We start from the raw sequence: 127,937 nt of genomic DNA, 5'->3' as shown, positions 1-127,937 counted from the left end.
AAAAATGTCTGCCAAATGCACAAGTCTAAGCAATCCATTTTTTCTTCCAAATAGAAAAGGTTTGTAACACAAGTGGCTGGCTCAGCTGCAGCCCAGTAACCACACTAATACTTTTCTTTGTGAGACTCCTGGGCTTAGGGATGTAGCAAACCTCACTGTGTGCAGACTCCTCATTTCATCAGACAGAACAGTGAAACGTCATGTATTTCAAGGCAAGATTCAGTAAAATTATTAATTATTGCTTTGTCAGAGACATTTTAAATGTGACTGCCATACCTACTGTCAGTGTGTAGGTGATGGTGAAAAATATGATGGCTAATAAAATTTAGTGCCGTGCCTTGGTTCTTGCTAATATTCTTTTGCACTATCAGTGCAGATACCAACACAGTAAAGAAAAACAAATAACATCTTACAAAAATAGTTTTCACCTTGTAGACCTCCTCAGAGGATTTTAGGGACTCCTGGAACCCCTTGCATTTTGACAACTTGTACATTAGAACATCTAAAACAATTTATTTAATAATGGGAGTAAGATTTCCTTTTCTTGATTTATTTCATCTTTGAATTTTAGACAGTGATTCGGCTCCTTCAGATCCCGATGCTGAACTCACGGCCAGGACCAATGGGAAAGGGAGCCCGGGTGAGCAGTCACCCAGCCCTATTCAGTTCATCAACAGTACCGGAGCAGGGGACTCCAGCCGCTCCACTCTGCAGAGGTACCGTCATCTGATTTAGACTGTCACTGTGTTTTGCCTTCAAATTAATTGAGAGACCAATTTCAGTGATTTAATTACCTTAACAGAACTGGCAGCAGTGACATCCTGCATTTTAATCCCAGCCTTTCTGCTTTCTCTTTATATAAATTCACCTCCTGAATCATTTTCTCCACATTCTTAGTAAATTAACATAAGAATATTTTAAGCTGGATGTGGTGGCGCACACCTGTAATCCCAGCTCATGGGAGGCTGAGGCAGGGGATCCCAGCGAGTGCAAGGCTAGCCTGCACTACATAGTGAGACCCTGTCTCAAAAACAAAAATATTTTAATAGGAGAATATTAATTTTCACTCTTCAATTCTAGTCTTTTCGGCTGTCCTATATATAAGTTTATTAGCACTCAGCTTTACAAGCACTCTTTTTGGTTCAGAGAGTGATTTTTCCCCTTTTTTGTCTCCTAGAGCTCGTAATTGCCCTGTCCAGAATCAAAAACTTAATTATGTTGCCACACAGAGCGCTGTGACACAGAGTAGGTACAAAGGAGAGTGAATACAGTGATTGGTGCTATTCTTGTTACCGCATGGACTTTATTCCATGTAGCACTTTCTTACAAACATTAACGAATTATAAGGCCAGTGCTGATTTTCAGCATACATCCATCCCTTTTACTTGTATAAAACAGTTCTACCAGAGAAATTTGGTTCTACTAGAGAAAAAAATGGCTATTTTCAGTACCACTGTATTAGTATTTTTATAGCTACGTTTCTTTTTTTTTTTTTTTAATTTTAGAAATTAAAGGAGGAAAATACTAACAGACCGACAACATTTTACAAAATAGCATAGGATCAGTACAGACATTACAGAGTTACAAACAGAGTGGTAGGGAATTAACAATGCTTATTGTATTACATTTTGATATCTTCAATGTAGTTTCTCATGAAAACGCATATAGACATACAAAGCTAATCAACCAATGCCTCACTGACAGTTTCTATAGCTACGTTTCTGAAAGGACTCTAAAAATGCTTTCAAGAAGAGATGGGACTTCCACTGAGGATGCAGTTTCATATTAAATAGATTTTCTTTTCCTTTGGTTCATCAGAATATGCACTGTGTAGCATGGAGTTATAGTGTTCACTGGATTTTGATGCAGAATTTGATGTGCTGTGATGGGAGATGAGCTATGATACATATTCATCTGTGATTTAGCATATGTCTTAATATTTTCTAGGAAAGTAACCATCTTCTTATTCCATTTCAGATATTTTACTACCCGCTATTTTGTTCATAACACCTAGTCTTCTCGTCCTCTGATTTTCTCAATAATGCTGCTAATGTTAATAGTTTAAAGACCATAGGAACAAAACTGTTAGTGATGAACTCTCTCATTTTAATCCGAGCTTTTCCTCTGTCTCGTTATGTGAGTGCTATTAAATATAAAAGCCTCTTCAGCCTCAACATTAGAATGTGTAAAATGGAAGTAAGCGCAGATAACTATCAAAAATATTAAGGTTCAATGTCCATATTGAGTAGGTCACTGTGTAAGTATAGTCACACATCACCTAATGATGGAACATTATGAAATGTGTGTCATTAAGCCATTTGGTTGTGGTAGGAACATCATAGAGTGCACTTACACAAACTAAGATGGCTACAGTATTACTAGGCAGTATAATCTTATGGAACCACCATCCCATGTACTGCCCTTTGTTGGCTAGCATGACTGTTTAGGAATTAATGTAAAATATTATCACTGCTTTATATTGTATATAGTATGTATATATAAGCACTTTTAATTTTTCTTCTCCTATCAACCTTATTCTTTCCCCCTTTGCTCTGTTGTCTTATTCTCCTCAAAATCCTATCAAATTGGTGACTCCCCTTTTTCCCTGTTTGAATGCTGGCCTTGCTGCCAGAGACAATGGGTATCTTACACTTTCTACTCCTGGGCTCTCTAATGACCTGCATTACCTGACACGCATTGCCTAAAGGTAAGTCTGGATGCGAGGGTCCCTTCTTGGGTGATGGAATAGGAACCCATCAGAGGCAGAGGCAGAACTGACACACTGTACCCAGTTAGCTTTCCTTTTGAAGTACCTTTTCTGGGGAACCACATCTGACCTTTAAGCCACCAACCCCTGTCTGCTTTCTAGTGACCTACTTCTTCACTTCCAGCGTCATCAGTGGTGTTGGGGAACTGGATCTAGACAAAGGGCTTGTGAAGAAAGTAGAGCCCAACACCAAAGACAGACCTTATCCTGACTGCCCCTTCCTGTTGCTAGATGTGCGTGATAGAGACTCTTACCAGCAGGGCCACATTGTTGGAGGTAAGAGACAGAAAGCTTTATAGTGCTTCACTCTAGGAACAGAGCCTGCATGTGGGGTGAGACAGGCTGATCCCCCAGCCCAGGCTCAGCTATGTGTGCTGGATTCATTATGGAAACCTCTCAAGGTGGCTCCACCACATGTTCTGAGAGAGTCTGCTGTGTCCTTAGATGACTCAGGGGCTTAGCCTTTAACTGTGAGCAGTAAAATGAAGCTTTGTCCTTTGTTCATAATGTCCTGTTTCTTTTCATTCACCAAAGTATTTAGGTTTTTGTATGGCTCATTGATTTTGAAAATATATTTACCTCTTAGATTTTAAACCAGCTTGGAATTGGGACCAAGCTGTACTACAAAAGCTACAGACTTCCTAAATTTTTTCTTCTCTTTGCAGCTTACAGTTACCCAATTGCAACTCTATCTAGAACGATGAACCCCTATTCCAATGATATTCTTGAGTATGTATCCTTTATTGTATGTCAAGGAATTGGATGGTATGAGGGTTGTAAGACTCAGACTTACCATGAATCATGCTCCTGGTAGAAAACTGTGAAGGACCTTGGATACTATCTGGGTTAGCATACTTGAGACTTTGTTGCTAAAAATTGTGACTTTAAAGCAAATGCTTCCAAACCATACTGCAATGGGACAAATAAAAAAATTAGGTTAAGGATTATGATCTGTTGTGGGTTAGTCCTAATACTTTAGCCCTCCTGAAAGCTTACCTGAGTAGAATTTAAGTAAATTATTTCCTATTTTTATTTTTTTAAATGTTAATGTTCCCATTCATAAAATCCTACATACAGAAAATAATTTAAATACTGGAAAAATATTTTTAAAAAATGGAAATATCCCATAATCACACAGTTGAGCACAAGCTCCTATCATGTTACTGATATATTTTATTCCAGACTGTCTTCTGTGTGTATGGTTTTTTTTATAAGGAAGGTGAAGTCACACTATATGTGTAATTTAGTGTCGTGCTTTTCTCCACTTCATATTACAGTACATTTCCCCACGCTAATACAACCTCTTTTGGAACTCCATTTTGATGCTGTGCAATAATCTTAATCTTCAGATTTACTGTATTTTATTGAATCATTTCTTTAGTTTGGACTTTTAGGTGGTCCTATTTTTTTTTTTTTTCCGGTACCGGGAATCGAACCCACGACCTTGTGCTTGCCAGGCAGGCGCTGTGCCCCTGAGCTAAATCCCCAGCCCCGGTCCTATCTTTTTACTGTTGTAGGGAGGTACATTGGACATGGAAGTTAGAACCTTTATTTTGTTATTTGTAGAATGGAGATTGTAAGATTTATTTTCCAGGATTGTAAGAATGAAAGAACTAAAGGGTATAAAAGTATCTAACTAGTGCTTCCCTGGACTAGGGTGATACTAGTTCATAAATGGCAAGAATACCAGCTTGTGTGATTTCCGTCATAGGAAAAGGCCAGTACCTGCAGGTGTAACTGGTAAGAATGGATCCTTGCACTCCTCCCACATTCAGAGGGACTCAGCTTTGCATTCCATAGGGGTTTCTTACAGTCCAGGAGGGTTAGTCTGGTGCCTAGAACCTTAACTCATCTCTCAGAAAAATGCCCACGGCAAGATCATCATTCTGTACGACGATGACGAGAGGCAGGCCAGCCAGGCAGCTACCACCATGTGCGAGCGGGGCTTTGAAAACCTCTTCATGCTCTCTGGAGGTGAGTGAGAACACTCTCTGTGTGGGACTTAAAAGACAGCTCTTTGTACACACAAGCCTTCAACCCACCTCATCACCTTTTCCTCTCAGTGCTTAGAATTTAGTGCTCTGGAAAGAGAAAGCCATGCTGGCTGAAAGGACCCAGGAGTGATGGGAAACATCCATTAGCTCTGTCAGTGCATGTTCTTAATTCCTAAAATGACAGTGCTGCTTCAGAGCTCTACAAGAAAGCTGAGGACTTGAGCAAAGGCATTCTTGTGGCACTCCCAGAATCCCTTGGAACAACTCACTTTTGCTGGTGTGATTTTCTTAATGGAGAAACAGTTGAGAAAGATTTCACATCCTTGTGTTGGCCTCAATTTGGTGACCAAAGATTAGAAGACAGGCTTTTCTCCAGGTTTTGGCGTGGCCCTCACTATGTTAATCCTGCTTTTTATGATGATCTTCTCTATCTAGGTCTAAAAGTCTTGGCTCAGAAATTCCCAGAAGGACTGATGACTGGTTCCCTGCCAGCGTCTTGCCAGCAGGCCCTTCCTCCTGGTTCTGCCCGGAAACGATCCAGCCCCAAACTGCCACCCACACCAGCTGAGAACAAATGGAGATTTACCCCAGAAGACTTAAAAAAGATAGAATATTATCTGGAAGAAGACCAGGGTCCTACAGATAATCCTAGTAAGATATTTTGACCTTTGTTTTCTGTGGAACTTGGGATTTGCAGCTTTGAACATCACCTCACCATAAAAAAAAAGCTTCATCTTTTATATTCATAGTCTTAAAATATCTGAGGCTATATGTGTGACACGGGGGTGGAGGGCGCTGATCCCTGGTAGTGGCAGGAATTAGGCATTGAGCCCAGACATAAAGAAGAGAGTGTGTCAGTCGAAGCGTGTCTCAGGCAGAGTTGAGAAGCAAAGCATGTGTCGTTCAGAGTCCTCTTAGAAAGTTTCCTTCTCCTTCTATTGCTTTGCTACTTATAAGCCCTTTCCGAGCATTTCTGATTTCTCTTCCTGTCTTATCTTTGGCTTCTGCTTTCTCTTATGTCTCTTTGAATTGCCACTCACCCTGTACCCTTCTCTACCAAGGAAGGAATGAAAGACAGACTAGATTTGTTGGGGATAATGGAGAAAAAGAAAAAAAGTGATCTGGACTTCTCCATCTCTGCTTCCTTCCCCAATTTCAAGTTTGTCTCCAGAATAAGGAACAGATTATCATTGGCCCGAAGTAGATGCTACACAGGGCTTCGTTAGCTTAAAAGTAGTTGTAGACTAGGACTTTGTTAATGTAAAAGTTTACTTGGCCAATTGTCCCTGGAATCATTCTTGCACCTCCGCTCTTCTTTCTTGCTCCCTTCAGGCCGGCTGAGCCAGACTAACTCTTCGGGAAGAGACTCCAAGGCATCTGGTGCCCGAAGCAGTCCACACCTGCCTACTGGGGGCTCTGCCAGCCACTCCAACCCTCGCTGCCAGGGCAGTGGTAACCTGCAAGGCAAACCCTGGAAGTAAAAACTTTGCCTCATTTAGTCAAATAAATGTTTCCCCTCTTTTTGGAACCCCTGAGCAGTCCCCAAGTTGGTCATTTTTGCAAGTTGCTGTAGAGGAAAGACCACAGCTGTGGGATAGGCCATCTTCCTTCTCCATGTCCAGCTCCTCTCCCTTTTGCCAGCGCATCAAGGATTTTGACAGATGACCGTGAAATCCAGAGGTGTGACAGGCTCTAGTGTCCTCCGTATTGTTTACAGAATATTTAAGTTTTTTGAAACTGAATGGGGAAAGAAAGATACACACACACATACGCACACACAGTTCAAATGCAGTCCAGCTTGTTTGCTTTATATCCAGTGCTGTTTTGTAAATAACTTCAGTCATATCTCGTGGTGTATTCTTCCCAATCAGTTTTTTCATTCACTGTGGATTTCCTGAGAGATTCTGCAGGTGGGCTTAGTGTGGGCAGCTGTCCACAGGGATGCAGATGCATCTTGGTCCCAGCGGCCCGTGGGCGGCACACCAGGCACAGGCAGCTGTCTGAAGCTCGCTCTGCCCAGCACGCTGCAGGCTGTGTGGGGAGATTGGAAACGGTGCCTGTGAGCAAGGCTCAATTTTACAATTTAGTGAGGAAGCTCTACAGTTACTGAATGCTCCCCTCCATTAAATAGTTTCCTGGGGCCAGAAAGGTGTGTGCTCAGCTGTCTTCACATCATCATCATCATCACTGGGAAGTGGGCCTTGCACAGGAGCACCCTGGCCTGTGCTGAGAGCTCCTAGGAGTCCCCACAGCTGCCCCTCACTCGTGGTCAGTATCACAGTTGTAAATTTCCATTGCCCGGCTCAGGTCCATCTGCATTAAATGGGTAGAAATTGTGGCCACTTGAAAACATTAGCTTCACTCCGGCAACTAGAGAACACACAAGGTGAGGGCTTCGAGAGTCCTCTGTCAGGGCTGACAGCCTCTTAAGCCATTGCTTAAAAATACAGTATTAGTCTAATTGAGTAATTAGTGCAATTTCCTGCTTACTTTTCATTCTCATGACTGAGCTGTGATTAGGAGGTTGTGATTATAGATTCTGGTTTTGGCCGGGATTTTGAATCAGCATTAATTGAATTGCTAGATGACTGACATTCTATTTAATTGGGGGAACAAAAGACCTCAGGTAAGGATGAGGAACTCTGAAATCATGCGAAAAGGAAAAGAGCCTTGTTAATTTTTATGGTCTGTGATCGTGGCTGTGATAAGGGACTAAGGAATAAATTGTGCTCTTTGTCATGGCAACCAGCTTCTGAAAAGCCAACTGAAAATTGCCTGTCCTTAGGTGGTTACTGCTGCCGGGTAAGATTCGCCTTAACAGTACTATTTCTCACCACCAAAAGAAAAAAAAGGCACCACAGTATTTCTAGCATGGGGGCTATGTTTGTACAAGAAATAAACATAATAAATGTCTCATAGAGACATATGGAAAAATAACTCAGATTCAGCCAGTTCTGCTTCAGAGTGTGTTTATCCTTCTCTACTTGATTGCCAAAGTGCAACATTTTCCGACGCTTTAGAATCAAACAAACCAGGGACATTGTTCAGATGTCAAGCCGTGCCCAGTTTTCCACAAGATTCAAGAATCTTGTATAAAATTCAGCCAACGTACACATAGCTTTAATAAGGAGCCTTTCATGTCCCATAAATTTATTGCCTGAGAACTTAGTTCAGCCTTTTGCTGAAGCCAGAATGCTCTGGCTTCTTATTTTCTTTACACCGTAGATAGAAAAATGCAGAAATTTCCACACTTCTCTAATGTGGACAAATTCTTCGTCATCTTTGATGCACACACATCTTTAAGGCGAAATGTTTCCCCTTGTAACACTGTTGTGGTGATGCCATGTTAAAGTTGACTAGTCAGATTAGACTTCCCTGCCAGGTTCTGTTTTGGAAGTAGAGTCCCCCTTGTTCCTATTCTGCATTCCCATCATTACAGGTTAGTGTTCAAAACTCCAGTATATACGTGGAAAGTCAGTTTGGCCAAACCTACACGAATTGCTGTGTATTTACTGGAGAGATCTAGCATGTTGAATATATTTATGTATGTTCTCCATAGTGCTTTGCCCAGTTGGTAAGGATTTTAAAATTCCAAAAGACCTGTTCTAATTCCACATTTTGTGTGTTAAATGTCACTATCAGACATATTTTACATGTTCAAGGTATTTCTTTTCATGTTCTACTTTACTTCATTAGATTATTTGACGTGTATTATTTAAATGATCACTGATACTTTGTGCAATTATGAATGTTGAAGATTAAAGAACATAGTTCCTAATTTGTCGTTTGCTATTAATGTGCTGAAACCTGCCAACTTCTCTTTCCTCTCTGTCAGGATGATCTGGGAGAGCCCCGGGAGACTGTGATAGAAAAGAGTACCTCTTTTTGCTGCTTCTCCCAGAAAGGCGTACATTCTTTGTATAAATGAATCAAGAGATCCACACAGAACCTTAGCTCTCTGGTCAGAAGGCTTAGGTTTCTTTTCAGGTCAAACAGGGACCGATGGCCCCGTAAGCAGATTGTATCACGGTTTTCTTGCCACTGTTTTAGGGATTCCGCAGCTGCATTTGCCTGGGAAAGGGAGGTGTTTTATCAAAAATTAATAACAGCCCACTGTCCAACGCTGATGACCAAAGCTTAATAATGTGTTAAACGCCTCAGAAAGGGCAAAAGGAGTGAAGGAAGGAAAGAAGCAAAGAAACAAGAAGGAAAGGAGGGACGAAAGGCAGGAAGGGAGAGCAGAGAAGGCTACTGTACTCATTTGAAAACAGTGAGAACATCCTGGGCTGTAATAATGTCAGGATCAGTTGTTGAAAATTATAGGATGACTCAAATGGTCTAAAATTAATTTTCATTTTTTATGTGTAGGAGAAAGCCGGAACCAGTATGATTGGATTGAACTTTCGTTGATCTAAATCAGAATTAAAAGAGAACAAATAATGTTCATTAGTTGTTCGAGAATTCTTCCCCCCTGTGGTGCTATTTCCATTATACAAAAATTCTTGAGACTTTAAGTTACTCACCAAGAAAACAGAACAAAACAAAAACCTCTAATTCCCTTGTGGAACATAAATGAAGTCAGAGTCCTGGGCTGGAAGAAATATGTAGGTGATTTTTGTTGTGTTGGTTTTGGTTTTTATCCTCCTTTTTTGTTTGTTTGTTAGTCTGTCTTTTATGTTACCTGACTTTTTTAGGGGCAGTAACTAATTTCTGTCTATGTGGATATGAACTCATGACTGCATTCTTGCTGGACCCTGAAGATAATCATTCAGACCCTTTTGTTGTTTCCGAAATGTTCTCAGTATTTTTAATGTGCATTTATTTTCAAATTCTTTCAAAGTTGTCTCATACTTTTTGTTTCAAAAACCATCAGAAACATATAGATTATAATTTATCACTTTAATCATGTAGGGTATGTTGAATGCTTAAAAGAAGTTCAATTAATTTTTAATTAATGAACTTATTTTTCTTTTTTTTTTTCGAACATGTTTTTCATATAAAAGCACTAAATAAGACCTCCGGTGCTTCCAAACTGTTCAGAATACATTTGGGTAGTAATACTTCCTAGACTTGTTGTAATTATTAAAGTTATTACCATGGGATCTTTGAATTGGTACCCAGTTCAGTGCTAAAGTTTTTTAAAAGGTAATTGTAAAAATCTGTCTTGAATTCTGACAGAAGGGCTCAGTGCATGATATACTACGTGTGTTTACAGAATGTATCTGTCATGCTGTGATCTCCTCGTTGTCTGTCTCTGTCTAGTGCTGCTGTTCTTTGTTCTGAGTACAAAAGAAAATTTTCTCCACCTGCATATCCTCCTGAGGCACCTGGTAAATGCGTGGTACACAGAGATCGCTCATTAAATGCTATTGACTAGAGGACTGTGTAGCTTATTTGGTTGTTTGTTACTTTGTTTGGCTGGTTTTTGGTTTTTGGAAACAGTCTTGCTGTACAATTTGGGCTGGTCTTGAACTCACTGTGTAGCCCACGCTGGCTTGGAACTCCTGGCAATCTTCCTGCCCCAGTCTCCCAAGTGCTGGGATTACAGGCATGCACCACCTTACCTGGCCTGCATAGTCTAAATCATATTAGTATGTGTTTTCCTTTGAAACTATTTAGACTATAAGCTTCCAGAGGATGCATATCACCAACTGTGTGACAGTGGCCCTAAATAAGTGTTCATGAATAGAAGAACTAAACTGTCAAGACCAAAGCCTGGATAAGAACCCATTGCTCTGGCCACTCAGTGCCAGCCCGCCCCTCTGGAGACTCAGAAAGCTTGTTATCCGGGGTCCCCTTGAACATCTTGCTTTTTTGGTTAGGTATTCATAGCCCTGAGGTTTTGGGGGAAGGTGGTTTGCGATGTTACTACCACAACTGGCTGTAGCCTTCAAGATTCATCAAGTACAGGAGGTCCACAGTCCCCATCAGAGAGGGGCTTATTTTTCTCCTTTGTTTCATATCCTGAAAATTTCCAGGTGATAATAGTAGCAAGCATTGAGGGAGAGCTTATCATGTGGCGAGCAGTGCTCCTACATTTCTCCATTGTATGTTTTGACTCATTTAATTCTCAAAGGAGGGGCCAGGGATATAGCTCAGTGGCACAGTGCCTGCCTGGCAAGCGTGAGGTCATGAGTTCAATTCCCAATACCAAAATAAATAAATAAAATAAACAGTACTTTTCACAGCAGCCTTATGAGGTGGGGTGGGGGGTCTCCATTTTCGGATGAGGAGGCTGAGGTCTGGGTTGAAATGAAGCAGTAACCCTTAGACACCGAGTAGATGACAAGAAGCCTGGGTCTGGCCCGCCAACAATGGCGGCAGAGCGACGACTCGTAAGCACTCAATGCCTTCCCCCTCCGGATGGACACAGCTGTGTTCAGTCTCCCTTGGTGAGGCCTCTATTTACCAGTGAAAATGTAAATTCTCCTTGCTTTTGGCTTCCATTCCCCCCCAGTCACTGAGATTCCACTGAAAACCTTACTGCCTGCAAAAAAGGAAATGGAAATTCAGGAACTGAAGCCCCTGTTCCCAGGAATATATATTTCTGCAGTCTGTCTGGTGTCCTTTCTTAAAGATAATTGTTCCAGAGCTGCTGAGACTAGTTTTGTTTGCCAATGGACACTCATGAGCTTCTACTTAAAAGAACGAGATTTATAGATTTTTAACTAGATCTAGGTAGGAAAAGGTAAGCTGTTTTCCTGATAGGTTGAACTCTTTTCATTCAATAAATCATTTTGATATATGATTTTTGTCTGATCTTTTCTTTCCTTTGAGATGATATTTCTGATTTAAGCTGAAACATAAATTGTGATAATTGGCAGATGGCTCTGAACCTGGGTTTTGTGGGGAAACAAATGCAAACTTCCTCGCCACAGCCCTTACTCCACCAGGCTCTTCTAAAACTGGAGCTGACACCATGTTTGTGGTTAAGCAGAGACTTCTAACTCCCCCCTTAATTTGGCAATAAACACTTGGCACTCTCCATCTCTGGAGTTGTTAAACGATATTCATAGTTTGAGTTGCCAAACTAATGCTGATCCTGAAAGCTTTGAGAAAGTATTCCAGTACTTTTCGAGGGTTTTTCCAAATTTGACGGGTATTCTGTTTTTCTGATCTTCTTTGGCCTGTCCAGTGTGAATGTTACGACTGGCCATACCAGCTTCCTCTAAGTAGTGTCTGGGTCTTAGTCGTGTTCACAGAATGATGTTCCATAAACCCGCAAGCCAAAAGCCTCATGCATAGTCACACCCACCTGGTCCCACCTGCACTCGCAAAGGGATCGCCAGGATGATGCACAGCGCTACACTGGATGAGGGCTTGGTGAGGTCACATCTGGATGGTATTCAGTGACATTTCAGTTTCAACATTTCCACCAAAGCTAGACAACTAGACATGCATATCTGAGTGTTAATTTCAGAGACTACCTGAGGATTCTCCTAGACCACAGTGGCCCGCAGGTCACACTGAACACCAGCTGTGACGGTCTAAGGAAGAAATAAAATGTGCTCATTTAAAAATTAAGATCTCGGGGCTGAGGATTTAGCTCAGTGGCAAAGCGCCTGCCTGGCAAGCGCAAGGTCATGAGTTCAATTCCTGGTACCAGAAAAAAAGACAAAAAAAAAGAAAGTAAAAATTAAGATCTTTTTAGACAGATCTTTTGCAGATAGGAGACAGGGCCAGGGATGGAGGGGAGAGAGACAGGGGAATAAAAAATTAGGATATGTTAAGCCCATGCACCTATCCCCTAGGATGAAAGTAAACGTTATGTACTGCAAACATGAACCAATAAAAAATTGGAAAAAAACAAGAAAAGATCTTTGAGGGGGCCTGGAGAATAGGCGTTGGCACAGTCAGCTCCCAGGATCGCGATGGGAAGTGGGTGTGCACAGAAAGTGAGCGGAAAGAGCTCTTGGGAAGTTCCACTGCCAGGCCTTAGGGAACGCCCCCACCGGGGACTGAGGAATCCCTGCTGGTGGTAACACTGCTGTTTCCAGCTATCTGGAGCATAAATTTTTTTGAAGATAAAGCAAACTGCAGTGTTCTGGGAAAGATGGTAACATAAGATACCAGAACAGAAGAAGTAAGTTTAGACAAATTATTTAGAAAAGAAGCTGAGCAAAGATAGTCATTGCGATATTTGAGGATGACATAAAGCTCGTGTTAGAAATTTTACAAGCACATTCATCAATTGGTGTGTTTCAGACAGCCCCCATGCTAAGGGAAAAAAAGCTGATAGGTTTGTTGCAAGAAACTCTGAAAAGTATAGACAGCAAATTACCCTCACTTCCTAAAGTAGCCATAGTTATTATTGGCTGATATATGTCTTTGTGAGTGTTTAAAATCATGAGATTCATACTGTTTTGTAGCCAACTTCTTTTTTAAAAATGGAAGTATAAGTCCTAATGTCAAATTTATCCATTTTAAGTGTACAATGAATGATTTTTTAGGAAATTGACAGAATTGTGCAAACCTGCCACAATCTAGTCTGAGCACATTTCCCTCTTAGAGCCAGTTTCTTTCACTTCGTATCCTGTGAACATTTTTCTGCATCAACAAACTTTCAGGGCTTTGTGATATCCCATTATATGGATGTGTCCCATTGGCACCCGTACTGGGCCAAAGAGGCGATATATTTAAAATTTTGATTTATATTGCCAAATCTGCCTTCCAGAAAGATGGCACAGTTTCCTTCCCAGCAGCAGTATGTGACTGTCCTTATTTTTTCATACCCTTAATATTGAGTCGTTAGTTTATTATTCTTTGCCAATCTGATGAGAGAAAAATATGTTTTTCTTAAATATACAGAAAATCACTGAGGATCAACATCTTTTACACATTTATCAACTTGTTCTGTTTCTTTGGGGGGGATTGCCTGTTTTTCTTTTTAAATGTTAATCTTTTTTCTTTAAACCTCTTTTCTTTTAAAACCCTCAAGGTCACTAGTACTTTCATATGAATTGCAATGTTTTCTAAAATTGTCTTTTAGCTATGTATAAATTTTTTAAAATTTTACCCATGGATTGGATAAAATGTGTATCTGCCGTATGTATTGGAAAATTTTGCATCTGCACACAAAATTAAAGCTCGTCCCACAGTAGGACATTTTTAATTAGGTATTAATTTCTGTGCCTCCAGTTAATACACATTTATTTAGTTATTACTAAACGTCATGCACTTGGCCAAGCAGTGGGGACTAAGCGGCCAACAGAACAGGGCAATCCCATGGAAATACGAAATTCGCATTGCCCCATTTCTTAACTTTTCAACTTCCTGCAGACTTGCTCAGAACTTTACTTTCTAAACTAGAACTCTTAGAATTCAAAATAACTGGCCCATGACTATTTTCAGCAGGCCTGTGACATACTATAAAATGTATGGATTCATTAATAAAAATAACATTCACTCAAAAAATAGTTGTTGGGTATCTATCTACATGTCCAGTGCTGTTGACGGTATTTGAGATTGAGTGCCAAGCACTGTGGACCCTACTGGTCAAGAGCAATTTATTTTAAATTAAGTAATTCTACCGTCTAGGAAATCCAATTTTGTCAAAAATGTTGTCATGCTAACAATTTTTATTAGTGTTTTTTGTTTGTTTGTTTGTTTTTTCTGGTACAGGGAATCGAACTCATGACCTCGCACTTGCCAGGCAGGTGCTGTGCTGCTGAGCTAAATCCCCAGGCTATTATTAGTCTTTATTAAGCCAATAGTGATCAACTTCTGACTATGCCAAACTAAGCAGTTAAAATAGGCTTTACCTTGTATAATCTCCTGTTGCATGGATTGAGGGGAAATGTTTTCCAAAATTATCAACATTACCAACTCCTTAAACCATCTTTCTATACAGTAAAGTCCTTTAAATCCTATCTCAGAGATTTTGGTATGCAGAAGTTTGTATACACTCTGTATAATCAGCCTCATTCTTTTTATTTTTTAAAATGGTCATGGTGGAGCGTGCCTATAATCTCAGCACTTGCGAGGCCAGGCAGGAGGATTGCAAGTTCAAGGTCAGCCTTGGCTACAGAGTTCAATTTCACGCTAAACTACATGGCAAGACCCTATCTCAATGTAACAACAACGAAAGGTTTGGTAGCAAAAAACATATTAAAGTAAAACTCCAAGATGAAAATTCCTTCCTGTCCCTTAAAAGGGGGCAGGTCATTTTGACCTTCAGTCCATTTTATGTGGAAAAGATGTGACAGTCAGTAGAGCAGGAGACATCTGAAAATCTGAGCTGCCCACTACAGGAGAAGCCCCGTCCTCGCCCAGGCCCCCAGTGGGAGGGTCAGTTCACCCCTTTCCCCTCCCCAGAAAGTTCTGTGGTGGTAACTCCCTGCTCCCTACACATTCACACCCTAAGAAATACAGAAGAAGCAAAAATGAGATGCTTGCTTTAAAAAAAGTTGGGACCTTCATGTCCCACACGTGTGATGGCAGCCACAGGCTCAGGACTGCCAAGCCAAAGGGAGGAAGCTAGGTTTTAGGAGCCATGTAGTAGGGGGACAGGAGAACAGGAAGGATGAGGTAGTCTCAAAGGGGAGCACAGATGTACCTGGGAAGGCATGGAAGGATGTGGCAGATGAAAAGAAACCACTTCCACCCCTAAAAGCAAAGCCTTTGTAACACCCAACAATTAATAAAATGTCCTGAGATTGACGTGTATTCTTATCTTCAGTAAATGATTTTATTTCACCCAATTATTTTCTGGTAATGTCATTCAGGAGTGGGGGGACTGTATTTTGCTTTATAGTAATTTGTTTTACTTGGCTGCAACATCTCTTTTGGACAGAAGTGGCCACCAGGATTAGTATATTTCATACTCTCAGATTATTGCTTTTAAAGATGACCGAATAGAACCAGCTGCTAGACTACTGCACATACTGAATTCCTTGCTGCTGCTGGGCACTGGGCATTCAGTTCACAGCTATGGCTGCTTCCCGCTGTGAAGATCTGAACAAATTGCCCCACTGGCCAGCTGATCTCAGGGTGGCCTATCTTAAATAGATGCCACTTGGATAAAACTTCATAGGACCCTAGAGCAAGGGAAGTTAAAGGATTAAGGTGTGATCTAGCTCAGCCACCCACACATTTCCAGTGATGCCTGCAGGATCTACAACTCCTGCCCCAGCATGAAAAGCTCAACACGCCACAGGTGTTCCACACACAAGCCCCAAGATTTTGCTTTTTATACACTCTTTATTGGGTTGCTTGGGTGGGGATGGAGAGGACAGAGGAAGATGCCAAAGGGCTGGTTTAGTAGGGGTGATTCAGGGTGTGCTCCATGATGGTCAGAAGTGCCAGCCACGTCTCCTTAGCTGTGGGAATTATCTGTGAGGCTGGCAGCAGGAAGCCATAGCGCCCAGTATCCCGGAGCTCAAAGGTGTAGGAGTACTTGATGCCCTGACTGTAGGTCCAGTCCACAGTGCTTCCACTGGCTTCATCTGGGCAGGAGCAAAAACAGAGCAGAGCTAGGGTCAAGCACTTTGGAAAGATCTGCAGGGACCAAGTTAGAGGACCAAAGCTCAGAGCCTTGGGCAATGCTAAGCAGACTCTGTTCTACCAAAGTCTGCTCTAGACCAACCAGCCTGGCTTACAAGAAACTCCTACTGAATCTAAACCCAAGATCCCAAAGAAGAGACCAGGAATGGTTGCCTTATTCACCGGAGGGTGGAAGGCTTGGGAAAGCCTGTCAAAGTCACCTCACTGACACTTCTAAATTACCAGAGTTTCCTGTTTCGGTGATAAGATTTGATCCCCCAGGGCTCGGGTCTGCAGGGGAAAGTGCAAACATTCCAAGACATAGCAAAAGTCCTGTGTCTTTCTTCCAGGAGGAAACTTTCCCAGGCTTGCAGTGAACAAGATGTAACAAAGCCAAAAGTGTTTTCAAATTGAGCTGGGGACAGGGAGGTGGGCTGCATGTTAGAATTTAATTGAATGCAGCAAAGAAGTTTGAATAGGAGTTGAAACAGCTTCTAAAGAAGGCCTAGGATCCAAAATATGGTCATTTGGGGGTAAGACTGTGACCTCCTCACCCCCTAAAACCTGGGCAGATTACATGAGGTGGGAATGCGGGGGTCCCCCTCTGGTTACTGTCCCCACTCCTCCTTCCCGTACTCTGAGGCAGCCACACCAGTTTTCTGGCTATTCACAAAACACCCCAGGCCAGATCCACACTGCTGCCTTTGTTCTAGGAAGTTCCTTGGCCTGGAGGGCTCTCCCCTAGCTAGATAGCCTCTTGGCTCCCGCTTCAACATTGGCCCAAATTCCCTTCTGTCATTAAACTGCCCTTCAACCTCCTGCCCCTTACTCCAATATTTAACCTCCATCCTGGTACCCCTGGTTCCCCTTGCTCTGCTCTGGTATGAACTTTTCCCCCCAGCATTTATCACCGAACATATTCTACCATTTTCTTAAGTTCAATGTCTATCTCCCTCCCTAGAGTACAGTTTCCTAATCTTTGCTTATTTCATTTACAGCTGTATCCCAGGCACACAAAGCAGGGCCTGGTGCGCACGATGCTCAATAAACATTTGCTGATGAATTCCAACTTGATGTGGTAATGCTGCTCCCAGGGGTATCGCATGTATACTATAAGTAAGTGGGGGTAGAAGTTGAGTACAGTATATTCCCTAATTAAAAAGCATTGAGAAGTGCTTGTTTGTTTGGTGATCTACAAGTCCTAGCAGGACTTTCCACACTATCTGTGCATGAGGCTGAATTTGACCCCAAGATAAGAGAATAACAATGCTCAGACGACCCACAGGCTTACCAGGAAGTCTAAGGAGGTAGAGTTCATGTCAAGAAAAAGCTACTTCCCACCCCTCCAAATGGCCAAACCAGCAGGTGCCACTCCATGAGGGCCTTTCTGCATGCCCGTGCCACCCAATCTGGCACCCTTGGTGACTTCCTTCCATGAGGAATTCTCCCTGTGGCAGGAAGAGCCAGCTTGTGTGGTCCTGGAACCACCCAGAAGGGCCACATGGCTACTTACAAATTGTTTTGATGATGCTGCCATACTGGTACTTGGTCCCATACAGAGAGGCAAGGGCTGTCACGGCGGACTTGGCCAGCTGATCCTACAGAAAACACCACACAAGAGTAGCCTTGAGCCGGCAGGGTGGTCCAGCAGCAGGTACCTGTGGAAGTGCCCCCATCCCTGCCAGCACAGAACCCACTTGGCTACAGGTCATCCCTGGGGCTTAAACAGTGCCATGGTGTTCTGTCTCTGTAGGATGAGTGGCTGGCACTTCCTGGCCCTTCAGTCATACCACAGCTCCAAATATAGTGCCACAAATTCAGAATCTAGTGCAGCCCCTTGCTCAGTCATGCAGCAGAACTGACTGTGTGCCTCCGTTTTCACAACCCCACCAAATGTGGTTAGTTCACCAAGCCAGCCAGGGAGTCAAGGGATAAAGGGCATGCTGGGCACACATAGGCCCTTAGCCCTCAAGCAGCTCTGATGGGTAAAGTTCCAGGCAACCTGTAGCTGCCCTTGAGACAAAAGGCAAGCAGGGCCCAGCACCCACCAGCTCTTCCTTGTCAGGGGCATCTTCGCTTTTATAGCCATAGGGGTAGAGAAGGAGCTGAGAGTAGCTGTGGATGGAGATGAAGGCCTTGATGTTTCCATGACTCTGCACGAAGTCTACGATAGACTTGACCTCCACTTCAGAGTTAGCGAACTTGCCATGGTACGTGTCTGAGCAGGGGTTGCTGCTGGCTCCAGCCTCTGTGGGAGGGGAGAGGGCACAGCTGACATTCTGTAAACCACATGGTATGGCTTTCATGGTTCCCATTTCTTTGCATGGAGTTGAGAGGAGGTGGAGCAGCAGGAGCCCCATCCTTGGATTAGGGAAAGGCCAGAAGCCTCTTAAAACCTCTCATAACCTTGCCTCCTTTCCCAGCTAGGTTGGGACAGAGCTGAGATGGGTCCTTACAGTGCTGTGACCAAGGACGTAAGGAACTGAGGTGAAGCCAGAAAAGTCTGACATAGAGTTTTGGACCTTAGTTCCATCTGGTCAAGGAACTTGCATTTTACAGATGAGGGCCCAGATCTCCAAATGCTGCCTCTGGCTCTGAACGCCTCAGAAGCAGAACAGTCTCCCCCTCGTCTCTCCCCACTGCTGGGGCAAAAGTGGGTAAAAGCCATTCTGTCCCACCCTTGCCCCCAAAGTTGCACTGGGCCTTACTCCCAAAGCCAGCATCCCAGTTCCTGTTGGGGTCCACCCCGACACAGGAGGAGCCTGCTGTGAGGGAACGAGTCTTGCGCCACAGGCGGTTCTGCAGAAGAAAGGGAATCAACCAACTCATGGCACATAGGCAGCATCAGATGTGGTCCTTACCATGAAACAGAATAGGACCAGGAAGTGAGATCTGCAGTCGTGGATCTCAGTGAGAGCCAGGAACTTCTCTCTGAGACATTTTGCAGTGGCTGAAGACATTTTTGGTTGTCCCCACTGGTGGTGTGTGGGGTGGGGTACTACTGGCATCTAATAGGTAGGAAGTCAAGAGTCTGCTAAACACCCAGCAGGCGCAGGAAGCCCCCACAACAAATAGTCAACCACATAAAATATTTCCAGCGCTCAGCCTGACAATCCCAGGGCCAGGATGACAGCTGCTTGCGTCTCCCATGACCCTGGACCCTCACAGGCATATCCTGCTTTCCCACAGGACAGAAGGGCTATCTAGACCTTGCTGTGGGTGAAGGCAAAACCATCAGGGTTGGTGACAATCTCCAGGAAGATGTCCATACTGTCAAGAATGGCAGTGAAAGCTGGGTCTTGGCCATAGTCTTCAGTGATCTGGAAGGGAAAGAGAGGGGAAAGGGCAGAGAGGCAGCCGGGTGTCTGCCATGCTACAGCAAAGGATACCATCCCTGGCCTCCCACTGCGGTCACCGCTTCTGGAAGGGAAAGGGGAAGCCCAAGCTTCTGTGGCCTTGAACTCCAGTGCCCCACCACGTGAGAGCGCTCCTCGCCTTCCCAGCCTTACCTTCTTGGCGAACCAGACCCCACTGGCCTGGGTGACCCATTCCCGGGAATGGATGCCTGTGTCGATCCAGATGGCTGGACGGTTGTTCCCTCCTGTGCTGAACTGGGGAAGAGGCAGGGAAATGGGCAAGGGGCAACTTCACAGGTTGACCCTCATCTCATCCTCCGAAAGGGAACCCAACCAGGCTAGACGCCAGCTGCTGAGTGCCTCAGGTTGAGCCTGTGTTCACGGGGCCATCCTTGGACATGGGGCCAAGAGCTGGGCCTGGATCCCATAGAGCTTTGCCGCCTGCCCTCATCTCCTACTTGGGATAAATATGACTCGGTCTGACTTCCAAATTCCTGCCCTGCTCAGTTCTCTGCAGAAGGTCACCAACAAAATGTTACACTGGGCTACCCAGGGTACCTTTTATGTTGTGATACTTGGTTAGAAGAATGTGGAGCCCTTAAAAGTTTAAATCATCCATGTACATGTGTGTGTACACCTGGGCCAGTGTGAAAGTTTAGACCTTCAAAAATATCTGCACAGGAAGTCTGCACAGCTGTGATCCCTGAGACTGTGGATTCCGTACGCGGGTACCTGCGTACACACGGGGTGCCCATTACCTTCAGCACATAAATGGGACGACCTTCATAAGTGTTTCCAATCTGGATCTTGCTGACCAGCTGTGGGTTCTCAGACACCAGCAGGTCCACGAAGTCATGGATCTGAGACGGGAAAGAAGGAAACAATGACCTTAAAGGCTTCCAGGCACCCAGATGCCTCTTTCAGCAGCTCTGTGCTGTGATAGAGCCATGATCTAGACCAAGCTGACCACCTAGAAAGAGCAGGGCCACCCACACCCAGCCGGGGCCTGGCTCTGGCCCACATTCTGCCAGAAGTGATGAAGAGTGTGGTGCTTGTGGGAAGTGGCCACCAAGGCCGCCCTTACCTCCTCCAGGGTGTGGTAGGTGGCATAGTTAAAGGCGTCGGTGGACCGCACCCAGGTCCTGGGCTTGGAGGAGAGCATCTGCTCCTTTTCCTCATCCAGCAGTGACTGCACGTCCTCGATCATGATCTTGTACCTGATCCCAAGAGACTCCAGGAAGACCTTGACAGCCTGGACACTGGAGAAGGGCACTCGGACATCGATGGGGGAGCCTGGGTTCGTGGGGCCTCGCCAGAAGTCCAGCTGGGGAGGACAGGAGCCAGTACTGTCACAAGGGGTTGGAGATAGCAGCTGGGACATCAAGCTGGGACAAAGCCAGCCTCAGAGGGGGTGTTGGTGCCATATAATCGGGGATGGGGCCTGCGTGTTGGGGACAGAGAAAGAAGGGGAAAGCTGGGGGACTGGACAAAGAGCAGCGTGGTCAGGGAAATGGCCAGGAAGCAGAACAAAGGGACCATAACACCGAGGAAAAGGAAAGCAGGTCCAGCACTTTGCCGGAGGCTCGAGGGCAGCAAGATGGATCCGAGGGGTTGAAGTCACTTCCTAACAGGGATCCATCCAGTGACTCCTTGCTGGGAGGCTGGGACCACAGCCAGGTTTGGGTGACTACAGGGAGTCTGGGGAGGGCTCAGCTGGCCCGGTAGGGTCCCCAGAGGCCTCCTCCCCTCCTCTGACCTTCAGATGCTCCAGGTCCTCCAGCTCCTTCACCTTCTGCACCTGGGCTTCATCAGCTGCAGAGATTCGGAGCACCTGGTGCCTGGCAGAGCAGGAGAGCTTTAACCACTCGAGCGCCCAGCCCTGCTTCCAGCACTCCCCAGGGGTGAGCTGTGGCCTGCAACCCAGGTTAATCCTGGCTCCTTCGGGCTGAGCAGGTGAAAGCACTAGAGGTCTCAGCAGTGGGAGGCCAGGCCCTCCCCAACTGAGAAACTTCTAGTCTTTATTTCTGTCCCTTTTGCAGTTTAGACTATAGTATTTCTCCCAAGCCATCCAGGCCTCCTCCCTCCCTGAAAATTCCTCTTTAGAGCTGAGATTTCTCCCAGCTTGGTTAGACAAGATGGGACAAGACAGCTCCACTGCCATGGAGCCAGTCCGCATGTCTGTCTTTCTCCTCCAGACACTATCCAAGGGTAAGTCCTCCCCATCTCCCTGCAGGAAACCCCTCCGCCTTTCCACACCCCGTACCCCACAAAGTCCTCATTGCCAAAGGCAACTCCGAGCAGCACAGTGAAGACCAGCAGCCCCTGCATGCTGCAGCCAGTTGGGAAGCCAAACTGAGGCTGTGACTGAGGCCCGGGGCTTTTTAAACCCAGGACAGAGGTCTCCTGGCTGGGCCTGAGTGTGTTCTCCCTTGCACCTGGATCCTGTCCCACGGGGAGGGAAGGGTGAGAGTTCCAAGCTCTGTCACCTTCTCACCACCCCTGATAACATGGCAGGGAACAGGGCAGCTGGGGAGAGAGATAAGCTAGGCCTCCACCCCCAGCTATGGCGGACAGCTCGGCTCAGGCCTTCTGGCTGGGGCTCTTCCTGCTGCCCACAGCCCCAGACACCTGAGCTGGGCTCTGATCCTTTTTGCAGTCTGGCCAGTAGAAAAGGGGCCAGAACTCCAAGAGGCCACACCGGCTGGTTCCTTGTGTGAGGTGTCCCCCTCTTCCATGTCCTGAGCCCCAGCCCCTTATTCCTGGGGTAGAGCAAGCTGGTGCCTGTTGAGGGTATCCAGCTCCCAGGGCCACTTGGCTCCTTCCTAGTCTACCTTTGTCTAGCCTACCTGTGCAGGGCACATCCTCCTCTCACGTCCAGGCCATTGAAGGGGACTTCCCAGTTCCACTCCCTCTGGCCACAGGTACCTCCTGGGACTCAGGCCATAGCAGCAGCCCAGCTCTCCCCAGCCCCACCTTCCACCCCCACCACTGTAGGTCCCTGGGATTAGGGGTGCCCTTGGTGGGAACTGGAGCCAGGGGTCATCTGAATGGAAAGGATGGTAGGAACCAAGGCCAGACCCATTTGGGGACTGCACAGTGTATAGGAGAAACAGGATCCCACTGAAAGCAAGTCCTTCTGCTCTGGATGCAGATCTCATTACAGAGACATGTAGCCCAAATCTGCTCTAATCCACAGGGTTCCCCAGGGCTCCTGGAACCACCTGGGTACTCTGCTCTGTGTCCAATGACAACCCAGATGGCCTTTTCTGGTTTCCATCTGTCTCCCCACAGCACCCGCTACCTGGCCTGCCTTCATATACCAAACACAGTGACTATAATATATGCCCACAACGCTTTCTTGAGCCTAACTCTAGAAGACGTCAAACCCAGAATCCCTGTTTGGCAGAGGTGAGGTCTTCCCTCTGCACCCCAGCTGTCTGTGCTCCAGTCTGCGCAGGGCTCAGTCTCCAGCGCTTCTGCTGCTGCTTTTTTCCTGCCTGCTTCTTCTCAGCGAGCTCGGCCCTTTGTTCCTTCAACTTTCTGGCCCAGCCATTGAGCTCCACACTGCCAGGACAGCCAGCCAAACAGTCCTGAACTCAGGGAGCTCATGATCTAGGACAGAGGAACAAGCCAACCTGTTGGTTCTCCATCAGGTCACTGAGGACCTGCTCTCAACACAGGCTTAGATGTACAAGGGGCTCGGGGCTGCTCTTCTTGTTACAGGAGACCCAGACAGCACACTTTCTGAGACATGGTAAATGGTGGTTAAGCTAGATCGTCAACTAGATTGGCTTTGGGATCCACCTGAAGGATGGATTAAGCACTATGTGGGTGGGATATGACCTTGGGGTTTGTGCCTGGTCCCTTGTCCCTTTCTGTCTGATGCTACCTCCCCTGCTTTGCTTCTGGCCGAGGTGAACTAAGCAACTCTGTCCCTCCACGATGTTTCTGCCTCAGAACCAGTAACCATGGACTAAGCCCCCCGAACATGACCAAATTAAAGCTTTCTTCCTTTAGGTTCTGGGTGCCTTGTCCCAACAGTGGGGAAGCTGACTCAAACATGGTATGAATATTACCAAGAGGGCTTCAGAGTCATACAGTAGGCACAAATGGTGGCTCCCAGGAAGGGCGCCTGTCACCCATACAGTACCTCATCTCTCAGTGCCCTGCAGTTCCTTGAAGGTTTCTCATCTGTTGCCTGGCAAGAATTAAGGTTTGGAAAGCCTTTCACCAGCTCGCGTGAGGAAAGCAGTGTTTCTTTTTCCATTTCCAGATATAAAGAGGTCTTACAATTTTTAATCTCCCTCACACACACTTCATGCGTTGGAAGATGTCAGCTCGTTCTTGGGCCATCTATGAACTCCTTCCAGAAAAGACAAATCCTTTCACAAAAAGGGAGGCCTGGGAAAGGGCACAACTCATCAAGAGAGGCTTGTTCTGCCTCCAGCCTGCAATCAGAGATGCTCAAATGTCATTTAATGTATTTTTTGTGAGATTAGAAAAGATGAATTCAATGCTGCAAGCTGAAACTAGGACCAGCACTGGCCAGAGGTTGATGCACAGCAGTGAAGGACTTGGGATCTCAGTGCCCCGGGCCCCTTCAGAGCACCCCCGGGAGCTGAAATTTACCTCTTAGCAAAGACTAATGTCTACAGTGTAGCCAGAGCAGGGGCCATAGTTCTGCCTGCCTACGGGACTGTTCACATTGGTCCAAAACAAGGGTGAAAACAGAGGCCATTAGGCTGAAAGCTAGGAGCACGATGCCTGTGACCCGGAACAGGAAACCACCAGGCTAGGATCTAGACTCAAGGGTGAGCTGCTGGCCAATTGGAGGCCTGCTGGAGCAGGCTGACCGCTGGTCACAGCATGCCTCCCCATTGCTTCCATATTATCTCCCTTTGGCAAGTGTTTAAGGTTGTGTGTGATACTGTTGTGCATATGGAAGACAGAGAGGTCTGTGAGGACTTGGGGCAGCCAAGTGGGGCACAGATCTCATTTGCCCTACCTGGAATCCTCTTTCTTCTGATAACAGCACCTTCATTTTCCTTTAGGGGCCACCCCTTCTCTGCTCGGAGGCCACATGATTCAAGAGCCAACAAATTCCATTTTTTTCCCCAAACTTTTTCAAGTTGGTTTTCTGTTTCACATGACTGGGGGAAAAAAGTACACACCAATAAAAAGGCATTCTCTAACTTCAGAGGAGAGCAGAATGGGACAAGAAAGGCCTAAACAGATTGCTACAAGCCCATCAGGTGACTCCAGGCAGGTCTGTTCACCTCCCAGGGCCTCAGCCTCCTCATCTATAAAATGGGGACCCTTCTGAAAGCTTTGATACATACTCTGCTATTCTAGACATTTGAGTTTTTACCCCCAAACAAATCAAACTGTGGAGACAGGCCTGGGAAGGGCAAAGACAGCCTTGGCAGGTTTGTGCGAAAGTCAGAATCATGCTACCTAGTACCTAGGGCCACCCAGTGCCTGGTATCCAGGGTAGTGCAGGCTGAGGTAGACACATCTTGCTGCGGCTGCTGTGGTAGGAGTGGAGGTGGTTATCAGGCTGAGGAGCATCGTGGGGGGTGGTCAGGGGATGAGGTCCAATTGGCAGCATCCTTTAGTTTTGCATTTATAACTCAATGCCTAGTAGAGCCTATTGGCTTGTTTGCTTTGAGGTTGCAGAACTGTCACTATAAAGTGGCTTTGTGGCATTTGTCCTCAGAAATAGAGGCAGAATTTCTGTCTGGAGGAGAAGCCACCTGCAAAGAAAAGCAGTCTAAAGTTCAGGGTCTTTAGGAAATGGTAACCCAACCCCACATCTCAAAAAGGAGGCCTGTGGCAAAGAGCAACAAAGCAGGGATGAACCCTCATGAAGGGCCCTGGGAGTGCTTTGGCTGAGCCTGAGAGAGGGGTGGGAGAAGGCAGACGGGCTGCCCCAGCAAGGTGGGAGCAGACAGAGGCACACTGGGGTTACTGCAGGAAGGGACATGAACCACCAAGTCTAAAACCAAAGGCACTCAAGTTTTTCAGTTTCTATAAAGTGTTTCACTTGTGTCTATAGGTACAGCTTTATGAAGTGCCCCTCCATGATCTTACCATGCTTCAGAGGGAGGTGGGCTGGAGGCAGCACTGGGTAGAACAGCAAAAGCCCAGGGCAAGAGGTTACCATTTCTGAGGACTCTCTCAGACCCTCGAAGGACAAGTTGGAAGGCCCAGTGGGCTGGAGTTGTCCTTCAGGTCACCCACCTCCCCTACCCAAGAAGAACATTATTTACTCCCTCCGCTTGAGATGAGGCAGGCCTGTTCCACTCCGGCAGGCCAACTGGGGGCAGAGCAGGAGGAAGTTAGCAGTGTGGCCGCTGTGTTCAGGGCCCACGTCAAGCAAGGACAGTGGACAGACCCAGGGCTGCCGCCCAAGAAATGGATTTCCTGGCAGAAATCAGGCCTGGCTGTCAAACAGCAGCAAATGACAGCAACAAATGATCTTTTGGAGAGGTAGGGGTGATGTCCTGAAGGGCAAATTCAAGACAGAATTTCTGGACCTTCGAGGTTCTTGGACCCTTGGTATTTGGGGAGGTCCTTGGAAATGGTAACGCGTCCCCTAGATCCATCCCACTGCGTGGCCCCTGGTGGCCTCTTGCTCTCTCAAACAGCACGTCAGTCCAGCCTATCCAGCTTTAAAGCATACAAAGCATATACAGGCCCTGCACGCTGGAGCCTCTGACGGCCTGCTGTGTGCCTGGGCCTTCTTGGTTTTCTAAAGGAAACTTTAAAGTTTTAATTTAATATTGTTAGGTAAAGTCATGTTCTCTGTGGCCCTTTCTCTCATTACAGTGGTCAGAGGAGAGACAGAGGAGGCTGGGAGAAGCAAGCAGCACATCGCCAGGCTCCTGGAGGGCCACCGCTAGCTGTCACCCCGGGCCTCAGCTCCGCTGTCTCACGTAGGACCCTCATTCCACACTGCCTGACCACCTTGTTTTCTTAAGAAAGCTGTAACTGCGGCACATTCACTGTGGCTCTTTATGGCTTTCCATATGTGTAATCGCTCTTTCTCTCTTCAGTTTTTCCAGCTATTTTTTCTTTTATATAAATGCTCATAAATTTTACTGGTGAAAAGTATAAAAAAAAATACTTAAAAAGAGCAGCTTGTTGGAAAGAAAGTGGGGAGGGGGTGTGCGAAGCAGAACGTAGAAAAAAAGCTCCGCGTTATGTACTTAATAGGAAAAAAAATTTTTCAGATTTTAGGAAAAAGAAAAGATTCCTCTGTAATTTCCCTGACACTTGCCTGGTGCTCAACTGAGCTGTTGCTGGGTGTACTCAGACCCCGGCTGTTCTCTCCTGTGCTGCGCTGAGGAGACCTGGCGGAGGCCCCTCAGGCCTGGGGGGAGCAGCAGCCAGCTGGCACTAGATGCAGCGACCTCTGGCTGCATCTGTGGTCTCTCAGCTGGCAGGCTACATGGGCTACGTGTGAGTCTCAGGATCCGGAAGCCCCAGGGGGTTGGACTCAAACATCTGGAAAGTCCTATGGTCTTATGATTAACTAAAGCAAGAAACTGGCCCTGAGGCCCCTTTGGATCACAGTTCCCTGCCCTTCAGAGAAGCAGCCATAGACTCTGTTGGCTCCCTTCCCTCTTGCATTCTTCCCTTCCTCCTTATCCACACAAGTCCACTTCTTTTTGAAGCAGCAATGTGCCTCCAGAGTTGCTGCAGAGCAATTTCCCAGCCTCTCTTGCAACTGGATGTATGTATGTGATGTAATTCCAACCAACAGAATATAAATTTAAGCTAAGCATGGTGGTGTACACCTGTCATCCCAGCACTCTGGGGGTGCTGAGGCAGGAGGATACCAGTTCAAGCTCAATATGGGTAACGTAATGTCTTAGCAAGACCCTGTCTCAAAATGTGACAATGTAAATAAGGGCTGAGGATATAGGGAGAAGGCCCTGTGTTTAATCTCCAGTACAGGAAAAAGATAGACAGATGATGAAGATAGATAGATACATAGATTGATAGAGCGATAGATCAATCAATAGATAGATAGATAGAACGATTGATTCTTTTAAATCCATGAACCAGACAACTCAGCTTGCTCATGATTTTGCCTCTTGCTCTTCTTGACTGCCTGAAATTCAACCATAAAATGGAAAAGGAGCAGCTGTTTTGCAACTAGAGGGTCAAAATAACCAGGTCAAAATAATCATGACCTTTTAGTCAGCCACCATCAAAGGAGGTCCCACAAGAACATAATAGATCTGAAAATTTTCTATGACCTAGTGACGCGTAGCCACCAGAACGTCTTTGTAGTACAACATATTATTCACGTTTGTGGTGGTGCTGGTGTAAACAAATCCACTGCACTGCTAGTTGTATAAAAGTACAGCCCAGGCAATTATGCATGGTATATAGCACTTGATAATGATAATAAATGACTATGCTACTGATGTATTTACTGCACTATACTTTTCAAAGTTAGTTTAGAATGCACTTCTTCTACTTATTAAAAAGATGCTTGCTGTGGAACATTGTGCTGTGCTATGCCAGAGGCAGCCTCACACACCTGTGTTCACAGTGTCTCTGGATTGCATCATTTTCTCGCCTCTGTAACCCTGTGCCCTTTGGCCCCCACCCTCTCTCAGCCTGTGCTACTCTACTGAAAATTAGGACACAGCAGTAGTCCTTCGCATAGACCTGAGAAGAGGCAATGCAATGAGCACCATAGTGTATTAGGAGACACCTTGGCACACAGTAAGTACTAAGACAGAAACTAGGAAGGCTGTCAGAGCCCAAATACTCCTGCCTCGGGGCCAAGGCTTCTTCAGTTTGGTCTGAGAATCACCTAGCCCCAACCCCGCCAAAGATTCCAATTCATTTTGGGGCTGGAACCCAAAAGCCATCCTATAAACAAGTCTCCATGGACGCTGCTGCAGATGGCCCATCGGCCACGCTTGGACAGGTGGTGACAGAGTGGTTTTGGTGTTAGACAAACCCAGACACAAATCTTGCTCAATTTCTACCTGTGTGGCTTTGTATGGCTTTTGAAATGTCTTAAGGCCCTGCTTTGTTTTTATCTGAAAAATGAACATTAATATTAGTAATACCCTCCAATGAAAGTGAAATAAAAATACTTGTGTAGAGGACATAAAAGTTATAATCAGACTCCAGTGTGCAAAGGTATAGCTCATCTTATTTATTTATAGCTTCTATTAACATAGCCCATAACCTTGTATTTCCACTAACAGCAGAAAAAGTTCAGGCTGGAAATTCTAGCACAGCTCACTCAAATGGCTTCCAGTTTAAAAAAAAAAAAAAAAAAGTCTCCTGTGGGACATTTTAACCAGACTGGGAATTCTTCTGCAGATATCCAGGTTCTCCAGGGCCTCCACAGGCACAGCTGGTCCTGGGCACTCACATGCTCAGTGGATGTCCACAGTGCCACCAAGTTGCTGGCTGCATGGCCCTGGGGCTCGGCCTTCTTGCCTCTCCTCGAAGCCTCCTCACCTGCCAGGTCCCTTGTGTCTTTGCTCAGAGCTCTCAACAGCTGCACCGTTGTGCTGTGCCTGGCCATATGGCTGCTTCAAATATCTGCTGAGTCTCTTTCCTCAGCCATTTAATTCGCTGTGAAGATACCATAATGGATATGCTCCTTCCCTGGGGTTTGGTCATCCCAGACCACTTCATTCCACCAACTAGCCCAACAACTCCTCTCTTTACAAGCTGAATGGAAAGGAGGGGGCTCTTCTTACTTCATTCTGCTTTCTTCCCTGTCTCTGTGTCCTCCTGGCACTTGTCATGGGCATCCATAATCTTCTCTCTCTCTGTCTCTCTCTCTGTCTCCTCCCCCCCTCTCTTACACACACACACACACACACACACACACACACACACACACACACACACAGAGCCTGGCTTTTACAAACCAAATTCTTCCTCTTGAGACTAGTGTTCCCATTGCAGTCTTACACAAACCCACTCAGCTCTTCAGCTGATGTCTTGCTTCTAAGAGCTGTCTGGCTGCCCTGAGGACAAAGCAGGCAGACCCTCCATCCCTGCTCCCCAGTGCTGGGGAAGGATGGGGAGGGGAGAAGGAACCTCATTAGGATCTGAAAATAGCACCCCTTTAGCTCTTTTTTAGTTTAATTACTTTTATTGGTACACTCTAGGTGTGCATAATGATCACATTCATCAAGGGGAATTTGTACCTGTATGTGATATATCCTGATTCTTCTTTTTTCCCTGACCCCCTTCCCTACCTTCAACCCCTCTTCCTCTCCTTATTTACAAAAGCATTGTTTCCATCTATTCTCTTTTTTTATCTTTTCCCTTCTTTCCTCCCTCCCCCCTCCCTTGTTCTCCTTCCCATTTGAACATTTTCTTCCTATTTCCCAATATCTATTATACATTTTGGTCCTTATTTACCCTTTCAGTTTCTCATACCAGAGAAACAATGTGATATTTAAACATGTGTGTCTGATTTATTTCACTTAAGAGTATGGTCTCAAGGTGCATCCATTTACCTAGAAATGTCTCAAGCTTACCCTTCTTTATGGCAGAGTAGTACTCCATTGCATTAAAAAATCTTCTTCATCCATTCATCTGTTGATGGGCATTTGGGCTGTTTCCAAGACTTAGCTATTACAAACTATGCTGCTATAAACATGGGTGTGCATATATTGCTGTAGTATGATGCTTTTAACTCTTTCAGGAAAATACCAAGAAGGGGAAAAGCTGGGTCAAATGGAACCTGTAGTTTTAGTTTTTTGAGGAATCTCTACACTGATTTTCACAGTGGTTGTACCAGTCTACACTCCCACCAACAGTGGAAAGAGGTTCCCTACATCCCACTAACATTTGTTATTGATTTCTTGATGACAGCTATTCTTTCTGGAGTGAGATACAATCTCAGTGTTGTTTTAATTTGCATCTCTCCGATGACCAGTGATGTTGTACAGTTTTTTGTATATTTACTTCTTGTTTGTACTTATTCATCTGAGAAGTGTCTATTCATTTCAGATGCCCATTTTTGGACTGGGTCTTTAAATTTGGGGGTTTGGGAAATGTTTCCCTTTTTGCATTCTTTATATATTCTAGATATTAGTCCCTTTTCTGAGGAACAACTGGCAAAAAAATTTTTCCCACTGAGTGGGTTGTCTCTTCACTCTGTTCTTTCACTAGCACCCCTTTAACTCTCAAAGAGAACATGCCTACTTACCTATGGCCTGGGCTGGAGTAGGTGCTAGATGGTCATAAACCAGTGGCTGTTCATATTCAGTTCTCGGATTAGTGAGAGTGGTCACCTTAAAATGTGCTCCTGCCACCTCCCCACCATAGGAAATGAGGCAGGTGGAGGTAGAGGCTCTCTGTCTGTTGAGGTCATGTGACTACCTTTCTCTCAAAGGTCCAGAAATGCCCCTACCAGGATCTCTACCTTTAAGTCAAACACCATCCCTGTATGGTCATGTGAAATATCAGTACTCCTGGGACAATGTATATTTTAGTAGCTATCCAGGGGTGAGTTACCTATTTTGGCCCTAAGATCCCTGAAGATGGCTAGGCCTGCAGGCCCCTCATTTTCCTGAAGGCAGGGAAATAGGGCAGTGAAGAGGGTCCCCAGGCATGTTAAGCTGCCTCTGGGGCTGCAGAGCAACCCTCTGTCTCCTCTTCAATGCTGAACCCACAATGCCAGAGGAAGCAAAGCCTGTTCAAACTTATATTTATTTCTCTGCAGTCTGGGCAAAGGTGTGGGGAGGGGATGCATAACCTGGGTTTTAGGAGGAGCCCTAGGCCTTGGGGAGGAGGCAGGTTTTGCCTGCTGTACTCTCAGTAGTATTGCTAGTAGGGGTGATTCAGGGTGTGCTCCATTATGGTCCGGATCGCCATCCACGTCTCCTGAGCCGTGGGGATGATCTGTGTAGCTGGCAGCAGGAAGCCATAGTGCCCTGTGTCCCGGAGCTCAAATGTAAAGGCATACTTGATGCCATTGTCATAGGCCCAGTCCACGGTGACTCCACTGGCTACATCTAGAAACACAAGAGCCCCAAAGATTCCCCCAAAGGAAGGAAGGAATGGGGTCTCAGGGTACAGGGGCATCATACGTGGAAAGTGAACCCTGGGAATCAAACCCCCACCCAGCCCAGAGCACATCACACTTCCTGGCCCAGGTTTCATCCTGGGACACACCCTGCCTACCCAGCCCACCTCTTCCCCAGCAAACAGCAAGCCACAGAGGCCACAAGGCTGAGGCTCTTTCCCTGCAAGGAACTCTGCAATAAGCCAGGCTTCAGGAGCTGTGCATTGATACCACCAAGGAGCAGCTGCCTGGGAGCCACTGTCCACCCTACTCCCTAGTTGTGATAGGCAGCTTTGGCCCAGACCTGCTAAGCCTGTGGCACTGCTATATGGCCAGCCAGGCCACCAGTAAGTTCAGTCTGCATCTTCCTGACCCCAGGTAGATATGGCATCTGGGGCAGTCATCAGGGAGGCTCACTCACAGAGGGTGGTACTGATGCTGCCAAAAATGTACTTGATCCCATGCACCTCATACAGAGCCTTCACTGCATCCTCGGCAAGACTGTACTGCAAGACAACAGCAGAGAGGGAGTGTCTGGGGCTCAAAGTGGTTCCCACACTCCCTGCACGCTCAGCAGCTGATGAGAAGTACAGACTTAGTCCCAGAAGTTGATGGTGCAGACAGCTCTTCTGAGAAGGGAACACAGCACCTCCAGCCTTGAACTTGATGCAGAGAAAAACAAGCTTCCCATCCTCCCAAGTATGGGCTCTAGCAGTCAGACCCTCATTTTGAGGAACAAGAGCCTGAACCCTCCAGAAATGTGTCAAACAGATTTTCAAGGGAAGAGGTCTCCTCCCCCAAGCCCTAAGCAGCCAATATTACCAGTTCCTTTTGGTTTGAAATAGGTTCCACAGAGTGGCCATATGGATACATGAGCATCTGAGAGTAGCTGTGGATGGAGATCAGAGCCTTGAAGTTCCCATGGCCTGTGATAAAGTCCACAATGGCGGCCACCTCTGGCTCTGACTGAGGTGACGGCCCATGGTATGTCTCTGAGCAGGGGTTGCTGTGAGAGCCATTTCCTGGAAGTAAAATAAAACCACTCAAAGAGTTGGAATTCCCGGGTGGAACAGAGACAGTCCTCACAAAATATTCATCTGTTCCCTGATGTTTCCCAGCCTCCTTTGCAGTTTGGTTGAGGTCATGTGACAACATCTGACCAATGAAAATGAGCAGAAATGATGTATCATTTCTGGGTTGAGTCTGTGAAGGGCAGGAATGACTTGCACACTCTAATCAGTTTGCCTGGCTGGAAGCAAAATATTTTAGATAAAAGTAGCATCCCAGGTCCCTCTGCCTCCACTAGAAGAGAGTTGCCAAGGACAGTCACCTACCCACATTGGATTTTGAGTGCATGCAAAATAAACTTTAATTGCATTAAGCCATTGAGATTTGGAAGGGGTATTTGTTACTGCTGCACACCGACACCTCATATATCAGAGATACAGAACCACACTATGACCCAGCGTTATAGTTTGTGTCTAGATGTCCCCCCCCACACAAGCCTCATGCAGTCATGGCGGGGTGGGCTTCTCAGAGGTGGGTGGATCTAGAATGTGTGGTGCTGAGATTTAGGGTATGTGATCAGTCAATCAGTCCACTGTTTGGTTTGACATAGTTCTGGCTAGGATTAAGGCTGGATGTGCTAAACCCACCCTAGGGCAGGTAGCCTGCACATAATATAAAGGACAGAAAGAGGCCTGTCCCTCCCTCCCGTGTTGCTTTTGTTGTTCTGTGGGCACCATGAACTGTTCTCCTCTGTGATGGCCTCTGTCAAGCCGCCCTGACTTGGAGCCAGCTGATTATGGACTGAAACCTCTATAAACTGTGAGCTAAATAAACATTTCCCCCTGTTAACTTTGGGTGTCAGATATTTTGTCTCAGCAATGAGAGAAAGTAACTAAGACACCCAGCAACTCTGCAGCCCAACAAGGAGCCCCCTGTGGTTGTCCTTTGGGTACATCCTGAGCGGGGTTCCCTGGAAAGGCAGGCCTGCCTCAGAAGCTACATCCATGGGCACCAGAGGTCTCTGCCCCATTCCCAGCTGCCCCTGAGCAGCATTGCCTCTGGCTGACCCTTCTTGAGTTCACTGCTAAATGCTCAGACTTGGTGTCTGGTCAAGCTTTGCCCCAGCCATGGCTACAGGTGCTCTGTGGACTTGGGAGCCAGGAAAGGACAGATCACGTCCCCATCACTGCCTGAAGCTGGTCTGAGAACCACAAGTGCAAGAAGTCTTGGAAAATTCTTCTTGAGGCCTATGTGGAGGAAAGAGCAGAGAGGAAATGTGCATCTAGTCTTGACAAATTTAATTTGTTCCCATATCCTCTTCACTTCCTTCCCTCCTCTTCCACTCTTCTTATGCTTCCTACCTCTCCAAGGGCCATGTTGTGGAGGGTTGGTCAAGATTTGTAGGTTACAGAAACATGAGGAAGAGATCACCTCAGCCCCTCCTTCCCTCCCTCCTCTCTGAAATAGCTTCACCTAAGCCCAGGTCAGAGGCTAGGGAGCTCACCAAGTTCTGAAGCCAACTGATGATTTCAGAGCACCCCTTTTGCACGTGACCAGCAGACCAGGCCAGTGACCAGTTCAGATGAGGCTAGCAATGCAGCAGATGGCAGGCATGGTGGAAGGCAAGGTCTCCGGACTACTCCTGACACAGCCATTAGATTAAGGCAATAATAAAGCCATAAACAAAGTCTTCCCACCTGAGTCACCGACCCAGATGCCATCCTATCACCTGAGAGCGCATCCCCTCTTGGTTGGCCATCCATGCCTGTGCCAGGGCACCCTGATTAGAAGGAGACAAGACTGCCAAGAACAAGAGGGTGAGGGGCAGCCCTCTGGGCTGGCTAACAGTGGCCCTGGCTGTTGTGTCTGCCCCGAGCCCCTGCACCTGCTGCCCCTGATGAACGACAAGTAGCAACAGATGAGCTAAGTGAGCGAGCGGGAAGGCTGAGAGCTTTGTCTGTGTTTGCAGCCCACGCACAAAAGCGGTTCCCCTGCCAACAACCAGGTGGCTTTGCCCAAATATGGAGAAACACTTCAGGCCATTAGTTCTGGTTTGAGCTAAGCAGAACAAACTAATCTTCCCCTGACCAAATGGGAATTAGCTGCCTGCCTCTCTGACGTTCAGTCAAGGTCCTTTGAGCCTGCCTGTTTCACAAGTACCTGCTAATGGATTCATTAGCTATTTATTTTTCCTTCTCTAAAAATGTAATTTGTAGCAAAGGGAAATCTCTGGAAGGACATGGTAAATTATTAAAAGCAGTAATCTTTGGGTAGTGGGATTATGGGAGCTTTTTGGCCCCTCTGGGCTTTTTTTTCCCATAATTGTTTTTTACATTGTATATATACAGGGATTTTTTTTTCCCTGTGGAGAAACCCACAAAAGTTATTTTCTTTTAGATGTAATTTGCCTTTCTCTGAGCTGGCTATCTGAGGATCTGCGGACACTGACTGCAGTTGGTGCTGTGGGCCCACCTGGATGCCCACCCAGGGCAGACTCCTGGTCATGTGGAGGTGGAAATGCCTAACTTGACAGTCCTGCTGCTTTACAGCAGCGGTGACATACAGAGCCTGGACCCTCCCACACCCGCCACTGTGGGTTGAGGGGGACTCAATCCCAGTGCTTTAGAACAGTCCTTAGTTTTCAATGCGAACAGACATCAAGAAGCCAGGTTTTCAGAGCCGTGAGCATCCAGACCTAGAATGTTCTCTGCCATAGGTCTGAACCAGCTTATGGATCTACTGTGAATAGCAACGACACGGTCCCCTCTGGGACTGAACTCCCCTACCCACACCCATGAAGTGTGGATACCACATCTGGAGGCCAAGGGTGGTGTATACATTCTGGTGACTGTCTTGGCTGGACCCAGCATCCCACCCACCCAACTGTTACATTCCTTGGGTCCATGTACTATCTCTGGGCTTTGGAGAGGGTGTTCAGTTTCCCCCCTACCCATGAAGGAGAGAGAATCAGAGAAAATAGCAGGGAATTCAGGAGCAGACTCCCCCCAGCCCAGTGGTGGGCTCATATAGCCCTGCAGATATGCACCAGCCCGCCAGTCCACTAGCCCAAGGTCACAAAGTAATTGGTCAAAAATCAAAGCCAAGCTCAAGTCGTCTCTGATGGCAAGAATCTGGCTCCTTCTATATTGGAACTATTACTTTGACCTTCCCACAGGGTAGATTTCAGGTCAGAGCTCTCAGGAAATAAGTTCAGAGATGTTTCCTTGGGTTGTGCTCCTTTCAGGGAAGCGTTAGGGACATTTCAGATGTGCTGTAAATGCCGGGTTTTGAATGACTGGCAAGACTATGTCGTGCCTCCTGCTCAGGTTAGGATTCAGTCTTTGCAGTTGTCCTCATTTAGCAGCTGGGAGCTCCCTTAATGATCCCATAAAAGCTTGTATATGTATATTTGTATTGTATTTGTATGTATACTTGTATTTGACACAAACATAACCCTTACCATAGCCCAGGGCCAATCCTACGCACACACTTGCCTTCCCTAGCCATGACACACACATGTTAGCTCACAGTATTGTCCCCGCCTCCCAAGTTATGAGTCAACCCAACCTGACAGAGTGGGACAGCCTGCCCAGGACTGCAGCTCACACACCTCCAAAGCCTGATTTCCAGTTCCTGTTGAGATCCACGCCAATGCAGAAGACTCCTGGTCTGATAGACTTGTTCTTCCGCCACAAACGGTTCTGAGAAAGCCCAGGTCAGGTGACCTCATTCACTGGGCCCACTCCCTGGGCATGGGAGTGCTGCCATCCTGGTTGATGAGGAGGGGTCTGGTGGGGTAGGGATGAGCAGAAGGAAGAACCCCCAGGACAAGATGGGGCTGGGCCAAGGCTGCAGGTCAGGTATGCTGTGGTTGAAGCCAAAGTTTAGGGGGAGGCCAGAGCACAGGCTGCCAATGGTGGGCAGGGGTTGGAGGGCAAGAGGCCATAACTGCAGGCCTGAGAAGCCCTCCTGTCCTCTGCGAAGCCCTCAGAGGGACCAGCTCCAGAGGACATGGGGGCCTTTCTTTGCTCCACTCCAGAACTGACTCCTGATTCCCAAGCTTCCCATGTATCCTCACCATGCTGTGGGTGAAAGCGAACCCATCAGGGTTGGTGACGAGCTCTATGAAGATGTCCATGGCCTTCAGTATGTTTGTCAAGATGCCGTCTTTGCCATACTCGCTGACAATCTGCAAGAAAGCTTGAGGGATGGGAGGCCCTGCTAGGATCTCCCCAGAGGTAGAACAGGACATTTGCACAGCCAGTGGCTGCAGAAAGGGGTGGTATTGGGCCATCCAAAATCAGAGGCTTGGATTTTAAACAACTGGAAGGCAGAGGATAAGACATGAGCTCTGTGCTGCCAAGAGCACCTGGTAGCTGTTCCAGGGGACAGGAGAGATAGAGCACCCTGAATTTGAGGGAATGAAGTTTCATTTTTCAGCTGGAGGTGACCTTAACTATTCAGGCAGCCCCTCCCTTTCCAGCCCCCATCACAGCTGCCCCTCGTATGCAAGTCCCTGCTGACCTTCTTGGCAGTCCAGATGCCAGTGGCATGAGTGATCCACTCCCGGGAGTGAATCCCAGTGTCGATCCAGATGGCCGGGCGCTGAGAGCCTCCAGTGCTGAACTGGGAAAAAGAACCAAAGAGGTTTGAATGGAGACCTCATGGTGCACTTGCTGGGGCTTCCTGGAAAGACGCCCCAGGTGCACTGACAGTGCCTGGGATGGCTCCATGGGCCAGATGTGCTTGGCCCAAGCACAAGTGAGGGTGAGTGAGGGTGCGCAGGTATCTGCACATGTGCCCAGCAAGTACTGGTGTTGGGAGACTTCGGCCATACGTGCTACTCTCAGAGGGCAAAATGAGATCCAGCGGGAAGCACAGGATTTCCCAGGACTGAGAACATCTGAAGATTAGTGCTTCTTGAACTTTAATAGGCACATGAATCAATCCCCTGGGGATCTTACTAAAATGCAGATTCTGATTCAGCAGGGCTAGCGAGGGTTCTGAGCGTTGGCATTTTTAACGTGCACCTTTCCAAGGAACAGCGATGCTCTGTGCAAGGACCACACTTTGGATATCAACGTCTTAGACAATACTAAAGAGAGACCGTGACGGCGTCTTGTAGGGGGATGGCAGCAGAAACAGGAGAGGCCAGAGGCCGAGCTATACAAGGCCGTCAGGCTGCTCAGGAGCACCCAGCCGAGCATGGCTGAGGGCATCAGGGATTATCTTTCCTGAAATCTGATGTCAAGTGCCCTGTAGGGCCCACGGGTACATTTTAAGGCACCTGCTAAGAACTGCTTTCTGGTGGGCTCTGCACTTATCCACCCTGCCTCCTTCATGCCAAGGGCACTACCATGGCCAGGTTTACTCAAGCCTTGCATCAGGGGCTCCTGTCAAGGCCTGAGAGGTCTGTCCAGAGATTCAGGCCTATCTGTGCGCCTCCCTGAACCGGATGACCTCAGTCACCATCAAATGAACCTTCCACATACCTAACGTTACCCATTTAGCAAGTAAAGCAACAGAGGCAACAGGAATAGCAATGACTCACCCACGAGCACATCCCCAGTCCAGGGTGACAACTGCCACTCTGTAGCTGCAACTCCTTAGCAACCCTCCCACCACTTCCTGCCTAGTCACCACACTGTCACCTGTCCATACTTCAAGGGTGGTTCCCTCAATGTCACCCGAGGACAGCGGTATACACATCTTCCTTCTCCTCAAAACTGCCACCCACCACTGCCCTTGAGAGCTCAACCTTGGGCCACAGGCTGTCACTGTGGTCTCCTGGCTGTCCCTGAGCTTTTACCTTCAGGACAAGAATGGACCGGTTTTCAAAGCTGTGGCCAATGTGAATTTTGGAGACGATATCTGAATGCTCAGTTACAAAGTTGTCGATCCAGCTGTAGATCTGAAAGGAATGAAGTCAGACTGGTAGGTAAACAGGAGACAGGTGAACCCCAATATGTCACAGAATACTCTCCTCCCCTACCCCCATCCACCTGCTTCATTGCTTTCCTACTCTCTTGAGAGTCTATAAGAATCAGATCAAGAATTGCAAAACTTGAAGATGCCCTCAGAGCTCAGGGCAGTGAGCATGACCCGCTGATTGCCAGGCCCTCCCCCCTGCGCAGAACAGTGCCTCCGCCTGGCAGATGAGCACAAACTGAGTCTGCCTGAGTGCCCAGCCCGAGCTGGTGGCTCTCTGTGGTTGGAAATTCTCCCTTGCCTTCATTCTTTGGCCCTTTCAGTCCATTTGACAGATCTCACACATACCTTCCAGTGTTTTTTTATTTTTTTAAATCCCTTTTAGACTCAGCCACCTGAAGGCAGGGTTCATGTTTTATTGACCTCTGGCATCAGTAATGAGACAGCTATTTTAATTCATTCTCTCAATCTTTCAATACACATAATTAAGAAATATAAGAAAGAAAATGGATTATCTAGTACAGGCCTTGTAAAATGAGAAAATGAGGATAATAAGAGAGTGGACAATATCGACAATATTATGTCCTTAACATAAAATGAAACCTGTGCCTTGAGTTTTCTTCAGGAGTGGTCATCTCTGCACCCTCCTTTTTTTTTTTTTTTTTTTTTTGCACCCTCCTTTATGTTCTCCTACACACTGCCCTTTGTAAACAAGTCACCATCAGCCACATCTGCCCTAGCTGCCACTGTGATCATGAATTTTTCTCCCAGCAAAGGCAACTCTGATTCTCTAATGCACCTGGCTTCCTGCCCCTTAGATCATTAACCACCTACAGCTGGGGCCACCAAACACCAAGACTGGTCATGGAGCAGTCAATGGATCCCCCACCAGAGGATGGGACATCAAGGCAGCTTTGGCCGAACCTGTCCTGGCCCATCATGGGTCCCCGCCCAGCAGTTGCTGTCTTGCCCAGCAGACTCTTCACTCTGCTCCATACCACTTAGGGCGGTACTGTTGAACAAAAGTCCCCTCTATCTGCTGGATTCTGGGCCACTTTAAGCTGAGTGCCTAGCAGACTATCTAATGTCTCCCCAAGTTCATAGCCTCGTACAGACCTCCGTTGGTCTCTGCCGGAGTCTGGAGACTAAGGGGCCCAGTTGCATGAGAGACATGGAGCTTGACCCAGACAGGCCTACCTCCTCCAGGGTGTGGTAAGAGGAGTAGCTGAAGCTACTGGTGCTGCGCTCCAGCCGGCGAGCCTTTGCCATGGCTTCTCTCTCCTCATCCAGCAGCACCTAGGAGAGGGGAACCGCATCAGAAGGGCAGGCAAGGGCTGGGCTGACTGGGCCTCTTTGGACCCAGTCTTGCTTGGCTGTCCATAAACATGGCATTGACGCAGGAAATCAAGCCACTGTGAGAATGTGCCACACAAAGGAAGACTGCCACGGGGGACGACTCTGCCGGCTGACTGGCATACACACTGCCATTTTTCAAATCAGCACAAGAGAAGGAGTCTGGAGAGCCAGGTTCTAGGTCTTTCCTGCCACCAACTCACTGTAGAACTGGCTGTGGGATTAGTTTCCCCAGCTTGAAATTTGAGGCAGCAATGTCTGTCTTATTGATGTAATAATGGATATGATGACATTTTGGAAATGACGTTCTTGGTCTACTGCCAACATTCATTAACATTCTGTTGAATCTGGACCCCAGCAGAACCATGGGCACTGACCCCTGGGGAGAGCAGAGGGTTCCTCTGACCCCCAGCATCAGCTCTAACACCCCTTAGATAGTAGCCTAAACAAGTGGTGTCAAGCCATTTGGAAAGATAGGTATGGACGAGTCTAGTCTCAATCATGATTAATGTGCCAGTGTCTTCATAAACCATGTCAGCTGCCTCCTAAACACAAATACAAGGGGAAAATGCAGGTCCTGTGTGCCAGTTTGGTGTTGGCACTCAGCCCTCCCATGCACTTCCCGCTGACCCTAGGAACTGCTCACATCATCCGGGGTCCTTTTCCAGCTTGGGTCACAGTGAGTTGGGCAGATGTCCTCCACCCAAGGTTGTACTCTTATCTCAGCACCCAGGGGCTAAGGCACCCCAGGATTCAGCACTGACTGTCCAGTACAGGAAATTCCACAGAGGATGCTGATCAGCACCCTCATCAACCCCAAAGCGTCCCTTGTTTACAGCTCTGGGTCACAACAGAGTCTGCAGGATGCTTTATTATGAGCCAGAGTCATATGGTTTATGAAGCATCTTTAAGCTCATGATCTCACTTGATCTGGTCAGACAACCAGATCCCAGGGCAAGGATTAATTCTTCTTGTTTTAGAGATAAAGAGACGGGAGAGATAACATGGCAAAGCTAACAACTGACAGAAGTAAGATAACTATATATTCCATTTCCTAGCCTTGGGTTCCTTGAGGCTAGCTATCCAAACTAAAGGCCAACAATAATAACATACACACGTAGATCTGTCTATCTATCTATCTATCTATCATCTATTTATCTAATCATCTATATGAAACAGAGGACACAAATCTAAAAAATGTTAACAATGGCTGAAAACTCCATTATAGTACTCTTGTAATTAAAAAGTTTTTTGAAATAATAAAAACCAAGTGCCCCTGAGCCTAAGAAAATAAGACACTAAAATGCCAAAAATATATACACCAAAATGCTAACAATGCCTATTAATATAGAAGATTGGGTCTTTGAGAAATTTTTTTCTCTATTTTTTCAGTTTACAATGTGCTTCTACTACTTCAGTAAGTAAGGACTCTTAAGTGAATAAATAATGCTAAACCCAAAAGCCCTAATGGCTATTGTGAAACAGCAGCAATGGGCTTCGATCCTGGGGCTGGGAGAGAGGGTCTCCCCACCTCCTGCTGCAGGGTCCATGACTAACACATCCTGCTAGAGGGTCCATGACTAATACATCCCTGAGGGCCCAACCCACTTGTTCGTGACTCTCAAGTTCGTAGATTTCAAAATGGGACTGAAAATCAATGTCTGGGGCTCATTTGATTTTATTTTTGAGCACTGATTACATGCTAGGCAATGATAATTGCAATATTTTCCAGCTGACTGACGAGGCTGAGGCACTCCCCCTTGGGCAAAGCTGGGATTACTAGTTAAGTTAAACATGGCTGGAGAAACCCTGATCCTTGCTGGCCACCCCTGACAAGTACCACCCTGGGAAGCTCTGCCAGAAGGAATGCGCCTTCTTCCCAGGAAATCCAGTCAAATCTCAGCAGCCCACCATGACCGATGTGTGCCTGCCACTATGGGCTGATGACCAGCTGTGGTAAACAGCTGCAGGGACAGCAGCTGGGCCAGGGCAGGCCTGGTCCCTGCTTGTGCTCATTAGAATGAAGTTACAGGGATCAGGGGCCTAACCTGCTAGGTTCTGGCAGGGATCTGAGGCAGGGTGAAAAGCAGAGAGAAGAAACTGGGAAGACAGGACCAGGAGGGTGCAGTTCTTCCCACCCAGCCAGGTACACTCACGGGAAGAGTTCCCGCGAGGGCACCTTTTGTTCCACAACAGCTTGGAAGCAAATGGGAGGTCAGCACCACTCTACAAATAACACCAGACGCTCTCCCAACCTTGCGAATGGATAGGACACCCTCTTACGAGTTGGGAATGCTTGGACCTCACAGCTGGGCCCCAGTTCCAGGAACACTAATCCACCCTGGACAGAACACTGCACAGATGTTTATTCCCTTCCCAGAGTCAAAGGAAGAGGATGGGAGAGCTAAGAATGCGGCCTCGATACAGGCTCAGGATGCCTAATTATGGTCCTGTCAGGCTCCTCAGGAAAACACAAAAAAGACCAAGAAACTCAGAAGTCAACCATTCGCCTCCCCGGAAGCCATAACCTAACAGAGACAGTAATACTTTGGTGCCAATTAATTTATGACAAGGGTAAGGAATGCAGGGGGCGTTTAGTAAAGAACAGTACCCAGGGTAGGACAGCGAGGAGGCCAAGGGCCTGAAGGTGGAGCTGAGGCCTGCAGCAAGCGGACCTCTCAGCACTGACCCTCCCAGGAACACGGTGGGGAGTGCTGTGGCGATGTCTCCCCTCGTGGCAGCTCCAGCTCTCTCTTCCCCACCTCACGTTTGCTCTGTGGGCAGAGGCAGTGACAATGCGCATTTGCGGGGGGCGGGGGGGCTGCAGACCTTTAGTTGTTAGAACAGAGCCCCTCAGAGCTCAAAGCTGAAACTCTGACTTCACTGCCAAAGGGCAAAGTTAAAACAACACACAGACAGGAAGAGAGGCAGATGGCACAGGAGCAGAGAGTGTGGCTGCCAGAGCCAGGCTGTCTTTAGTGAGACCCCGACTCGGACAAATTACTAACTTTCCCATGCCTCAGTTTCCCTCATGAAATGGCAGTCATGTCATCACATACTTTGGCATATACTTTCAGTTGTTCTCATGTGGATTGCAGAGACTAAGGCCTACTGCCCAGCATGTAGTAAATGCTAACAAATGCTAGCTGTAGTGCTAACGCCACCGATGGCTACAGGGACAAGAGTAACTGCCAGGGTGACTCCAGGTTTCTGTGATGGGTCATTACAAGGCATGGCGAGGAAATCTGGAGTGAGTCTGTCAGGCTTGGATGGCAGATGCCCCATTAATGGCGGACACCCCACTTGAGCACCAAGTTAGCACCTGTCCCTCATGTGGCCCAACCTAGGAAGCTGGGTCCCCTTCTGTCCCTGCCTGTTTTTTAAATTTCAGAACAGGGTATCACTACATAGCCCAGGCCGGCCTCGAACTCAGCAATCCTCCTGCCTCAGCCTCCCAACTGCTAGGATTACAGGCGTGCACCACGACACCTAGCCTGTCCTTGCCCTCTATTTGCAGCCAGGCTCGGCTTCTCCCTTAAGGTCTCGCCCACAGTTCCTCCCTTCTTGCCTGCCTTCTCCTGCAATGCTCCCTGCTTCTCCCCTTGAGAGCCAGTGCCCACCTGCACCAGCCCACAGCATCTCTGCTTTAAAACCCTCCATCCAGCCAAGGAATACGTGTTGAGCACGCACTTCGGGCACTAGGGCACGCAGCCAACAAACAAAACTGTGTCCTTGTGGCACTCCCAGTCTAGTGGGGAAGACAGGAAATCAACAAGGGAAAGAGGTAAATTGTATAGGACATGAGAACAGGGAAAATGCCAAGGAGCATGGAGCAGGGGAGGAGCCGGCGTTAGGGAAGTAGTGGGGAAAGGGTACAATTTAAAATAAGAGGAAGAGGGGATGTGTGAGCAAGGTTTTAAAAGCAGTGAGTGAATCAGCCAAGCAAATATCTGCAGGGTGAGCACTCCAAAGATGGAGGGCCAGCAAACGCAAAGGCCCTGAGGCAGTAATGGGTCGGGTAAGTTCAAGGAACATCAAGGAAGCCCATGTGTGTGCAGCAGAATAAGCAAGGGGCAGAAGAGGGAACAGATCATGTGGAGCCATGTGACCACTTTCGGAACTTTGGCTTTTACTCTGAGTTGAAGAGAAGGCACTGGTGGGTTTTGGGCAGAGGAGTGACAGGATTGGACTTACAGATGTTCAGAGACCTGTACGGCTAATCCAACTGAGGGAGGACAGCTTGCAGACCAGGCTTGATGTCCTGAGCTATATTCTGAGGGAAGAGCCCAAGAGATTTGCTGGTGGATTGCATGTGGGTGTGAGCGGAGTCCGGAATGACTCTAAGTTCCGTGATTGGGTGGCTGGGGGGACAGCGTTGCCATTTCCTGAGCTGGGGAAGGCTGTGGAGGAGATAAGGGCTGGGGTGACCTAAGGGGCTGGAGGGGCCCACCAGACCCCCGGTGGAAATGGTGAGGAGGGGCCAGATACAGGAACCCAGAGCCGGGGGAGAGGGGCAGGCTGGAGCCAGGATAATAAGCCAGTCTTGAGGAGGTGGGAGGGGTTTGTGCCACATCCGGATGAGGGAGCAGGAAACCTACAGGCAAAGAGGAAGCAAAGAAGCTAGGACAAGGCAGGACAGCGAGGGCCCTGGGAGAGCAGGGACGTGGCTCGGGGAGGAACAGCACAGCTCGGGGAGGAACAGCACAGGCTGATTACGAGAGGTGGACGCGGGGAGTTGACTGCCGAGCTGGACCTAGCGTTTGGTTGCCACTGTCAGTCCAGGGTAGCTTTGCAGAAGGGAGGGCCAGGCCGCCCGCCAACATGGGCACCACCAGGGTAAGAAGTCATGTTCCCAGGAGTTTTGCTTTACAAGAAGTAGAGGAATTGGGGCGATAGCTGGAGTGGGGAAGGGAGGGGGATCAAGACAGGATTTTTTTAAGATGGGATAAATAACTATTTGGATGCAGGCGAGAATAATCCAATAGAGAAGGGGGAACTGTATTCTGCCCTAGATGGTCGGAGCATGGATGATTTTTGTTTTCTTCTTATGCTTTTCCCCTATTTCCCAAATTATCTAACATGAATATTTATTAATTTTGTAATCAGAAAAAAAGCCATTAAAATCCACAGCACTGATTGCTCAAGTGAAGCTTTTCCATGGTGACTCATCCTAGGGGGAAAAAAAGCAGCAAAGGGCTGCAAAGAAGGAGGAGGTGAAGAAAAATTAAATGCAAATAGAGCTCACTCAGAATCAGATAATTTCTTGCCTGGCCCACTGCAATTTCCTCACCATCCTCCTTCCTGTCTCTACCGGGCCTGTCCCCAGCTCAGCACTGTCGCTGGCAGAGTGGTTTTTCTGAAATGCAAATCTGATCAAAGCCCCTTAAAGTCTTCCCCACAGTTTGGGGGATACAATCCTGACCTCCGAGCGGGGAGAAAGTGCCCTCTGCGGAGCAGCACGGCCCGGTCGCCACTGGAGCAGAGGGCTCCCTCCCCTTGCCCAGCCCCCTCCCTGCTCTGCAGCCGCCACACACCGTAATTACCACCTTTTCAGCTCAAGACGTGCAGCGCCTCTTGTATTCTGCTCCCATAGCAACCTGCTCCCTCTCCATCGGTGCACTCATCCACTCCATTGTAATCACCGATTGACTCCCCTCCCCCACCCCCACACTCTCCCACTCCCCTGGATACAGCCCCGGTCGGTTTTTATCTTTGTGTTTCCAGCGCCTTGCCGCATCTAGGCACACAGTAGGCATCTCTGTGTCTGTGAGTGAGTGGACAGAGCCACCTCATTTTTCTCGGGCACCTGCCGGTCCCAGAGCCAGGGAACGTGCACTTCCTTTCCTTAAAAATCTCCCAGGCCTCTGGCCAAAATGAAAGCCAAAAGCAGGGGTTGTTGCCCTTTCTCTCAGCCTGCACCCAGCGCCAAACACACCCTCTCTTCTTCCCTTTCCTCTTCACATCCATTAATTCGATTAGCATTTATTAAGCACCAGCTAAGCGTCAGGAGTGTCAGGATGGATGAAGCTAATGCAACCTGGACCTTGAGGGGCAGAAGGGAGGGGGCCAGGGAGAGAAAACAACACATCAATAAGCACAGGCCTGTGCCAAAACAAGGGGGTAATTCCTTCTGGGGATAACTATTAAGGGTCCACTATGCAGGGCATACCATGCCGAGGGCAGGGGCTGGGACGATCCATAGGACAGAGAAAAGAGCTAGGCTTGTGTGTCCATCTCTGAAATCAGCCTGGTCACCAACAGCCTGGGTTCCAAGAAGCCCTTCCCATCCCTCAGCTGGTGCATGGCTCAGTCCTCTCCTGGGATCCACCCCCCATCACCACAAATTCATGGGAACAATAGCCGCCCCCCACCTGCAGCACCCTAGAAGCCACAGCGCAATCTCCAGGAAGCAGTCAGTGCTTGATGCTCAGTAGACCATGGCCTGCTTGGGAAACTCCTGCCTGGCTGGGTTAGGGCATTTTCCTGGGAGATCGCAACCCCCCCCCCAGGGGGAATGGGTGGGTAAAGAGGGGACCAGCAGAGAAGAATCAGAGCACAGATCCAGAGGAGCCAGTGGGGCAGGCTCAGAGGTGACTCTGGGGCTGTCCCTCATGTGCAGAATTCAACAAAAAGTTTTACCAGACCTCTGCATATCTGTCTGCCAAATGCTGCAGGGGTTCCCGGAGTGCAGCAGAAACGAGGAAAGGCAAACTTCAAAACAGAGGCATGAGCTAAAAATGAGAATTAGATTCTATTTCTTTTGATGTGGTGGCCTCTTTTGTCTGTGGGAGTTTCTCCATTTTTGTTTGTGGGGGATTTAATTAGAGAAACATCCCACCCTCGCATGTTGAGCGAGGAAACAGATGTGCCTGATGAGGGATAAAGGACTTTGAATGGACCAAGAGCCCCAGCCCTATGCTCGCATGGGAAAGGAATGCTGTCTAATGCGTTTATCCCTTGGCATGTGATGTCAAGTGTGTGTGCTCTGGGAGGCTCTGTGTTCCCACACTCCAAGCCCTTAGAAGAGATTAGCGCTGAACATCATGTCAGGAATGAATCTCTGTGGATACAGTTCCACAGGTACACGGCCAGCAACTGCATAGGAGAAAGGATGCAGTGGAAGGCTTAATGGCTGCGTGGTACCCAAAAGAATCATTTCCGAAGAAAGCTGTGCCACTAGCACCTTTCAAAGGATCTTCAGGACGTCACTAAAGACAGGACAGTGGAAATAGAATTTCATGTTCAGAGAAGACGCTGGACTGTGCAGCATCAGATGTGGTGTGGGGGTTAGGGTGCTCACGAGGAAGGGTCGGGTCTGCAGCCTTTCACCCAGAACTGTTCCTCTGGGACATTCCTGCCTGGGAGAGAAGCCCCAGCACAGACAGCCCTACAGCAGCAGGAGGAAAGCGTGGCAAGGGTCACACTAAGCTTCCTTTACTACCCCTAGCTTCTCTAGAGAACATGAACACTCCCACCCACCACCACCCTCCACCCCCAGCATTTTATTGCTGAAACTAAGGGGGACAGGAGGGAGCAGTCAGAAAGGCAAAGTCTATCAGAGGTGCCTGGGAAAGGCCTGAGTGATTTCCTCCTCTCCGCAGCCTTCCTGTCTCCTGCTTTGTTGTTAGCTGTAAATTCCTCCCGGAGAGGATGCACTGCAGTATCCTGCCACTGCCCCGTTATGAGTACTCTTCACCTCCATTAGCTCTGCCCTTAGGCTTAAATGTTCTCTGAGAAATGTGCAACCTAATTCCTTCCACGGCATGTTCATAAACACACAGATGGAGATCCAGAAGCAAAGTGCCACTTTCAGCCTGAGTATTTTTCCTCCCTAATGAGTCCCAATAGAAAAGGATAGAGAAGGTGAGAGCCCTGCCTGTGGACCAGGGTGAGATCTCACCTGGACATTCTTAATCATAACGCTGTAAGCAAGGCCATGAGACTCCAAGTAAGCTTTGATGTCATCCAGTTCAGAAAAAGGAACTCTCATGTCCACAGGAAGGCTGGGTCTGGCTGGGCCACGCCAGAAGTCCACCTTGTTCACAAAGGAGAGAAAAACACGCATTTATTGCCCGTCCTTTGGCACCCCTGCAGGTACCCTGGAGAGACAAATGGTTCCCTGTTATACTTAGAAGGGCTCCAGTTCCATAATGAAAATGCTAAAGTGAACAGAAAGACAGGGATAAATAGACAATAAAATCCCCTGGTCACCAAGTTTCCTTCCCCTCTTTGTCTCTCTCCCAGCCTCATTTACTCTTTGCTCCTTGGCCTGAATCCACAGACCCCTAAAGAATTCCTAAGGTGAGACAGTCCATCATGTAGGACAAGAGCCCAGGTCAGAAGAAGGAGGCATCATTGCTCCCAACCCATTGGAGAAGCAGGAAAGGCCTAATCTGGACCCCATGTCCTAAATGTTTCTCATCTGTAAAATGCAGAAACCCAGAAAGTGTGATGAGCCTGCACTGACACGGATACTCAGGAGCAGTGGCTTTGGACCACCTGCAGACATGTCCAATTGTTTTAACAGCCTTGAAAAAAAAAACCCTTCTACTGCAACTGTCAAAAAGAATTTTCCATTGTAAAAACTTGTAGAGGACAAATGTTCTCAGAAACAAATGCTTGGGCTGGCAGGGATGAACCCAAGCGAAACACAGGTTTCCCAAGCTGAGCCATTCCAGTGGGAAGCAGATGTGTCCAGTCTTTGTGCTGTGTGGATCCCACTGGGGACATTTGGGCCTCCTCTGGTTCTTTCTGAGAGGATGACTTTTCTTTTTTTTTTTTTTTTTTTTGGTACCGGGAATCAAACTCAAGACCTTGTGCTTGCAAGGCAGGCACTTGTACCACTGAGTTACATCCCCTGGGCCTCCTAAGTTCAAGCCATTTTCGGGGTCCATTCAGCAGCCCTCTGTCTTTGATCCAGGACCAAGGGGAAAACTAGAGAAGCCAGGGCCTAGAAAGGCCTCCCAAAGCTGTCGGCAAGTGTGCCTAGGCTTTCCCGAAGGGGAGCCACATTTGACTTTTCTAGTTTTGTGACTGTTGACAAAGACCTCAGGAGGGCAGGTTTGGGGTTGGGGAAGCAGGACAGAGAGCCGAGGTGCAGGAGACGTGGAGGGGGGTGGCTCCCAAGTCCTGACCTGCAGGCCTCACCTTCTGGGGTTTGAGGGACTCCAGATCCCTGAGAAGTGACAGCTGCTTCTCATCTTTGGCCAGGATGCGAAGAACCTGGTCTCTGAAAAAACACAGCAAAGGCAGACAGAGCTGTGGAGATGCCTCCTGCGGGCTGAGTGACTCAGAAGAGTCAGAGTGGATAGGCGTACAGATAAGGGGCCAGGAGGAAGGCCTGGAGCTCTGGGAGCCACAGCTCTTCAGCGTAAAGCCAGGGGTCCCTCCAGCCCCCAGACCAGACCACCCAGGGGATTAAGTAAAGCCTGCCACTGCTACTACTGAATCTACACACACAGAGAACAAAAGGAACAGATACAGGGGCTGGAGGGGGCCGATGACAGCCCCAAGTGCTCTTCATACAGGAACACCCAGGCCACGCAAGAGATTGAACAGCCACATCCCACCTTAGTAGGGGGAACTGAGCTCCTTCCCTTCTAGCTGGGTGGACAAGAGGCCAAAAACAAGCCGCCTGCAGTGTGCCACCAGCACCTGATGCCTGGGGTGGTGTGAGTTCCCTCCTTGGCTGAGATCATGGGTGACGAACCCACTCTCTGAGCGATGTGTCCTCTGCTATAAAAATCTGTAGAGCATCTCTACCTTCTGGGATCCTTGGGGTGCTCACAAATCATGTCCACAGAGGGCCTAGGGTATGTGCATACTAGAACTTTCTGTTACTCAAAGGAGGACAACACCACACCACTCTCGGTCGGAGTACATAGTCTCATGGAAGTTTACTAACTGCTTTAAGAATCTAAGGAAAAATATGAATTTTTCATCTGCCAAAGAAATACATATACTAATTCATATGATTTCAGGGGATTCCTAGAACCCTGAAAACTTACCTCTGGACCTCAGACTTAGGAAGACACAGTAACACCACTGAGTGGCATGGAGCAAAAGAGGGAGACACTAGGAAGCCAGAAGTAGGTTCTGAATGGAGATAGAAGTCCCAACTTCTCTGCTTTTATCCAGTTCCAGCAGGACAGACACACACATCTAGCTGCTGGGACACCCAGGTCCCCTGGCTCCGAGAGCCAGTATTCCCTCTCTCTGAGGAGAGGCCACTTACCCTGTGAAATTCATTTGGCCCCAAGCCGCTGCCAGGATAAAGCTGCAGAGCAAGAGTGTCCACTTGTTCACAGGAGGTGGTCTGGGGCCCAGGCCTCGTCTGGGGGTTCCCTGCATGCTTCTTCCTCCAGATGAGCTTCCAGAGCTTTCCTCACTCCCAGGCATGGCCCAGGCCTCCGGGCAGTGCAGCACCTAAAAGTGGCTGGCAGCTCCAGCCTGAGAAGGGCATTAGGCTCTGTCACAGGGAATGGCACCCAGCATATGGCGCCCACATGCTAGGTCTTGGGGAAGCCAGGCCAACCCCACACCCTACCCTCCCTAGGCAAATCTTCTGCAAAGGGGAGAGGGAAGAGAGAAAGAGGACAACAAGGTCCTTAGCTTTCCATTCCTCTATGGGGGACTTAGGAACACTGACTAGCCCAACCTCATCATGAGCCTCAAATCCTCCATCTCCAGGGAAAGAGGAGTAGCTATCAGCCCCAGAGCATCACTCCTTTCTTCCCTCCTCTATGAAACTGGCTCCTCTGTACTCTTCCTCCTTCCCTGTCCATGCACACTGTCCCCAGGCCACATCCTCCTGGCACATGAGGGTGTGCACTGCATTGAAAGGCCGTTGGGCTCAGAGACAGAAAACCGGGGGCTCAACTCCCGTCTAAAACATCTGGGCCGCTGATCTAATTCTGCTAAACCTGTCAATTAATTCATCAGTTAGATGAGGTTAATAACACCTCTCCTCCCTACCTCTTGAGGATTTGGGGGGTAGTAGATGAGACAACCTGGGTGAACTGGTTTGGCAAAGCCTAAAAAACATAATGTATTATTATTTCAGAGGCATTAACTCTCAGTCACGGTTGCTTTTCAGGTCTCCGCTGCATAGCCAGGAGAAGGGGAAGAGAAGAGAATGGAGAGGACAGGGGAGGGGAAAGGATGAGAGGAGAAGAGAGGACAGGGAGGGGAGGGGAGGGGAGGAAAAGGGAAGAGAGGAGAGGACAGGTTAAGGGAGTGGAGGGGAGGGGAGAGGAGAGGAGAGGAGAGGAGAGGAGAGGAGAAGAGAGGAGAAGAGAGAAAATATATACTGTATGAGAAAAAATTGGGCCAAGATCCCTGTCTCTGTTGTTAGGGAGTCACCATTCTGTTGGGACAGGCAGTGTGTTTTCTGCTGGACATGAAAACCACTGGAGTCATTATTATAGTTCTCAGCCTATAGCAGAGTCTGTTTCTCGGTCCTGCTGGAGCCCCACACAGCCCAATTCACAGTCTGGGAATAGCAGGAATAAAGCAGCACACAAAGCCGTCATATTGGAAGGAAAAAGCAAAAGATGATGCCTGAATGGTAAATGATGAATCTAACAGAAAATCCACAGGAGGTAGGGGAAAGGCAGAGACAAATCCAACCAAGTTGTTCCATAGAGGACATCAACAAAAGGCCACTTAACTGTCACTGGCGAGTCTCAGAAGCCCCCCTCCCCATACATCCCTTCCCAGAATGGCCAATTAACCAGCCCTGTGTGTGAGGGGGAAGCTGGCCTATTGACAGAAAGCCCCGCTCGCTCCCCACCTCTCCTGCCTTACTCCATGATTTCATGGGTCAGCTGTTCAGACGCGCCGAACTCTCCTAGAACCCCGGCTTCAGCTTTGGCTTCGGGAGCTCACAGACAGAAACATTAGCAAAGGGTTTAAGGACCTAGAAAAGAAAGCAATTATGCTTTCCCTTCAAAGAACATGCTGCTTTAGTGGCAATGGGAAGAAAAGAATGTGCTGGTAAACAATAGCTTAGGAGTTGAAAAGAAAAAGGTGGGGATGGTATTAGTCACCAAAAGCACCCAGCATCTTCTTGCTCAAAAGCATCATTTTAAGTCACTAACAATGAGACAGCTATCCCTGTACTTGGTTTAGGGATGGGAGAGAGAGAGAAGAGCGAGGGCAAGAGTAAAAGAGAAAGAGAGAGGAGTGGTTTTAGGAATTCCTGAGAATTCTATAGCAGCACTTTCCATAGAATTTTCAGTGATAATGGAAATATTCTATGCCCATGCTGTCCAGTACGGTAGTCACTAGGCACCCGACACGTGGCTAGTGTGACTGAAGAATTGAATTTTAAATGTTATCTAATTTTAATTAATTTAAAATTTAAATAGCTATATGTGGTAAATGGCTATCATATTGGACAACAGAGTTCAAAGGGAAAATTCACCAGCCCTAAAAGCACTGCTTCTAATAGCTGGATTTGATGCAGAAACACACAGCTGTGTTTGATCCAATGGCTCATATTGATTTTTCACTCATAATTAACTGCTCATTAATCATTTACTCAATAAATGTCTGCTCAGCACCTACTATGTGCCAGGTCCTTACACAGATCTGAGAGTAAATAGAGAATAACACCACCCTGGCCTTGATATTTCTAATGGAGTAAGTAGGTAATTGAGGAGCACACAGGCAGATAGAAGAATAGAGCTGTGGACAGGCCATGTGAAAGCCATCCATGTGGACTGAGGAGAGGTCTCCCTAAAAACATTTTGTTGGAGGACTTTTATTTCCTGCAGGTGGGCAGGTCAGATCACTACACAATACTGCTCGAATGAGACAACTCGATGTACAGGATTTTAAAAAATTAGAAAAATATTTTTTAATTTTTAAGAAAATGCATCAAAAATGCTACTGGTTTGGCACAAAAGCAAGCATTTACAAATTTTCCAAAGGTCATAACAGCTGACAGATACCTGAGAGGTAAGCAAACTTTCCCCTGAGGATTTTCTCAGAATGCCAGAATTCTGGATTTTCTTCCTAAATGTGCACTTTGTATCCAGGACTATTTTCCTTCTGCTTCTAGTCTGTCTTTAAAAACTTCCCCTCCCCGGGAGGTGGTGGGGGTGGGGGTGGGGGGTTACTTTCCTTAAACATAAATCTCTGCTTTTATTTATTTGAAAAGTCTTCATTTCACTCTCACTCTTGAAAGAGTTTTGCTGGGTATAAGTTATTGTTTTTATCTCAGCACACTGAAAATATTAGCCCATAGTCTCTGGCTTCCAGTTTTGCTGTTTAATCAGCTAGTGTACTTTGTGTTCTGTAGGAAAGAATCTTTTCCATTCCCACTTGCTTTGAAGATTGCTTTGCCTTTGATGTTTTGTAGTTTTACTATCATGTATTCTTCAGATACCTCATAATATATGTAAGTATAGATTCCTTTGTTCTATCCAGCTTGAGGATGATTTAGTTTCCTGCATTTAGGTATTGCTCTCTTTCCACTGTTTTCAAAATTTCTCAGACATTATATTTTTAAACATTGCCTCTTTTGTACTCTCCATTACCTTCTCCCAGAACTTTTGATTAGATAGATGTTAGCTCTTCTCATGCTATTCTCCAAGACTTTGAACTATTCCGTTATATTTCTATTTCATTTTCTCTCTGCCCTACATTCTAGATCACTTATTTGTATCAAATATTTGTCTGTTTATCCAGTTAACTGATTTTTTTATCAACCAAATTTAATCTGCAGTTTCACTGATCTTCTAAGCTGTAATTTTCAGTTGCCACAGTGTATCAATGCTGAAACAAATTCTTCCCACATTTTCACACCTCTGAAATCAGGATGCATCATACAACTGGTGGCATCTTATAATAAGTGGCAGTGTTTCTGATGGCACATAAAATTGTGGTGGATCTCATAATCAAGCCTGTTTTACAGTCAACACAATATGGTATTTATTTTTTCCCTTTTAGAAGTTCCATCTGATTCTTTTCTGAGTCCAAATTACCAAAACTTCATATCTATTTTAAAACTTCTTGTTTGTTTCCTTAAATTTATGAAACATAGTTATTTTTTATTCTGTGTGATACAATTACAGTACCTTACAAAGTCTTTGTAAGTCTTCTGCTACATACTATTTCTGCTGGTTCTCATTCATGGTGCCTTGTGATGGGTTTTAGTCATTTGTCCATGAACTGATCATTTTCTTTGAACATTTATCTGTGGAAACCCTTTGAGGCCTGGGTCAAGTCCCATTCCTCAAGAGACGATAAGCAGTTATTTCTCTGAGTTGCCTTGAGGTCATTACCAACCTGAAATCCCTCTACATTAAATTAGATGTTGAATCATTTTTTAGACTGCATAGTTAACATACATGTAGACCTGTCTTGGTTACTTTTCTCTCATTGCTGGGACAAAATACTTGACGCCCAAAATGAAGGAAGGAAAGGTTTATTTTGCTTACAGTTTGTGGAGGTTTCAGTCCATGCTTGGCAGGTTACAAGGCAGAATGGCACATGGCAGAAGGCTACAGCTCATGGTGGCAGAACACAGCCAAATCAACAAAAACACACACAAGGGAGGAATGGCCTCAAGCAGCCTCTTCCTCTCCCTTACATATGCAAACTATCCACCCCAGGGTGGGTGTAGCTCTCACACCCATAATCAATCAGTCTCTAAAAGCCTGCCCCATGGCCGCATGAGGCTTTGGGGGGACACACAGACACAAACCATAACACCTCAAATGTCTATCAGTCTAACTTATGGCCATGAATTCTCAGATGTTTTTTCCTGGGATTGCTTCATGCCAAGGTTTAAATCCTGGGCGACAATAGCACACTATCTGCAACCAGGTAATCAGAGTTAAAGAATTCTAAGGCCCTGGGATTTTTGGAAGAAAGGATGAGTATTTATAATGTTTTTTAGACCAGGTGTGTATACATGTTTAAACAGCTAAGTAACAACTAAAATGGTGGGCACAGAGCATGTATCTTCCAAAGAGAAAAGGTTAAAGATGAGAAAAGAAGAAGTTGGGGAGAAAAAAATAAACCAAAAGGGGTAAAAAAAATTTTAAAAAGGAACTTTAATTTTTTTATTTTTATTTTTGATGCTGAGAATTAAACCAAAGAAGCACACATTCTACCACTGAGCCATACCCCTAGCCATCCTCTCCAAAAAAGGAATTTTAAAAAGTGGAACAAACCAAAAGGACATTAAAGAAAATGCTTACTTGAATATATTTATAATAATACTAAATATAAATGTATTTAACTGTCCAGCAAAAGATGAAGACAATCGGAATAGATTTTTAAAAATCTATCTATACATTCAAAAGAGATACTCTTAAAACTTAAGAACATTCGATTCTCAGTACCAAAGAAAAACATGAAAACAAAGTCAACGATGGAAAGAAAATATTCCAGAGAAATGCTAACAAAAGCAAGCACCTATATAGTTTTATTAATATAAATACAATAAACTTTAAGGCAAAAGGCATTATTTTAAATGATACTACTTACCTAATGGTACTACTTTCAATTTCCCAAAAATATTTAATGTATAAAAATACCCAGAAGTAATTCTAACAAGTAATGAAAAATCCTTCTTGGAGACAATTATAAAATGTTATGAGAAATGCTGAAGTTCTAAATAATTTTAAAGATATTCTCTGTTCTTGGATAAGAAAATTCAGTCATAAGATTATCCATTCTTCCCAAATAGATCTAGATATTCAGTGTAATTCCAGCCAAAAGTCCAATAGTTCCACCAAATGTCACAAGCTGATAAAAATATATATGAAAAAACAAAGAGCCTAAAAGCAGTCAAGTCAATCCTAAAGAAGGTGAGAGAATCTACACCAGATATTACATCAGGGTCTTGCTAAGTCACTAAGTTGCACAGGTGGGACTTGAACTTGCAGTCCTCCTGTGTCAGGCTCCTGGAGTGCTGGGTGTGTGCCACCACGCTCACTTAAAGCTGTAATTATTGAGACAATGTAGTACTGTAGCGAGACAAACAGATCATAGCACAAAAACAAACCTAAGCATACTTGGAAATTTCATCTTTTCAGACTCAGCATACCAGACATGGAACACATAGACTATACAATAAATGTTGCTGGGAAAATTATAGATCTACATAGGGAAATGAAATTAAATGACTAGGGGCTGGGGATTTAGCTCAGCGGCAAAGCGCCTGCCTGGCAAGCGCAAGGTCGTGAGTTCGGTTCCCGGTACCGGAGAAAAACCAAAAAAAAAAAAAAAAAAAAAAAAAAAAAAAAAGAAAAGAAATTAAATGACTATAACACCACATACAAAAATTCCAGGCAGATTAAAATTCTTAAATGTAAAAGGCAAAACTATAAGCTGGGAGTGATGGGCTACAAAATGAGTTCAAGACCAGCCTGAACAACATAGTGAAACCCTATGTCCCACACACACAAAAAAAAGAAGCAAAACTATAAAACCCTTAGAAGACAAGAAGGCAAGATAGCGGATATCTTTATGACATGATAAGGAATCATTTTTCTAAACAAGATATAAAAGGTAAAACCAAAAAGTTAACCCACAAAAATTCCCATAAAGGGAAAGACAGATAAAAATTAGCTACATAGGGTTAGGGATATAGCTCAGTGACACAGTGCCTGCCTAGCAAGCTCAAGGTCCTGAATTCCATTTTTGGTACCAAGAAAAAAAATTAGCTGTATAAAAATCAAGAATTTTTAGTTAGGGAGGTCTATACTGTCAGCTACTTGGGAGGCTGGGGCAGAAGATCCTTTGAGCCCGGGACTCGTAGACTAGCCTGGACAACCTAGTGAGTCTGTGCATCTTTAAAAGAAAAAAATTAAAAACTAAGTAAAGTACTTCTGTTCTTAAGACTCTTTATTGAGAGTAGAAAGCAGACCTCAAACTAAGAGGATATATTTGTAGCATATAAAGCAGGTAAAGAATTAATATCCAGGATATATAAAGAATGTCTGTGAATTAACTTTTTTAACAGGTAAAAAACCTGAAATTCTATGTCACAGAACAAGACTCACAAATAATCTGTAATCATACCAAAAAAATCACAACTAGAGAAAGGAAATTAAAAGCACAATAAAATTACTAGACCTTACCACCAAATAGGCAAGAGTTAAGGATATGGGACAATACAATCTCTCATCCCCTCACTTCAGAAAGTTGGTGAAATCACTTTACCTATGAAAGAACTTCCACCACTGTGCCCTAAAGTACTTCCTCCCCACTGAGATGCCCTGAAGAAACTCTTGCACCTGTGCATTAGAGCATATGTACAAGATGGGACAAGGAAGCAGAGAGGTGGTCATACAACAGGAAACAGCAGGGCAGAGAAATGAATCAACCATGGGTACATGCACCTACACGGGTGAACCTCTAAACGTAAAGTGAAAGAAGTCAAGTCAGGACCCAGGCAGGTCACTTGTCTAGTGTGTGAGAGGCCCTGGGTTAATCTCCAGTAGAAGAAAAGAAGGAGGGAAGGAGGGAGGAAAGAAGGGAGGGAGGAAGGGAATCAAGCTAAAATGCATATTGTACGTTTCCATTTACATATGACCACAAAACATTATATTGTTTAGGAATATGTACAAATATGGTAATGTATGAACTTAATAGCGTGCATTTAGTGGTTTTATCTGGTGAAGAAAATGGCGTGCATTTCAGGGGCACATGAGAGTTACTCTAGTAATGTTTCTTGTTTTGAAGCTGAATGGTGGATGAGAAGAGTGTTAATTTCACTTTTTGACACACCATGAAGGTTTCATGCAGGTTCATGTATTCATGATATGCTTCGAAATGAAGCACATTGTAAAAGAAATATGGGAAAGTTTAATTCTTTCTTGTCACAGTGAAGAAATCAATAGAAAATGCCTGAAACTGGAAAATTTGGAAGTAGCAATGTAAACACTTTTATCTGGGCTTATGAATGTGAGCCCCGAGGCTGCAAGAGTTCCAGACAGAAGCGAGACATGGGGAGAGGGACTCTGCTGCCTCTTCCAACAAGACTCTTCAATGTGCTGTGTAACTGACTACAACAAAAGTGAGATTTACAAAGGGGCCCTGGATAGCCAGAGCTTTCAGATTCCCAGAGGGAAAGCAGAGGGGTGGCTGCAGGAAGAAGGAGGTGGGGGATGAGAGTTGCTGTTTAGTGGGTAGAGTTTCAGTTTGAGAAGACGAAAGAGTCCTAGGATGGATGGTGCTGATGGCCTCGTTATTACGTGAGTATACTTAATGCCACAAAAGTAAGCCCTTGAAAATGACTGAAATGACCAATTTATGGTAAGTGTATTTTACCACCACCCCCGCTTACAAAATAAAGGTAACAAAACACAAGTAGTGGCATTTGAGCTGTTGGGTAAGATAGGAAAGAGTTAACCAGCTAGGGCAAGGTGGGGACATTGTAGGAAACCTGAGTCTGGCCCTGAATCCCTATCTCATTAGAAGTATTAATTCCCTCTTCTGCCGTGGACCACCCTGAGGGGCTCCAGAGATCCATGAGGTGCTCCAATGTTCTCAAATAAAACTCCCAAAGTAAATTACGCTTAATCTCCAGTAGGCCCCTTTGGGTGCTTTATGGAAATAAATGTATCAAGTGTAATCTTTAAAACAACAGAAAAACAAAGAATGCTGTCATTCACAATGAATTCTTTGATTAACAAGAGGATTTGCCACAGGTCCTTAAAATGGCATTTCTCCCAATGCACTTGAAATGTGATTGAACTAACTAAAAAAAAAAAAAAACAGGCTTAGCCCAGCTTCCAGAAATTGGCCAAAGAGGTGCTTTTAGAGGAAACTGAGTATTGAAAACCCAAGAAAATAATGCCGCACCAAAATGTGGGATAATGTTGCTCCAGCGAAAGCTTCCAAAGCTCCTTCCTCACCTAAGATTTCCCACCCTCGGAGAATCCATGGCCTCTGATCACATCTCCCCTATCTAGCTAATCATGCTCTGGGCCACCCTGTAATGGTGAACCTTAGATTCTAATTCTAATTCCTCCTGGGCTAGGACTTTGTCATGTTCATCTATGCGACTTCCAGGAACGCTGTATTCAGCCCAGGTCACTGCCATTCTGGCACCCAACTGGCCTCTCTCTGCTGTACTACACCCACCCACCCCGCTTTCTGTTTGTCCAGCCACCTATATCCAGTCTCTGGGCAGGCGTCTGCCCTCTGATATACTCTGGCTCTCAATCTCACAACTCTTGCCACCTGGGGCTGGGGCTCTAGCCACCCAGGATTCAGCTAAGGACCATCACCAGTTGCCTAAGAACACAAGCAAAGGGCCTGCTCCCACCAAGTCAGCCACCACATAGAAGTCACCTCCTGTTCTGAGGGGGAAAGGGTGCCCACCAGGTGAAAGGAGGCAGCTGCAGCCAGGGACAGCTCCTGGGGCCCACAGAGCCACCTGCACAGCCTGAGAAGTCCCTGCTGTGCGGAGGAAAGGCAAAGGTGAGCCACACACTTTCTCTGTTCACGCAGCAGCAAGCCATTTCTGGAAAGGGCCAAAGAATAAGTATTTCAGACACTGAGGGGCCACAAGGTAAGACAAATATTCACACTGGAGTCTTCTTTATATGGTATTTTAAAAAGGTAAAAGCCATTATCGTCTTGAAGGTTGTAGTAGCTGAATTTGATCTTTAGGCTGAGGTCCGCCTACCCCTCATTAGTTGAAGAGCAGACATTCATTTATGACCTTATTCACAGCTACTCAAGAGTCCAAAGTAATTTAGAGCCAAGAATTAGAAGCGTTCGTCAATTCAGTGCTCTCCAGAGGAAGGCATTTATTCCTACTGGGGGTAAAGGAAGAAATGATTTTAAGCCTTTAATGCTATATTTTTTTTCATTTCTACTTTTGTTTATGTTTTGCAAAATGTAAGTACAATGGTATTCTTGCAGAATTTGTAAGTGACATAATTACATAGGTTGAGTGTGATGTGCTTTTTTTAATTATAGGGGTGCAGTATGAAAAAATCAAGAATGTTAGCCTGAGCGCACATCAGTGAATTTTGAAAAGCTTCAAACTGTCATGCCTTTGCTTCTATAAACATCTCCTCTCTCACCGAGTGTTGGGTGGCAAAATCTGATTTTTTAATTAAAATTTATTTAAATGGATGCTGACAGATACTGGAGAACTTCAGGATCTTGAAATCAGTGTATTATGAAAAAAAATATTGAGCAGTGCTAAGAGCAAGGTTGAGGCTTTGGAACATGGTGCTTTCTTGGGATTTTGAACCTTTGCTGCTCCTTGTCACATAAAGTCAGAGCCTTCTTGCCCCAAGGCAGGCCTTTGGGATCAACACTTCCCAAACTCCTGCTGAGGCCATGTTGACATCAGGCTGAGCTCCACTTACATAAATTGCATAGTAACACTCTGTATGTGCTGGGTTCAGTCTCCTGTACAAAGCAGACTTTTGTGTAAGGGTAGAAGGACAGCAAATGCGGTAGGAGGAAAGCAGCCTCACAATTTAGCTCCTCACTTTCCCTCTTTCATCTAAACAGTGACATCTGTGCATATTTGTTTAACAAAACATGGACAATGGAAAACTAAAATTATTAGTGCCACTGATTAACTAGTCATTGGGATAAACTGGGTGCAACTAAAATAACCGTGGAAATAAACCTACTGGAGGCAAATGACTGGAAAGTGTGGAGTCCATTTTAGAATTATTTTCATCTAAAATGGTAACTCTAAACACGGGCCAGAAGCCCTGCGGCTAGGTAGAATGTTATTACACTTGTGGTTTATTGGATTAACCCAGATATCTGGGTATTGGTTTGGATAGGAAAAAAGTAAAACTATAGAAGATGTAGTGAAGAACCGTGATGGGCTGGAGATTTTCCCCGACTTGTAAGTGAACAAGTGAATCTGTGCCGGTTTCATCGATGCTAGCAGAAGACACACAGTCCTGGGTCAGAGACCAAGGACTGCAGGCATGTCCTGGCTTTCCCATGGCTCAGACAAAACACTCGATACCTACAACTTAAAGGAAGACAGGAGTTTTTTGGTTTACAGTTTCAGCCCATGGTTAGCTGGCTCCAAGGCAGAAACAGGATGGCAGAGGAGCCTGAGAGAGGAAAAGGTGCTCAAGAGCACCTGCTCTTGAAGCAGAGAGCAAACGAGGGAGCTGGGGGAGGGAGATCTTCCCGAGTGACCCATCTCCCACCAGGCCCCGCTCCTGGCAGGAAGTCAGCCGTGCACTCATCAGTGGACTGAGCCTCTGGCAAGTACAGCACCCCCATGATCCAGTCACCTCCCAAACACATAAGGCTCTGGGGGGACACCTGAAGTTTAAACCACAACATGACCATATCAGCATTTGGGCCTGTTCTTTGAGGCCCATTTTTCACAGGGCAACACAAAGAGGACCAGCTGACACCTGTAAAAACAGTGGCTTGGATTACAGGAGAGGAATCTCGAGCATAGAGACCCTAAAGTCTTTTATGATTTCTGTTCATTTTAATGTGTTGATATTTTTATGGCTTGGAATGTGGAAGGTTTCAGTGAATGTTCTGTGTGAGCTTGGGAAGAACCTGTACTCTATTGTCATTGATGGATTATTCCACAAAGATCAATTAGATCAAGCCGATTGATGGTGTGGTTCAGGTCAACTATAGTCTTACTGACTTGCTGTTGGCTTCGTGTATAGGTACTAAAAGAAAAGTTTTAAAGTCTCCAACTGCAGCAGTGGGTTTTCTTTTCCCTCCTCGCAGTTCTATCACATTTTGCCTCACAGAGTACTATAAATGGCACTCTTAACCTAGCAGCTTCTCTAGAGTTTGCAATACTTTTAACTAATCTAAATCCATCTTCAAATACTACTATTCCACTTCACAGGAAATACAAGTGCCTATAACACAGTATTCCCAATTCCTCCTTCTTGTCCCGTGACACTGATGAAAATTATTTCACTTATTCATAGGCTGTAACCCTATAATACATTGTTACTATTAAGAACAATTAAGGCTGGGCATGGTGGTGCACGCCTGTAATCCCAGCACTTGGGAGGCTGAGGCAGGAGGATCCTTCTGAGTTCAAGACCAGCCTGGGCTACATGGCTAACCTGAACTGCATAGTGAGACCCTGTCTCAAAAAGACAAAAAAAAAAGTTAAGAATAAGAAAAATGAAATATTTTTACCTTCATTTATTCCCTTCTCCTCTTTTTTATATAGACCTGAATTTCTGAGCTATATCTTTTTCCTATTCCCTAAGCACTTCTTTTAATATTCCTTGCAATATCAAATCTCTTGGTGATAAATTCCCTCCATTTTTGCTTAGAGAAAGTACTGATCCTTTACTCTTGAAGGATAATCTCCCTGGCTATAGAATCCTAGGTTAGCAGATCTTCTTCTAACCCCATAAATGTTTATTTCACTCTACTCTCTTCTTGCTTGGATATTTTCTAACAAGAAGTCTGCTATAATTCTTCTTCTTAATTCTGTATAGATAAGGTGAAGTTTCCCCACCCTCTATCCCAGTTTCTTTCAAGAATTTCTGTGTCAGTTTATGATATGCCTAAATTTGTAATTTAATGTCTATTAATTTTTAAAAATTCTCAGCTGTATCATTTCAAATATTTCTTCTGGTGCTGTTCTTTCTTTTCCTCCTGCTATCCCAGCACATGTATGTTATACCTTTTGAAATTATCTCCCAGTTCTTCAGTTTTTAATTTTGTTTTTGTTCTCTGTCTCTGTCTCTCTCTCTCTCTCTCTCTCATTTAGCTAGAGTAGATTCTATTGAATATATCTTCAATCTCACTAATTCCTACCACTTTCTTTTGATTCTTTCTTAGAATTTCCATCTTTCTGCTGCTTATATTAACCATCTGCTCTTGTGTGTTTTCTCCCTTTTCCATTAGAGCTCTTAACATGTTGATTATTGTTATTTTAAATTCCCTGTGCTAACTCCCAAATCTGAGTTATATCTGCCTGATGCTGGTGCCTGATTCGTCCCCTTGGTGTTTTTGCCTTTTAGCATGACTTGCAGCTGTTTGTTGGAAAATGGACATGACATATTGAGTAACAGGAACTGAGGTGAACAGGCCTTGCCGTGAGGTTTTATATTGAATCTGGCTAGGGGCTGGACTATCCAATGTTTGCTGTAGATATGGGAGTCAGAGACTCAAAATTCCTTTTTTTTTTTTTTTTTTTTGGTTCTAGAGATTGAGCCCAGGGCTTCACACAGATGTTCTACCACTTAACTACGTCCTTGGCCCATCAAAAGTCCTCATTTTTATCTCTCCTGTCATCTTTGGGTTTCCTTCCCTTAGACCCTCTGAGATGGTCAATACTTGCAGCTCCTTGTTTTAGTTCACAGCGATGGTACTAGAACTCTGTCGGTGTGATGGTAACATGTGGTGGAAGAAAATGGTCCATAATCTTGTGACTTGCTGGGGCCTTGGCTGTATGTAATCTTTACAAATATTTCTTATCTTTTTCCTTTAGTCCCCCACTTTTAAGTGAGAGAGGAGCCAACAAGGAAGTTGGATTAGGCTAATTTCTCTTCCCCAAAGCCTGATAAGTCTTCTCCCAGGAGAATAGGCCTTTTTTTTTCTTTGACACATAATCATTGTATATATTCGTGAAGTACAATGTGATATTTCAACATAAGTATATAACCTGCGATAATCAAATGAGGGTAATTAGCATATTAGCATGTCTATCACCTCAAACATGTATCATTTCTTTTGTGTTAGAAACATTTAAAATGCTGTCTTCTACATATTAAGCCTTTTTTATGGAGAATGCTGTGAGCATACTTTAAAATGGTTACCTTTATCCTCCCCCTGTCACAGACGTTAGAGGATTTTTGTTGTTTCTTTAGTAGGAGAACCTCTAGCGTTCCTAGAGATGAGAGTCACAGAAGATGGGCAGGGTGTGAGGACCGCAGCCTCCAGGCCTCTGTCACTCTCATGCAAGTCCACACTCAGCCTCCAATTTCATCAAAATTACTACAGAAATCTTCCTATCAATGTGGCTCCAGCAGCTTCTACTCCAGGTAAATAGAGCACAAGCGTAACTCTCTGCATTTGTCGTCTCTCTAGATTTCGGGACGGAAGTTTGCCTTGTGACATCAATTGTCTGGTAGGTCCAAGAAAAGTCATTGATTTTCAGTTTCAACTTCTTGCTTGTTGAAAAAGCAGGTGTGACAAATTTCCAAGAGTTTCCAAGCTCTTTATGTGTCAGAGCTGAAACTAGAAGTCACTGAGCTTTTTTAGAAGGTAGTGAACTTAACTGTCCTTTGCTTTAGCGGGAAACATTATTTTTATTATACTGGACAGTAAATAAATCTGCTCTTCACTCCAGAGGAAAGCAATGCCTGCATCTTCCAAGGCTGTATATTGTTCTAACATCCTTGAAAAGACAATCTGGATATGCAGAAGTGTAAAAGATCTATGGAGAATTGTCTGCCAACTGATGTATAAATCATTGGAAAAATGGTACTGGAAGCCATCTAAAACAGTGGGCCTTAACACTGGCTATCCAGTAGCACCACCTGTCCAGATTTTTACAAAACCAATGTCCAGAGGTTTTGTTTTCACTAGTGTGTGATAGAGGCCCAAGCCAAAGTAATTTGCCAGAGGACTGTAAATGAATTATGGTACATTAACTAATACTTAATTTATAACACCCACTCGAACTGAATCAGGGTGGTTCTGGGTATGGAAGGCCCACCTGAGGATTGTTGCCAAGAGCATAAAAGCAGAATTGGAGGGAAAGATGGTGTGCTGTTGATTCTCGTGGAGAAGCTTGGTGTTCCTGATATGAACTGGTTTTCCTGATATGAACTTCACCGTTCTCATTGTTGGAGGAGCTTGGGTCCTCGCTGTTACTGAAGGTGGCTGCTTCTTTTTGGCAGTGCTCTGGTCCTTACCTTGAGCGTTGCTTCCTGGCTCCAGTGTAGATCCCTCAGCCTGCTGGCACAGACCCTTCATCCTGCTGGCGTAGACTTTCTAGCTTCCACCACTGACCTTTGGGTCTTCTCAGCGCAGATCCTTGATATAGACTTGTATGAGACATTGTCGTGGGCTCTATGCCTCCAGCTGGACTGGTGGAAGACATTGCCATGGGATCCAGGCCTTCAGCTGGATTCTGTGGGTCTCTAGTGCATGGAGAGATCGCTTGCACTCTTCTGCATTTGACTCTTTGGGTGAATATTATAAAATAATCCTATAAATTATGTGTCCTGTATTAAATCACTTCCCTTGGAAACCCTGGCTACAACATGATTTTAATGTAAAGGGTGGGTAGAGACCACCTGCCTAAAAAATGATGAGGTAAAATAAATATATATCTCCTCAGTACTTCCCAAACTTTGCTGCATATTTGAATTACTTGGGATTCATAGTCAGTGCAGCTTCTGGTTCACTTGGTCTAGAGGGGCGTCAGGGACTCGGTTTCTGACTGGCTCCCTAGTGTTCCCTGGCGGTGTCATCCCACTTTGAGCACAAGGTTTTGGCTCACTGGGCATAGACTTCTCATTATAATCTGTGTCTAGTGCTAGACTTTCACACTTCAGGCTTTATATACATGTTCAGGCATTTATTGTATATGAAAGGAGTGGGTAGCCTGATTCTGAGAGACGGTTCTTGCGATAAGAGTGAGACCTATCCTTCCCCAGGACCACACAAGTGCACTGGCCACTGAAATTATGAGACCTTTGAGATATACTTCAGGATGTTTTAAAAAAAAAAAAAAACAGATTTGGAACATGGGGCCTTAATTCCTAACAACTTCACTCTGTGTCTTACACTGCTCAAGTGTTGCTAGCAACTGAGGAAAATGCACAAATTTGGATCCAAGTGTCAGAGAAATAAAAAGTAAAATCTTGTACTGCTGGACTGGAAAAGCTCCATCAACTATGAACCCCCACTTCAAGTGATCAGTTTGTTTTTATTCTTCCTTCTCTTGGGAATAAGAGAGGTCCTCTCCCTTCTCCTCTGCCTCCTCACCTCCTGATTTCATTTCCAAAGATCCTGACACCTTTGACATCAGTAACAGCCGAGCTGGCACCTGGCCCCTTCCACCTCTGTGCAGCCCCGGCAGCGAGGGGGAGGAAAACGTCCTTTCTCGGGACCCATGCTGCCCATTAACAGGGCTGCCCCAGACTAGCAGTTTCTCCCCTTTCCAGCTTGAATGAATATCCTCCAGGCTGCACAAGTCGTTCATTTGTTTTCAAGAATAAACTGAAGACTCCTAGGCAGGAGCCAGGTGCTAGGGAGCACCACGGACATACAGAGACATGCCTGTTAAATATTGATCCTATTGATGGCCCTGGGGCAGGCAGATCTGGTGCCTGCTTTTTTGACATGCCTCCTTAACCAAGTTAATACCTGTCCACCCACCAGCTGCCTCTGGGAATGTTTTAGAAATACCGCTTTCCAGTGATGAGATAGGTCATCCTTTCCCACTGGGCCTGGCTTCTCCGGGTTTTCTGATACAGGTCTGCTGAAATTGAAACCGGCCTTTGCTTTCCCTGATCTTTGTGTTCCTCACACACATCAGAAAAGAACAATGCTGAGGTGAAGTACTCAGAGCTGAGGAGGGAGGATTGCAGCAGCCAGTTAGCTAAGTGGAAAGAAAACATTGGCTCCTTTTGCATCAGCTGTGGAATTGACATCTATGCAGGTGTTTATTCAATATATCTTTATGATGTGCCATTATGTGCGTAGGTGCTGGGGATCCAAACTAAATAAAACCTTGGCTCTGCCCTTGAAAGGTTTACAAGCTCCAAACCTGGGTTAATGGTTTTCTAAGTCTAGGCCGAATTGTTTAAATATTTAAACAGAATACATCTATTTGCTTGTTGAGAGGAGTGGCCACTTCATCTTCCAAGGCTGGGAGAGGCTGGGTAGTTAAAAATGGCCGGCGGGTGAGGGGGTCCTACAACCTGTGCAGTTCTTACAAAAAGGCATAATATCCACAAAGGATGGAAGTAGAGTCTTCAGCCCCTTCCAGACATTTCCTATGAAACATTACCCATAATTACCCCTGGATGGCCATCCTCAGCATAGGCCTATGTGGCCAGAGTCAAGGAAACCACACAATGCCCTCAATCAGTGCACTTCTTCAGCCAGAAATGGCAGGCAGCAAGGAAGACCTGGCTCTTTTCCTCCCTAAATTCCCTCTTATGAAAAGTCAAAGATATCAAGAGCCAAGTAACACAGAGTTGTGAGACCGAAGGGACTACAAGAACTATGTATATTTTTAAAGTATTCAAATTCAAACACAAAGTCAATAACACACTGCTGGCCTCTGTTTTCTCAGTAACAATCTGCACCGGGTCTTAAGATGCGGCTTCATTATTTCCATCCATGTAAGTTTAGGCACATTGCTTCTTTTAGCATTTCACCTCCTTAACAGTTAAAAAGGGATAATAATACCCATCTTGCATCTATCACCAGGTGGTTATGGTAATTTAATTATTCAGTATCTATCAAGAATTTTAAAACTATAAATCATTACAAAACTGCAAGCAATTTAACCAATATCAAGCTTTCCTTATCTCCACATGTTTAATTTATATTCTGTCTCTCCTGCAACTTCGAGACATGCATTCCAATCTGTTTTCCAGAATTCCACTTATCGTATTTGTTGGAAAAAGTACTCTTCTCCTGCTGCCCTAACTTGTTGAGAATACGGCTTCTGTAATTGTTAATTTGCCTGCAGCAAATCAAATCTACAAACATTAACTAGCTGCTGAACTTGGCCTCATAGGAGATACAAAAAAAAAAAAAAGTATAGGATTCACTTTCTGAAAAAATTTTTTTAAAAAAGGTACAGGATTCACTTTCTGAAAAATTTCAAAACTCCAGAGTTCATTAACACAGCGAACTGCCTAGCTGCATACAGTATCCTTACGTGTGCTGAGAAGGATAAGGACAACCTACCCTCCCTTGCTCCCTTGGTGCCCCCAATACACCTGGAGTTTTACTTCAAATACAAGAAACAGCCGGTGCTCATGATTTAAAGCTCAATACAAAGAGCAGAGAGAATTTATTTTATAAGCTGCCTAGGTTGGCAAAATTCCAGAGTTCATCAGACAGAAGACAGGATGATGATGATGATGATGATAAAAATGATTCCATATAGTTGGTCTTTTCATCGTAACATAAAAGATGTACAATCTACATAGGAGACTCCAGAGTTGCAACAAACCCTCAACCTCACCTAAAATAGATTCATAGCAGGACCTTCCCACGACCTCTGAATCTCAGAGATAACCCCATCTGCTTGAAAGGGTTGTGCTCAGAAGCTGAGCCCATGAACCCTTCAGGCAGTGGTCCCTTGTTTTAATGTTGTACAGGGGCATTAGTTTCTATATAACATAGGAAATGTCCCTACAAAATTAATATTCAAAATCCAAACAATACTCAAAATGACTAAATATCCAACTAGTGTTTTTCTGTAAACTGTTGATTCTTTGTTATAAGTCTCATGAAAAATCTGAAGCAAGTAAATCTCTCCTTTGGGAAAATGCCAACAACCCGACTCATAAATGAATTTCCAACACTCAGTGAGAGTAATACTTTTAATATATACTGAATGCTTGCTTCTATAGTCACATAAGGTACTGCGTACTTTAATGTATCAGTTCACTTAGTTCTCTTGATAAGTCATTGCTGATACCATCATTAATTCTCATTAAAGGCGGGAAGGGCTGAGGGTTTAGCTCAGGGATAGAGCACTTGCCTAGCATCTGCAAAACCCTAGGTTTAACCCCTGGCACCATACACATACACAATAAGCAAACAAAAAGGAAGCAAGGAAGGAAAACAGATTCCCAGAGGTTTCCTCATAGTGCAAGGTACACAGCTAAATGAAGAGGTGGGCCACTCTGCTGCTCCCCACAGCCTGTGACCCTGAGGACAAAAGTGGAGGTGGTCAGGTTGTTGGTATCCAGATCGCTGCAGTGCAGTAAGTGACCCTCATTTCAGTGGGCAGCACGTGGAGAGCAGCTAATCCCATCCACCGCCGCAGACTGTCTTCCTCACCCTGCCAGCCTCTTCATAGTGCTCTTCTTGCAGTCCAGCAGAAGCAGGTATAAGACCTAGAGATGGTTCAGAGAACCCCATTCCCCTGGACCATAAGATACACACTTAGAAAATAGTATGAAACTGTTTTCCAAAGTGGTTTACTAACTCATCTCCCCACTAGTAATGCATGAGACCCTGTCATCCCCATCCTATCTACACAGATCTTCTTAATACGTGTAAATTCAAAGAGTATAAAATGGGTCTCACTGTAGTCTTGTTTTGCACGTCCTCCAGACTAACATTCTTCATATATTTATCAGACATGTGCACTTTCTCTTATGTGAAATGCTTGCTCATATATTCCACCTATTTTCTATTGGGTTATTTGTTTTTGTATTGATTTGTACCTCATCATACATCCTTTGTCTGTGGTATGTATTACACACATTGTAGATATCTTCCTCTACCAAGTAACTTGTTTTCTCACTTTCTTTATGGCAACTTTTAATGAAGTAGCATTCTTGATTTTATTATAGTCACAGTTAACATTCCTTTTCTTTTTATGGCTTCTTATGTTTTAAGAAATCCTTACTTCAAGCAATATAAAGGACAGTCTCAATATGAGGGCAGAGCCACAAATGGAGCCGGGTTCCAGGGACATCAGAGGCAAGAACTGTTACACCTATCAAGGCTTTGTCTCAGCCATGTGGGGCAGCTGTGGCTAGCCAGTACAAGTGACCAGCTGGCTGGCTGGCAGGTGTGTTCTGGTTATAGAACGAGATATATCATGCTATTAGAGCCGGGTGCCATTAAAAATTCTAATCATAGACTGTAATTAACTTTCCTTGCTCTGACGCCCGCTCACTAAGCAACCTTCTGATTATAATTTGGCTTCCCATGTATCTTGCCTACAGGGAGAGAATGTACTGAGAATGTACTGTTCAGGCTGACGTGAGGATCCAATCCATTAAACAGTTACATGCCATGATGTAAATTAATAAATTCGTATTCTGATTATATCATCTGCCTCATCTGGGCTCTGAAGGCGTGAGTCAGCATCCCCAGGACTAATCAACACAGACAATGAGAATATCAAGCCTCTGGGCTGAAAACTGCAAATCTAGACCCAAAACAGAGTGAAATCACCAAGGTAACATTGCCCTGGAGGCCCCTGGGCCTGATGAAGAAGGCCTTCGTACACGGCATGCGATCTGGACAGGGATTACAATTGACTTTTGACATTATCAAGAGCTGCATATTCAAAACCAGGGCTTGGTTCCATTCAGGTGAACGCAAAGAATAGGGGATGATCATGAGGCGCGTACTGAATATTTATTGACTTATAAGCGCACACCAGATGCTGCACAAATCCTAGGCAGAAGGTTAAGATTTATAGGCATCCCTGGAAAAAGAAAAATCAAAAAGGACAGATGGCAGGTGCTAAGGAGAAATGGTGGAAGAAGTGTCTGACTGGTGAATCCTTGGGATCCCGGATACACAACAGAGGAAGGTAACTTTAAAGGCCAAAAGAAAAAAAAAGCAAATGCAGGGTACAGCAGAGTACAAACAGGAATGTACCGAGGCTGGGAGATTGTCCAGACCAGAGGAAAGATTTAGGGTGTGTGGGGTGAGGGCAAGATCTTCGAAGCGAGTTCAAAAGGCAAAGAGGAGATGGGCCCCTCGGGACAGATGGGGAAGGTTGGGCAATGCTGCTACGTGACCTGTCCTTTCCTCCATGATCCCGGGTGAGCAACAACTGCAGTGACACTAATCCCCTTCTGGGATCCCAGCTACACTGGATGAGGAGAAGAAAGCGATAAGAAATGTAGTATCTGGAAAGTCTTAGCCTCGTGACAGGAAGAGAGCTTCTACTTTGTGTTCAGGCCAAATAAGAAGGGAGGGGGTTGACCCACACTGATGACCGTACAGGATCTGTTCCTCAGAGAAAAATTTGTTCCTGACCTTCATGTGGTGCTGTACAACTCATAATCCCAGCTACTCAGGAGGCAGAATGGGAGGGCCACTTGAGCCCAGGAGTTCAAGGACAGGCTGGGTAACAGAAGGAGACCCTGTCTCAAGAAAGAAAAGGAAAAATGCAGTCCAGAAAGAGTGAAATAAATTAAAGGATGCTCTGTCTGTGTCATCTTCATGACCCAACTAAAGAGAAGCATTGTCTCACGCAGTGCCTTCCCTGGGCCCCACAAGAGCCAGAGAGTTCCAGCTTGGCTACAAGTGAAGGAGGCTACAGAACCATCAGAGCTGCTCTTTGGTTCTAAAAATGAGGTAGAGCTGTGTCACCCAGGAAGGGACGACCCTGAGTGTGGCCTGCCCAACCAGCTATGTGGAAGGAGAGGCTCACCAAAGGCTCAACAAAGCAGCACAACCAACAGGGCAGGCTGGGGAAGCGCTCCTCACAGGGAACTCCAGAAAACAGCCCAGCCATGCTGTCTAACCTGGAAGTCTGCTTGAGCATGAAAGAATGAGCTCCTTTAATAGCGGCCTCAGTGAGTGTGCACGTGGATACAGATCAACATAGGCAGACGGGCCCCTTCATTAGTAGAGATTGTCCCGCACGTGCTCCATGATGGTCTTCAGCCCCAGCCAGGTCTCCTCCGCAGTAGGGATGATTTGGTTGGCAGGCAGGAGAAAGCCATAATGCCCTGTATCCCTCAACTCAAAAGTGAATGCATACTTAATGCCATTGTCATATGCCCAGTCAATGCTGCTCCCGCTGGCAGGATCTGTGAGGGAGAAGAGCAAACACTGTTTTAGCTCAGTTCCCTTTGGGGTACCAGGAAGTCCCCCTGCCTAGGCTTTCTTAACAATCAAGAGTTCTTCCTGCAAGTCACTGGAAACATTGACTCCATTCAGACACCTCTGGCCCCCTGCACTGGGAGGGTTGGCACTAGTACCCAACCAAGAGATCTGAAATCCCCACTCCCACCTAACTCAGGGTCCAATCCTACAGGTCGTTCAAACCAACCTTCACAGAGACACAGTGTAGTCAACAGCCTCTGAGAGAGACCAAAGGCCCTATCTCCTGGAGTCCATGTCCTTGTGCGGTCCTTTCCAAAAATAGGATAGGACTGGCCTCGCCTGCGTGTCTAACAGGATAATTCAGAGATGAAGCTGTCGTGAAAGACACTCTAGCTTCTGCCTTAGTCATTCAAGGGATACATATGGTAAAGAACTAGGACCACCTGCCACTAATGAGCACGAACTCACTAGGCACCCGGTAAGTCACCTGACATGCAGATCTTCCAGCCCTGCTACACCTGCAGTCACTGTATTCCTGCAGAACACCTTGACTGTAACCCCACATGAGACCTCAGGCCAGAGACACCAACCAACTGAGCTGCTCCAGAATTCCTGATCCCCAGAAACAGTGTAAAAAAATAAATGTTTATTGTGTTAAACTGCTAAATTTTGAGATTTATTTTATACACAGCAAGAGATAACTGATACACAGAGAGAAAGAACCACACAGACAAAAGGCTTGAGAAAGGTAGCCAGGTGTGATGGTGCACACCTGTAATCCCACCACTGGGGGAGGCTGAAGCAGGACGAGCTAAAGTTCAAGCCCACTGGGGGCAAGTTAGTGACTTAGCAGGATACTATCTCAAAATAAAAGATAATAAAGGGCTAAAGATACAGCTCAGGTAGAAGGCCTCAGGTTCAATCCCAAGTATCACATACGAAATGAAAAGTCTATTGTACCTTTCAGATTTTATTCACTCTTTCAGGTTCTTACACTAGGGAGATGTTTACACAAATGGGTCTTATTTATTTCACTTATTAGATACTGTGACAGGGAAATAAACTGCTCAAAAGGAAAGAATAACTGGGATGAGGGAAAGGAGAAAAGAAAGAAGGAAGGAAAAAAAATAGTACACATAAGATAGCTAAGATAATTGTACTACTAATTTCTATTGATTTATTAAAAGGAACAGTTAATGTGTAATTGTTTGTTTTTTTGTTTTTTTGTTTTTTTTTGGTTTTTCTCCGGTACTGGGAACCAAACTCACGACCTTGCACTTGCCAGGCAGGCGCTTTTGCCGCTGAGCTAAATCCCCAGCCCCCTAATGTGTAATTGTTTGATCAATCTTGCATACCTGTATCTGGTAATCTGAGCAACTACCTTGAAGATAACAATATGTAACACAACAACCATTGTTAATTTCCTATTGTCCTGTTTTGAAATTCTGTATCTTTTTATTGTTTTTTGTGTTATTTTGTTTTGGTCTTCATTTTTGTTATTTTATTTTTGTTCTTTTCTCTTTAAAATAAATAAATAATTTAAAGATTGAAGTCTCTAGAGTGGCAAGAGGCCTATTCTACTCCTTCTTCTCCATCAAACTCTACTAGAGCAGAAAATGGCTGATAGGACGGAAGGTAGGTGATCTTGAATCTTAAATAATAAAATAGTTATGTCAATAGCAGCTATTATTCATTCAGCATCTACAATGAACCGGTCATTACATTAGAAACTTTTTTATTTATGATCTCATAAGCTTTTAAAAACAAGGGAGCTGGGTATAGTGGTGCACGCCTGTAATCCCAGCACTCAGGAGGCTGAGGCAGGAGGATCCTTGCGAGTTCAGTGAGTTCAAGGCCAGCGTGAATTGCATAGTGAGACCTTGTCTCAAAAAGACAAGAAAAAAAAAAAAAAAAGCTCAGTGGCATAAGTGCCTGCCTGGCAAGTGCAAGGTCCTGAGTTCAATTCCCAGTACCAAAAAAAAAAAAAAAAACTTCCTCTGAGAGATAGACTCATAGGCAACCCATTCAGGACCTCTCCTGTCTCTCAGGAGCTACCTATTCTCCACTCCTATTCCCCATTCTTTTTCTCCAATAAATTTTCCTACTGTTAAAAAAAAAAAACAGGGAGAAGCTGGGCATAACGGTGCACACCTATAATCATAGCACTCAAGAGGCTGAGGCAGGAGGATTGCTGAGTTTGAGGCCAGCCTGGACTAGCAAGTCCAAGGCCAGGCTGAACTACAGCAAGACCCTCTCTCAAAAAACAACAGCCAAAACAAAACAAAAACCAGGAAGATAGGTATTACTGTTCTTATTTTACAGATGAGGAAATCTAGGCTTGGAATGTGTAGCTCATCTAAGGAGATACAGACAGAAAATAGCAGAGCTACAGTTCAAGCCCAGGTCCACCTGACGATACAGCCTAAACTTTTCTCAATCGACCTCGGGTCCATCCTGCATCTTAACCCATCTGCTAAATGAAGATATGAGCCCTTTTGCCTTCCCATTGTTCCCGACAGTTGTTTGTAGGGAGAGCATCATGATTTTTCTAGAGCTGTTGCTTCCTGAGAGCTAATGCGCCCTGAGGGTATGGAACAGGCCCTGCTGCTCTCACTGAAGTCCGGTGTGATTCCCATAGGCTTTCTCTGCCCTGAGGAAAAGCTTCAGCAAGAACAGATGATGGCAGAAGTTTCTAGAGGCGCTTTACTGTGGCAAACTCAAGTACGGCGTTTCCGAACACACTGAAAGGAGGCAAGTTCTCCAAGGAGCCTGAAAGGAGGCAAAAAGGCTTCTGCTTGGCAGTCAGAGTGATGAAGTTCATGAACTTTGCTTTATTTAGATCCCTGCCCGACATCCACTTTTTTGTGTTAACACTCATAGGAGCACACTACCTACACTGCTTTACATAGTGTATCTTTCGGTTAACAACTGAAGATTACCCCTTGTTACTCCCTCTCCCTGGGTATATAGATCTACCACCTTCATTGAACAACGGTGTGGTGTTTCTATGAATGCACCAAGGGTTTTTATCCAGCACTCTCCTAGTGGGTATTTTTGACGCTCACCCACCAATCTTTGCTGATGATAAATAATGCTGTATTGAATATCTTTAATACTCATGATTTAGCCACCAGATGAACTCAAAGAACTTATTTCCATGCCCGTAGTTGACCAGAATCAGTGAAGAGAAAAGGATTGCTGGAGGCAGCCGTCCTGAAAACAGGACAAGCGACCCCTGACTGTCTGACTGAACGAGGACACATACAAGCTCAAGAGCAGACACAGGAAGAGAAGCTGAAAAGGCTGGGGCTGCTTCGCAGAGGGGTCCAACAGCACAACCTCAGGTGTTCAGGAGAGAGTAACTAATGCCCGGAAAGCTACTCAGTCTCGAAGAAAGGGGCTAAATCTCTTCCACATGCTGTGTTTACGAAGCAGGAAAGTGTGGAGGCCATCTTAGAATTATTTTCATCTAAATGGTCAATCTCAGAAAAGGTCTGGTGCTTGAAAAGATAAATGTTATCTATTTACATGGCACATCCCAGACTCCTGGGGTCAGATAGAGTGCTATTATACAAAATTTGATTGCTGTTATGGAAAGCAGTGAGGACAGAAGACAGGCTCTTGAAAGAGGTAGGAAATGGTACAGCTTCTGGATGCGCCCGAGAGAGCTTCTCTCCTCTGCTGGAGGCATCTGCTCAGGATCCCTCGGTTTGGGCCCAGCTCATGCTGGGCAGAAGAGTGTGCTTGATGCAGGAGGAAAAGGCTATTATTTAAACTGGTGTTTTCCCCAAAAGCCAGAACCCTGGTGACCTAAGAAGCTCTTTGGGAAGACCCCTCACGGGCTCCTAGCAAGCCTCCTCTCTCTTTGGTCCCTGGCTGGGTTCTGACTAATTAGGCAGAGGGTGGAGAAACTCTCCAAATGCGTCCTCTAAAGAGTTCCCCTTTAATACCACTAATAGCAATAAACCATGAATAATTAATGAATTGTTACTGCAATTAGCAATCCAAATACCAGCATCATGCTAACTACTTCATGCAGCTCAGCGGCAGATGAAACAGAGCCCAGGGTGGTGAGATCAGAGCCCAAAGAAGCGCCCAGGAGGCGGGCTGGAGATCTCCCCAGAAGGGGAGGTCTGACCAGAAAGCTGTGGAGACAGAACCATAGTGAACTCCAGGGCTGAGGAGAAAATGAAACTCCAGCACGTGCGCAGGGGCTCTGAGGTGGCCCGGTGGGCAGAACACGACAGTGTGTACTAAGAAGACACTGTGCAGAGGGTGAGAGGGACCCTCCTGGGCGAGAGCTGGGCTTCCCACGTTCGTACTTGGAATATGACGTTCTTCCCAATGGGAGAATCTGGAGACAGACTCTCAGGGTAAGAGAACTGGCAGGTTCTTAGCAGGAATCAAGCACACTACTCAGATGAAACATTCCATCGAGAGACCAACTAAAAGGTATTTCTACAAAGTGAGGTTATGGATGGTGAACCTCAAGACCAGGTTTAGATGTGGATCTCAGTAGATTTTTTTTTTTTTTTGAGACAGGTTCTCATTAAGTTGCTAAGTTGTCTAAGTACATGTGAACTTGCATTCCTCCTGCCTCAGCCTCCCAGAGTGCTAGGATTTGGAGCTTTTTTCCTAGATACTAACCATTGTTGGGAGGACCTCTAACCCTTGTTCATTTCTGATGGGAAGGTGAGGGAGTCTCCCCCATCCCACAAACACCACCATCCATCTGATGAGGCTAAGGTGAAATTCCTCCAAAAATAGAGTAACGGGCTTGAGGAATTTTTGGTAAACTATGTCAGGATCTTCCATGCAAGGTGAAGAACACAGATTGTCCACCTGCCACAAACCTAACTCATCCAGGGCAAGGGACAAATAGCATGAGAGTCAAAGAGACTGCGATAACTATGGTCACACAGACTTGCCACAAAATCTGCCTATCATGAACCACGAAAAACAACCAGACAACAGCTTTGGAATTCTAACTTGCAGCTCTCCCACACCCCATTTCAAGGCACTTTCTAAACGCTGATTCACACAGCGAGTACTCACAGACGGTGGTGCAGGTCGGGCCCACTTCGTACTGGGTACCTGACAGGGAAGCCAGGGCTTTGGCCGCACGCCTCGCCACCTCATCCTGGGAAAGGAACGGACAGAGTGAGGGGAACGGATCCTGGAGGCTGCCATTCCACAGCTCTCCTGCGCTGGGGGCTGGGGAGAGTCCTGGCCTCACCCTCAGTTTCCCCTGCTGGTCTCTTTTTCCTTCCCACCGAACCAGAGCCAAGGCCTGACAGAGGCGGCCTGGGTCCTCCCACACTTCCCCTGCCACTTCCCCTGTTCCTACACCCACTTTGAGGGCAAAGAGTGATACACACTCTGAAAGCAGGTGAGGCACATCCTCAAACTGGAAGAGCTGCTTGGAGCTCTACAAAGGGCTGGTGAGCTGCTCAACAACCTGTCAGGAATCTAGTGAGGCCCCATCTTCGTGTATCCCTTAGGAGGGGACTGTCATACTCAGGACCAGGAGGGAAGACCAAGTGTGCTCCTGAGAAAACCCTTGAGGATCTGGGGGTACAGACAGAGCAGCCATAGATGAAGAGGGCCAGAAGGTTTGTGGCCTGACTTTGACCTGGGCAGAGCAGTGTCCTTCAGCAACCTCCACAGAGGTGGTGGCCTGCAGTCACCCAGCAGATGCCAGCCCTGCTCCGCCTCAACCCACCCTTAAGTACCTCCTCACAGAACCTGACACAGAGCACCCCTAGGCTGTGGGCCACAGCATCTTCACCTCTTCCTTAACCAAAAGTACCTCCCCCTTGCGTACCACAGTGCCAGCCACAGTCCTTGGCGAGTAGTGGGGCTGTGCCACGGTCCAGTAGGAAAAACAAGAGAGAAGGCAAGGCAATGTCACAGCTGGCCTAGAATTAAGAGGCACTGTCTTCCTCCTGTCCCCAGTGTGTCTGACGGTACATCCACCCCAAAGCACGGGGAGAGAATTCTGGGCCCTTGACGAGACCCACCCGTGCTCCTGGACTTTCCCTCGAAAGCTGTAGATTGGCACCCTGGCAGCATCGGGAGGCCAAGCCAGCCCAGAGCCAGGTGGAAGACAGCTGTCACTCACCAGCTCCTCCGCATGCGGGGCCTTCTTGACTGTGTACCCGTAGGGATACATCAGCAGCTGCGAGTAGCTGTGCAGGTCAATGAAGCCTTTGAAATTCCCATGTTTTTGAATGAAATCTACTACTGATTTCACCTCCACTTCAGAATGGGCGTGTGGGCCGTGGTACACTTCAGAGCAAGGGTTATCACTGGTTCCTCTTCCTGTTGGGGACAGTCCAACCAGAAACAGTAAGCCACAGGCCAAGACGAGGGAGCTGAGGGCATCAACCCTGAGGAGGGGCTGAAGACACTGACAATGGGCAGCTACTGGCAGATGTCCCAAAAAGCCTGTCGGTGGTAGGTACAGACTGTGAGGAAGAGAACAGAGAGGGAGGCAGGGGTGCTGGATCTGCCACAGCTAGAAAGAGAAATTATTGAGATTTTTGGGTGGGTTTTTTGGGTTTTTTTTTTTTTTTGGTTTTTGTGTTTTGGTTTTTGTGGGGGTTTTTTGCCATACAAGGGATTGAACCTAAGGACACTCTACCACTGAGTTATATATGCCCAGCACTTTTTATTTTTTATTTTGAGATAGGGTCTCAATAAGTTGCCCAAGCAGAATTTGAACTTGCAGTCCTCCTGCCTCAGCCTCGCTCAGTGCTGAGATTAGAGGTGTGCACCACCACATCCAGCCTTTTTGGACTTCTTTAAGTGGGTAGAGTTGACCTTATATTGTGCCGATAGTGGTTGTCATAAATAATGAATAGCATGCTTGAAAATGAGTTGTAATTAACAAGTATTTTAGACAATTAATATGAATACCAATAAATAATGAAAATGACATGATTTATTCTGGTGTCAACTTACTTTCTTGGTTCAGATCTTAACAGCCAGCTGCTGCCAAAAATAATCTATTGTTCTGGCTAAAATTTCTTAATTATTTAATAGGTATTTAGAAATATCACCTTCTGTATTAATTCACAGTACAGCTACCTAAGGCATCTAGGTGTGTGTGTGTGTGTGTGTGTGTGTGTAATCACTTCAGTTTTGGAACTATCTGCCTTAACTTTGATGCCCTCGTTCCCCACATTCATGTCAGCTCCTTCCCCACAATCATTATTTTCCCCCAGTGGATGTTGTGTGCTTTTGGACAAGTAAGAACAATCCATTAAAAACAGAACATCAGTGCAGATGTGGAATAGTAAAGAGGTTGGCTCTGGATTTAGAATTAGAAGGTGAGTTTAGATCCTAATTCTTATCAGCCATACAATCTCAGAGGGTCTTGTCTCATTTCAGATAATAAAAGTCACTCGACAGGTAAGAAGGACAAGGTACATGGGAAAGTACCTTAGCACACAACTGGCACCTCTGTAGAGGATGATTTTAAGCAGCTGGAGCTCAGAACCCGGCCACATCATTTTCATTCCCTTTCTATGACATGAAAGTGCTGGGGCTCATACTTGCATGTGGGAAAATAACTGCTAGAATTTACTTTTCACAACCAATCATCAAGGCTATTAATCTTACCCATTAGGGTAACAGTGCTAATTGCTCTTTTTTGAGTTGCCACAGGGGGCCCTTATACCCACCCACAATTTGGCCAACAAAGTTGCTATGGTGAGGGATAAGAAAGGCCCTTGGATTCATACTTCTAAAAGGAGACTGCTTTTAAAATATTAGTGTAAACTGGGCATGGTGGCGCAAGCCTGTAATCCCAGCACTTGGGAGGCTGAGGCAGCAGGATCGTTGCAAGTTCAAAGCCAGCCTAGGCTACAAAGTGAGCTCAAGTTCAGCCTGAACTGCATAGCAAGACCCTGTCTCAAAAAGACAAAAATAAAATAAAATATTAGTGTAGCCAGGAGTGGTGGCACAGGCCTATAATCCTAGCACTTTGGAGGCTGAAGCAGGAGGATTCCCATGAGTTCCAGGCCATCCTGCACTACATAGTGAGACTCTCTCAACAACAACAACAAAAAAATTTAGTGTAAGGACTGGCACAAAGGATGTACAAGGGCCTGGATTTGATCTTTAGCACCACAATAAATAAATACATAAATATTTATTAAACAAAATACTAACACAGTTGTAATCATAATGCAAAGATATTCTGTCCCACCATTCTTTCAGGGGAACAGGAATTATCGAGTTATTCCCATTCAAAATTACAATAAAGGTTGGGCGTGGTGGCATACTCCTGTACTCCGGAGCCTGAGGCAGGAGGGTCACCATTAGCTTGAGGCCAGCTTGGGTGACATAAGCAAGTTCAAAGTCAGCTTACATTACATAGGGAGTCTCAAAACTAAATAAACAAAATAAAACAAAACAAAAAAAGGAATCCTGGGCAAATGGGTGACATTGATGCAACTACTTTAAAAAAAATAACAATAAAAAATTTTTAAAAAGAAACAAAACACAGAGCAAATTGGTATGGCCTAAGTGATGCCCCTAATTCTCTCAGTGAGTAGAGCAATGAAGACAGTAGCAACTCGCCCCCTCCCCACCACCTCAGGGAACAGGACAGGCTCACTAACGGCAGCGGAATCTGAAACTGTCCCCCACCTACCTCCAAAACTCGCATTCCAGTTTCTGTTTGGGTCAGTGCCAATGCAGTGGCTTCCAGGATTCAGGGACCGCGTCTTCCTCCACAACCGGTTCTAAACAAGTCATAAAACACCCAGAGCTAAGTCAGGACCCAGGGGCAGTAAAAGATTTTTCTGAGTGCCATGATGGTGGCAAGCACAAGAAACAGGACAAGCAACTTGCAGGCCCTGCCTGGGGAATTCGCTGTCATCGCTCAGAGAGAGAAGAGTTCACCATTCTGGCTGTCAGAGAGGGACTCCCCCAGAATGCCCCTTGAGAATGTCCTATGTGAGAGCTAGGCCAGGGGCGGAGAACCTGTGGCACCCGTGCCGCAGCGGCACACGGAGCCCTCTCTGTTGGCACGCAAGCCAAGGTGCCCCAGCAGCGGAGCATCAGATAACAACTCTTTTTTCTAAATTAAAATCTCAGTATTCAGGTTTAATTGTGGTGTTGGCACTTTGTGATGAATAAGTGAGCTTTGGGTTGCAGCTTTTGGGGTGCTCAGTCTCTAGAAGGTCGGCCATCACGGAACTAGGCCGATCCCAACTGAACGCACTGAATAATTGTTGGCTTTGGGAGAAGCAGGGCCAGTGGCCATCACGCGCCTTGATGATCACTGATGTACTTGAAGTGCACAGCGCATATTTTATTCTAGCCTTTAAAAATCCACCTGAATCCAGTCACACTCCAGCTTGGGGAATAAGGGAGCAAATTAAATGGTGCAACTAAGAAACCATCAGCCAAATTCAGAATGTGAGACATTATACAGGAAATTACTTGGTTTCTCCAACAAAAGAATGACATTTTAAAAGGATGTGTTGGGGGTGCTGATGTAGAATAAAAGAGACTGCAGAGACCCAGCAGCCAGATGCAGTGCACAGGCCTTGTTAGATCCCGACTCCAACAAATTGACTCCATAGAGACATTTTTAAGATAATTGGGGGTGTTAGATGATATTAAAGAACTTCCATTAATTTTTCAAAGGTGACAGAGGTGTAGTAGATTTGAGGTTTTTATCAGTATTATCATCAGCTGGAGATGCATACTAAGGTAGTTTTGGGTGAAATATCATGATGTCTGGGATTTGCTTTAAAATACATCAAAAAAGGATTGTGTGGGAGAGAAAAAAATGAGTAAGATTGGTAAAATGATGATAATCGCTCAAGACCCATAATAGAGAGTTCCTGCGACTATTCTCTCCAGAAAAAGAAAAAAAAAAGAAACTCTCTGCTGATTCTCAGCTCAGAGAATGACTAGCAAATGAAATCCCAAGAAAGCTGATAATATGCATACTGGTGGCAGCTCTCTCCAAAGGCATCAGCAAAGCAAGAAATTCAACAAGGAAGTTTCACACCAAGCCCAGCCCACTCAGGATTACTCACTTGGGTTTGTGTGTATACATATCCATCAGGATTGGCCACGGGCAGTAAGAAAATATCCACTTTCTTCAAGATGGATGTGACAGCTGGATCCTTCCCATACTCAGAGACAATCTAAGCAGAGACAGACTGTTTGTCAGCTACATCACACCAGCCTGGGTCATTAGGTCTAAGTCCCAGAGATCCCCTGCACCTGCGAAGAATAGCCTATACCCTGACACCTCCCTGTTGTCCCCGTGGGCATAGCTCTCTGTAGAGCTGAGTCCCTCAGACCCTTGGGACACAGCTGCATGACAATAGCAACTGCAGTGAGTCCTGTGGCACCCGCTTTGTTCATTCCCGCCAACAGTGGGGAGTCACACATTTTTAGGAGTTTAAGCCCCTGTGAAGGGGTAGGGAGGTGTACCCTCCCTATGCAGACTTAAAACACCCCTCCCTTTCAGCAGAAGCTTAAAAGTGGACTTTTTCAAAGGCTCTGACATTGCTGGGACCTGGGATCAGAAGGGGCTGAACAGAAAGTTGGCCTGAGCGTGGTGCTAGTGTTGCTCTCTCCCTTTGAGTGATCCATTACAGGTCAGTGTCTTAGGTCCAGCTCCCTGGCTCATGAGCTTGCTCACTGCCACTTTGTCACTCAGCCACAATAGGCTGACCAAGAGGCTTTGACCATTTACTTCTCAAACCTGAAAAGATCCCAGCCTCCTGGGTCTGTAACGAGCTCCTTCCCACCTTGTCCCCCGGCCCAGCCACATGGGACTCTGTAGCACACCCCCACACACCGGCCCACCAGAATCCTTGGCTAATACCGGGCGACATGACCTTCCTCGCCGTCCAGATGGCAGTGGCTTGCGAGACCCACTCTCGGGAATGAATGCCTGCATTCAGCCAAATGGCCGGCCGCCTTTTGCCTCCTCCCGTGCTGAACTGCAGAAGGAAAACAGGCCAGAAAATGACCCACCTGCCCACGTCTCTGCTCACCTCTCCTCTCCCCAGCTCACTCCTATTCATTTAATTCATTTAAGATAATTCAGAGACCAAATGTTCCTGAGGGCACCATCTATTTATCGGGCTTATCCGTGACCAGGAAGCTTAATTGGTTGGCTGCAGCTCCGGGCAGCCTGAACCTCTCCAGCACTGGGAGCAAATGGAAAGGAGAAACAATTGTTATTGTGGATTAGAATGCTGCCGCGATTAGAGATAATAGTATGTCTCTTGAAAGAACTCAAATGGTATCCCAACAGAGACAGACACAAGGTGCATGAACCAGGCTGTTTTGCTGATGCAATAAATGAATTCGATTTTAAATTAGGAGAAAGAGAGCTTCACTATAGCTCTTTGTAAATGGCAGTAATGAATTCTAACTCCAGCCCTGGCATAGTGTCGGGGCCCCGTGGGTCAGAGCTTGGTGCTAATGAAGCCAAGGTCTCCATCAGACGGGCAAATAATCTAAATGTAATTATTTTAAAGCAACCAGCTCAGTGGCAGGTCTGCCCTCCTGCTGGTAATGTGCTATAAACCTGGGTTCTTTGGGGCTTCTCTGAAGCCAAGGGTTTGGCAAATTCTTAGCTCGATCAATTGTTCCATGGTTTATATGCCCAAATTCCTTTTTATTCACTCGGCTGGATTATTTATGTCATTGTCATCATTCTCTATCTCTTTTGCCAATATGGACCTGAATTTGTTAGAAATATCTGGAAATTGCCAGGGATATAGTGCAGTGGCACAATGCCTACCTGGCAAGCTCAAGGTCCTGAGTTCAATTCCCAGTTCCAAAAAAAGAAAAAAAGAAATGTCTGGAAATTAAGCTTTGTATAGCCAAGGATCAGAGCTGGACTTAACATTTCGCCAGAATGTTATCACTATGTATATCTAAAATGTACCAATATTATTAATTGATTTTTTAAAATGTCACTGGCCCTGAAATTAGCTTCCTAAGTTGCTTTGCCAGGAAGTAGCTCTAAAAGCAGAATAGATTAAGTAGGTCTATCCCAACTTCCCATGCCACTAATAGACAGTGGGAATGCAGTCAGGACTGCAGCTAGAATTCTAGCGTTCTAACCATCGGTCCTCAGACCCTTCCTTCCTCAAAACAGGGAATGGGATGGCTCCTTCTAGCAGCCCTGCATTACACAAAGCAGGAGACTCCTCATCAGATCAAATCTGAGCCGTGGAAGATGTCTTTCAACCTCACCCTCCATCTTGAAATCACAGAGACCAAACAGCTGCCTCCCTTGGTGATCTGAAGCTGGGTCATGAACACGCACAGCCCCGGAGCCTCACCTTCAGTACATACATTGGCCGCTTTTCAAACGTCTGTCCAATCTTCACCCTGCTGGCAAGCTTAGGAAAGTCGGTGGCAATGCTGTCCATCTCGTGGTAGATCTGAAGCATAAGAAAGTGAGCCCAAGGGCATTTTAAAAATTTGTTTAGCTCTGGATGGGTATCTGAACTGTACCTTATTGGTCCTCATGATTTTTTTCTGGGCCCCTAATCTTGAAGTTGACCATTTTATGGTGTGATTATTACAAAGAACTGGCTGAAGAGTCTAACTTTTACAACTTTCTACAGGCTAACACATTTCACTGTCCATGGGATAATCCACTCAGCTGGAGTAGAAAGGCTGACACAGATATTGCTCCAAAGAATGGTCTTCACATCACTCTGAGCTGGGCTTTCAGAATAGCCCCACTTAGGCAAGGCTCTTGGCAAGAAGACTCTCCAGACTCTTGGGGTCACTTTTCTACATCAGCAAAAAGAACTGAGCACTCACCAAGTACCTATATATACTACCAAGCAAATATAGTATGAATATTACAAAACAAAAAAGACATAGAAATGGTTGTATTATATGCAAGTATAAACAGAAGGTATAATAGTTTCTCCTTTCATTGCAGTGGGCAATCTTATGTTATGGGTACACCACTTTGTTTTTTGTTTTTTTGTTATTTTTTTGATACCAGGAATCAAACTCATGACCTCAGGCTTGCCAGGCAAGCTCTTATGCCGCTGAGCTGTATCTCAGGCCCACGGGTACCCCACTTTGAAGGTGATTTTTCTAAAAGCTTTCTCAGAACAAGTCACGAGGAGTGGTAAAAGAATATTCCCTATTGCTTTTAGGGGGGAAAAAGAGACTTTAATTTAAATAGAGTTTACTCATTTCTGTTTCTCTAATCATTTGAAGACCAAAAGAAGGAAATAAATAAATAAATAAATTTGTTTAATCCCTAAGACTGCAAGAAGGAGCTATACACAGAAGGCAAATTGCAATCAATAGGTGATAAAATCAAGCTCACAGAGTTTATAGCCAGTCAGTGTGGCAAACCGAGCGGAAGCAAGAAGCCATCCCCAAGTACATGGGCAAGCCCAATAAAGTACAATGAAAGCAATTCATAGCCAGGTGGAAAGCTCAAGAAGGGGAAACTGCAGGTGCCAGTGGTGAAGAACGACCTAACTTACAGGGAAGTGGGCAAGAGGGGAAGCCTTAGGTGCCGAGGGTTTAGGACCCAGCACTGAGTGAAAAGCCGGAACTGGCAGGTGGAAACTGGCTCATCTGGCCACAAAAATGGCTTGGAAACTCTCCTCCGTCCATTGACCCTAGAGTGAAGGAAAACGGGGATTTCCTGAGCCATGTGAGGAAAGAGAGTCATCTAGGAAAAGTTAAAGCACCAAGCTGTGTTCATAGATGGGTCCAAGTTCATGCCAGCCACCATTACAATACACATATGGTATCTGGAACCAGAGATCTTGGCAGACACAAATGAAATTTCCACTAGAGACCTAAGAGACCCTAAGTGGTGGTAGGATATGAGCTCTTCAAAGAGCAGAAAATGAGAAGTTAGAAGGGAGATGGCCCACCAATCTATGGCAAAGGGCCTCCCACGGATTAAGAGAAGCTGGCAACTAGCTGGCAAATGGCACCTAAAGCCAGAGAAACTAGAGGCGAGTGGATGAGAAAGCAAGACTAGGATAGCCAGCCGGTGAGGGGACAGCCCCTGTGGGTCCTTGGGTGACATTTGAAATGGTTAGCTCAGCTGGGAAAGGCCTCACGATAACGAGGCTAACGTCATGGGGCTTGATCCTCCTGAGGGTCCTGGGCTCTCTTTCGTCTATGGCCTGAGAATGAACTCCTAACGTTGTCCAGCTGTTTTGCAGATGTCTGACACTGGTCTCAAAAAAGATCAAGGGGCAGTGCAGTTGGAAGTGTACATAATGAACTAAGCTACTGACAATCATGGAAAAAAAGTGGAAATAGTTGGTCAACCATTGAAAATAATTCCTCATCTAGAAAAAAAAAAGTATCTGTGTCATGAAAAGCATGCCAGGAACATTTTGTTTGCACATATGTACATATATGTGCACATATATACATATAATACATATGACATGTATTAAGGTAGATGAGGGAGAATACTGACTTAGATTTGTTTAAGTCTTAAGATTGCAAGAAGGAGCTATGCACAGAAGGAAAATTGCAATCAATCTAAAATAAAATCAGTCTTACAGAGTTTATCTGAGCTAGTAGATGCGAGAGATCCTGGGGGTCATAAGAGAATTATGCTATTCATGATGTGGTTCTATCCTACAATCCCTCTTGATTTCTCAAGTTCCAATATGATATGAAACTATTTTGCTCCAAGTTTTCACTAGAAAGTTTGGCTTATCTTAAAAGTCAGTCATCTATATAAAGTGGTTTCTAACTAAACACTGCACCAAAAATGCGTTATGGAACAAATATACACTATAAGAAGTCATGATAAATGAGTGGAAATACTTGGTTAACCTTAAAAATAACCACTTGTCTGCTTTCCTGGCACCGATAATGTTTTATTCTCAATGAGGGATTATAGAAGGGGAGAAGAAGGTTGAGATCTAAAGACTGGAAATTATTGCAATTACTTCATAGTTTTCTTTAGGTGGTTGGTTAAGAAAAGAAGCATTAAAAAAAAAGAAAAGAATATATGTGTGTGGTGGGGGGAGTGTCCAGTTTGTGTTTCACTGTGCTTTTAGATGCAGGTAGGGATTAATTCAAGAAATGGAAAGGAATTATAGAGTCATACTCTATCCCCTCTGAGAAGTGATACTACGCTGAAGATGGATGCCTCCTGAAAGTAAGGAGAAAGGTTACAAACACAGGAGACAAACAACCTTGGCCTTAAATCTACACTGAAACACTTACAGCTTCCAGGGAATGGTATGCCCCATAGTTGAAGTTACTATCACTCCGCTCTTGCCCTTCGTTGAGTTGCATTTCTTCATCTTCAATATCTAAAAGGTCCTAAAACAGACACAGCAACATGATGAAATACAGGTTCATGGTTTTCCTGCCATTATCCTGGTACATGGGTGGAACAAGGTTGTGGCACCCTCAGTGAAAAGCAACACAAATTTCCAGGACTCAAAGGGTGTCAGGTAGCTTAAATTACACAAACTAAAGATTAAAGTGCAAGAAAATGGTAGACTCAAATGGTCTACTTCTAAAAGAATGTTTGTTCTGCATAGCTACATGATGCCGCTGATTTAGAAGTGGTTTAAATGGTAGAACAGCAGATTTACTGGTGTTCATTTTCATCTAAAATCTTTGTTCTCCTATGTTCTTGGTTCTATAATATGTCAGTGTACAAAAAGACTTCAAAGGAGATAAGCCATTAACATGTGTATGTTGGTCATTGTGATCAGTGTGGCATAATTTTTGAAAATAAACTGTCACACCCCTCATGACAAAAAAGGGGGATCAGATTTCTTTCATCTATCTATATGTATCACATATCTAACTTTACTTCTTGGTGGCGAATGTATTTACTCTACCCCATTCAAAACCCACTTACTCTCTGGAAGAAACATACGTACTATTTGGTTATTCTATGGTATGAAATCTCTATACATCAGCCTGCATCTGGTATCCAGTGCCTCTGAAATACACAGCTTGGGACACTATTCAGAAACAAAGAAATTCTTACAACCACTAATACTTTGAAGGTTCCTGGCAGATGTCTGTGACATGTGAGGATGATTAATAAGCTCACAGCTGTTCACACCATCAGGAAACTCCTGGGCCAAATCACCAATTTATCTATAACCCACCTCGGTGAAGGAGAGAGCGTGAACCAGACACCGTCCTGCTGTTCAGCACAGGTCGTGGGACTGGATGGTGATGTTTGTTCCCTTTGCAGGGACTATTGGTGACTTTCTCCCTTTCTCAAAGGGCGCTTCTTACAGCTGGTCTCCAATACCCTCACCCACCCCCCATTCTTGCCTCCTAACTGCAAATAAGAAAAAGGAGGTACACTTATTACTTACTGGGGCATCTATGATGTATCAAATATTGTTAGACATTTTACATATATTTAATTAAAGAACCTTCTCAGAAACTGCGTGAAAAAGAGGAGGGTCACCACTGCCATTTTACTGATGAAGAAACAGAGCCTCCAGGGGGTAAAAGCTTGTCCAAGGCACAGCACTAATAGTTAACTACTAGTTAGTAGGTCCCGATCTACTGTAACATGCTTTTCCTCTAACAAGTCACTGCACTTTACTTCCATTTGCCTCAGTTTCCTCATCTATGAAATGGAAAAGGATGACAGCAGACCTAGACAATCTCTCAGGTCCACTTTGGACTGGTTGCTTGGTCCAAGAGAACCAGGGCCTACCCACCTGTAGGTCATCAATCGTCACTGAGTAGTCTAAGCCATGGGTCTTCAGGAAGGATTTGACTGACTGCAGATTGACAGATGGGACTAGGACATCCACAGGCCGATTGAAGTTGGAGGGAGACTTCCAGAAATTGAGCTTAAGGGAACAGAAATAAAACCAGGCTAAAGGATAGTGCAGATAAAACACACAATAACTCATTTTCTAGAGCCTGTCAAATCCAGGCTGAGCCCCACCTGAGGGTAGACATTGTCTATTCACAATCACAAGTGGTCAGAACTGCCCTGCAAACTGTATCTGCCAGAGTCCAAGATGTAGTATGTCAATGGCAGTTAAAAGAAGGGAGCCCATTGCTCAGGACTCCATGCCCCAGCACTGAATTGCTGTCACCTTAGCCTTTCTTCTTTCCTCAATAGTATAAATGGCATATTTACTAGTCCAGGATCATACAGAGAAACTCCTCAGTAATAAAAATAATACCACCTGTAGTACAAGTGTCTTCTCCCACCCAAGGCAGAACCCTCAAGAGGACTAAGAACGACATACCTTAAAACTGTCCGAATTCATTAGCTGAGTCAGTTTGTTGACCTCGTCTCCATTTCTGACATTAACCCTAAAAACTTGGTCCCTGGAGAAGCGGGGAGGGGAGCAGAAGATAATGGTGAGCTTTCCACTGGAAAGTAAACCCCAAACCCACTGTCCCAGACAGAACTGAGCGGAATGAGAGGAAGTGGTCTAGTCTTTGGTTATAATGTATAGCCATTAAAAATAAGACTTCATGGCAAATATGAAAAAGTGCTTATGCATAACTTTAAGGGAAACAGTAAGTGAAAGAGCAGGACACAAAATTGTATGTATGCCATGATTACAAGTATGGAAAAAGCAGATGCATTGGAAGAAAAACAGACAACGGAAATATACCAAATGCTGACAGTGCTCAAGTTCGGGTCGTGGGATTATGGGTGACTTACTTTTCCCCCCCTTGTATCTGTTTTCTGTAATGTGGTTATATTACTTTATAATGAAAAACATACATATTTTTACAGAAAGGAATGTTCCTGAGTTACACGCAGAGCTAACTCAAGACACAAAGAAGCACTTCTTCACTGTCAGAGCTGAGGGCTGAACTCCTGGCAGAACCTCTACGCCAGGAAGAGCTAGAAAAGGGAGCAACCCTCAATCCAGGGAGGGCCAGCTGCTGGCCTCTTAGAACACAGGGGAGAGGTGGGTGCTAGCCCACACATCTAGCCCCAGAGCCCCATACACATGTGTGTTACCATGAAAACAAATAGGGCCCCAGGTGTGAGGCTGAACTTGGTATTTACTGCCGCCCACAGCCCCCGAGAGGCCCAGAAAGGGCCTGCCAGTCACAGCCCCCCTCACTGTTTGTCCTGCGCTTGCTTCATATACATTATTTAGCTTCCAGAGCAGCAGCAGGGGAAGAGGGCCCAAAGTCCTGTGTGGGCAGGAGAAAGCCAAGCCTAAAAAGTGTGCTTTGTGCTCTCAGCCCGTTCAGAGAGCCAGGGGAGCCATTAGGCCGTTGCTAGGTGACAGCCCGAATGAATCCGCACTAGATGCTGTCGCGTGCGTCATCCCTTTGACATGAGTGAACGCAGGAAGAGCTGCTAGAGAGGCTGTGGGCTGAAGGACCTGTTGACAGAGTAAATGGTTCTGTCTCAGGGAGCTAAATGTGTAGCCTCACGTGGCAGCTCCTTATCAGAAGACGAGCTCACTCCAGATGGGTCCTCAGGGTTTTACTTGGTTCTGGAAGGTTCTGGGGGCTCTCAGAGGCGCTAGGCCAGCCCCAGGGAAACAAGGCCCACTGCAGAGTGGCTCCTGCCATGATTTTGTGCCTAGTCTGGAGATGCCATTGAGAAAGGCCTGCCTTCTCCCACCCAGCTGGTCTCCTATGACCCTGGAGGTGGGCAACTAACCAACTGCACCCCAAGAGCTGGGGCCTGTTGGAGAAACCCTGGCTGGGCAGGTCTCAGTGTGAATTTCTGTGTTTTGGATATGGTTTGTGTGTGTGTGCCCCAAGGGTGCCTGTGCTGGAAGCCAGTGTGGTGGCGTCGGTGGGTAGAAAGAGCTTTAAGAGGTGTGATCTAGTGGGCCTTGCAGAGAGATTTATGGGGATCTCTCAGACTTAGTTCCCAAGAGTAGATTATCATAAAAAGAGAGAGGCTGGCCCCTGAATCTCTCTGCCTTCCTGTCTTACCACGTGCTGTCTCTCTCTTCCATGTGCTCCAACTGTGATGCCATTTACCACGTTGTGGTGCAGACAGGGGGCCCTTACAATAGGCTGAACAGACAGAAACACCAGCCCAATCCTGAACTTTCAGCCTCCAACACTAAACCTGTTTTCTTTATACATTATCCCCCCTCTCGGGTATTTAATTATAGTAACAGAAAATGGACTAATACAGAACCCATCCAGCTTGCTAAGTCAGATGGCAGCCCTGGGAGGATGGAGTCAAACTACCATGTCCTTGACACAGGCAAGCAGCCTTAAGGGGGAAAAAAAAGATGAGTTTTAAACAGAAGACGAATCCTCAGTCCTAGCTGAGTGTGCAGCGTGCAGGCGGCAGGGCAGAAGGGCCAGTGCAGAATGGAACCTCTTCCCATTAGACTGCCCTCCACTTTTCTCTCCCATGCCTCTTTGGCTCCAGCCCCACCAAAATCCCAAATTCACCATATACTTTCTTTGTTATGTCTTTTCACACATTGTTCCCTCTGCCTGCAATCCCAGTCCTTTCCTTAACTGCCTGGCGATCTCCCACCCAGCTTCAGGACCAGCTCATATCACCCACAAAGCCTCCCCTAACCAGGGGAGGCAAAGTTTGGAACAATCCTCAAATAGTGCTAAAAGCCAGCAGTACTGATAGTGCCAGACACTCTGATGAACACCTGAACATCAGTACTGGAAGGCACAGAGAACATAAGTGGGGTGTCATGCAAAAGACAGCCTTTGTATTGCCCTCACTGTCCTTGTCTCTCTTTGGAAAATCCCCTCTCCAGAACACTATCTGGAAATTCATTCAAACTTCTTGGCCTGAACTTTTTCTGAAGATGGAAAATGACCTTGGAGGGGAACATGGGATTCACAGCTGGCAGTGTCTACCTCTCTTGCCCTACACAAGTGTTCTGATAGCTCTTCTGGTCCCCTTCAATACCAAGTGCTATCCAGTTGCAGCCAGCCATGGCTGGCACCCTCACACTTGTTCTGTGTCCTGGACAGTCAGTGACTGCCTCCCCCACTACCAAGCCAACAGTCAAATGGCCTGTTCCTTGTGCCTCTCTCACCTGCCCCCCAGCCCAGCTTAGCAACCACTGTGAATGATATTCAGAGATGGCTTCCTGGAGCTCTCAGATGCCCACCAGCTACCGCTGACGCTACAACGAACTCCAACTACTAACCATGTCCTGTTCTCTGCTGGCCTGGCACTCAGGCATCCTGGCCATTGTTTCATCCTTAAAATCACTGAAGACCAGGACAGAAAATACCAGCAGAGCAAAAGAAAAGGAGAGGGGAGGCAGGAGAGCCGAGTGGATGGGGTAAAGGGAGAAACCGCCATTCTCAGATCCATCAGCCAGTCTCCACCCTGGCTTCAGGACCATGCAAATGCTCAGGGCCAGCTGCCTTATCCTCTATGTGTCCATTGAACTGTCTATGAACCCCAGGAACCCAGGAAGGATCCCCTACCTTTTCTGAGTTCCCTTCTATGGAGTGAGAACAGATCTGGGGCTGAGGATGCCACTATTGGTCAAAACCATCTGCAATCAGCTCAGAAGCATAGCCCCTTCTGAGCACTCTAGGGCCTGGGCCGAGGTGTCTCAGTCCAGGTGCCCACTACACTGGAAGAAAGGTCTGTATCCTGACAAATAGAGATTTTTCAGCCACATGAATAGCTGTAGTGGGAGCTTGACAGCTTCATGTGTCAGCCCACACAGCAGTGAGTGTAGTTACAACACACCTACTGCTGAGCTGCCTGTGGAAAAATCTCCGTGCCCAGCCACCTGCTACACCTAACCCCTTCGAGCTATTTGGCAGTAGAAGCACAGGTATGAACAAGTCATCACCATAAAAATTACTCAATCTCATAGAAGTAATTACCTCAATAAACAACTCCAACGTCCCTTTAACTAGATAGTATAAAAGAGCGTAAGCTAATACATGCGCGGATGCGATAGAGGATTCTATTTGGAGATTAACTTGTTCTAGGAAAAAGGTATGAGTTTTTGCATTCAGAGTTTCAACTCTCCTGTTTACCAGCTAAGTGGCCTTGGGGTGGGGGCGGGGGTCCTTAACCTTTCTAAGGCTGAGTTTTTTCATGTTTGAATTGAGGAAAATAACACCCTGCCTGGCAGAGTTGTTGCGTGATTCAAAAGATAATATACATAAGAGCTCTTTGCAAATGGCAAAGCGTTCTGCAGTAATGAGTTATTATAATCCAATCTTCTAGCAGGGTACCATGGCATCTCCTTCCGTCTCTCCCAGCTCCCACGTCTCCTCTCCCTTGCAAGCCTCAGAGCATTCTGTGGGGAGCGTGTTGTGTAGTATGCACACACATACACAGAGTACAAGTGTGTGTCCCTGTGTGTCAATTTTCATAGCTGTAGTTAGGCAAGACCTATTAAAGTGCCCTGGCCCAGAAGTTGAGGAGAAAGCACTGACTCTGCATGGCCTTTGCCACTGACAGAGGTGAAACCAAAAAGCCTGGGAGCCAGATTTTTCCCTTTAAGCATGGCAGAAATTAAAAACAAGCCATGTCTGGTCTTTCTTAGTCATTAATAATGTCGGAGTAAGGAGGTAGGAGACGATTGGAATTGATCTTACAAGTAAGAGCTAGGAAGAAAAAGAATTAACATGAGATTAAGGAGCTTGGGAGGAACTTGGGGACCAGTAACCCTGATTTCACCACCAAAATCCGGTCTCAGAGAGAAGTAACTTGTCCAGAATGACACAAAGGCAAAGGTGAGACAAGCACTCGGGTCCTCTTCTCCTAGGGCCCCACCACCCGAGCTACAGCCAGCCATTCCTTTTCAATTCCATCTGCCTCCCAAATTGCTGAAACCACCAAATGTAACAATAGGTCCAAAAGGAACTTACCCACAAAATTTTTGTCGGCCACAGATGCCCGAGCCAATAAGGGCTCCCAAGAACAGTATCCACTTCATGTCGTAAAGGTCTCAGTACCCCAGTGGCTGAGTCTGGTTGTATTTATAAGGAGCCTCAGGCAGACTCACATCCTTACAATGCAAAGGTGATTCCCAAGCACATCTGCATCTCTGACAGAGGGACAGGCGGGCCCCTACCACTGCCTCCTTCCATTCCTTTCGAGTGATAAAAGCTAAGCCGCTCTATTTACAAAGTCAGGAGCTGGCTGCACAGGCTGGAAGAATCTGTGCCAAAGGTGCCATATTGCTCATCTCTTGGCATCTAACTATTGCTTTTTGAGTAAACAGAAAAGTCCCACAGTGCTGGATGGAATTTACACTGATAGAAGAGGCCAGATTGTAAACCTGGGATGGAGTTACCTCTAGAGTTAAAACAAAAAAAGGGAAGACTACAAAGCAACCTCAAGCCAGCTCTGAGACCACATGCTTGACAAGCCCTGTCAGAGAATTTCACCAGAGCAGGGCAGAATGAGGAGAGCTTGTGGTCCTGTATGGATCTGAGACCTAATTCTTTTGATTCTACTAATAGAAGTATATACAGTAAAAAATATAGAAAGGATGCATTATCCTGAATAAATTACCAGCTTTTCTTAGGTTCTGCATGACGAATAAGGCTTAATGAATTAGTAATAATATGACTAATAATAAGACTGTCTTAGGTTTTTTCCAGTTGGCATCCTTAGTACCAAGTCTCAGAGGAATAAATGGAGGACACTTATGATCTCCATGACTTCTTAATGGGTTCTGGTGCCTTTGGGTCATCCTGGGAGCCCCAACTGCCACAAGCATTCTCACCAGCCCACCATGTCCATGGGCTATGCTCTTTCCACATCTCACAAGGGTAGGAAAAATAAGCCAGGGCTGTAGCTGGGAGCATTACAGGAAAACTATCCTGATACCTCTTAAGACAGTAAAAGATATTCAAGATTATTGCGGCAGAGGTCATGATGATCACAATAAGAGAGGCTAGCTGTGCTCAACTCCAACTACAGCAAAGACAGTAGGGTGAGGGTATCAGTGGACGGAAAAGTACTGAAAGGATACATCAAGCATCAAACATTTAAGATTCTTGCTAAACTGACTAACAGATGTCTTGCTAAAGGCAGGCCAAGCACTTATACATCAACCCTGAGGGATGAGGAATTTGACCAGCTATCAAGGTGGAGTGGGTGACTTAGTAGGATCTGAAAGGCTGGCTTTGACAAGACTCAGGAGCCAGCCTGGCCCAAAAAGAGGGCACTGTTGTCTAGGAGAGAGCCTCTCTCAGGACTAGTGAAGCTGGAGTTTGTGTCTCTCTTCTTCCCTCAAGGCTCTCCCTGTCTCCCCAGCGCTTAAACTAAACTCCTACGCCCATTCTGTCCCCCGCTGAGGCTGGGGTCTTCTTCACTGAGATAGATTTTAGGTGTGAAGTCAGTGACAAGAGAAACTGAGACTGGAATCAACAAGAGATGTGAAGGGAATCATGTACCCAGCTGAAAGGTACTTCCCAGCTTTGTCTCCCTGAGGAAACCATCAACATAGAGAAACTCTAAATCCCTAGTGGAAGTGAATGCCTGAAGAGATAGTGTGTGGAAACTGAGTCCAGACTGAATAGGACAGCCACAAAAAAGAAGTGTCATTCACCACCCGCATCAGAAGTGGAAACCAAAAGGTGACAACAGGACCAAAGTGTATGCACCTGGTACACACAACCCTGGCACCTTCTAGCTCCTTAGCATTTACTGAATACAATGCCACCCTACCAAGATGGAAGGGCTGGCACATGATACAACAGGGAAAACACTACTTTAAATGAAACAGGCCAGACTCCAAAGGACAAATGCTCTATAGTTCCTCTTCTATGAGGTGCCTAGAATAGATACATTCATAGAGACAGTAAGTAGAGTAATGGTTATGAATGGCTGGAGATGCCAGGTGTGGTGGTGCACACCTGTAATCCCAGAACTCGGGAGGATGAGGCAGGAAGATCGTTGTGAGTTCGAGACCAGCCTGGGCTAGAAAGTGAGCTCAAGGCCACCCTGAACTGCATAGCGAGACCGTGTCTCAAAAAGACAAAAACAAAAAAAAAGAAAAGAAAAGAAAAGAAAAGAAAAAAACAATGGCTAGAGAGAGGGTAATGGGAGTCACTATTTAATGAGTACAGACTTTCAATTTGTGATGATAAAAATGTTCTGGAGATGGACAGTGGTGATGATGGCATAACACTGTGAATGCATTTAATGCACTAAGCTACCCTTAAAATGACCAAAAATGGTAAATTTTGTTATATATAACTTAGCACATAAAAAAATGTTAAAGAATGTTACGAACGTTCTGCTTAGGATGGAGATAAAGAGAAAGACAAAGGGGTACAGTGCAGTGGCTTGCTGTGTTTTAGGGCAGGAAAAACTAAAGAAATGGAGATTGGGCGTGTAGCTCCACGGTAAAGCATTTTCCAGGCATGTACAAGGCCCTGGATTCGATTCCCAGCAACATAAAAACAGAAACAAACCAAAGAGCGGGGAGGACACAGACAGAGAGAGAGAGAGAGAGAAACTGGAGACAGAGCACTCCAGATTAGAGAAAGGAATAATCATAATCCAGCTTTGCTTTAAACCAAAGAGATTTTAATGGTGTTTTTCTCCACAGATCCCTAGTAGGGATGGTCTCGCACATGCTCCATGATGGTCTTCAAGCCAAGCCAGGTCTCTTCAGCTGTGGGCAAGATCTGCTTGGCTGGCAGGAGGAAGCCGTAGATGCCTGTGTCTCTCAGCTCAAAGGCAAATGAATATTTGATGCCTGAATCATAGGACCAGTCAATGCTCCCACCACTGGCTTGGTCTGAAGAGCAAACAAGAATACAGTCTGGTTATACCATTCCCACTGCCTCTCACAAAACCTCCCTATTGAGCTCTACCCCTATCAAAGATAAATCAGACCCCTGTATGCATGGGCTGCAGGGGCAGACATAGTTTAATGGAGGCTCATGCTTATACAAAAATTGCACAAATACTTTCAAAAGTAAAAAGATGTTATTCAAATGGACACTACCTTCCTCTGGTGTTCTTAGAAGCCTTTGGCTTTACCCACCCACTTGCAATCCTGCCTACTGCCCTAACTGGTATCTTCCTCAGCTTAGAGAGGCCAATCCACTTCTCTCTTGAGAAGGCACAGACATTATGTTCTCTGATGGGAGAGGAGGGATTGTAAGCAGAGTAAGAGATTTGACCGCTGCCCTCGGGGGACTCCCAGCTGCAGGCTGAAGCAGGCTCTGCTCTGATGTTGTTGCATGTTCGACACCTCCGTGATGCCTTAGCTAATAGGTACCGTCCACCTGAGAGATGTGTGGCCACTGACGTGACAGATAATGAAGGAAGTTGACATCCATGTGTGACGACTTTAGGCATTCATGAGTCAGAAGAGCTGAGCAGTGGACTGACCCTGAGGCCCTTTCCTGGGAGGACAGGGAGAGGTCAAGTAGAGGACACAGCTGTGGCAGAGGTGGAGGAAGTCACCTAGTCCTTAGTAACACAGCTGGGAAGATCAGGGAGGCTGTACCAGGGAGCTAGAGGAACTACTAGGGCAGTGATGGCGAAACTTTTAGAGATCACTGCCCAAACTGCAACCCAAAACCCACTATCATTAGCCGCTTATTTATCGCAAAGTGCCAACGCTGCAATTACACCTGGATACTGAAGTTTCAGTTTAGAAAAACAACTCATACATCAACATCTTTTGTCTTAAAAGAAAAACAATACGCATGCCATGGGTTCACCGCCACTAGACTAGAGGCTAATATCACAGGTTAAGGACAACTATCTGAAATGCTTGGGAGCAGAAGTGTTTTGGATTTTGGATTTTTTTCAGATTTTGGAATATTTTCATATTTCATAATGAAATATTTCAGAGAGGCGTCCCAAGTCTAAATGTGACATTCAGTTACATTTTATATATATACCTGACATTCACAGCCTAAAGGTAATTTTATATAATATTTGTAGCACATCTGCATTTTGACTCAGATCTGTCACATGAAGTCAGGTATCAAACTGTCCATTTGTGGCATAGGGTTAGTGATCAGAACTTTTGGAGTCTAGATTTTCAGATGAAGGATGCTCAACCTGTAACACTGAGAATGCCCATGACTTGTGATTTATCTTCATCCTCAACAGCTATGGTGGCACCCAACAGTTGCTGACTTGAACTGAATTCTTGGTACCAAAATTACTAACTTAGACCTCTGACGTGGCTATACAGTACAGCCAATCCTACTAGAGCAGACAGTCCACAGAGGGTAGAATACTGGCTTCAGGTTGAATCTCAACCCTGCAAATCATTAGCCAGTGCCCTTAAAGCAAGTCACTTAACTGTCTGAGTTCCAGATGGTTCGTCTGTCAAGTAGCAATGATATACTACTTTCTATACAGGACAGCAAGAATTAAACGTGTACTGCAATGGTTATGATTACAGCCCTTTCTGAGTGCTCACTAAATGTGGTAGACATTGTGTCTAATCCCTATCTCAGTGCTGAGGTAGGTACTAGTAGTATTGCCCTATTTTACAAATGAGGAGACTGAGATTCAGAGCAATTTAGTGATGGAGCTATGATAATGCATGTGAAATAAGCATTCAATATACATCAGTCATTAATGACTATGCTCTGGTCAACTTAGACCGCATTAAGGATGAAAAGTATCTGGAGAAGAGCAGATGACCAGGAAACTAGCAATCAACACTTACCTAGTGTTTTAGAGTTAGTGAACACTTTTATTCTATGTACAGGTACCAGCTTTTGAACCTCTCAGAAATCCACTTCATGAGAGAAAAGATTAAGGGAGCACGATTGACTGGCCCAAGGTAACTTGGTTCCAAAGTGGCAGAGCTGTAATTCAGATCCAGCACCCTGACCCCAAGAGCTGTGGGCTCTTCCCCCTACACTCCCCTGTATTAATGAATGGCCAGGTTCTATGTGATTACATGATAAACTTATGTTTGTCTGGTATTTGCTTATTAGAAATGTCTTCAACAAGCCAGGCATAGAGGCACATGCCTAAAATTCCAGCACTTGGGAGGCTGAGGCAGGAAGATCACCTCGAGTTCAAGACCAGCCCAGGTGCCATAGTGAGTTCAAGGCTAGCCTGAACTGCACAGCAAGACTCTCTCCTAAAATAAGCCAAAAGAAGAAAAAGAAAAAAAAAAAGAAAAGAAGTATCTTCAAAATCTGTGATCTAATCAAGCAAAATATACTAAATATTTGCCTTCCAAGGTCTACCTTATATGTAAATCCTTCAAAGTGAGTGAAAAAAAAAACATATTCTTATAACACAATGGCTAAAACCCATATGGGATTTCAGGGGTACACAATGACATTCAGTAGATATTCTGAATTTCAGCTTCCACTCAGAGGCTGCCAATCAGACAAAATCACGCACACCTCAGTCTTAAACTGTCATGATGGCCTCAAGCTACGTCCATCTCTCTGTGCCACTGCCACCACCACAGGGCCCTCCTCCCCGGCAAATCCCCTGACAAAGGTGAGATCAAGCCCACATGGACCACGTTAAAAAGAATTTGAGACCAGCCTGGGCAACATGGTAAGACCTTGTCTAAAAAAAAATCTCAACAATTGTGTGATCAGTCTTTCCAGAGAACAGCCTAAAAAATCTGTATCAGAAGTTCCAAATCTGTTCATTCCATTGACTTGGTAACCATGCCTGGGAATATATTCCCAAAAGATCATCTAATAAAAAAGGAGTTTATACAAACAGTTCCCAGTAGCCCTATCTAACAAGAATGTGAAATAATCCAAAGACCCGGTAACCAGGAGTTAACAACATAAAGGAGTAACAAATACCTAGAATATAAATACATGAAACTCCACAGGAAATGATGTTAACTTTAAACAACTGAGAACAAAATACAACGCAGACATAGATTCCAACTAGACAAACATGTTTGTGCTCATTGACAAAAATCATTAATGAAATTGAAAATGATAATAGAACATGATGATTGCTGGATCCTTTATTTCTTATCAAGCTTTCTTAAATGCATCATTAAATAGGAAAAGCAAAGCAAAAGTAAAACACCATAATCGGACAAAAGAATATGACCACCATGTTCATGACACGGACTATTGCCAGATGAGTGGTTTTTGCACTCCCATGAAGTGCGGTGGATATGGGAAAATACCATTCCTCTGCTCTCCAGCGCTCCCATTAGAGAACCCCAGCTAGCGGGTGGGCATTCCGCAGGGTCCCGCCCCACCTGTGGCTGTCCACAGGCAGCTCCTCTTGCTCCAGCCTGACTGATCACTCTGCTGCCCCTGCTGACCCCCTTCTTGCACCTCCTCTGCAATCATTCTACACCAGTCATTTCCTCTCCCTCCTGCTGCCTACCTCTCCTTCTCAACGGCTTCCTTTTGCACAGTCAATAAATATACTGTATCTCTTACCTTTAAAAATGAGGCTCCTCTTCTCTCTCTTTCTCTCCCTTATCTCTTTTATGAAACTGCTCTGATTAAGGCCACCAATAACTAGTGATGAAAATCCAGTGGAAAATGTTCTGTCCTCATCAGAGCTCATCTTTTCATAGCCTTTGTCATTTATTTTCACCACAGACTCCTTCTTAACAATGGCTCCCTCCCTGGATTCTGAAATGCAGGCTTCTCAGCCTCTCCGCTTGACACCTTGCTTCTCTGTCCTCCCACTCCAGGTATCTCCTTGTTCTCCTGTTCCAACCACCCTTTCTACATCAACTCTTTCTGAGTCTCTCTCTCCACAGAATCCCAGGGCCATGTCGCCCAAAGCCTACAGGACAGCTCCACTTGAATATCCTGCAAGTATCTCAAGCTCACGATGTCTACAACTCAACTCATGATCTCTCCAATCTCATTCTTTTTCACCTTCCAGATGTCCCTCTGAGAGGCCGGCACTACTCAACAACCTTCAGGGAGAAACTCTCCACATCTAACAAATGACAGAGCCCTTCAGCTTTACTTCCCAATCCTATCCACTCTCACTTGCCGGCTCTAGAGTAGGCCTCCATCTCTCACCTGCACTCTCCCTACCTCCAGTCCATCCTTACACCAGCCTCCACACTGCTGCTCACACATCTCATCTCAACACAGTGTCTCAGCTTACCCACTGCCCTGCTGAAAGCTCCCCAGGGGCCTTTCGGAATCTGAACTCCTTAACATGACACACAAAAGGGGCCAAGCAGAGGCACAAACTCTACCAAGAACCCCTCATACAACTTTCATTCCAGCAATCCCAAATCCAGTGGTAGTTCTCACAGCCCTTCATGCAAGTTCATACTTCTGTGCCTTTGTGTGTTTTCTTTCAAAACGCCCCCATCCTTTCCTCCTTTGCTAAGCTGTCAGATGATCAACCTTTAAAATTCTACCTCAGAAAAAAAGAGCTGGGAGTGTAGCTCAATGCAAAGGCCCTGGGTTCAATCCCATGTCATCGTGATTGTCATTGTCATTATCATCATCATCATCACCACAACAATATAATTTTAAAAATTTTAAAACTCTGCCCTCTTCCTATATGAAGATTTTCCTGACTCAGTCACTGTCAAATCCTCCGAAATGTTTAAGACTTGTACCATGCATAACCTACTACTGTACACATCATAGTTATGTATATAATGAATGTTCACTTGTCCTCCTGTTCACCACTCCTGAGAAGAGTGAGCTGCTTGTAGGCTCCTTCTGTCTCTGGTACTTGGCATAATGCTTAGCACGGAACAGATGCCTACTGAAGAGAACGGGTGCCTGTTACCAGATCTTTGAGCACAGGAGCACCAGGGAATGCATAGACTCCCAGCTGTGTTTCTTCAGTTTCTATCTTTATCCATAAGGAAAGGACTGTTCCTTTGAGGGAGTCAGAATCTACATGAGGATTTCCCACAGCACTACTCTAGCTTCTTGTTTTTAAACCAATCTACTGGGGAGAAGAGAGTCTCAAAAGGTCTGAATGCAGGTTCCCAAGACTTATTCCTGCACTTGCCCTTATTTTTTCTGACTTGTCCTCCTCGTCTCCCAATATACTGCATGGACATATGGCTGCAGCAGATCTCTAGCCACTGAACAATTTGGGTCTCTGTGTGTGTGTGTGTGTGCGCGCTGGAGATTGAATCTAGAGCCTTGTGCACACTGAGAAATGCTCTATCTATACCCTCAGCCCCTAAGCAGATCCTCAGAAAGAGCCATACCCATTCTGCTTCCTCCCACAGTCCACAGGATTACTCAAGGCATGACCACCTCTTAGCCAGGAAAGGGAAGGTTAATAAAGAGCAGAATTTAGGAGCAGGGCCAGGAGTGGTGGCACACACCTGTAATCCTAGCACTCGGGAGGCTGAGGCAGGAGGATCATTGCGAGTTCAAGACCAGCTTGGGCTACGGTGAGCTCAAGGCCAGCCTGAACTGCACAGTGAGACCCTCTCTCAAAAAGACCAAAAAAAAAAAAAGAAAGAAAGAAAGAAAGAATTTAGGGGTAGGTCTTGATAAAGGCCTACCCCTTTATCACTTCACTTGAGCCACTTCATTCTAGAGAGTACGAACCAAAGAAAGGTGGATGGATAACACTCATCTCTTGGAAAATTAGTTACCCAGCAGCAGAACATAGACCATTTTTTTACAAAGAGATCCACATAATGAGCGAGCTGTAATGATCTGGACAAGCGGAGGAGGGAGCACAAAACAAAATTCATGGACTTAGAAAGTTCTTTGCTCTAAATCCACATAGTATCTTGTGGAGGAGACTAGACTTACTGAGGGAACTTGAGTGAGGTTAAGTTCCATGCAGGAAGGCCTACTATCCCTTTCATATCAAGGCTTTCACAAGTTTTGTCATGAATTCACATGGTGCTTGCCATCCTAGTGGGTCATCGGTACAGACTCCCAGCATATTAGACACTTACAGATGACTGAGCAGATGGGCCCCACTTGGTACTTGGTGCCATACAGGCTTCTCACCGACTGGGCAGCCTTCTGAGCCACTTCATTCTAGAGAGAATGAACCAAAGAAAGGTGGATGGATAACACTCATCTCTTGGGAAATTAGTTACCCAGTAGCATAACATAGACCAGAAAGATCTGATTAACTAGACATTCTGGTTACTGAGGCAGAAACCATTTTAGTTTCAATCACTTTCAAAGAAAAGCAAGTACAAGAGTACTTCTGTTGGCTTTCAAGATACAGCATATAGGGCTGGGGGTCTAGCACAGTGGCACAACCCCTGCTTGGGGAAGCCTGAGGCCCTGAGTTCGATTCCCGGTACCAAAAAAAAAAAAGATACAACATATAGACCTGCAATTCATGTTTACTGAATCATGCAAGTGTTTGTAACACTCAGGATTCATTATTTTACCATTACCATTCAGGACTATGAATGAAAATAAGGTGGGTGAAAGGGGCTAAAGAGAATGTGTACTGATCCCTAAATATATCTGAGAAGTTGATATTTTACTAGATCCCTACATGGCTTATTTCCCTGTGGTTGTTTTCTTTCCAAGCAGTAGAGCTCAGCAAAATATTTTCCGTTACTTGAGGGTTCCAATTTTGACTGATTGAGGCTTTACTGTTTTTGCTCAAGATAAATGTAAGGTCTTGAACTTGGGTCCAGGAAAACAACTGTACAATTACCAGATGGGGGAACCTGGATCAGTTGAAGCCTCAAAGAGCCTGGGGGTTTCATCTGTCAATGAGCCCAAGATGAGTCAACAGTAGGGTACCACTGCCAAAAACCCAATGTGATCCTTGACTGGAATAGCAGAAGTACACAATCTGGATGACAGCAGTTATGGCTACGCTCTGCTCTGTACTGGTTAACCCACAACACGGGTTGCACATTCCCTTCTGGGAGCTACCTTTGATGAGCAGGAACAACCCAAAGTATGTTCCAAAGACACCAACAAAAATGATGAGGGACCTCAGGCCCATACTGTGAGTGCCTAAAGGAACTGAGGTTATTTTGGCAGGGTAAGGAAAGACCTAGGAGAAATGGGTCATTGGTCTTTAAGTCATTAATGGATTCACCTCCCAAAGGGAAATAAACTTGCTCAATAAAACTGAGACAATAACAGGATTAGTAAGCGAAAAACACAGGGAGAAGGTGTTAACTCTCCAGAAGAAAGAACTCACAATTAAACCTGCCCAGTCACAGAACTGGCTCCCTCAGGAGCAGGAAGTCATCCAATCGTAGGCTGGATGACTATCTGGTAAAGATTTGAGCAAAAGGTTTAGGTAATTTACCTAGGTCTATTAAAAGTACTATTAAAAGCTCAACCCAGGGCCAGGGATATAGCTCAGTGGCACAGCGCCTGCCTGGCAAGTGCAAAGGCATGAGTTTGATTCCCCGTACCAAAAAAAAGAAAAGATGTTGCACTAAAAGCTCGACTCTGACATCCTTTCCCCCTGATTTGAGTTTGAATGGTAATAATCACATCAAAACCCTGAAAACTGCTCTACAGGGTTAAAATCCAACTGATGAGATGAAAGATACACTGAATTAGAATGATCTATTCCATTTCTTCCCAGGGCTGCTGACAACAATCTATTTGCAGGTAAATTGTCCTAAAAATCCTAATTCTGAGCTTATCCCCAACATATGGGTTTTAAAAACCAAGCCTAAAGGCCAAACTGGAACTCTCTGCACATGCTCTTCAGCTGGGGTAGCTGTTGCTCAATTGTAAACAACCTCCTGAGATGTCACCCTCTGACCTGAGGAAGGCAGCTGCCAATTCGCTTATTTCTGAAACAGGAAAGATGACAGAAGGAATTAAATTAGGGAAGTGAGTGTTTTAAACATAGTGCATCATCATGGCAGGTGACAAAGCCAAAGGCTCCAAGAAAAATATTAGTTGATTTATAGGGAGCAGCATTGCTTAGCAAATGGCATCCATCCACCAGCCCAAAAGCTTCAGGTCCAAATCCAAGTGGTTTTTTGGTTTTTTTTTCCTCTCTCTCTCCCTCCCTAAGCAACAGAAAGTACATCCTGGGAACTTGTAGTCAAATAAGGCTCCTGCTCCTGCAGATTAAAGTAACAAAAATTTCATGAATTCTATTTCCCAAGGAAACTTAGTTTAGAAAAGTCATTCTTTTTTTTTTTTTTTTTTTTTTTTTTTTTGGTTTTTCTCTGGTACCGGGAACCAAACTCATGACCTTTCGCTTGCCAGGCAGGTGCTTTGCCGCTGAGCTAAATCCCTAGCCCCAGAAAAGTCTTTCAAACCTTTGGCTGCATCACCATCTTCTCAGTGGCTGGACTGATGTCTCATCATGTTTGTAACCTGTCACTAGTACACCTCTACCTGAGTCCCTAACTTTGTGACTAAAACTTATCCACATAACAGGTACGTATTGTGGCAGAACTGAAATGAAGTTTGTGAAACTCACCAGCTCATCAAAGCTATCTGACTTGGTACATGTATACCCATAGGGGAACATGAGCAGCTGGGAGTAGCTGTGGAGGGTAATGAAGGCCTTGACTTCGCCATGACTCTTGATGAAGTCCACTATGGATTTCACTTCCACTTCAGAGTTGGCCTTGGGTCCGTGGTAGGAATCTGAGCAAGGACTGTTACTGGCTCCAGGCCCTAGTGGGATGCAGGAGAAGCCCAGTGAGAACAGAGAGTTTTGAGAAGATACTGGAAGGAGGAAAATACCATGCACATCCCTAAGTTCCTCTTCTGGAAATCAGAGGAAGATTATCATTGTGTTAAGTCAGGTCTCTTCCTAAGGGCACAGTTAGCCAACTGAAGTGATTCTGGACACATCTCTTCTTTTAAAAATTACAGTTCCTCTAAGGCAGAAAGAGCTATCAAATTAGATCATCTCCTCTCTGTGGGAGTTTTTGGAAGAAAAGCTAGAATTAATATTATGGATGGAATTCCTGCACTGGGTGGGAGTTTAGCAAGTTCATTTTCTGGGATCTCTTCCAATTGGTAGAGTCCAAGAGCAGAAGATTCTATACATCTGTATTTCTAAGTCACAAAGCCACAAATGCTAGGAACCTATGACACCCTCTCTGCAGTGAAAAAATCACTACATTTGACAACAAGGCCACCTTTGGTCTTGATTCTATCAGCAACCCAAATTGCTCTAGATCACTAAAATGGGGTCACTGTAGGCCTGGTAGGGGGTCTGAATGCTAGAGGACCTTTTAGGAGACAAGAAAAGACTGAGATTCCCCAGGGGTAAGTGATGTGGACAAAATGTAAATACAACCTCTGTCATCTTACATTAAAATTATTTAATAAGGGTAACGTTTCAGGGAGGAAAAATGAGCATTGTTCAATATTTTGGGCCTGGTGCTTTATTTTTCTCCTGTGCAAATAAATAACTAAATTTGTAAAAGCAATAAATGAATTACCACTCATGCATATTCTGTCACAGTTCCCTAGTGTGCCCTGTGTTGCTTCCGTAACTCTTATTAATTCATTTATTTTACAAATGTTTGACAACTGCCTTCCATGTTGCAGACTCTGTGCTGGGTGTTAGAAATACTACCGTGTAAAAAGAACAGCTCCTAACCTCACTGTTGGTGTGGGTTAGTGAGGAGAAAGCAAACACGTTTCAATGCTGTGATTAGTGAAACATACAGAGGTTCCACCAGAGCCTGACGGCATAAAGGAGGCCCCAACTCGCCTGCCACCGATCTCTAAAACATAGGAGCTGCAAGTCACAAAACTAGGACAGCAAGTAAATATTTTACCTTTGAGTCTCTTTCAAAATCAATTTCTTAATCCTATTTGTACTTCTTTTAAAATTTTCCTTCTGGAAGCATCCATAGATGATGTAATGTTTCTCCTCCGAATAGATCCTAATGCCCTCTAGTGGTTGCTTCCGGGCTTTCTGAGCTCCCGCCATTGTGCAGAAACCTGAGCCGGCTACAGCTTGCAGGAAAACCAACATGTGAGACAAAATGTATTCAGTGCTGCCCAGAGCTCTGTGACAGCACTGCGACCCTGTGAAGGGAATTTGGTGACGTGTTTTTCAAAGAGGTTTTTAAATGGCTCGAATCCTAAATGGGCTCAGCAAGCTGCCGCACTGCGGAGCCATGAGAACCAGCTAGGCCATACCTGGGGAAAAGTCCCTGCTCTCACCTCCAAACCCTGCGTCCCAGTTCCGGTTAGGGTCCACTCCGACACAGAGACTTCCAGCTACCTTCGACCGGGTCTTCCGCCACATTCGATTCTTTAAAGTCCAACCACCCAAAAAGCGAATATGGGAAAAAGAAAAATGGATCATTCGGTCTGATGAAAAGGTCCCTTTAGAATTCTGCTCATCTCCCTTGCTTCCCTTTGGAATTGCACTCATTTCCCTGTGCCACAGATGTGAAAGACTTCTCACACAGGATTATTCCCCTATCGCCTCAAATAAATACCTGTCAGGAGGATGACAAGTTTGAACTCAGCCTGGGCAACTTAGCAAGGACTTGTCTCACAAATTAAAAAAGAAAAAGTACTGGGCAATGTAGCTCAGTGGTAGAAACCTTGCCTCACAGCAAGCATGAGGCCCTAGGTTCAATCCCCCATACTGCAAAAAAATAAAATAAAAAACAAACACTTGCCAAACCATGTCGCGTAAAACACGGCTGCTCTTAAATGCAATCAGACAACCACTATAAAAAGTGAGGGAAAGAGAGAACATTCTGTGCCAGAATGCTTTGGAAAAAATATGAGGATAAATTGGTAAATTTACTTTAGAACTTTAAGGACTTTTAGTGCTTTAATGTGAACCTCTAAGGAGGATATAGTGGGTGGTATTTCTTAACCTTGTCGTTGGAACCCTTTGTTCATGCTGTATCTCATGGGATGAGCTTGAGTCTCAGTACGAATCTCTTTGAAAGAGCTATCGTCATTGTCAGCTTCTGCAAGAATAAACTTGAAGCTCTGACTCATTCAGATATACGTAGGGTCACAATTGCGACAATGGTGTTTTGTCATGAGATTTGAAAAAGAAAAAACCTCCACAATTCCTTTTAGTGATATTACAGAGAATTTCTGCTACAGATTGTAAGTAAAAGGTTAGGATGCATTGTACTGCCTACCTAAATCCTGCCGCAATCTAATTGTCAGCAGGTAACATCCGCCTCCTCTTTTCTATCAATCCCCCCACAAAAAAAAGCAGAGATAATTGGAACAAATCTCCTAGGTGACTCACCGCGAACACTGAGCTCTAATAGCCCAGACTAACAGCTGAAATGGGCTCTGGCTGAGGCGACATGTAAAGACATCATGCGTTAGAATAAGAAGTGATTATAAACACTTTTCTGTGCTTCCTTTCAGAGCCACTACTGAGAGATTAGGCAATCTATTTAGAGTAAATCAAGGACAGAAAGATTACTTGTATTTGCTTTTTAAAGTTCCTACACAGCTCCTTAACTCCTTATGAAAAAAGAGAAAAAGTCCAGACTTACACTGGTGTGAGAGAACACATATCCGTCAGGGTTTGTGACAGGCAGCAGGAAGATATCCAGGGTGTCCAGAAGGGAAGTGATAGATGGATCATTTCCATAATCAGAGGCAATCTAAGCAGAGGCAACATACATGGCAATCCATCTCCCCCTTTGGCCAGGCAACACGAGACAGAGTATTATGGCAATGTGTTCTTTTCCAAATGCAAAATAAGAATCACTGTTGATCAGTGAAAATCTTCCAAGCCTAGTCTTGTGTGATTTTAATATGTTTAATATGCCAATGCGTATATTTACATTTCTGGTCAGAATAAATTACCTCTATTAAGTAAAACTCAGGTATCACCTATCCATTCCCTCTCTCTTCCTACTTCTGGTGCGTCGTGCTGCAATGGCAGGTAACCGTACGTGTGCCTTATACAGGTCCATGGATGGACCAAAGAAACTTTTGCCAATTTTCCTTCATGCTCACAGAGCGTAGCTTTCCCAAAGAACTCAGGACCAACATCAGATTACTTAAATATGCAGGACTTTGCTAAGGTTACAGAGAACTTGTTAAACTCCATTTGGGGAAATATATTTTTATTTGCAATCAATTGCAGTAGAGCTGAAGTTTCTGCTGGATTAAAATTTATTCATTTCCTGTGCTCAGCCATCCTAAGGCATTGTTATTCAACTGTTAAATATCCATTTCATAATATCCTAAAGGTAACCACATTTTAATTGAAGGGAAAAATGTATCAGTCAGTATGCACATGGCTGCACATGCTTGAATGGTCTGAGGTAGATCGATTTCCTTTGCTCATGAATTAACATTCTGATTTATAACATGTCATTTTTGAATTACTTAAGAAATACCAGACTAGGTCACACCCAGGCCCATGTCCTGACTCTCGGGCCAATAAACATGGGGAAGAAAGATATTGCTACATCCTGGCAAAATCAGATTTGGGGAAATTTCAGAATAACCCAAACACCCTTAACTAATTCCACTTTGGATCTGAAGGTCAAAGTAAACTCTTCTTGCACCTGTTTCTATTTTCCATCTGAGCTGCTTTCACGATTCCGTAGATTATCTGCACAGTGTGCCTCAGCCCTCAGAGTTCAAGGCAGCAAAGACTTCCCTCTAATCTGTTCTTATGCTGAAATCGGACGCGGGGCTTCCTCACTGGCCACCCCTTCCATCTCCTCTGGCTCACCGTGTCACTTCACAAAGTGAAGTGCCATGGCGCCTGATGCAGAAACACCAAAGAAAGGTTAGATGGGTCTGTTTCCTGCCCACGTGGCAAGAGAAGGACTTAGCTGACAGCATCCGCCATCAGGACCACAGGGACTATTTGTATGCTTGCATGTGAGCCTGAACCCAGAAACACAAAATAAGGGGTGACTTTTAGGCAAAATGACCTTATTTGCTATCCACAGTGCAACAGCTTGAGTAACCCACTCTCGAGCGTGGATCCCGGCGTCTAGCCAGACAGCTGGCTTGTTTCCTCCGGTGCTGAACTGCAAAACAAGCATGGAGATGTGAACGGATACACTGCTGTGGGCATCTTGCCCCCACCTCTGCCTGGGGGTCCTTCTCCGTTCCCCTTCTACCTCCTGTCCCTGTTTCTGTCCCTTTTCTGTGTTTACTGTGATTGAGAGAGGAGGAGACACAGACAGTGACACTGTAGATTAACTCTCATTTAAGGTTTTTCCCGTGTGGACTCTTTTTCTCCTTGGAGCCCATCTTTTAACATAAGCTTAAATACAGGCTAACAAGGAGGCACAGACTTTTCCTCCTGTGATGTTGGTTAAATATCACTGCAGACAGTTTAACGCAGGAAAATACGCTCCTATGTTGTAAATTGGGGGGGAAACAGGTGACAAAATAGTAGGTCATTTTGATTTTTTAAAAGACTAGTTCCTGAGGGGGGTGTGTATCCATACATCCATGACGAAGGGGAGGGAGGAGCGAGGAAGAGGAAAAAGAGCAGAAGTAGGAGAAAAATGTTTATAGCTATTATCCCACAGCTGTGAAAATAGAATCATAGATTTTTGTGTTACTTTTCCCTTTTTTTGTTTGTTTCCCTGTTTTCCAAATTTATGCAAGGATTGTAAGATTTTAGTTATAAAATGCTCATGATAACCTTGTGAGTCCTTCACAAAAACAGGATGGCAGGCTCTGGGAGACGCCTTCCGGAGTTTAAATTTTACGGTGGAAGTGACTTAGTTTTGTTTGGAACAGTGGCTTTGCCGATTGAATCAGTAAATGGAGAGGAAAAAATTATTTTTGCACCATCAACTTACATCTCTATGCAACATCCCAAACACAGCAGATAAGGTAAATGAGAAATGCAAATCCTTACTTAAAAATTACATTTCACAGGTTTCAAGAGTTTAGCAGAAGGTGTTTTGTGCCTTTTCCTTCAAAGAACTCAAATGTAAAAAGTACGGAACTTTCAAAAACATAGAACAGCCTCAGCCACGGGAGACCCTGGAAGAGGGAAGGCCAGGAAAACCCAAGGTGGAGGAGAACCTGGGAATCTGGGGCTTCCAGACCCAGTGGTAGGAGAAAAAAGAGAAGCTAAAAAGAAGCGCGGTAGTAAGGCTCAGCAACCCATCCCCAGTCTTAAGTACGGAAACCACTCCTCCCAGAACTGCTGTGGGGAAACCACTCAGGAGAAACCCGTCCCAGTTACTCCGTTGGTCCCTAGCCATGACATTTCCAAATTTAGCAGGGAATTGGGACATTACCTCCCTCCTCCCCTCAACAAACTCTTTCTAGGAAGTCTGGGGAAATCGTTTTCACTCTTGTTTTCAGGGCAAAGTGCAAAAACTTGAAATGATCACTACCAAGACCGCCAGGGTAACAAGTCGGAGTAAAACCTTAACCTTTTTATCAGCTGCCACTTAAAAGATCTTCTTTCCGGGAGGTCATTGCCCTTTGCGGTTTGTCATCCTTTGCGGTCTGCATCTTCTGCATACTGCGGAACTCCTGGGTTTTTTGTTTTGTTTTTATTTTGGGTTTGGTTTAGGTGGGGGTTTTTTGTTTGTTTGGTGGGGGTCTTTTTTTTTAATGTAGTTCGGAGAATTACTCGGTCTTTTTTTTTTTAATGGCTTTAAAAGAAAAAAAGCAAAGAACCCCCGCCTTGATTAATTTCAGAACGCTCCCAGCCCTCCCCAACCCTCCGCCCCCGCGTCGGTTCGCACTGGCGCGCTGGCCCCGCCGCCTGCGAGCGCATCCATCAGGACGCGCGCATTAATTCTCTCCTGCAGACCTGCGTCAGCTTGCGCAGGAAAAGAGAGAGAAAAAAAAGGAGAAACAGAAAGGGGGCGGGGAGTGGTGCGGCTGCTCAGAGCCAGCGAGGACCGGTTGAGGGGGGCTCTGCGGGCCGAGCCGGGAGGGGCTGGATTCTAGAAGCCTCGGAAGCAAAGTCCGCCGCTCCCCGCCCCCACCCCGGTACCTTGAGCACGTCCAAGGGCCGCTTTTCAAAAGAAGAGCCAATATTCACTTTGCTCACTAGACCCGGGTGCTCAGCCACGAGGCGGTCCAGTTGTTGAGAAATCTGAAATGTTTGAGATGAGACATTGGGAAATGGATGAGCGGATGCGGCTACTGGTGACTTCTCTCCCTCCATCCCCACTCCCTCGGGCCCGGTGGGAGAAGGCAGCGCGGCCGGGGCTGGAGGCTGGGGGGATTTTGAATCCCCCCACCCCGCCCCCGGCCCCCGCCCCCAGCTCAGGGACGCTGAGTCATTCTGGAAAGGAGAAGCCATTTTGCTGCTGCAAAACCGGCTCTTTCCAGTTATGTGTAAGACAAAATGGCACTTGTCTGCTTTGCCTGTGGCTTTTCCACAACCCCAGCTCCGAGGTGGAGCGTCTCCAGCCAGGAGGCTCCTTGCCTTCATGAGCAGAGGGCACAGACGGTGGTGGCACCAGAAAAGATGAATCCAGAGCCCAGCACTACAAAATGAGGCAGGGTGGAGCAGGCCGGGGACAATGGGGCGCCTGCTGCACAGGTCCTCAAGCCACCGGCTACGCGGCTCCAGTTTTCCAGCTTCACTGAAATCCTGTGCATTCTCTACCCAGCCAGGCCGTGGCCATTGCCGGCACTGCGGATCCCCGGGACAAAAACGCCCCTGCAGTTGTTGTCGGCATGTGCTGTCACAGGACGCAGGCACTAGTTTGTGGGGCCAGCGAGGGAGTTAAGAGAGCACATCTTCTTTGTTCCCCTTTTTCTTTTTCTTTCTTTTCTACCTTTTCTTTTTTAAACCAACTACCACACACACACACACACACACACACAACTTTTTTGAAGGAGGGAATTTTAAGGTAGCAGGAACACATCTGATGTTGCTCCATTCACGCAGGTTCATATTTCCAGCAGTGAAACAAATCATGAAGTCAGTTCAGAGCAGATATTTGCCCCCAAAGAAGTTTAAGTCAGAGCAGACTGTACCACCAAATAAACTAAGGGGAAAACAATTTGGGAGCTCTTTACATTTAAAGTTGCTGATATGGAGATTTGGTGCTTACCAGGTTCAGCCTCTCTGGCTCTTTCTTACCCCCCACCTCACCTCCAAACCCCAGAATCAACATCTCCACACACCCCCACACACACAACCAACCCCATTCCCAAGTGGGTGTAAGGAGATCCCCGTGGGCTCCAAGAATTGCTCTGTGCTGCAGAGGTAAATGCAGGGCCACCCAGGTGCCCAGCTAGGGCTGGGGATATAGCTCAGTGGCATAAGTGCCTGCCAGGTGCCCAGCTAGCACCATGTGACCCAGATGGAGAAAGGGACTGATGTAACTCAGAAAAAGCAGCAGGGACTGCATAGACTTTGCTACCATTCAACCTTGCAGTCCTGGACAGGCTGAGGAGCCCCATGCTTGCTTGGAGGTCAGAAGCGTCAAGAGTAACCCCTGCTTCCACACTTGATGGCAGCCCTGAAGCACAGCTCTGCCAAGGCTGTGGGCCCTAAGGTCAGAAACTGGAAGTGTTACAGGGACTTGGAGGCTGGGCCTGCAGATATCGAATGGGGAACTAAGAGCAGGATAAAGCTTGGTATCTTTCATCATTTTGTCTTCCTCACTACCATAATACTTTATGTCAGGTCACTGCTCAGCTCTGCATATAAGCATGTTAATCACGTACTAAACATTACAAGGTTTATGAGCCTAAACTGATCTACCTATGCTATCTCATCCTCCCTCAAAAGGGCAGCAAGAGCACCAAGGGCACCCGGATATGCATAGCTAATTTTCAGGATCTGCCAGGACGTCTCATTGCCAGCTTTCTCAACACCCAGTTCCAGACCCCAGGGAACGATGGCTAGAAGTCATCATCCTGAAATTACAGTTACCAGGGGTTCCAGAAAAAGCAGAGCCTTGCACACCACCCCGTGATGAGGTCACGCCCCCAAGTGGGAACAACCCCATGATGGGAACAGGGACTGCCCCCACCCCAAAGCAGAAGTTGGCCTGTCATAGTGAGAACCAATTTCTTCCTCAAGCAGTGATGGCCCTCCAAGGACCTCACAGAACCCATGAAATATTGACTAACCAGACCCGGACTTGACAAGGTACCTACACTACCAGCTATGCAAAAACCCCAGCCCTTGCCTTTGCTCCCCTTTTCTATAGGACTCCAAAGTTTGTTAGCCTCCGTTGGTTTTTTCGGTTCCTTTGGTTTTTTTGTCTTTTTGAGACAGGGTCTCACCATACAGTTCAGGCTGGTCTTGAACTCATTTTGTAGCCTGGGTTGGCCTCGAACTCACCATGATCCTCCTGCCTCAGCCTTCCAAATGCTGGGATTACAGGCGTGCACCACCACGCCCAGCCAAAGTTTGCTAGCCTCTTGAAGACATCTTGACCCACTCTGTGCTTCTCTCCATGACTGTGCTGATTAAAGCTCTTTTCCTGCCCTTCACCACTACTCAATTGAAATTTGGAGACAGGAGGCCAAGCCTGGTCCACTAAGGCCCCTGGAGCTGGGACTTTTTGTCTCAAAATTCTGGTAACAGCGAGAGGATGGAGAGGAGAGCGAGAGGGCTACTTGTGGGCTCACTTAAAATACTCTGGACCCTTCCAAAATAACCGTGTGGCTCTTGGCATGGGCAGGTGGACCTCAGGTTCTACATTAAGCAGGTGATGCCGGTTTTGGCTGTGGAATCGTAGAGAAACTTGGAGAGGCCAGGAAATAATAAGAATGATTTCTAGATCATTAAATCACATGGAGGTAGTGGCATTGTCATCCAAGGAGAGAGTGGCCCATTGTTTTGATGTTCATTTTGAAAAACCTACCTCCTCCAAGGTATGGTAGGCCCCAAAATTGAAGTTACCACTCCTTTCTCTTCTCCGATTAAGTAGCATTTCCTCATTCTCTTGGTCCAACAGAACCTAGAATAAAACAACCCCATGCATGATTAGTTGATAACAATGCCTTTCAACCTACAATGTGAGGAAATGGTAACACCCAGTCCCCAGTACCAAGCTTTCCTTCCCCGGTCCTGTGGCCTCTATGCCCCTGGTTCTGGCAGCAAGCACTCTGTAGGGATGGGCGTCAGTGGGAATGCAGCCAGCCACTGCAGGTACAGAATGACAGTGTGTGGAGGGCTTGCAGACACAGTTACAGCTCACCCCACCTTCTGAGTTAACCTCTGATTAAACACTAATTGAGTAGCAGCTTGCTTCTCCCCATTTTGGCTAAACCCCTTCAGGTTGCACTTTATACTTCATACTATAGTCTCTCTTTTGCCCTCACCCTTGGTTCTTTATTATTTCACTTGTGCCTAAAGCAAAAGGGAGAGAGATGGTGCCACTCTACCCATCCCGCAGGGGCAGCTCACTCTGCTAGGAGACCCTAGTGATAGCCACAGAAACTTTCCCTGCAAAGAGTACTCAAGGAGAAAAGAGGGTGGGCCTTCAGTCCACGTGGGCCAGTAAGTCTCTGGAAGGCAAGTCTACGGCATAGTTACCTGAACATCTTCGATCATGATGGAATAAGCAATTCCCTGGGACTCCAAGAAAACTTTAACTGCTTGGGTGTTGACGAAGGGGACTCGGACATGGGCTGACTCCCCAGGGATGGTGGGTGATTTCCAAAAATCAAGCTGAAAGGGACAAAAGGCCAAGCCAAGACAATGAGTGGGTTATTCTGGCAGAATGGATGGATTTCAAGAAATCAATCTGTTACCTAGTTTATTTTGACCCCACAAAACCAGAATCATTATGGAATTAGTATGATATGGCAACAAGAATGTTTAAATATCCAAGTACCGGCCAGTGTGTCATATTGCTTCCCCTGCCTACAGCTAGAAAATAAAACTGGCAGAGGAAAAGATCACTTAAAACTGGGGAGTTTTTTTTTAAATAACCTGGCACCCAAGTGATCCAATTCATTTCCTAATAGGATATTAACACTGTGAATTATTTTAGAAGGGAACTAATGCATTCAAGGCGTTCAACAATTTTTCAAAGTAATTCTCACATTCAAAATTTCTTTTCATTTTTACAACATACCCTCGAGATAGAATCATATACTCATCCCCATTTTTCTGAATGTGAAAGTGAGTCACAGGAAAGGTAAGTGACTTGCCCAGGGTTATGTAGTTGGGACTAGAGCCCAGGCTTTGGGAATCCCACACTATGCCAGAGGAGTTAAGATAGATCTTTTGCAAAAAGGGAAGGAAACTTTTATGGCTTGTGTCTAGATGATCCCCGGAATCCTCATGCAGTCCTAGGCGGGGCTTTTTCAAAGGTGGCTGGATCTAGAGTGTGTGGAGCTGGGATTGATTCATGGTGCAATGCTAGGATCAAAGGCACTAGGATTAAGGGTGTGAGCGCTCCCGCCCTAAGTAGCCTGGATAAGATATAAGGGATAGAAAGAGCTGTGGTCATCCCTTATTGCTCTGCTACCTTCTGCCCACCACTATCTGTTTCTCCACTACTATTCCTGTCTGCCATGCCACCCTGCTTTGAAGTCACCCAATTATGGACTGAAATCTCTACAAACTGTGAGCTAAATAAACCTTTCCTCCTTTAAATTTGGGTGTTGGGTATTTTGTCCCAGCAAGAAGAAAAATAACTAAGACAAAGACTAAGAGATGGAGGGGCAGTGTCAAGGGGAAGGGGATAAAAAAAGGAATTGGGGTATGTTATGTGTATGTGCCATTACATGAGGAATATAATCATTATGTACTACAAACATGTATTAGTAAAAAAACTTTTTAAAAATATAATCCAGCTGGGCATGGTGGCACATGCCTATAATCCCAGCACTGGGGAGGCTGAGGTAGGAGGATCATTGCAAGTTTGAGACCAGCCTGGGCTACAAAGTGAGCTGAAGGCCAGCCCGAACTGCAAAATAACGCCCTGTCTCAAAAAATAAAATAAAATAAATAAAACTACAATCCAAAATAGCTGTCAGTCATGGTGTCTGACCACAGAGTATTCAGCCTGGGAAACAAAGCCCTCCCTAGGACAAATACCTGGAGATGTTCTTCAGCCTCAAGTTGCACCAGAGTTTTAATTTGTTCTTCATTACTTGGGATGATCTCAAGAACTTGGTCTCTAAAGAATATTAACAACAGACATAACCTTAAAACAAAACCTGGGCATTATTTCCTGTTGCTTTCTGCTCCTGTCAGCCTCTGAATGTAAGCCATGAATACAGTGGGCAATGATCTCTTTGACAGTGCAGAAACTAATAAAACATGTACTGCCCCGCATTCCCAGGACAGGAAGTGACAGAATGGCTTTACTTCCACCAAGGAAATGTTATCTAAACACTAATCCAGAGGTATGCCCGCTCCTAGCAGGAAGCTTACCGTTAAGGTTATTTTTTCTTTAGCTAATGAGTATTTGTCAAATAATACCTGCTGCTCATAAACCATTGGCTTTTAAAACTTGTTTGTTGTTGTTTTTCAGGAAAAAAAAAAAGATGTTTTAAAAGTAGAATAATTAATTTGATGTTTGTAAGAGAAATCAAATTCACATCTAGATAGACCTGAGGGTTTCTGGGTTTTGTTTTTTGTTGTTGTTGTCTCTTTCTTTGTTCTTATTTTTGCAACTAAAAGGTATCAGAGTTCTATCTCCAAAATCCATTCATGGTTGGGCATGGTGGCACATGCCTAGAATCCCAGCACTCTGGAGGATCACTGGGAGTTCAAGTTCAAGGCCAGCTATGGCTACAAAGTGAGCTCGAGGCCAACCTGAACTTTATAGTGAAACCCTGTCTCAAAAAGACAAGAAAGAGATAGAGAGAGAAAGAAAGAAGAAGGAGGAGGAGAAGGAAGGAAGGAAGGAAGGAAGGAAGGAAGGAAGGAAGAAAAGGAGGGAGGGAAGGATTGAGGAAGGGAGGGAGAAAGAAAGAACGAACAAAAGAAAGAAAGAAAGAAAGAAAGAAAGAAAGAAAGAAAGAAAGAAAGAAAGAAAGAGAGAGAGAGAGAAGCCCATTCATGTGGCCCAAACTTGGGGCATGGCTAGGAAAAACTGGGACCCTGACAGATCATGGTGTGCCTCTTTTTACACACATGCACATACTTACAATGGAAATAAACATTATCAGGGACACTGGTAGAAAAGAAAAACCTAAAACAAGCAAATATATATTCTTAGAAAAGGGTTTTATAAAAGAGCTGTAATCTCATAGCCCCTTCCTTGGGGAATGCAGAGGGAACCAAATAGGTTCAGTGAGCCATAGACAGTGACCAGAATCCAGGTCTTCTGAAAGCAACCACTGCAGTTTCCAGGGAACTCTAGTGGAGTACACAATGACAGGATGTTTGCCTTTCATGGCTCTTCTGCCTCCAAGAATCCATGTGGAGAAAATGGTCTGAAAATTCCTCCATTCGAACCTCATTACTTTTGATTAAAGCACAGACTCCCAGGAGTCCTCCTTAAACTGAGAAGGTGCTGGATAAAGTAATACATTAGGCTAATGTTTCCTGATGTGTGTTCTAAGGAACAGTAGCCCTTTCAGTTGTTCAGCCAAAGAAAAGGAGGCTGTTGAAAATTTTTATAAAATAGACATCTGTGCTGCAACCTAGATGCCTTCTTATGGATTTTTAGAGCACACTAATTAGTCAAAGGTCCTGTAAGGGGCTGGGGATTTAGCTCAGCGGCACAGTGCCTGCCTGGTAAGCGCGAGGTCATGAGTTAGATTCCCAGTGTGGTGGGGAGGGTCCTAGAAATCCGATAGCTTGTTTAACCCTCTGATTCCCAAGTTTATTTATTTATTTATTTGTCTTTTTGAGACAGGGTCTCACTATGCAGTTCAGGCTGGTCTTGAGCTCACTTTGTGGCCCAGGCTGGTCTCAAACTCACAATGATCCTCCTGCCTCAGCTTCCCGAGTGCTGGGATTACAGGTGTGTGCCACCACGACCAGCTCCCAAGTTTATTTGCCCACTTACTTTTTTGGGACCAAATTTATTTGACTGATTCATTAGTTCCCTGGAACACTCTCAAAAAATGGTGCCCAAAGCTCTTCACAGAATTGTGAAACCAAAGTCCTTCAGAGAAGGATGTATCTCCAAGGCAGGAGAGGAGTTGGGCTGAAATCTATAGCCCTGACCTCCCCACTTCCTGCGGTTCCACCAGTGACAGTGTGGAGGATGGCGGTGGACAGGGGCTGATGTGCAGGATAAAACCCAGACAGGCTGGAAGGAGGTGACAGACTAGCCTGACACTGTGACAAATGGCCGAGTGGCTCAGTCCTCTGATGTCTGTCATCCCCTCATTCTGATCATCTGAGGACAAAATGAGTAAGGACATGGAGAAGTGGGGTTATGTGTGTTCTCTTTTGTGAAAAGTCTTTATACAAAATAGAGTTATGCCTGCCATACCCCACTAGAATGGAGGGAAGTGCCCATGGATGCACGCTCCAGGTTCTTGCTCACAGAACCAATCCAACAAAATAGCCTCTCCTCTCCTTAAAACTATTTAGGGTGGGAGCGGTGCACACCCCTGCAACTCCAGTGAGTTCGAGGCCAACCTGGGCTCCACAGTGAGTTGAAGGCTGCCTGGACTGTGTAGCAAGATCCAGTCTCAAAAAAACAAGAAAATAAAATAAAATAAACCTACTTTTACTTAGTGATGATGAAGGAACTGCCGACTATGATCTTAGAACTAACTTTATCTAACAACTGCCCCACTCACCAATCAGAGTTCGCCAGCTCCCACCAGCACCACTGAGCTTTCATTCAAATCATTTCAGTAGATTTCTCAGCCCTGATAAAAACCCCTAAGCTTTCCTTTGTTCTCCTGTCCTGTTCATGTGTGTCTAGGATTGCAATCCTACTTTTTCTGAAGCAGGGTTAGTCTTAGACTCACTCTGAAGCCCAACCTGGTCTCAAATTTGCTACAATTCTCCTGCCTCAGCCTGAGTGCTAGGATTACAGGGATTGCAAGCATGTGCCACCACACCCAGCTGCAATCCAATCTTTTATTCCCAACTAAAAGTTACTTTATTGGAGAGCCATCTCTACATTTTTGACAGTTATCACTTTTCCTTTCCCCATTATTCATCTCTTCTTTGATTACTCTATTTTCCCACTCTGCTTCCAGAACTCTAAAAGCATCCCGAAAACCTTAAACACATACACCCTAAAACACATTATTTTGTAACCATCAAATGAGAGTCTCCATTAACTAGGTAGGTAAAATTCAAACAAGTACCAGGAAACATAACTTACCCCACAAATGTTTGTCGACAGTAGATATGCCCCAAAAGGGCACCAAATAACAGGATCAGCCTCATTCTCAAGGCTTCTCCTGAGTCCAGAATTCAGTCCTTCCTGAACTTTATTTATAGGGAGCGCAGCTGAGGCCAATCCATGGGCCCTGCGAGAACTCAAGTGAATTCACACATGGTAAAATTCCCACCTTCATATGAAAATCTCAAGGTTATAGACCCCCACAGGTGTGATATGCCGGTCTGTACATTTTCCATTCCCAGGATGAGATAACAAACTTCCATGGAAAGAAAACACAATTGCCAGAGCACAGCAAGGGCAAATAGTGCATTTATGATTTCAAAAATAAAGTGCTACTAACTCTGCCCAGTGATAGAAGCCAGAGTAACAGTCCTAGAGGTTAAAGTCCTTTCTGGGTCCTTGATAAAAAAAAAAAAAGTCAGAACATTTATAGTAATTACTCAGACATCCTGTCTATCACATTCCATTAGTTTGCTCGTTTGTTTATTTTTATAATGTTTACCCTGAAACACTGCAATCACGCAGTCCACATCTGCTCAAAGTCCCTGTAGACATGGCCCATGCCAGTCCTCACTTCGTATTAAAACAAAACAGAACACCTTTTAATACTCAATTTTGTGCTGTCTCCAAAGTGATCCATCTGCATTTGCACCAAATTGATCTCCCTATTTCTGTGTTTTTTTCCAAAATGAGCAAAAGTCTTTCTGATTATAACAATGACATTGCTTGTTACAGCAAGTTTGGATTAAGAGGAAGTGTTTACATTTAATCAGCAATAATTCTTCCACCCAGAGAAAACCATTTGGTATCTACTTTTCCAAATTTCTTTTGATGCTTTCAATTTTTTTTTCTTAAACAAATATTAAACCATAGTGTATACCATTTTTTTAAACAAAGGTTTTATTTTTTAACAAAAATGTTCTTTTCTTGTCCATAAACACAGATCTATAATAATCTGACTTTTTCTTTCACTGCATAAGAAGAAAATAGACCTGTTTTCTTTTAGAAATCACACTTTACTGCATCTTGGCTGTTCGCACACCTTACAGTATGTCCAGCCCAGCAAGAACCAACCACAAACAGCTGCAAAGAAATTCTCATCTGTTCCCTGTATGACAAATTCTTCATCTACATGTCTTTTAAGTCCCTAGGTTTGAATGTTCAACTGCCTGTTTGAAAGGGAAAGGGAGAGAGAGAGAGAGAGAGAGTGTTTCCAGTTGAAGAAATTACTACATTGATTTGGTTCTTTTCCCCTCTCTTAAGAGTCAGAATGAAGACCAAAAAAAGCAAGAGGCAGAGATAAAAATGCATCCTCATGTCCCCAGAAACTATCACATAAACAGTACCCCGATGCATTGAAATTAATGTACTTGGAGAATCAATTAAGGCTCCTGGAAAAGATGGAGCTGAGGCTGAGTCTTCAGCAGGCAGGACTTGCAGAGGCAAATGTGAGAGGCTGGGTCACCTTCATGTAGGGATATGAGGTGGGTGGGGAGTGGAAATCCAGGTTGAAGATGAGGAGTCTGGACCAGGTGGTGGCAGAGGGATGTATGGGAGGGGCTTCGAGAAGCACAATCAATACTGCATATCACATATCCATCATCTCCAGTAAAATCAGTTTTCAATAATCACTAAAAAAATCTCATGCCAGAAAGAGATCACTAAAGGTCACTTGCTTTTCAGAAGTGGAAATGGGGCCCTAAGAGAGGCGGCTCCCAGAGCCCTAGGGCTGGTCTGAGGCTACCGCATCCATAGCCCTGGCTCCCAGCTCTGACTGCCCTGCCCAATTAGCCACGTGATTCTCCACGGCTCTAGGGAAAGACCATTTTAGACTAAGGGCTGTGTTAGCAACTCATCCCTAGGGGAGGTGTCAGGTAGGACAATGATGACAGCTCTTTTTAGGAAAGCGCCCTAATAGCAGGCTACTCCTCCTCAAGAACACATTAAGCACACATCTCATTTCTTTGGCATCTACCCCAAAGGAAACACAGTCACACACTGAATCCTTGGGGACAGTCTCCAGACTCCAGAGCTCGGCAAAATTTTGCCTATAGAAACATGGTTATTTGCAGTGCAATGAGTTCAACAGCTCAGTTAATAAACCATTGGTTGTATGTTTCAGAATACCATGGATGAGACAGACTTCAGTGGTTTTACTGGAAGTGTGCAAAACCATGGTTTCTGGGCTCCAAATTCCAATTAACCAAACTTTAAACCCAGTTTTCCACCACAGAAAGATTAAGATTACATCAGAGTTGTTTGACTCTCTGCTGCACTTTTTTAAACAAGGCACCTTTAAAATCTTATCATAGTTCTCTGCTTTGATAAATGTGGCACGGTTATATCAGCTGTTAATGCCGAAAAAGTTGGGGGAAGATGTACAGGGGTTCTTGCTACTATCTTGACAACTTCTCAGTAAACCTAAAATTATTCCAAAATAAAAAGTGTGTTTTAAAAGATAAAATTTGCTGGGCGTGATAGCACATGTTTACAATCCTAGCACCCTGCGAGGCTGAGACAAGAGGATCATAAGTTACGACCAAGCCCAGGGAACTTAGCATGACCTTGTCCAAAACAAAAAATATAAAAGGACTGGAGATGTAGCTCAGCGCAGAGGCACTTGGTCCAATCTCTAGTAGCAAAAACTAAAAGGATAAAAACCTTCTGGGAAAGTACATGCAAAAAACAATGAAAAACCAAAAACTGTACAGGAGGGATATTTGCTATATATCTGACAAGGGGTTAATATCCTTACTATATAAAGAGACTTAAAAACTCTGTAAGAAAATATCTTGTAGAAGCCAGGCTTGGTGGTGCACGCCTGTAATCCCAGCACTCGGGAGGCTGAGACTAGAGGATCGTTGTAAGTTCGAGGCCAGTCTGGGCTACAAAGTGAGCTCAAGGCCAGCCTGAACTACATAGTGAGACCCTATCTCAAAAAGACAAAAAAAATCAGCAGCATAAGCACCTGCCTGGCAAGTGTGAGGTCATGAGTTCGATTACTGGTACGAAAAAAAAAAAAATCTTGTAGAAAACAGACAATGCCGGCTGGAAGTAGTGGCGCACACCTGTAATCCCAGCACATTGGGAAGCTGAGGCAGGAGTATCACCACGAGTTCAAGGCCAGCCTGGCTACATAGTGAGTTTAAATCCAGCCTGAGGCAGAGATGCTATCTCAAAAAAAAAGTACGTTACTACAATATGGCAGTATATTAGGTTAAAAAAAATTATCACAGTATTAAATCATCATCCTAGTGGATGAAATCTGGAGAAGGAGGTTTTTTGTTTTTGTTTTGTTTTACATTTCTCTCCCTCTTTTTGGGGGAGGGGCAGTCTTTGAAGACAGGGGCTTGCTGCACACAATTATCTAAGATTTACATTGTTTAAAATGATGAAAATTAGAAAAATCCTAGTGTCTTCTAATTGGTAGTTAGTACATCCAGTAGAGCAAATCCACACCAACCAAAGATGAGGTGACCATTAAAAATGATGTGTGAGGCTGGGCATGGTGGCACGTGCCTGTAATCCCAGCACTTGGGAGGCTGAGGCAGGAGAATCATTGCAAGTTCGAGACCAGCCTGAGCTACAAAGTGAGCTCAAGGCCAGTCTGAACTGCAAAGCAAGACTCTGTATCAAAAAGAAAAAAAAAAAAAAAAGATGTGTGTATGGCTGGGGAGGTAGTTCAGCAGTAAACTGCATATTTAGCATGCATGAGGCCCTGGGTTCAATCTCTAGCACCAAAAACAAAATATGTATAAAAATACTAATAAATTTAAAGAAATGAAAAATATGTTCACAGAATATTAAATTTTTAAAAAACAAAGCATGCACTCAAAATGATTTTATTGGAAGGAAATATCCCCAAAAGTTAAGCTAGTAAAGCAACTGTACAATTTACCAAAAGTTCTGTGTGGTTAACGATAATTTTAGTTTTCTTCATTTTGCTTATATTTAAGTAAAAAAGAAGCAAAGCCAAGCATGATGACACATGACTGTAATTTCAGCACTTGAGAGGCTGAGGCAGGGAGATAGCTGCTTGTTCAGTGCCAGCCTGGGCCACATAGTGAGTTCAAATCCAGCCTGAACTACACAGCAAAACCCTGTCTAAGAAAAACAAAAACAAAAACAGAAGCAGCTGGGTGTGGTGGTGCACACCTGTAATGCCATCACCCAGGAGTCTGAGGCAAAAAGATCACTGTGAAGTTGGGTGTGGTGTCAAACACCTGTATCCCAGCACTCAGGAGGCTGAGGCAGGAGGATTGCTGTGAGTTTAAGGCCAACCTAGGCTACAAAGTGAGTTCAAGGCCAACATGAACTGTGTAGTGAAACCCTGTCTCAAAAAAAAAAAAAATCACTGTGAGTTCAAGACCAGCCTGTGCTACACAGTAAGTTCAAGGCCAGACTGAACTATATAGTGAGACTCTGTCTCAAAAAACAAAAAACGCAAACAAACCAAAAAGAAAAGAAAAACAAACAGAAAAAAACAGAAGAAGAAGAGGAAGAGGGAGGGAAGGAAACTCCTGCTGAAGCACCACTGGAAACCACAGATTCCCAACATCCACTCTCTTGCCTTGGTCCTGCTTGCTTTGGCTTTTCTCCTGACACTGAGCTTGTAGCCTGGCTTTCCTGCTGACCTTGAGTTCTGGATTTGGGTTCACCCAACGCTCTTTGTCCACCTATCGTCCTTCGGGGTTCCCCAGCCCTAGCACCCTGGTAGCTCTCTGCTGCCCCCTTCTGCCGCAGGCGGATAACCGCTGTCTTCAAAGGGCCTTCTACAAGTCCACGAGCCAAATCCTCCGTGAGTCAGTTGGAAGGAACAGATTCCCTTCACAAATCATTTGCTGTTTTCAATACCCAGCTCAAAGGTCCTCCAAGTACAACTCTTTGTTCTACCCTGGCAGGAGACAAACGAGGCCTCCCGACTGTGTGTTGTGCAGATCTGTCTTTCACTCTACCTTCTCCACTTCCTCGTTTATGCATGGACTCCTCACCTAGGGAATTCCTACCTTGCGGCCAAGGATGAGTAAGACGGACCGTGTCTGCCTGGCGCGGTGTGTACACGCGCTGTCCAGCAGAAATGTGCGGTTTGCCCTGCGGGGCTGTAACCACCAGACACACGCAGCGAGTGAGCACTAGAAACCTGACTGGGCTGACCGAGAACTATTTTTTTTAATCCTCATTCATTTTAACTTAAATTTTAAAACTAAACCCGTGTAAAATAGCTCTCCCTTAATCGCGATATCAGCAGGACAACGTTTCAACTGTTGAAAATTTAGTGTCCAGTTCAAATATGTTGTAAGTATAGAATACACACTAGATTCTAAAGACTTAGGGAAATTAGAATATGAAATACCTCATTAATAACTTTTATATCCCTTGTATGTTGAAATGATAACATTTTGGAAATATTAGTTTAATAAAATATATTATTAAAGTTAATTGCACTTGTTACTTTTACCTTTGTAATGTAGTTATTTGAAAATTTTAAATTATATACGTGGCTTGCAATAAATTTCTATTACACACCATTGGAGGGAAAAAAAGACATCTAAATAAATAGTCTCCTTACATTGTATATAATAGGTTCCTGGAAATGTGTACTAAAGTCTAATATATAGAAATTAAACAGTAGATTTACCTGATATAACAAGGTGAAGTAGTTACCTTTCAAGAGCTAAAAGATATCATAAAACCCTAATTTCTTTTTTTTCTTTTTGTCTTTTTTTTTGAGACAGTGTCTCGCTATGCAGTTCAGGCTGGCCTTGAGCTCCCTTTATAGCCCAGGTTGGCCTCAAACTCCCAACAATCCTCCTGCCTCAGCCTCCCAAGTGCTGGGATGTCAGGCATGTGCCACCACGCACAACTAAACCCTAATTTCAACCTGCATTAAATAATAACCTTTTATTCAATTGCAAAGTAATTTACATTTTTTTTTAAAAATTACAAAAGTAACTCAGAAAGTTAAAATATTCCTAGAGATGATTAACATCATGATCTATATAAAAACATTGTTTTTATAGGTTATTTTTCTAAATGTGGTATTATTTTTCTAAATGTGGTATTAAACTGTATTTTGGGGAGATCTGAATTATATTTGCTATAATTTATTAAAGCAGTTCCTTTTTTCTGCCTCAGTACTGGGGATTCAGCCCAATGCCTTCCACATACTAGACACATACCCTTATCACTGAGCTAAGTCCCCAGCCCTTTTTTAATTTTATTTTGAGACAGGGTCTTACTAAATTGCCCAGGCAGGATTCTAATTTGTGATCCTCCTGCCTCAGCCTCCCAAGTAGCTAGGACCACCTGCTTGTGCCACCACATCCAGCAAAGATTTCTTATTAATGGCATCTGATTTGTATTTCAAAGTATATTACAAACAACATAAGGGAATATACGGTTAAAGTTCAGAGGACGCCATTATTTTAGACTGAGCTCCTACACTAGGGCCCCAGCAGAGCAGACACAACCAGAATGGAGCCACTCGTGCTGAGTGCCACAGTAATCAAATTAAACTTAGAAATGTTTTCCAAAATGCAGGAAGCTCACAGCAACCAATACTGAAGGGGGCTCAATCAACTTGAACTAGCAAGATACAGAATTCCCCCTGCTTTAGCCCTGTAAGGAAACTACTTTTTTTTTTTTTGGAACTAAGAATCAACCTTAGGACCTCGGGCTTGTCGAGCGGGCACCGTGCTGCTGAGCTATATCCCGGGCCCCAGGAAACTAACTTTGACATGACTGATCCACTGCGTGGTCCTTGTTTTCACACCTTCACCTTCTCCTGGCCACGCAGCCTCCCTCTGCCCAGCCTTTCTGTGTCACACATGAGGCGCCACCTGGTCCCTGGGCACTAGGAAAGGCCGGTCCCACCCTTACACACATTTTGACTGTATACATTAGATTGCAAGCAAATTTGAGAAATCTTGCTCAAGGGAAAGCATAGGCTAGGTGTGGTGACACATGCCTGTAATCCCAGAGCTCTGGAGGCTAAGGCAAGAGGATCCCAAGTGTCAGCCCAGCCTAGGCAATTTAGCAACTCAATGAGCCCCTCTCTCAAAATAAACAAGGGCTGAGGATGTAGCTCAGTGTGAAGGCCCTGGTTCAATGTCTGGGATTGGGGGTATGTGGTCGGGGGAGGGAGTGAATATGCTACAACCTGAATGTGCCTCGAACACTTGCTATGCCAAGTAAGTCAAACTCAGAAGGGCAAAGGTTGTATGGTTCTGCTAATAGAAAACATCTGGAATAATCAAATTCCCAGAGAAAGGCCATAAGGTAGAGGTTATCAGGGCTGAGAGTGCTAAGGCAAACAAAAGACCTGAAAGGACACCCAGGATTTGGAGGCAGATTTATTTTATATCAACAGGCACTGATCAGGATCATTCCCAAAATATCAGGCCCTGAAGGCTGAGGGAGGGAGTTTTTGATGGAGCTGAAAGGGGAAATATAGAGGCAGAGTACCTGGCTGTCTGGTTGGTTTTTACAACATGCCTCATAGTGACCAATTATACATCATAGTGACCAGTCATTTCTAACAGGAACTGTTACCTGGGCAGCTAAGAAACTGAAGTATACTGATGAGGGGGCGTTTTCTGTTACAATATAGCTATACAGGTTGAGCACTTTTAATCTCAAAATCCCAAATATAAAATGCTCTAAAATCCTAAACTTTTTGAGCACTGATATGATGCCACAAGTGAAAAATTCCATACCATAAAACTGTTTCATTCACACACAAAAAATTTTTACAAGATTTCACAATGTAGTCTGGGCTGATCTCAAACTCATGGAAGTCCTCCTGCCTCACCTTCCCAAATTCTGGAGGTATAGGCATGTGCTATCATGCCTGGCTCATACTCAAAATCATTTTTGTGTGTGTGTGTGTTTTTGAGACAGGGTCTCACTATGCTGTTCAGGCTGGTCTTGGACTCTCTTTGTAGCCCAGGCTGCCTTGAACTCACAAAGATCCTCCTGCCTCAGCCTCCTGAGTGCTGGGATTACAGGCATGTGTCAGCATGCTCAACTCACAAAATCATTTAAAATATTGCTTAAAATTATATTCAGGCTATGCATATAAATTGTTCCTGTTTAGTCTTGGGTCTCACCCCCAAGATAGATAGATTCCAAAATCTAAAAACAAATTTTAAAAAACCTCGAAATATTTCTAGATAAGGAATATTCAACCTGTACAGTGAAATACTATACAGCTATTAAAAAGAAATGAGAATAGCTCATTATGAACTAATAGGGAATGATGTCTAAAATATAGGGGCTGGGGCTTTAGCTCAG

General features: G+C 45.2%; 5 protein-coding genes and 1 long non-coding RNA gene across 14 annotated transcripts in view; 2 read left to right on the top strand and 4 right to left on the bottom strand.

Moving 5' to 3' along the window:
• Nucleotides 1-8,539, top strand: part of Cep41 (centrosomal protein 41kDa) — a 45,937-nt gene extending 37,398 nt beyond the window's left edge. For all 4 annotated transcript variants that reach the window (XM_013503299.1, XM_005402444.2, XM_013503300.1 and 1 more), the window contains exons 6-11: nt 572-716; nt 2,892-3,043; nt 3,433-3,500; nt 4,627-4,741; nt 5,197-5,412; nt 6,094-8,539. In XM_013503299.1, coding sequence (XP_013358753.1) covers nt 572-716; nt 2,892-3,043; nt 3,433-3,500; nt 4,627-4,741; nt 5,197-5,412; nt 6,094-6,242 — 845 coding nt within the window. In that variant the 3' untranslated portion in view covers nt 6,243-8,539. The remainder of the gene's footprint in view (nt 1-571; nt 717-2,891; nt 3,044-3,432; nt 3,501-4,626; nt 4,742-5,196; nt 5,413-6,093) is intronic.
• A 7,411-nt stretch (nt 8,540-15,950) lies between these two features.
• On the bottom strand, nt 15,951-21,931 carry Cpa1 (carboxypeptidase A1 (pancreatic)). Its single transcript, XM_005402443.2, has 10 exons — nt 21,862-21,931; nt 21,355-21,436; nt 20,683-20,922; nt 20,357-20,458; nt 19,752-19,853; nt 19,452-19,562; nt 18,951-19,041; nt 18,291-18,490; nt 17,756-17,840; nt 15,951-16,205 (listed from the first exon to the last, which is right to left on the bottom strand). The coding sequence occupies exons 1-10, from the start codon at nt 21,924-21,926 to the stop codon at nt 16,018-16,020; spliced, it is 1,266 nt and encodes a 421-aa protein (XP_005402500.1). The 5' UTR covers nt 21,927-21,931; the 3' UTR covers nt 15,951-16,017.
• Nucleotides 21,932-31,286: 9,355 nt separating this feature from the next.
• On the bottom strand, nt 31,287-52,135 carry Cpa5 (carboxypeptidase A5). 4 transcript variants are annotated; one of them, XM_005402440.2, is made up of 13 exons: nt 51,740-52,135; nt 50,923-50,981; nt 50,183-50,397; nt 49,096-49,177; nt 47,849-47,983; nt 39,793-39,891; nt 38,477-38,578; nt 37,192-37,293; nt 36,746-36,856; nt 36,278-36,368; nt 32,482-32,681; nt 32,081-32,165; nt 31,287-31,609 (listed from the first exon to the last, which is right to left on the bottom strand). In XM_005402440.2, exons 3-13 carry the CDS (start codon nt 50,344-50,346, stop codon nt 31,422-31,424), a joined length of 1,359 nt encoding a protein of 452 aa, XP_005402497.1. In that variant the 5' UTR covers nt 50,347-50,397; nt 50,923-50,981; nt 51,740-52,135; the 3' UTR covers nt 31,287-31,421. The 4 variants fall into 4 exon arrangements, with proteins under 4 accessions (XP_005402497.1, XP_005402496.1, XP_005402499.1 ...); XM_005402439.2 differs by having other exon boundaries at nt 51,754-52,135; XM_005402442.2 differs by lacking the exon at nt 50,923-50,981.
• An 11,847-nt stretch (nt 52,136-63,982) lies between these two features.
• Nucleotides 63,983-70,476, top strand: LOC106146437. The gene is made up of 2 exons (XR_001230872.1): nt 63,983-64,024; nt 69,499-70,476. It is a non-coding gene; the product is annotated as an uncharacterized LOC106146437 (long non-coding RNA).
• Cpa4 (carboxypeptidase A4) lies at nt 70,230-93,590 on the bottom strand. Its single transcript, XM_005402437.2, has 11 exons — nt 93,481-93,590; nt 88,920-89,001; nt 88,377-88,511; nt 86,902-87,000; nt 84,006-84,107; nt 82,545-82,649; nt 81,732-81,842; nt 80,333-80,423; nt 77,795-77,994; nt 76,729-76,813; nt 70,230-71,657 (listed from the first exon to the last, which is right to left on the bottom strand). The coding sequence occupies exons 1-11, from the start codon at nt 93,546-93,548 to the stop codon at nt 71,470-71,472; spliced, it is 1,266 nt and encodes a 421-aa protein (XP_005402494.1). The 5' UTR covers nt 93,549-93,590; the 3' UTR covers nt 70,230-71,469.
• A 2,548-nt stretch (nt 93,591-96,138) lies between these two features.
• On the bottom strand, nt 96,139-124,393 carry Cpa2 (carboxypeptidase A2 (pancreatic)). 3 transcript variants are annotated; one of them, XM_005402436.2, is made up of 12 exons: nt 124,208-124,393; nt 119,625-119,772; nt 116,420-116,501; nt 114,908-115,042; nt 114,234-114,329; nt 111,395-111,496; nt 109,353-109,451; nt 107,952-108,062; nt 106,636-106,726; nt 104,927-105,126; nt 102,453-102,537; nt 96,139-96,368 (listed from the first exon to the last, which is right to left on the bottom strand). In XM_005402436.2, the coding sequence occupies exons 2-12, from the start codon at nt 119,687-119,689 to the stop codon at nt 96,181-96,183; spliced, it is 1,254 nt and encodes a 417-aa protein (XP_005402493.1). In that variant the 5' UTR covers nt 119,690-119,772; nt 124,208-124,393; the 3' UTR covers nt 96,139-96,180. The 3 variants fall into 3 exon arrangements, with proteins under 3 accessions (XP_005402493.1, XP_005402492.1, XP_005402490.1); XM_005402435.1 differs by having other exon boundaries at nt 119,625-119,781; nt 124,280-124,393; XM_005402433.1 differs by having other exon boundaries at nt 124,280-124,393.
• Between the last annotated feature and the right edge of the window lie 3,544 nt (nt 124,394-127,937).

The sequence above is a fragment of the Chinchilla lanigera genome, unplaced genomic scaffold, assembly GCF_000276665.1.
Source record: "Chinchilla lanigera isolate Chin_1 unplaced genomic scaffold, ChiLan1.0 scaffold00078, whole genome shotgun sequence".
NCBI classification, from domain to species: Eukaryota; Metazoa; Chordata; class Mammalia; order Rodentia; family Chinchillidae; genus Chinchilla; species Chinchilla lanigera.
This window is presented reverse-complemented; position numbering and strand designations above follow the sequence as displayed.

What these genes read in the sequence shown, in the direction of transcription:
- Cpa1 (XM_005402443.2), bottom strand. Translation starts at nt 21,926, where the DNA reads ATGCAGGGGCTGCTGGTCTTCACTGTGCTGCTCGGAGTTGCCTTTGGC. An exon ending in AGGACCTGGAGCATCTGAAG is followed by an intron (nt 20,923 to 21,354) that starts GTCAGAGGAGGG and finishes TGTCCTCCCCAG; the next exon opens with CTGGACTTCTGGCGAGGCCC. An exon ending in CCTACCACACCCTGGAGGAG is followed by an intron (nt 20,459 to 20,682) that starts GTAAGGGCGGCC and finishes TTCCCGTCTCAG; the next exon opens with ATCCATGACTTCGTGGACCT.
- Cpa5 (XM_005402440.2), bottom strand. Translation starts at nt 50,346, where the DNA reads ATGCCTGGGAGTGAGGAAAGCTCTGGAAGCTCATCTGGAGGAAGAAGC. An exon ending in AGTCCCTCAAACCCCAGAAG is followed by an intron (nt 47,984 to 49,095) that starts GTGAGGCCTGCA and finishes TTTGTGAACAAG; the next exon opens with GTGGACTTCTGGCGTGGCCC. An exon ending in CAGCATCAGTACCACCCTCT is followed by an intron (nt 31,610 to 32,080) that starts GTGAGTGAGCCT and finishes TTGTGTTTCTAG; the next exon opens with ATGTAGCCAGTGGAGTCACC.
- Cpa4 (XM_005402437.2), bottom strand. Translation starts at nt 93,548, where the DNA reads ATGAAGTGGATACTGTTCTTGGGAGCCCTTATTGGCTCGGGCATCTGT. An exon ending in GGCCAATGTATGTACTGAAG is followed by an intron (nt 82,650 to 84,005) that starts GTGAGGCTCCGG and finishes TTCCTTCTGCAG; the next exon opens with TTCAGCACGGGAGGAGGCAA. An exon ending in ATGTATACACACAAACCCAA is followed by an intron (nt 80,424 to 81,731) that starts GTGAGTAATCCT and finishes TGACTTGTTTAG; the next exon opens with AACCGGTTGTGGAGGAAGAC.
- Cpa2 (XM_005402436.2), bottom strand. Translation starts at nt 119,689, where the DNA reads ATGAGGCTGATCCTGTTATTTGGTGCCCTTTTGGGGCATATCTACTGT. An exon ending in GGCCCTTGGACGTGCTCAAG is followed by an intron (nt 109,452 to 111,394) that starts GTACCGGGGTGG and finishes CTTGTTTTGCAG; the next exon opens with TTCAGCACCGGAGGAAACAA. An exon ending in CAGATAGCTTTGATGAGCTG is followed by an intron (nt 102,538 to 104,926) that starts GTGAGTTTCACA and finishes CATTCTCTCTAG; the next exon opens with AATGAAGTGGCTCAGAAGGC.